The sequence below is a fragment of the Bacillus rossius genome, chromosome 3, assembly GCF_032445375.1.
Source record: "Bacillus rossius redtenbacheri isolate Brsri chromosome 3, Brsri_v3, whole genome shotgun sequence".
NCBI classification, from domain to species: Eukaryota; Metazoa; Arthropoda; class Insecta; order Phasmatodea; family Bacillidae; genus Bacillus; species Bacillus rossius.
The window spans coordinates 48,633,896-48,739,929 of record NC_086332.1 but is presented as its reverse complement, the minus strand read 5'-3'; the positions used below and the strand labels follow the sequence as shown (position 1 = coordinate 48,739,929).

Here is a 106,034-nt window from a genome sequence, read left to right as displayed (position 1 = left end):
TCATACATTAATTGTACAAAATCAGCTGTTCCTACCCATGATTCAGTCCACAAACGCTCTTGGCCAAGTCGTCTATTGAGTAATATAACACAACGTTGGGTCATACATTAACGTAAATGATATGTGTAAATCAAAAATCTTATCACTGCTTATCAAAACAAAATATATTACAAACCTGCTAAAAACATTGCCCCACTTGACCTATTAAATTAAAAACAAATCCTTTTGGCAGACAAAACAATGAAAATATGCCTTGTCACCTATAAAAAGAAGAACGATACTCACCAGCTATATCTATTACTACTGGCTCTTTTTTATCAGCGTCCAACTCCAACCAGATAGTACGGGCATTCCCCTTCGGTAAAAAATTACGAAGCGTCGTATTCCCAGCACGGTAGCCATAATAGGCCTACGTAGAAGTGTATTTAATGTTGAGATTTTCAAAACTAGTTAGATATTATTGAAACAATTGTCGAATATTTTATTGGGTAAAAACCACATACTTCTTGTGTTGATTGGACCGTACAAATAGAGTACGATCCAAGGGCAGGACCGTACGTCCGTACACACAGTAAAATTACTGTACATGTACGGTCAGGACCGTACGGTTGGCAAAGCTAGCAAAGACACACCTCTGTTCCGAAAATGTAAGAGATACTTGAAAATGCTGGGTGGAAATATTCCATTAACCCAACAAAAGCATACGACGAAATTCTACACGTTTAAAAAATTCACAGAAAGGTAAGAACAGAAATCTACCATAGTGGTTCCATCATTATTATATAACAATATTTTAACATTTAATTACAATTTCTGATATAAATTCAATAATATAGGCCAAAAGACACACAGACTGTTGCCCATACGGATAGAGAGATTAGCTCTGTGCCACTGACGCCAACCGCCGGTGCTCCCTCTGGTTCGCACAGGCCGTTACGTCCCAAAACACTTACTCGTAAATGCAACGAACACGCCCGAGCGTGATGTCCGCCGTGTGAATGAAAGTGCGCCGCGACGAACGTCAAGTCGACTACAGCACTCCATGGAGCACCCGCCCTGGTGTGGCAATGCCCTAATTTATAATTCAATCAGTAATTCTTATTTTTAAAACAACCAAATGAATAACAATTAAAAGATACTGAAATAATATGAAAATTATGTGCAATTGTTAAATAATTATGTAATATCAAATATATCATTTAGGTCCAAAACTGGTCAGAGCTGTTTTCCCGCGCTACACGCGTCTTGGCGCGAGGTCGCGCAGCGCTCTCGTGGCAGTTGCCGTCGGGAGCTCACAGAGGTCGGTCGCTCTGCGAATGCAGAGCCTACAGTTTTCGCGCCTCGTCCAGTTCATCGCAATAGTTGTAAGTATACCAAATCTTTTCATTTAACTCTGCGCCCGACCCCACTCAGCCGTACGTCCTTACGTGCGGCTCTTCGCATAATTCATTTTAATCCCAACAGGGATATTTCGACATGCTACGTAATTTTCCACGTCCTAAGCATTCGGACAGCGGACTTGAGTCATACGCAGTTTCCAGGCTTCGACGCCAGTGAATAGTTATTTGTTAAGGGCTTCTAGCAAGCTTCGAGTGCCATGTAATAACTCTTTAATATATGTGTCTTCAATTTAGCTGATTTTAACTGTGTAATATATGAATTTGCAATCTAACCAAGTAATAACTTTGTTAACCTGTAAGAAGTGACTGTGACTCATGTATGTTTTCATCTAGCCAAGCTTACGCTCAATTCGAAACATTCGCAGTATTGTGGGTTAGATTGCAATCACCTTTAAGAATGTTTGCTTATATGTTGCTGTCATTATATGTTTTAACTTCATTCACCATATAAACAGTTGCAGTATATCAGCTCCGCGATAATTTGCCGCAGCCTTCATGTTAGTAAAGGTCACAGGATTGACGTCGTACCGACCATGGCCTCTAAGCCCGTGCTCCGCACCGCCAGTACCGGATCCCGTTTACGGAGCGCACCCCTAGCCCAGCCGGAATGAGTCAAACGAGCGCCCTGGGCGTAACCTCAATAAACTCGAATAAACTTCAGGACACGAGACCCCGGGGACTCGATTCATAAAACAATCAATGAATGAGACACTAGAACAATAGTAATTATTTATAAGCATTAAGCGAATGCGTCGTAGGTAATCCGTGCGAGAACCGCACACATGGAGTGGGCAACAAACCTCATTACCAGTCGCCGCGGCCACTGGCCTTAATTACAGTGCCCGTGAACCTGATCCAGTCAGGTTAGGAGAAATCCAACCTAAACAATTTACACTGAGACAATTTGTCACTATATTGACAGTCGCCAACTTGGTGAGACATTTCAAATCATTACATAATACAAAACAGCTGTTAAGCCTTAAGCACCCAATTACCAGGTGCTAAATTTTATTTAAGTTCCTGGAATGTATTTTTGTCATAATTCAACCAATTAATATAATATAAGTTTTTGGTGCCGTCTCACAAGGAAAGTGAAAGTTCCCCCCCCCCCCCTTGCGAGGCGGCCATGTTTGGCAGTCTCGAACCACTTCGCGCCGAGTCAAGAAGTGTTCGTCCGTGAGCAGCCTTCAACTTTGTGCTCACCCATCGCTCCTTCTGTAAGTAATGTAATCACGTAACCTTCTAATTCGCTGCTGCTCAAGTCGACTCGGCGTGCATTCCGCGGAACTGGGCCTATACCGACCGTCTTTTTAGTGATTCCGCACCGCGTCGCCGATCACGCCACTTACAGTACTGGCCGACTTCAGCCACAGTGTTTTTTAGTTAATTCACCACGCATACGCCTGCCGGCTCCTGTTATATATTGGATTGGAAGGGATTGGTGAACCAACTCAAGACAAAAACACATGCTTCATCTGGCCATCTTTGCTACTCCCCTTTTACTTCCTCTCATAGAGATACATCACAACATCTCCCTTTTTCCAGTTCCTACATTCATTAGAATTTATCTATTTGTCTTTACAATTAATCCTGTAAATACACTGAACATTTGTGTTTACAATTAATCCTGTAAATACACTGAACATACACTGATCCACTTCCTTCATAGACATACATCACAACATATATATTTGTGTTTACAATTAATCCTGTAAATACACTGAACATACACTGATCCACTTCCTTCATAGACATACATCACAACATATCTATTTGTGTTTACAATTAATCCTGTAAATACACTGAACATACACTGATCCACTTCCTTCATAGACATACCTCACAACTTCTAAGGTACATAGTCATTTAAGTACACTGGTGTTTTTATTACTCTTCCTGACCTTGACATTACTGTATTTTCTACTATGCCGTCCTCACGTCCTTTTCTAAAATCCCATTCTCTATAACCGTGCCCTTGTCCAACTTCTGTCTCATCAAACCCTTTAAAATCTACCATGTTACTATCCTCAAGAGGCTGTGTTGGTCTATTCTGAACTACATCATCCTGCATGTGTGGTTGATTATTTGATTGTTGATCTTCCTGAGCTTGCGGTATTTCCTCTCGTATCCTTTCAAAAGGTTTTCCCGTAAAATTATCCATTAGATGTCTCCGGTTCCTTTCAACTTCATACCCATTCTCTAAACACACCCGGTAACCCCTGGGTCTATCGAGAATTCTGACAATATTGCCCCTTTTCCATGCATCACCACATCTAACTCCTACATTGGTCCCTACCGCCAGTGGCTCTAGCTTCCTTGTTCCCCTGTTATAATATTTTTCCTGATTTTGTTGTTTGCTCAGTAAGTCCTGGTGTATGTCTGGCTGTTGCTGTGGCCGAAGCATGTCCGCTGAGTGTGGCATTAACCCCCTTAGTCGTCTACCAAACAACCTCTGAGCCGGTGATTGTAAGTGACTGTCGATCGGTGTGTTTCTGTATTCTAAGAGCGCCAGCATCACATCTCTACGGTCCTTCACTGCCTTTTTGAGCATATTTTTCACTGTTTGCACATACCTTTCCACAAGTCCATTTGACTGGGGGTACATAGGACTAGATGTCTTATGTGTAAAGTCCCAGTTGTGTGCAAATCCCTTAAACTCCTGTGAAGAAAACTGTGGCCCATTGTCGCTATAAAGTACCTCCGGTATCCCATGTCTCGCCATTATAGCTTTGCAGTGCCCCACTACGTGACCTGATGTGAGACTCGTTAACTGACTGAACTCAGGGTACTTTGAGTAGGCATCAATTACTAGTAGATAGTCCTTCCCCTTGAAATGTAGAATGTCTGCTGCTATTATTTGCCAAGGCCTACTCGGTATTTCTCTGCTGACTATCGGTTCCTTGGGACTCAGGTTCTGTACCTCCTTACATGTCGCACAGTTACTTACCCTATCTTCAATTTGCTTTGCCATTCCAGGCCAAAATATACACTCCCTGGCCCTCCATTTGCACTTTTGTATCCCCATGTGTCCATAATGAACTCTGTCTAAGAGATCCTGTCTCATACTCTGCGGAACTACTATCTGTTTGCCTTTAAAAATAACTCCCTCGTGTACTGTTAAATCTTCCTTGTATGACCAAAAGGGTCTTATGTTAGCTTCTACCTGTGTTCTCTCTTTAGGCCATCCATTCATTATGATGCCTTTAAGTGGGATCAAAGTCTCATCTCTCAAGGTTTCTAACCGTAGTCTTTCCCACATGTCCTGAGTTGCTTGTATGAAATGCACTACCATGCCCTGATGAGCTGCTATTTCCTGTTCGTGTAATTCTAGTTTGTCGTCTGGACCTCCTGCCCTTGATAACGCATCCGCGACTATGAGATCTTTACCCGGCACATATTTTAACGTTAAGTTGTAATTCTGCAATTTAATTCTCATTCTTTGTAATCTAAGAGGACATTTTTCGAGCGGTTTTTTGAATATAGCCTCCAACGGCTTGTGGTCCGTCTCTACTAAAACTTTGCGGCCATAGAGGTATTGATGAAATCGCTCACAGCCATACACAATTGCAAGGAGCTCTTTTTCTATTTGTGCGTAATTCTTTTGTGCAGGAGATAGTGATTTGGATGCGAACGCTACTGGGCCTTTAGATTGCATCAAAACCGCTCCTAAGCCGTTCTGTGACGCATCCACTGACAGCACTACCTCATCGTCATGATCAAAATACTGTAGGATAGGTGTGGAGGTCAAAAGTGTTTTTAAGTGTTCAAATGTTGTGTGGTGTTGGTCGTTCCATGACCAAACAACATTCTTTCGACACAACCCACGTAACGCATCTGTTTTTTCCGAAAGATTGGGTACAAATTTTCCCCAATAGTTGACCATTCCCAAGAACCTTTGTAATTCTGTCACGTTTTTAGGTTCCGGGAATTCTAAGATGGCCCTCACCTTATCCATATCTGTCCTAATGCCGTCTTTCCCAAATATGTGCCCAATATACCTGACTTCCGTAAGTCCAAACTTACACTTCTCTAGATTAAATGTAACATTCATTTGTTTTGCTCGTTTGAGAACTTGTTCCAACCTTCGATCATGCTCCGCTCTATCAACACCAAAAACTATTACATCATCTACATACACCTGTACTCCTTCCAGATCTTTGAACAATTGGCTGAAGACACTGTAAAAAATTTCCGGAGCACAGGTCAAGCCATACGGTAAGCGTGTAAACCGAAGTCTTCCATGTGATGGAGAATCAAATGTGGTTAGTTTTGAACTTTCATCTGTGAGGCCTATTTGCCAAAAACCCCTATTTGCATCCAATGTGCTGAAATACTGGGCTCCTTTCATTTTTACAGTGACTTCCTCAAATGTTGGCATTCTGCAGTGTTCTCTCATAGTTGCTGCATTTAAAGACTGTGGGTCAAGACAAACCCGTATGTCCCCTGATGGCTTCCTTACAATTACTATAGGATTGAGCCAATCTGTTGGCTCCTCTACTTTCTCCACTACCTTAAGTTTGATCATCCTATTAATCTCCTCCCTCAACTTATCATGGAGTGCGAACGGTATTCTCTGAAATACGGCCGCTGGTGCCTTACTACCCTCTCGTAGCACTAAGGTACGTGGATGAACTTTTATCTCTCCAAGACCCTCAAATAAATTTTTATATTGTGAAAGCAGACTTGTGATGTGTGGGTCTTGGTGAGCTCCTACGAGTTCCACCCTTTGAAGTATTTGTAATTGTTGGATGCCAGTCAACCCAACTATAGGTACGGAATTTTTTACTCTCGTAACCTGGAACTCTAGTACCCCTGATTGTCCTCGTGGCGTATGACAATGTAAGAAACACTTGCCTATCACAGGTATTTCAGTACCCGCATAACTTTTGAGTTTAACATTTGACGTGAGCAAGGCATCACTTCTCTTTTGTAATGTAAGAAAGGTGTCCTCAGGTAAAACATTAACCTGAGCTCCTGTATCTACTTTGAAGTTGACATAATGATTAGGTGACACTTTCAATTTACAAAACCACTCAGTTTCCATGTCACCAATTTTACACTCTCTCGATTGAACATCCATTACTTTACCATGCACATTACACTGTCCTTGTCTTTCACCTGTAACCTCGTCCGACTGATTGGTAGTAATGCACCCTAACATCAGATCATTCACACAATGAGCATCAGTCCCCTGTCTGTTTATTTCATGAACAGATTTAGATCTACAAACTCGTGCAAAGTGTCCCCGTTTGTTGCATTTTCTACATATTTCCTTGAACGCCGGACAACTAGAGTTTGTATGTTGCAGTCCGCACCTCTGACACCCGTGCTCTACATAGTTATGTTTATTGTACATACCTTCGCTGCTAGGATAATACTCTCTGTGTCCAAAGGTTGCCTTACTTGTAGGAAACCTCTGCTTCCCGCCACGTCCACGCTGATAGCCATTGCCTTTGGAGTGGTGAATGTTGTTGGGCAGGTGTTGCTTGTTGTTGTACTGTCCAGCCCTATATCCATCTGTATTCCTTTGTGTATGTAGCCTCCCCTGGTGTTCGTCTCTCTTGGTAGAGGTGTCCTGTCTTCCTGCTTCTGCATAGCTGCTCGTGTAAACTTCATGCACCGCTTCCTTTTTGTCTATAGCTTCCAATAACTCCTGCGTTTGTTCTGCCGCTTTGCATATCTGTACCGCCTTTGCGAGGGTCATATTTGGTTCTCTTAATAACCTGTCTTTTAGACGCGTGTCACGTACTCCGCACACGATTCGGTCTCTTATCATGTCATCTCGTAGGCCTTCGTAACCACAATTAGCACTAAGTCGCCGGAGTGCAGTTATAAAAGAGTCAAACGTTTCACTTTCCTGTTGTACACGATTATTAAACTTGTGCCGCTCAACACTCTGATTGGTCTTTGGAAGAAAGTATGATTCCAGACTCTGCAAAACTGTTTTATACTCCTTCCTGTTTTTCTCGGATACATCCAGTGTATAATATAGGTCTTGCGCCTCTTCACCAACCACATGTAATAAAGTGGCTATTTTTACCTCTTCACTCTTGCTCTCGCCCCCTGTGGCTGTCATGTAGATCTGGAACTGTTGTTTCCACCGTTTCCAATTAACCGCCAGATCCCCATCAAAGCTAAACGGTCTCGGTGGTTTTAGCCCGTCCATCTCTTGTTTGGGTTATGTTCACTTCACCGTCGTTATTACCGTACCGTCCTCCCAAATCTTCATTTATTTTTTTCTTCTTGTTTATACCACCGCATCATAGCGTCGATATACTAAACAATTAGTCCGCAGCGCCATGTTATATATTGGATTGGAAGGGATTGGTGAACCAACTCAAGACAAAAACACATGCTTCATCTGGCCATCTTTGCTACTCCCCTTTTACTTCCTCTCATAGAGATACATCACAACAGCTCCAACATCACTTAAATGTTAAAGTTAATTTAGGGTCACGCTCGTCGAGCCATCCCAAACTCGTTAACTCTCGGCGCTGGCCATTTCAAGCAAACATTAATCACGTTCCCGCGAGACTGCCGTAATAAATTCCAAGGGTTGTTGTATTGTTGTGTTTTGTTTTAAAGTGTAAATAATGGAATACGGCGTAGATGCCGCACAGCACATTAGCGCGGTTTGTGTAGCGACTTTGTACCGTGTAGTGTACGTGTAGGGCGTACAAGGTACCCATGCTTACCACCGGAAAGTACGAGAATTAAACACCGTTTAATATAAACTGTGTCGTCTACCGTCATCTGCACCCTTCCGTCCTCCACACGGCCGAGCGCCGCAACTCAAGATAGGTTTCAAGCCGCGTACCTGGCAGGGCACGCGGGGTCAGAGTACCCACGACCCACCATCAATGGCCTAGTATCGTACTAGCCTGGCGCCCCCCGGACATCAGCAGAACCACGACGCCCGTAGCGTCCGTCAGGTACCTCCCGGTCCTTAATCAGAGGTCGGGCGACGACAGGATAAATCATTACATACGAGTTTGCAACCTACCCTGTTCGCACGCAACGTCAATGTGTTGAACAAATCGTGAAGTAACGGTCTGACAACAGACTCGGCCAGGCATTGGACAAGCAAGTGTATCTGTCTTAATAAAGTGCAGTATCTTTCCAGTCGGTTTTCCTTTTATTTTCAAGGAATCCTGGATGGCCTGAACAGCCCAGGTAGCCTGCAGCCACGTGGTCGAACCCCTTTTTTTTGCCCCCTGAGATCATTTTCAACCTAATATTCACTAAAAAATTAATCAGGCAGCGGGAGTGGCATCACCACATTGTATTGTCTCTGAGGCCTTAACTGTAAACATGATACTGCATTACTTGTAAGGTTTCTTTTCTTTAATAATAGACTTTTTTCGTTTTATGAGTGTAAACCCAAGCATTAAAATAATATTGTGGTGACCGGGATCCAGGGAATTAACACACCTTCACCACCACCCCCTGCCTACCCAATCAAACTCTTTCTCATCGGGAAAAACTCAATGGACATAATATTATTTACAACCATTTGACTAATAACAATCAAGAAAAAGATAGATTCTTCAGTCAATGGTAAACACTAGGGGCAGGCATTTTTCGCGAATAAAGCTGAAAGCCTATTTGACTTCAGCAAGGTATACACGCACAAGCGGTTTCTTCCTTGTGATTGGCTGCCATCTGAGACAGAAGTAGTTGCCTTATTTGGCTGAGCCATTCAGGACGCATAGAGTGCGACGTAGGAGTGCCCGGGTCACTCACGTGTAGCTTTCTACTAAAACAGCTGTGAGTGCAACCCTTGCGGCCTTCAGCCTAAATTCAGTAGTGAAACGTGTGACGTAACGCAAACCGCCCCAAATTAGCATTATCATTCACCACTGGAGTAGTTATCAAGAAACAGACAGTCTCCAGCTTGACTCTAATATTCAAACTTATTTTAGACAAACTTATTAAATGTCAATTCTAAAACCTATATAGATATTAAGTTAATCATTAAGTTTTATTGTATGAATTTAGAGCCACTTGCTTTTTATTATTAATGTACTTTTTTACGAATAACGGAACTTTAGAAACTCCGGCGCGACAGGGAGCTCACCCCTCCCCTCGCGCCAGGGCCAGACGCCAGTACAGCGCGACTCGCGGACCGGGACGGACGCACGTCCCACGGGGAGCCAGCATCTCTTTGTTTCACCAAACGTCCATCTGGTAATTATAGTCACAACCAAAACCTTTTTTTTAAATACTCCCCGTGTGCGCCCGGTCCTTTTCCGGTGTAGGGCCTAACCCAGCCGCGTCAATTTAACACGCCCCACACAAAGCATTACGTGGGGCCGTGCAGTATACGGTACGGGCCGTCTCCCGCCACCCCAGAACTTTAGTTAATCGCCCCGTGCACAGGCCCAGGCTACCTCCAAGCTTAAACGTGTTTTTAATTTAGTAGTGAGCCGCGGTCCACACAGGTGGGCCCGCGCGTCGCAAGTTACCGATTACGAGATTAGCCGATGCTAATCGAACACTCTCCCTCAACTGCGACTGGCGTGAGGACTTAATTAGTAACCACACGTAGAGGCACGCAGGTGTCCCTCTCAGATAACGTGTGCAGTGTAATCGTGTACGTAAAAGCACCACAGAGTGCCGTTTTGTCAAGTGTAATTGTAATAATAGTGTAATCAAAACTTCTACGTGTTCCGACGCCTCATTGGCAGTCATGTACCGCCGAGTAGACCTCGCGCCCAATTTAATGAACCAGTGTGAATCGTGAACAATAAAACGTCCACCCCGCACCTCCCGTGCGCGACGTGCGACCCGTAGAACAACCAGAACAGTGTATGTAAATTAACCTAAACAACCCAACCTAATCAGGAAACAAATTCCATCACCGCCGACGGTTCTAGCGGACCACGCTGGGGCAACGAACCCACGACCATCACACGGTTAGACACCGAGCTAGCCTGGCGCCCTCCCGGAACAGAAATCTCTAAGACAGCCAGCCACCCCGCTAGGACCTGCGCCCGACCTCGAACACGAGACCGCGGCGGACGGCAATACATGAATCACTGTACTCACAGATAATGCCTAAATGCCTTAAATCCACAAAGTCGGATTCTACAGCAATTGATGAAGTGACCAGATTCTCTTACGTGATCCTACAGTTAACCCAGAAATAAACATTCTCGAATACTGGAAAACTCAGTTTGCGTGTTCACCCAGACTACATAAACTGTCCAAAAAATATTTGTGTTCACCACCTGGGACAGTGTTCTCTGAACGTTTGTTCAGCACTGCAGGAAACATATGTGACCAAAAACGGAATTGTCTTGATCCAGACCGTGTCAAATCCTTGTTTTTTCAAATAAAAATTTAAAGGGTTAAATAATTCGGCATAATATTTAATTTTTTCTCTTAACTTATAAATTATTTTATAATTAACCCTTGAGAACTGGATTCGGATTCGAGGGGTGGATTCGAGGTACTGTTTGGGATTCGGATTCGAGATTCGGATTCGAGAAAAATGGGATTCGAACCATCACTAGTTATTATATTTTTGCCACACGCAGGGGTGTCATTCGCCGTCATCCGAGGTCTAGGGTTCGGGACACGGGATGAGCCCAGTAATTGCTGGCGAATATTATTTAGTTCTTTTCTTTATGAGAGGGCGCCACGCTAGCCGTTGTGATTGCGTGGGTCGTAGGCCCCAGCGTGAATCACTGGACTCGCGGCGATTATTAATTTGTAAACCTTGGGCAAGGAAACAACTTTACGAGTTTACAGGAGCTTCCAAATAAAGCTGGTTTACACACTGTTCTTACACAGTAAATATGATTCTTCTCCTAGAAAATTACCTGTTGCTTGTTGTGGCAGCTGAAACACTACGGTGGATTTCACCATACACAATTATAGTCTGTCGCCGTTAGCGTGCGCTGTCGAGCGCAATCACGAATGTTATCATCATCCTTATCAAGACGCACAGTTATGTTCTTTACCGCGGGACAGAGCGTCCGCCCTAGGCCGCGTCCTGTTGGCTACTCATCGCGAACTTCCTCCGTGCGGGCCGCGCGAGGGGTGCGTTCCGCCAGCGGGATTCGGTGCTGACAGGGTGGGGACCGGGCTATACAGCCGCAGGAGGTACGACGTCAAGTGCCAATAAGACAAATTATGAAGAAAAAAAACTACATTATGGTGGTCTGAGAGCAGAGCATTACTCTGGCAACTCATGGGTATTTACATTCCCTTAAAGGGTGATTTTCGGTAAAGCTCAATAGTAAGAGCCAAAATTATATAACGCACAGAGAGAAAAACAAAACAATTAATAAACTTAAGTCAATACAGTGGGTTATAGGAATAACCATAATGTTTATTTTCAATCCCTTTACTGTATTCACCCTAAAATATTGTGTAGTTTGTGCAAAATATTAAAAATCCCGCCTATTGTAATTGCAGCGCAATATAACTTATCCCTAGATATTATAGGTTGGCCGGGTGAAGATACGAGCAGGAGACAAACATCATAAATATCGCAGCTGACGAGTACCTATATAAACCCAAGCAGTTGCTAGCCACAGGTGGGAAGACTCCTAACAACAAGGAACAAGTGAGCAGAAGCTCTGCCCGAATGAGTGAGAATTCATCACTACTTGCTGCATTGGTCGCTGAGCAAGTTGGAGACTCACTGCTACGTGACACGACGGTTGTTGAGGGAGTGGGAACTTGGTAATACTGGACGTTGGTTGCTTAGTGAGTGGGAGCTCTCTACTTCTGGTACATTAGCCGCTAAGTGACTGGGAGGTAACAGAGGGCCTAGGAGATTCGTGCAGGGAGCTAACCTGGAGGTCCAGAAGAAATTATGCAAGTCCTAGACGTAGTTAAAAGTGGTAATCCAAGACAAACTATTTTAATTAGTAATGCTTTATGATTGAAACAAGCATATTAAAAACTCATAATTATAGGGAGAGGAATTGTAAGTTATTTTGAGTAAGCACTACGATCCAGGATTTTTGTTGCATGCAATGTAATATTATTGCTACATATTTGAGAAGTCTGCCTTTGGTGTTTTCTCTGTACTACAAATTGCTTTTGCCACTGATGCCTAGCAATTTTCATGCACTCAGAGCATAGTATTCGTGTGGAGAGTTCATTCAGCATTTATGGTCAAGTTTAGTTCATACTGACCTGAAGACACCATAAGTGTTAATCAACATTTTTAAGTTTGTTGTACCTAAATATTTATCTGATATGTTTAGGTTGGTTATGAGGTGCTGCTGCTGGATGGAGCATATGCCTTTTGGAGTGTAACCAAGTCAATGAAGAGTTTGCTTTTAATTACATTTATAGTCTGAATAAAAATGCTTAAATGTGAAGGTGCCTTAATGTCTTTGTACCTCTATTTCAAGTTATTTTGTAGTAATTCCAACAACTGGTTAACACTGAAATGTAAAAAACAAAAAAACAAAATGCAATTAAATTCAGTTGAATGATATATTTGGTCAATTGAAATGTAAATTCAGTTCATAAACTTTAAATTAGGCTTTTTTATATTATTTAAAAACTATGCATTAAGTACAAATATGTATTTAGTTTATAGTAAATGGTTTTTTCTAAGTACAGTAGACTCCCGATTATTCGGGATAATGACTGGCAAGAGGTCAACGGATAACTGAAAAATGTGGTTAAAGCATTGCCTAAAAAAACTGTTTAGTTTAAAAAAATTTACTCCGACTATCTAAACAAAAAGTGTTGGACATAATTTACAGATAAAGTTGCAGTACATGTGACTAAAACATAGGTAGCCATATTTTACATCTAGCTGGTCAATAATTTTTGATTTTTGTTGAATTTCAAGTACCACTCCTTTGTGTTAATAATTAAACATTACTGTCCAAAAATTATGACAGGAAAAAATACTGCTGCATTGTGACTGCTGCCTTGAAACTATGCAGGCCAGTTATCACTTATGTGAGTCATGGAACATCACCACCATGCAGGTGCCAGCCTGAGCGTGGTCCACAAAGTCACATGGAATTCAAACGTGCATGGCTTACAAGGGTGCATTTATAATGTGCTCTAGCAGTTTTGAAGTTCATGATGCATACTAACACTTTCTAACCATGTATGCACTATGTCTGGCAACATTTTCTACCTTGAATCACACCATACAATGCTGTCACATCAATAGATCACAAAAAAAAAATAAAAAAATAAAGGCATTCAATATGTGATGCCATGCAATGTGGCTCAAGCCTTACAGAGGAACATCAAAAGGAAATAGGTACATAAGGAAATTGAACTTCCATAATTGCATAGTGATATTTTTATTAATATAGATAGTATTGTTTTGACAGTGACAAAAAGGAAAATTAAAAATTGAATTTATGTCAGCACCAGAATGAAATTAAAACAATCCAATCAATTAAATATTTTTTTTCTTCACTGCCAAAAAGTTATGAAAGTTTAGTACTGTAGTTCCAATTGCATGATCTATGTGCTTTCTTGTTTTGAACACCAAGATGTAATAGATGCCACAATTGGAGTAATATTGTATATTTATGAACTATATTAGTGGCATATGTAAGTATATACAACATTCATAAAATTTAAAAACGATAACAACAAAATCACCAAAAATTTTCACAACGAAGTCGGTCAATCAAAACATAAAACCATAAAATCTTGGTTATAACATGGCACTGTTTGAGATTGAGCACATTATTTTGCTGTCTGCTTATGCATGAAAGCATGACAGTGGTGACACTTAAGATTCAAATGTTAATTTTTAATAAAAAAAATCACAAAGCTCAAGCATAAGGACTGGATTATTTTTTTTAAGCTGTAAAATGTGCAAGATGATAGTCACAATAGAAAATATTATTACAAGCCCATGATTTAGCTGTCTCTTTCAGGTTCATAATGGCTGTTATAGTATTATTTTTATATAGTTTATAATTTGGCTATTACATACATATTTGGTTAGCCAATAGTATGTTGAATATAGTCTCACACATTACTAAAACTATGTACATACCTCAATATTTGCAAAAGAAAATTAGTATAAAATATCTGCAGTCATAGACCAATATCTGGTTAATTCATATGGTTGATTCAGGACTGGAAGGCACTGGAATATCTATCATTGCTATTTACAGAATAAAAATGAGAAACTTCAATAATTTTAACACAGTAGTAATAACCGTTTAAATAGTTTATCACACATTGACATTGTTTCTATGAAATGGTTTACATATGGTCCTACACTTTGAAAACATTTTTTTATCACTGCCTCCTGAAGATTACAGTGGTGGTGACACTTCCTGTTTTCCCGCCAAACTGAAATTTGGATGCAGGGATTGTAGAATACATCTGGAAGCCTGAAACAAAACATCCAAGTACACACTGTTGTATTCTTCCTGTAATTCACACATAAAAAATTGTGTAACTTTTTTCAATCCACATTGTTATCTACGGTATAAAAGAGCTTAGACTATATTCCTAGTATGAGCTGATTGTAGTTGAGAAGAGAACAAGCACTATTACGAAAGCCAACAGAGTCTAGGTTCAAACCCTAAAGTCACAAATAGTCTCCAAGCCAAACAAAGGTGATCAAATATCCAAGGCCAATAATGACATAATGAAGGGTAGTGTAACGTACACTGGGCTGCAGGTAAACACTCAAAACATGAATAAGTAAAAAAATAAGGCCTGGGAAGCGTCAGCCCAGAAAACAAAACAAACACTAATTAACACAGAGGTGCCCATACGTCGTACAAAGGAATTTACTTATAACCTACTAGCAACTCAAGGAGGCTATGTGGATCGGCGATGAGTAATCAACAAATAACAAGACTGTTGGTTTGATTTATATAACTGCCCTTTTACTAAAATAATTGACTTAGCTTTTTATTTTCTTTTATCTTTATATTTTAGGTACACATGTATTAAAATATAATTACAAACAGGAGGGAGCCCCGGGGCAACAAAATACATATAAAAGTAAAACAGCCATATCTCTTAAACTTGACCCTGGTTTTACGTGAGCTCGCAGGCTCAAAAGAAAGACAGTTACATTTTGTTCTTAATTTGCTTTTGAAATGAATTTAACCAAATCATATGTCCTGAAAACTGGCGGTCCTGGCACCGGAGGTTTCTGTAGATTAAAGTCCAGAAGAATTCATTTTATGTTCATTTATGTAACTTGTGACTGCTAATTTTGGCAGAGAAGTTCCATTCTAATTTGGTGTCTTGAAGCTAATCTTGCACCCCGCCTGTAACCAAAGTCCCAAATTGCTTAGACTGGTTAACAGGCGGCTAAGGCTGGGCAATTTTACGCCCAGGGAAAGGAAAAAAAGAGGGTGGGAGGGAGGTATGACGACCACTTACCCAAAATAGCGGGGTGAAGTGACGTTAGCTGGCTCCAGGAGTAGAGTAGGCAACTCCCGGCGCAGAAGTTCGCGGTCGCCATGACGAGAAAGGTAAAGAAATAATTTAAATCAAAAAACTAGCACGGGCAGTCAAATTTGAGAATAAGAAAATTAAGGCGTCTATGCCTTGACGTTGGAGACTACATGACGTAGTGTCGAGTCTTGGAAGTACAACAGAGACGGACTCTCGCGAATCGCGACGCGTGGTCTTGTAGCGGTCAGGTCCACTAACATCAAACTTTGCGCGTCAGCGCGAGCGTCGGTGCATCTTCCCCTCCCTCCTTACCCCTCCTAGTGTGTGTTTGATTTCTCCTCGCCTCCCCTCCTGGGGTTGGCGCATGCGCGCTGTGCAGCGCCGATTTAATATAAGCTGCTGTCAGGTTGTAATTCGGTCTTGTTAGCTTGGTTTGCTTGTCTCGTCTCATCTGGTATATTTCAGTAGCTTGAGTAGCTACATTGTCTGTTTAATTCAGCATGTAGTCTGTTAGTCTTTAATTGTAACGACGTGCGAGAGCGACCTCAGGGGGAAGAATGTAAGTGTTATTCTTTTTTTTTTTTTTTGCGAGTGAGGCGGTGGCCCTTGCCCTAATGTAACGTAAAATAATAGGCTGTCTTGTTTAAATTCCCTTTCGGTTGCCACCTAGAAAATTATGTTTGGATTAACTTATTTAACTTAAAGAACTTAACTTTCAACTTGTAGTAACTGTTCTCCCCTGAGGCGTCGATGTACGTAAAACATACATTGACTAATTTATTGTAACAGCATGTAACTCTCTTGCGCGCATTATATTTTGTTGTTTACGTATTTTTGCCTTTGGATTCTCATTTGATGTAACATTTCTTTAATTGAGACGTCTGTCTTGTGTGGACACAACGCCCCTTTTGATGGTTCGTATAGGGACCACGCACTGTTAAGCAGGTGTCACTTGCGTTTTTCTTGGCCTTGATAGATGGCTCGTCCACCTAAATAATTCGCCGTGTACGTTCCTTGTCAATTATTAATGTAACTAATTAATTTAAACTTGAAACTTAATTGTAAACATAGTCTGTCTTGTCTTACTGTTCATCAGTATTTATATTTGGCATAAGTAAATGCAAACGTAAATCGTAAACTGATATAATGTATTTCCAGTAATTAAACCTGCTCCCAAACACCTTTCCGCAGTCCCAGCCATGTTATGACCCTCCTCGCCTCTAAGCTTATAGGCTTTCAGTCTGTACTGACCAGATACTGCCCGCCGAATGTCCAAAAATGGCGTCGGCGCGCCTAATTAAAGAAAGTAACTTCCCCCATCCAAAGAGGAGAGGGGGGGGGGGGGTGGTGGTGGTGATGGTCCGAAGGTATCCGAAAATGCCAGAAGGGGCGAAGCAGACTGAAAAAATGCTCACCGTGCTCTCACGCGAGTCGTAGGCGGACTAAGATCGCAATCGCACCGCGACTGCTGCCAAAGACGATTGTGACAAGTTGTCTCTTATGGGAGGGATGAGTAATGCACTCTGGCGGCCAAGATGAGAAACTGCCTGGAGTGTCACAGGAACGTCCGCTAGAGTGCACTGGGCGCACTCCCGACCAGCGGAGAGAGCAAGGTTAGGGATTTTTCTTGCCGCTAGGCTTTGCTGATGGCTCTGTTGGACAAGGGCGGATATCCTTGAAGAGACCATGTACCCTGTGCGGGTTCACTGGAGGACGATGCTCCGGGTTGAAGTTCCCAGGAAGCCACAGGTGGGTGATGAGGGGAGGGGGGTCAGAACTTGCCAAGTCGCCTGGGAAAGGTCGTGTGGACCGTCCCGAGGTGTCGCCGAGGACTGTAATATGCTCCTCGACGTGCTGCCAAACAGCTTACCTATGCTTGCCACCGAAAAATGAAAGTTGCTAGCGCGGGGCTTGGGGTAGCGTTCGCTAGCACAAAAAGCCGTACTGTTACAGGGAGAAAACGTGATGCAAACCGCGGCCGAGATGCGGCGATAACCAAATGTCAGCAAAAGGAATCTAATTGGGCCTGCGAACAAGCGCAGGTGCACTGGGTTGTACAAAATTACATCGGAGAGTACAGTAATGGAAACAAAATTAAATGAAATTAAGAATGCAACTTCATTTTTGTTGTTTCCTTCTTTAAAAATTAAAAATTCAATTTAAAATTCAAAACTTGTGCCGGAAAATTATGTTAAACGGCACAGAAGGGGGGGACAGATAACTCAATTATATGTATATTATACAGTCAGCTTAAAATGAAAGACTTTTAAAAAACATATATACATATTGACGACAGTCGTCGTACCCTCCCAGATACAGAGGCCGTACCTGGCCACCGACGGGGGCCTGAGGTAATGTGTTTCTCCCCAGTGCGACGGCCAGGGACGCACCTGCGTGCGCCCTAGCGGGCTAATGAGCCTTTTGCGCAAGAGAGGATTCTGTGTTTTTGTGTATATTTTCTAAATGGTCACGGGCCTCAACGAGTGTGTAAATATTGTATATAATTTATTAATTCTGTAAACTTGTTGTAATTAATGTTTCGTTTTGCTGTGAATATTCTGTGTTTCCACACATATGCTAGTATGTAATTGCAGCCTGGCGCGCCGCGAGACGGGGCTCTCTCCCACGCCGGCCGATTTCCCCTCCCCTCCCCGCAGCCCGCGGGCACCGGCCCGCGGGCGGGCGGGGAGAGTCAGTCGTGTTCAGGGCTCGAACGAGGACGGTCGAGTGCGCCGCTCCGCGCTGCTCGCGAGGCGCGTACCCGGAGCTCGTGGCCAACCTTTCGTTTTCAGTTCACGAGTCATTCGGCAGTCAAGCTGCCTCCGCGAGTCATTCGCCGCGTTACTGAGTTTACGAGTCTCCGAGAGACGTTGCTCGCAGAGTATTCCGGACCATACGATACGTAACAGGGCGCACGCGCACAGCGCCTCTTCGTGGTGTAACTTAAGGGTCCTTTGGATCAAGTCCGCCATCGATTTTTCAGGCCTTCGGGAGAAAACATTTTATGACGAAACCTGAGGTTTGAAAAATATTCTAAAGATATATTTGAAGAACTTATACTATTACCTGTGTTCATTAGAAAGTGATTTTGCATTTTAATTTTTTTCAACCGAGTTATTCAGTGTTTAATTAAACAAAAAAAAGTTTTTGCTGTGAAATGTTTAGAGGTAATTAATGTCATACAAACATGCGCATTGCGATTACGAACATTTTGATGTATATAAAACTTATAGTCGTCACTGAAACTTTTGAGGAAAAGCGTTTCTTCAATATGAATTGAAGCCCTGGAAAGAGTCGCGCGCGGCGGCAAGCCGTGGCAGCGCGAGTTAGCGGGAAGAAGGCATGGCCTTGGGGGCGCGTGGGGGTGAGCTAGCGGTCGAGGGGTGGGGAGCTGGGGCGGTAGGGGAGGCAGCGACCACGCTCAGACCACGGGGTCTAGCTGTCTCCTCGACTGCACAGCCTTCTTCCCGCGCTTCTGTGGATTGCGTTATTATTCAAGAATCTTCGTCAGGAGAATACGCATAACTGAAGAAATTTCGTTATGAATGCAGACTACAGAAAAGGGAATAAGAAAAGACTGCACCTTTTTGCACGTCGCAAGAAAAGGAAAGGAACTCAGTTTTTGGAGTCCCGAGCAAAATAAGTATTTTATATTTGTAATTGGTTAATTCTTATAAATTAGGAAAACTTAGCAATTGAGAATATATAATAATATTATTTTTTTAGATTTCAATGGCTGTCAGTAGTTTTATATTTTACGTAAAGATATTACTTGAATGCTGATTAACATGTGAAAACTAGGCTTGAATGATACTGAGCCATTTTTATATAATGTGAAAATTTTAACGTTGCCATTTTTTCACAGAAATGTAAAATTACCATAGTTGAAACTGATGATGCCATTTTTTATTTGCTGAATCGCTAGAGAAATGTATTTTATTGGCATTTAATTTCAATATTTTTATCACTACTTCCTTTATTTTATTCAGCAAACGGCAAAGTTTACTGGAAACAACGGAAAGCAACTTCGAGGTACCTCAAGTTCCTGATACTAGCTGCGAACTGGTTGACAGCGCCTATCCCACCGATCCCAACCATAGTGAACCGTGACTACTCAAGCAAAAATGTTACTTCATTTCTTTGTAGGCCTACTCAATGACGTGGGAACCGGGGAGAAGGGTTACAGCCCTCTCCTGAAAACCGAGTGGGGAAGCGAAATGGTAACATGCTGGACGCGCATTCGGGAGGACACGGGTTCTATTCCCGGTCGAGTGATTACGGCCTCGGGCACGGATCTCCGTGTCATGACACGACCGCTGCCAGATTAGGTCGGCGACGACTCCAAAGAGAAATATATATAGAGGTTGGTACTAAATTTACAGGAAAGACGTCTTATTTCTTGAAGTGAAGATATATCTTTATATATCTATATATATAAAATGTGAATTTAATCGGGAAACTACATTGTAGCCAATGGTATCATATTAATCTGGCAATATGTAATTCGTATGTTTCACAGGCGTCAGGATGATATATAAGTTGAAGCATTTCATAAAAATAAAGCCGTATAAATTTCACAACATTTGGTCTCACAGTAATTTTCATATTTAATGTTTGTAACTTGATGCCTTTCAAAGCTAAACCAAAAATAAATCATATTTATATATTTTGTTTGAAAAGCTTTACATAGCATCCGCCATTTTTTGGGAACAAATGCGTATCTTTTATGTTAGTAATATACTGTAAACATTACCTACCTATGCAATTTTAAGACTATTAATTTTTAGACTTTATAAATTTGCAATTAATACTGGTCAGCTATAGTATACATTTATGTGGCAATACTAGTTTTAGGTCGACTGTGACCATATATCTCGTTCACTGAAATGAAGTTTTTAATGTTATCCTATTTTAACGCTGAGGCAGTTTGGAATTCAGAAATATGTGTAACACTAACTTTTTGCCCAGTGTACTACTTGAAATAACTCAGATATAAAGCGTGGCGTCAGTTTTTTTTATGAATCTGACGGGGAAAAAAGAAAAAGATAAGATAAAGAACTCTTTGAAACATTTCTTGAAATATAGATATCTCGAGCTGCATACGTTAACAGGTTTTGGACTTAGGCTGATGACAGAACATTCAAAGTTTGGTATTCACCTTGAAATGTGGATTTTCGCTCAAAATTTGCTTATTTCCTTTTAAATGGCCATTGCCATCAAACCTTTTCTTATTTTTCCCCATTTTTCTTATTTTCCTTTAACACCCCTTCCCCCCAAAAATAGCGTTGGACTTATAGAGGCTGCAGATTAAAATATCACCTCATTTTACTAGCTACTTCCTACTACATAAGTATTTAAAAAATAATTTACTTTTTTTATATTTAGGTCGTCACAGGTCGTAACATACACTGTTCTACAGCCTGTGCCACCACATGAACTACCTATTTTTTCCATTTCTTCTTTTGTGGAAGACGGTGGAAGTTCATCTGTGCTGAAGAAACGATTGTGTTGCCAAACAAAATAGATTTTCATGTGACACTGTTTGCAGAAACCTCAGAAAACACAAGGAAAGAGGTATGTCTAATTAACACTACATGTACTGATGTTTGGTGTGAACACAATGCATATAACGTAAAAGAATATTAATATGTGGCGTAAATTAATTCTTCAGTTAACTTTTCTTTTGGTTGGCATAACAGCTATGTTATAGGTTAAGCATTATTTGGTTAAACATATTACAGATGTAAAATGCTCTATGCCCTGATGATGCTCTAATATAATAGGCCTACAACAGTTAAAGTGGACATAGCAAATTCTTCAATTAAATGATATTTTCGTTTTGTTGGTATACCTATTTTGTTATATCTTGTATTACTTTGTTAAAGAGAATGTCTTTAATGTTCACACTCTTACTATTTTCGGTGGAAATTAAAACATCATTTGTTTTAATCGCCTTAAAATTCAATTAATTTAGCTTTCAATATATTTTTTTTCGGTATCTTACTTTTGTTTACATAAGTTTAATGTAAGTGTTTTTCATTTTTTACTACTACAGTAAACTCCCGGTATACCGCGCCCCGATAGATCGCGGAATCGGGTATATCGCGGGTCAAACCATGTCCCCCAATCAGAAATGAATAATAATAATAATAATAATAATAATAATAATAATAATAACACAGTAGAACCTCGTTAATTCGTGATGGTCGGGACCGAGATAATCACGGATTACCGAATTTCACGGACTAGCGATTAAAGCCCGGAAGGTCTTGTCAAGCTTCTCAGATACCGGCGTGCAGCTGGGTTAAGGCCAAGGTCATGTGACGTAACATCTACCGAGGCTTACTGCGCCTTGGCAGCAGATGGATAAAAAATAGTAAACTCTCCATTATTCGTGTTAATTGGGACCCGCCGATGCCCGGATAATTAAAATCCTGTAAAAAAAAAGTAATAAACCCGGATAATCCGTTCACGGTAAAGACCGTCTTCGAATTAGTCTCGGCTTAAAAAAATACGGCACTGCCTAGCCATTAGTTCATGGTCATTTACAACAGCCGAAGAGAGAAAGATAAGATCGTGCTGAACTTGCACACATAAATTTTGGGTAGCCCCCCCCCCCCCCCCCCCCCCCCCCACAATCACCCCACTTCGTCCAGCCGAATGCCAGACACGTCACTCGCCAGGCGCCTGCCGTGCGTTGGCGGGTGGAAACAAACAAAGGGAGACGGGAAGCAGAAGTCAAGACATCCCCCTCAAGTTTAAAGAGTGACAAATGTGACAGCTGAAAGGGGGACGACACAAAGGGTCGGTACAAACAGCGTTGCAGAGTTTGGCGGCCCATGCGAAGGCTTGCAGTGTTTGCCGGCCGCCGGCCCGCGTGACGTTAATTTTAAGCGCTGACAATTTTTACTTCTCTTTTTTTTTCTGCACTTTTAAATCGTCCCGGATTATCCGATTCCCGAATTAGCGCGTCACGGATTAACGAGTTTCTACTGTAATAATAATGGAATAAATGATTGACAGCCGATTAGGATAATTTTGCGTTGTAACTCACAAACTAAGCATCGGGCAGAAAAAAGCCTAGGCGTAGAAAATGTCCTCAGTGAAATTCTAAACAAGATATCTCCGTACATTATTCCTCTATCTTGTAGTGTTTTCAAATTATGATCCAATCCAGACCAGTGTTATTTTCTGAAACATTAGTTCTTAACATTTTTTTTAACCCACAAATAAAGCATCGGACAGGGGACCCGATAAAGCCTACCGTCCAGCGACATTATCCAGCGTGACTCGGCTGGGGATTGATTTTGGATAGGTTTGTTTGACGGCAAGCGCTGGGAGGGGAGAGGCGAGCCGAGAATTTGCGACCAAGACACCCGGGTAGATGGGAGGAGTGGAATATAAGCGCCAGTGATGAGAGGGGCGATTAAGCCGAAAGGGGGGAAGTCTGGTGACCTTGAGTAGTTCACTCATTTCCGTCTGCACACTTCTCGTGGTCACGTGTGTTGACAAGCGGAGACATATAAATGTTTTGTTACAACTTGAACCTACAGACGTAATATTATTCGTTGTATTATACACGTTCATCTTTTTACTTTGGTATAATGTTTTAACATTAAATAATAAAGTAAATCAGCTAGCGTAATTTTAATCTTTGCCGAGGAATTCCCAGTGGTCCAATACTTACGTGAACCATACTGTACCACTTTTGCCGTGAGGTAGTAAACAAGCCCCGGAAATGTTTATGTGTAGCGGCCTCCCGACCTTTAACCAGAGGCTAGGGAATATAACACTTGCCGATCCGAGCCACACACACTCAGCAACTCGACACAGCGTTTGATGGAATAAGTAAAGACAACGTTTAACAGACTTTTTAATACGGCGCCACTGATTGCGCTAAAATTATTTTGGCGCAATTTTTGTATCCCACATGTGACCATTTATAATTTACTGTAAGCATGGATAACAAAGTTTAACCACTTTACACAATAGACGATTCTTTATTTTATATTGTACGAATGCTAGAATAGTTTTTCACGTATCTGCTGCATACTTCTGCAAAAGACACGCTATTTGTAAGTACGTAAATCTAGAATTTTTATTTTGTCAATCAAACTCGGTACTTTGCGATTCATATTCGGTTTGAAGTATTACTATGGCCTTTCTATTTAGAAGACTTTGACTACAAAATCGTGTGTAACCGCACACACTGCACTTACTTTGTTACGGACACTCAGACGAAGCAGATACTGTGGCTGACACCACGAGACTGGCAGCAGCTTGTGTGCCGCACGTGTGTATGGCGGCGTGTGGCGCGCTCGTAGGCCGTGCGACAAACTGTGCGCGGCATGCGGAAAAATAAAAAATAAAATTCAACATTTAATATTTATATTTACAATTTATTATTTTTATTTTTTCACCCGCGTTTAGTGAAAACTGCGGATGCAAAGTCCGCACAAAGGCGGGCCGTCTATACTGTGCGTGCTTGCCGACCTATTAGAACACAGGCGGTGTTTTATGCCTTTTGACCTTGGTCACATCGAAACATCGCGGTTATGCAACAACGCGGGTAAAAGTTATGTCCCCCGACAACCGCGTTAAATAGGGAGTGTACTGTATTTACTATTTTTCAAAAGCATACTGTTTTTTTCTTCTGTTTTCTCAAATGTCCCTTTTTGGCACTTAGCCCCTAACTAAAATGTTAAGTTTTCAATTATCTACGAAAATTGACAAATAATTCCTTCAATTGTACGGCCTAGTCATCTTGGAATGACCTACTGGAGAGTTTGAGACTGTTTTATACCATAATGTAATTTTACCTCCATGAACAGTTGAAATGGTTTGTGCAAACGTATGTATGTGCAAAAATGAAAACCTTTTATACCTATGATATTAAAAACCTAGGAATAAGGCCTATTCAGTGTTTGCGCTAATTTATTGTTTGCGTCAAACGTAACATTTAGTAACCTTGGACGTTGTTGTTTGTATTACAAATTGTGTTACCAACATGGTTAAAAACTATAATTCAAAATACAACACTCAGCTCTTGTTATTTTCAGAATGGTTACTCGTCTAAGGTCAATGAACCCATGATGTCCCATGTCTTTAAAGTTAAATAATTGCTCAAAATAAATTAGATACAAATCAGGCCTACTTGAAATTCCATTTTATAAAACATAAAACATTAAAGATTTATAGTTTCGGCGTTCAGTTCAGTTTTCTAGGTTCAGTGTAAGGCTGAATATGAATAGCAGAAGGTGTTAACCATTGGCTGTAGGGAGTTTCTTTCTAAGTTTTTCATAATGTATATGTTTATAAAGAGAATAATAGCATATACAGATAATTTCAGCTCCACCTCCTCAAATAAATACAAGGCATCAGCAGGTGAATTTCAAATTTGTTTTGTGAAGTTCTTTGTGAAAATTGAACCACATATCGTGCCGTACAAATTTTTTTTTGAAAACCACCATTCAAAAGGTAAAAGGATCTGGCTCCTAAATTAACGATACATAGGCTATTTGTCCCTAATATTTCTGAAGATGCTAATTTAGGTCTTATCGGCAGTAAGAACACTCAGAATTGTAATATAAGTAAAATTATTCTCTTTCTATTATTTGAGGAAAAAAGAAGTCCCTAAACTAACTTTGGCTATAAACAATGTGGAAAACTGAGGTGCCTCATAATTTTGGGTCGGGTCGGTAATGGACAAGAACTTAACTTCATGCAATATTTTCGTAACAGTATTATTATATGTCATGGTATTTGCTTTCAAAGGTATGGTTAGAATTTTTTTCGCAAAGCGATTATATATCAGAGATAGATTTCTGGATATTTTCTGAAGTAATTTTGTGTGAGATGAGACAAACACCTGTTGAGTTCTATATTCAGATCATATGTATTTTACTGATTGAATTATACGATAATACAATAAAAACTATTTTAGTAGCTACTTAAATAAATAGAAGCACAATGTGTCCTTCGAACAGCGAAATATGATGTGTATAATGCGACAACGAATAAAAGAGCGTTCACAGATTTTCCTCTGCGCATCCACAGACTTCCCCTACCACGGTGGGAAAAAAGGGGTGGCAAACCAACCCGTCACGCCTGAGCCCGTCTTTCACGAACACCAACGGCGTACTTATGCATTTCATTTCATCATTTGACCACAGTGGCAACTAAATTGCGCCTCACAATTTTTAAATTAGTTTTCCAGATCAAAGTCTATTTACCTCATGGCATAGCATTATTGTTATTGTTTTTCCCATTTTGATGTTTAATTTCATGATGGTGTTTTGATTGAAGATTCATGTATCGACTCGTCGTTTAAATCACAAACATTTAACACTTTTAATATATATATATATATATATATATATATATATATATATATATATATATATATATATATATATATATATGTAAAGGCTCATTCAAATGCATGGCTTAAAAAACTTAGATTCACCGAGTCTAATTTATTATGTAGGAAGTTAAAAATTATATTTGCGCAAAGATTATACCGAAGTGGTTTAGAATCCATTTTAAATGTAAGTACTGCTTCAAAAAATTGAAACAGGCATAGAAAACAACCACTTCGTAAACAAGGAAAAAAAGATAGCCCACAATTAACATACTCACCTATTCCGAATCACAAAGACTGCTTTCCTCACTGTCTGTATCGCTTGCAGTGTCCGTGACTCTTGAACATCCGACATTTATTATTATTTTATCAATTTCAATGTCAATTCTCCTGTCACTGCTAACATAGTCCAATATTTTTCACATGCTTGCAACACTCTTTCCATTTGTCCACAGAATAGATACTGAACAATTCCTCACACAATTTTCTTTTATCATCTAGCGATGAAGAGATTCCTTCCCGAATTTTGTTTTTGATGTCTGCCCATACCAGATCAGTCGGATTCAAATCAGCATGGTATGGAGGCAGGCGAATGACATCATAGCCACACTCCATGATTAACGCAACTATTTTAAATTGTTTCTTTACTGGCGCACTTTTTACTAAAAGCAGAAGACTCTCTTTGGTCATTGTTAAAGAGAATGGAATATTGTTTTTTGCTAGCCAGTTTTGTATGTCTTGTTTTAAGGATGATGCTGTAGGTTTTTTGTTTAGCTGTGCATTATGATAACTGGCGTTGTCCAGAACTACAACACATTTTTCAGGTAAATTTGGCAGTAATTTACTTTACACCCACATTGAAAAATTTTCAAAATCGTGGTAGTCTCCAGATTTTTGTTTTGACTTAAAAATAAGTAAATCATTCGGAACAAAGCCTTCTTCTCCACCCGCATGAACAATAATTAATCTTGGACCTTTCCCAATGGATTCTGTGACGCCTATTTACGTATCTGACTGCCAACAAGAACTTACGCTGTGTGTAGCATGAACATAAGTTTCGTCAACATAAACTACGGTTCTGCCAGCCTCACGTAACTCACGCATTTGTTCAAGATAGCGCCCTCTCCAAGCAGCTATTTCTGGCTTTTCAATCAAAATCTTTCTCTTCGATTGACACTTTTCCAGCGAAACACTAACCTATTCAACAACTTTCGCAAGTATTCCCTGCTACAGTTCAAAACATTGTCTTCTTGCAAAGCCTTAGTCAACTTATTTAATGTCCTTACTGTATAAAACTCTTGAATTTTTCTCCGCACGGCACCACATGTAAAATTTTCTACTTCGATTATTTTCCTATGCTCTGTTTTCTTACGCGTCAGTGTCAAAAAAGCTAAACTGGTTTTGCTCGTTAATTTCGCCTTACCTTCTGCTAGAATTCGTCTATATGTTGATACTGAGACACCTGCTGCAGCACTTGTTGTTTCAGAGACATTGTACGTCAATTTATACAACTGTTTTTGTCTACTGAGATGTGTTGCAACATTGTACACAATCTCACGAGCTTTTCCCCGCACTGGCGTGCTATATTTAATACGTGATTTAAATCCCGAAGTAGAAGCCATTACGTAGATCGGTTTGTGTAATACGGACTGCGAGACAGCCGAGCGCGAAGGTGTTTTCAGCCAGACAGCGGCTCCATTACTAACCCCCTCCACTTCCTGACGCGCTCATCATGTGACTGTCTGCTGGCAGTGAGATCTGCGCAGGTTCTTTTCCTTGTTGTCGCACTATAGCTTGCATGGTAAATATTTTTTCTTTGTGAAGATCAATCTCCAAGTTTTGTCCTTCGTAATGGTGTAATAAATTTCCTTCCATTCTGATGGTATATTCGGAATTTTGCAGACTTCACAAATATTAGTATTCATTGATAAAGGTTTCTCCCATTCTTTATGAAATACTAAATGCAGAATAAACATAATGGTAATGATGTTATCTTATTCAGGACTTTATTTTACTTTAAGATGCTATAATCGTATTGCAATCTACAGAACGAGATACCTGAGGTCGAATTTCTCGAAATTAATAATGACTTCGGGAACATAATGAAAAACATATTCTTATTGAGATGCTTGAAATAGACAATGCAAAATACATTTTTTACAAATGTGATGAAGAACCTCTTGTAATAGAAAATGAATGCTCTTTTACATCAGGAACAGATACAGTAACAATTCCTCTTCATGGAGTTAGAATGGTAGAAATAGAATACTTCCTGAAAAGAATCACTGAAATCTCAAATCACAATCCACACTGTGGATGTTCTTTGCGCAATATGAATGTTTATAAAGAAATCCCCAATGATTAGTCTCCTACTTTTGTAATGTATTGTAATATGTGTAATCAAAAATTCACTTACGTACAGAGGATCCAGTTAAAAACAAGACACATTTAGATGTAAATTCAAGAGCCGTTGCTGGGATGATGAGTATAGGCGGAGGTCATTCGCATATCGAAGAGTTTTGCTCATCTATAGGTATTCCTGTCATGTCATCCAAAACTTATACCAAGGTTCACAACAAAATATGTAATGCATGGGAGAAAGCTGCTCTACAAGAAATGGAGAAGGCAATACGAGAAGAAGCAGTTTTAGCAGTAGAGAGAGATGTGAGTGCAGATGGTACTCCTATTTTAACTGTTGTAGCAAATGGTTGCTGGTCAAAACGTTCATATAGATGTCAATACAATGATCTTTATGGTGTTACAGCAATAGTGGGGTATTCTACAAAAAAAAAGTTCTGTTTATGGGAGTTAGAAACAAGTTTTGCTTTGTCTGTAGTCGAAGTCTTGATGGAGAGATTCCTGCCCACACCAGCTACAAAAACTGGACTGGCAGCTCAGCAAGTATGGAAGCAAGTATTATCGTAGAGGGATTTAAACAAAGTGAAACTGTATATAGTGTTATATTTGGTAAGCTTATAGCCGATGGAGACAGCAGTTGCTACACAAAAATTCTGGAAGCTAGACCCTATGCAAAGATAACAGTAGAAAAAATTGATTGCCGTAATCACCTCCTGAGGAATTACTGCAATAAATTGAAAGTACTGTGCGAGCAGGCAAAAATTGCTAAACCAACACTCAGAAAAAATGTACGAAGTAAGATTTTGAAACTGCGAGGGGCCATCACCGAAGCTATTAAAAATTATGTGTAAGTAATGGGTAAATTTACACTTACTTTGTTAGATGCAATTTAATAACAAAAGAGAGTTCTTTACACATACAAATGTGGATTATAATACACTCGATCACGTGAGGGTAGAAATACGCATACATCGGTGAAGATACAGCTGCCACCTACATTGGAGTAAAGTTTATATATTTGTTATATTATGTACAAATGACTGTTGAAAGTACTATTTTTTTTTTTTTTGGTAAAAAGGCTTTCATTAAGCTGAATAGTGTTACGTGAAATCCGCCAAATTTCTATGACCCTATAATCGTTTCATAACGTAAAGGTTTTTAAAAAGCGCATGGGCTTAGCAAAACCAGTACAATTATTACATAAAATTCTTTTATAAGGAATACTTTATAATGACAATTATCTCAGTGTTTATAAATTGACAGTAAAAACCTATGTAAATACAATATTTCATTTTAAAAATCCTGTGTTTGTACTCACTCTAGAACTGCTGCTGTTGTAGCTATCAGCACACATTTTTTATAAATGTAACTTAATGGAATTAGTTTATTGGTTTAAAATTTGCCAATTCTAATAGGTCTTTAGAAAAGTAGAATTTTGGTTTGTTGTATCATTTAAAAATATATGTTGTCTGAAATATTAGTGTTGTATTTATTTTTGTTAACTCCCTAATACGAAATTTTAGGAAAAAATTAAAACATGGAAGGTAAAATTAAGGAGAGAAAAAGGGGTGACATGTGTTTTCAAACAATCTTATATATCTCAATAATCTGGAGACTATCGCTTTTTTTTTTGGTTGCATAATATTGCCTAAATAAATGCACGTTCCCTTACGTAACTTTTCGAAATTTCGAAATTTAACAATAATTAGAGATGTGAAAAGAAGAAAAAAATTACAGAACTCCCGAAAGTGAACGTGGTAATGGAGAAACGATTCAAAAGTTGTTAATTTTTTGCTAATCTATCAATAAATATACCTCATTGGGGAGCGTTCAAGTATTATGTAACGAATTTGGGGGGGAGGGGGGGTCTTGTTAAACGTTACGATGCGTTACAGGTGAGGGAGGGGGGGGGGGGGGGTTGACCTACGCGTTACGTCACTTTTTTTTTTTTTTTTTTTTTAAACTCTTCAGAACGGTCGCGTAGAGACAGATTTTCACGCATTTTTTAAACTTTTTTTTCCCTCAAAATTTCAAATGGCATGATAACTTAATTTTTTTTTACCTTCACAAAATTGCTTCTACTTGCTTTACAGTATTAGAGAATGTTTTTTTTAACTCCAAACGTAAAGCAAAAATATATATATTTATCAACAGCTGTGATAGTTTTTCTCGTCACTCCAGTAAAGTAGTTAAAACAAAAAATACCGCTATTCGGATGGTTTCGTTATACTTCGGTTGTCAACGTAGACTCCAATCGCCATATTTGAAATTATGTAGGTATTGATATTCACAATACACGGTTTTCTATGTGTGAGATTTTCTCTCATCACAACAGTAATGTTGTGGTAGGAAAGACGATTGGTCTGAAGGGTTAATAAAACTACTAGTGAATTAAAATCTCCCAAGTTTTTAACCCTTTACGTTTATTTTTTACGGGGGATTCCCGATTGAATTGTTCGTATTTTGTTCTCCCAAGATGGCAACCCTTTTCGTTTATGTGCTCCAAGCACTTGGCCGACTGTATGAAAATTGACAACTACGATGTTTCGGCGGAATAAAGAAACCCTGAAGATAGCTTGCAGGATCCAGCAGAACCTAATATGGCGTGGTATAGCGCTCACGTCCGTGAATCGGAATATTTCTTGCAAGTTATTAAATGCGCGGATGAATCCTGCTGTTCCCGCTTGAGGAGTGCATTAAAATCTGTCTTTCCAGAAACTTTCCTGCCGCCACTCTGCCCAATCCTTCAAACCACAAACAAGCTCGTGGTACCTAGTCAGATAGACAAAATATCATGCAAGTTTTCGCCACTTCTTGTGAGGTTGTCTGTTGATCTGTCGCCTCCTCTAGAAGGGTTTAGCAGATGCCTTACGATTTATTTTGTCCATCGGTATAATCCGACCTAAAGAACCGAGTATGTTCAACCTGTGGGATTTATTTTACATCCCACAAGAGTGTGCAAATGCACAATCGTTTCATGCATGGCAAGACTGCCCAACACCTTCATGAAAGTCGAGTACGGCCACAGCGACTTACTGCAAGAAGGGCAAATGAGCTTCTCTGCATTGTGCGTCGCTGTGAAACATCGTCTGAGGATGCCGATTGGCTTGACGAAGACGAAGTTGATGCAAGCGGGTTAACAATTCCGGAACCCTCTTCGTCTGCTCTCTGGATGCCAGTAATGAAAGAATCTGAGTGGCTGGCAAGCCCATGGACAGAGGAGCAGTAAAACTCCAATTGGATTTTTTTTTTTTTTTTACAATCTACTTATTTTAATTATGGCTAATTTTATTTTAAATGTTTTTCGTTTTCGTTCGATCGTATTCTTAAATACGATTATATTTTGACAAATATGTTTTATTTCAGTTAGTTTTATGTTTGTAATTGCATTGCCAAAGGTAAAAATAATTATTATAAATAAAATTTGTTATTTGATTTTAATAGCTTTATTAGTAAAACGCTAAAATAGGAGAATGCGTGAGAAGAAAAATGGCGGATAAAGCAAAAAGTGTGTAAGGACAGGGCTAAGTCAGGAAAACGACGCAATTAAATGTATGATTGCTAAATGTATGATTGAGTAGTAAAAATTTATTAGGACAATAAAAAACATTAGAAAGCTCTTGCTTTTAAAAACAAGACATTTCAAATGTTAATAAATAACATTAAAGCGATTAAAACAATAACAAAGGTATTTTAGTGACTTATTCCGGTACGTTACGCCACATAATTGTAACTTTAGGTAAAAATGGTCACTTGGGGTTACGTAACGTTTTACTAGGGGGGAGGGGGGGTCAAAAATATCAAAAAATTGCGTTACGTAATACTTGAACGCTCCCTTGGGACTGGACCAGTTTAGAGACAATAAATCTGACAACCACGTTGATCCATTGGTTTCCACGAGCGTTTAAAAAAAAAAAAAAAAAAAAAAAAATTATCATACGGTCGTTACTGGGATAGCGAGCGAGAGGCGCTGTACCTGCCGCCGCGACAGTCCGCCAGACCCTCGCTCTCGGGGTGCCTAGCGGACAATGACGGAGGGGAAGGGACAAGCCGGGCGGCTCGCACCCCCACCACTGCAACATCATAGAAAAGAGAGGGAGGTATAGAATGGAAAGTGGAAGGCTAGCTGCCGCAACAGTGTTTGCAGCGCGCCAAGCGGGTGTGCACAGAACTAGGCTAAAAAAAATCGGCGCGGGTTATTCAAACCTCAGCCAGAAGCGGGATATTTGAAATACTTCTTAACTCAACTAACCTACATTTTAGTACTAGTAAACTCCTGAATATACGGTGGCGGATTAACTGATAATTATATTATAATTATAATATTATAATTCTTAAAAAAATTTCTTTTAAAAATTAACTTTTAGAAATTTTTTTTACAATTATTTTATTTTTTTAATGTACACATATTGCAGCATCTCGGACACAATCGGCGCATTTACGAGGCGATTTAGTAGAAATAAACAGGACAAAACAATTTAAAAACTAAAACTTTCCAAAAAAAAAATCAATTGCCTGAACATTGTCTGTGTTTAGTGAATTGTGCACAAATTGCAGCATGGTTACGTTTTCGGACACTATTGTATTAATAATCTGCAATTTTGTAAAAATTAAAAACAAAAAATTGAACCATTACTTTTTTTTTAACTTATTTTTATACGTATTTTGTGAAGTGTATGCAAATTTTGTAACAGCAATGAATTCTGACACATATCTCATTTATGGGCAGCCATCTTCTAAAAAAACATTGAGAGAAAAATAATTTTTCCTCAATTATTTTGTATTATCCTCGTCATGGATAATCGGGAGTCTACTTTAGTATGATTGTATGTATATCTTTGCCTGTAATTAACAAAATTCATGCAAAATTTTTCTATAAAGTATAGATGCACATTTTGTGTACAATATTTTGATGAATAAATTGTTAAACATTTATATAGAACACTTCATTTGGTGTATAATTAAAGTAAATAAGTGAATTTTTAATTTTAAATTTTTTTTAAAAAATCTACTTAAATTGTATATAAATTTATGTAATTTTATTATGAAAAAATATATATATATTTACTTGAGTGAACAGAATATAAATATATTAGGATATATATATGTATATATGTAATGTACTTTATATATAAATTGTGGGAGTGCAAAAATTGTGTTAAATTCACACAGCAGCACATGAAAAATAAATTACTGCAATAATCACATGTTAATGGTGCATTTCTGTATTCCTAATGCTTTTATTAGAACATGTTGTGAATTAACAGTTTAGTAATTAGACCAAACTAAAAATTAAATTAAATAAATTTTAAAAATAAATAACCTGAACCAACCTGGAGTATTAGGTTCTTTTTAATGCATACAGACATACATGATCTACAATTATATATGTACTTACCTTGAGACATTCCTATCATTGGGTGGGAGGTGGAAAATGAAAAGTCTTACATTCCTTCTAAAGAAAATATTTTTAAGAACATTTGTGGCATGGGATATAATTTGAAAACTTGCAAGTACTCATTGCATTTTTAATTTAGTTTCCCCCCCCCCCCCAAAAAAGTAGTTTTTTGGGGTTATCTACGGTTAATTTAATAATAAATTGATGCCTAACCATCATCCCATTCAAATAGAATATTTTAAAAATAATAATTTGGCCAGTATATAAATGCAAATGGTAGCTGAAAAAAAACATTAAATTACTAATTTCCATTACTTAATACAGGTAAGTATTTGTTATTCACCTCCATCCACTTTGATTCTGTAAATTACTATCCAAATTTTTTAGTCTGACCGAACACTTTAAATTAATGTGGGACCAATACTAACAGTAAAAATTAAGTACTGTTTCTCAATAAATCTTACACAAACACACACATTTTTACTGCAAGTGATACTTAGGTAGTTCCTGCGTTTCTTTTTGGTTTTCAAAACTATTTCAATATTTTTTACAACGCAACAATTGAATGGCAATTAATGGAATAAGATTCAGCATTAGTGATATGGACAATGTTACTGTTTTTTTATTACATTGAATTAAATAATTATCAATTCAGAGAATGTGAACATAGTACCAGACGTATTTTGCTGCCTTTTCCTCTTTTTGCTGTGTTTTGCAGGGATTTTCAACTTACAAAATGTTAAATATACCAGTGGAAAATACTTCAGTAACAATTATATACAGAGAGGTTGCATTTAGGTGATGACAAAACTATATTACTTCTAATAAAGTCTTACATCCCTACAAAGGCAATTACCATACGGGGAAGAAATACATGATTATATCTTAATAATATAGGAACATTTTAATATGCACAGGGACAAATAAATAATAAATGTACTTCTGTAAGAAAAATTTATTTTTATTAATAATTTTACTATACAATATTAACATTATATTTCAAGCATTATTAATTAAGGTAATTGAAAACCAATACATATTAATTTTTTTTAATACACAAGTCAATCCTGTAAAATCTTGTCCCACCTAGCTGTTATCTTTTCAATTCCCTTGTAGACAGAACCTAATATAGCCAAGATAAAAACATACATTTACAAACAGAGTGACCTTCGGTCTATATGAATGGCCGGGTTCACTTTTGCTTGTACCTTTTAAAGACTAGGCAAGTGTAAGCCCATGTAACTCCACAATGAAATCTAAGAGTGGGACGCTATAGCAGGGAAAATGAGAGTCCTGAAAATGTGTGGACTAGCATCACATGCCAAAATACAGGATCATCCCACTAGGGATTGCAACTGGGATTCCCTTGGCATGAGGCAAACGCTCAGGCCACTGGCCCATCATAGTCACAAACAATTAGAAATATATCGTACAAATAATGTTATCCTGAATTTAGGTACAACTGTATAAAAATTTACTATAAATCCATGCAGAACACAACTATTGTCATATATTTTATAAAGACCTGTATTACACAGCAGTATTTTAAAATCAATTGTTAAGTTCACTATACAATCATCCATCCTATTTACATGAATTAGCAACATAAGCTAGGATGAGCTTTTAACATATAGTTTCTAGCCATTATTTAGATATGTGTCCATCTGTCATTAAAAATACATTATACATAATGAATAAAGAAAATACTCTTATAATAAATTGACAGTATGGAAAAAGTCACTTTAATACATTAAAAATAACTAACTATATTGCTGTATTTTATACCACATGACACATTTCAACATTTCTACACACAAATACAGCAGTCACAACAGACTCTCATTCCGACATTCTGCATTCAATGACAGACTCAATATCAACAAATACCAAGTCACAACACATTGTCATTCTGAAGTACGTAACTTATAAGTACCCAGTAACCATTAATGAGTGAGCGAGGGTCACATCACTATTTATTTTTTGTGTCGTGATTTCAAAAATTTCACACGTGCCAAATTTTTTATAGGATCTTTAAGTTTGGGAGCAGCATACTTTCCAGTCAAAATTCTATTAACAGTATTGCACCAAGAATGAATACAAAATTTTATCACTGTATCACAGACACATGAGTGTAAATTATGAATACTACACTTAGAAAGGAATTCTGTTTTCAACATCACTTTTCTAAAAATCCTTGTCTTAATATCATTCTCATGGCAAATATGTGGTAAATTTGTATCAACTGCTCTGAAAAGAGTTTTGCAAATGTCTGTGAAAAATGAGTTAGGGCGAGACAGTGATTTAGGGTTGTACGACCGTGCAGTGATAATGTCATCATTAGGTGAAGAAGTATCTGTACATAAAATTTCTCTACAAGTTTTACAACCTTTGATTTTTTTTAGAACTGTCCTAGCAATATAACCACTGACATATACATTTGTTGAGTTACACAAATGAGAAATCGGTGTACACTCTTTTGAGATTTTGTCATCAAATATAGAATGTTCTTGAGATGGTGACTCAGAACGTGCTTCTGTAGTTTCTTCTTGGTGTGCACACAGAAGGTTCTTCAATGAATTCAAAGCTCCTACACTGTCATCTTCTTCGCAATTTGCGTTCACAGAATGAATGGACACAAAGTTATTCAGCAAAATGCTTTTCAGTGAAGTTTTGAAGTTGGAACATGTGGGGTTAACATTCCTGATGCCATGGCTGCGGATGGTACCAAAAAGGTTTTCCAATGGATCCTGATTGAAATTACGGTTTGCCAAAAACTTGAAGCCAACATTTCGAAGTTTTTCCCAAAGGTATTTAAGTCCTTTCAGAGTCACTATCCAATTTTTGACTGATGGTGGTGTTTCCTCTTTCTTTGTCTGTTCATTAACAAACCGAAACGTTGACAGGACTTCAACAGCTTCCTTCCAAAATTCCACGTGTGGAGATTGACTGGTTACAGCAGAGCGAAGAGGTTTTCCTGGTTGAGGTTTCAGCATTGTCCCATTGACACTATCAAACAGTCTGTCCATAAACAACAATAGATCTGCTGTATCAACAGCATCTTTGTCAAGAGTTTCTCCTGGTTTACCCCACTGACAGGCCATCCGCATAGTAGCAGACAAGCGTTGACTAAACACTTGACTGCAACAGCTCACTTTCATTTTTTTTATTTTGTGAGGGATAATATGTTCATCTGTGAGCTTAGGACAGGCTCGAAATTCTGTTTCACCACTTCTGCTGTCCAATTCATAGAACTGTTCAATATGTTTCCAGCAAGCTTTTTTTGCGGAGCCATTCAACCTAAATTGAAGACATTTACTTAACAAATTATTACGTATACCTTTAAGGAGATGGGGCGGGTCATATAATGGTACAATTTCTTGTCCATTGATGACAAATCCCATGTTACGGTTTTCAACTTCTGCCCTTAGATAAGTTTCCTGGGTCTGTCGTAAAAGTGAGTTTACAGCGGCAGTATTTGTAGATGACTGGTCACAGATTGTGGCGACTACCTTCAGGCCTGTCTCTTGCAAGGTACTGATCACGTTTTTAATGCATTGTACAAGCTGTGGGGCCTTAAAAGTGCTGTTGGTAAACATGTATGCAACTGGTTGCTTCCACCTTCTTCTGATACCACGCACCATAAAAACCAAAGCATGATCAGCAAACGTTGGTTTCTGTTTTCCATTCCCTAGATCCTGAAACCCCTCTATCCTGTCAACACTTTCACCATATTGAATATTGGGATGAAGGCTCATTTCATCAAACATGAGACAACAGTACCTGTCTTTCTGATTCAACTTGGTCACAGTTTCCTTTAAATGTGCCATGACACGCATGTTGATACCAGGCTTGAAGTCAAGCTTTTGCAGGAGATTATTTAATAGTCTTTTTGAAGGCAGAGAAAAATATTTAGACAGCAACTTATACCCTTTGGGACTTTGTTTCAGGACAGAGAGAGCAAATATCTTATCATTTAATGTGAAGCGCCTACCCTTAGGTTTGTGCTTTTGTGTTCTGATTTGAGACATAATGAAGTTATATGTAACTAAGTCAACTTTATTTATTAAGTTATCAAAAAAACTACTTTCAGAAAATTTTTCTGCTAACTTTACTCTTGTTTTATATTGCTTTACTCGCAGGGAGAGACATCTTTTCTGTCGGAGCAATTTAGTTGCTTCAGAATAAAGCTTCTGTGCTTTGGGAGTGAGTTTCATCTGCCGTGTTGTTCCAGTTTTTTTAAGCAAAGAATTGTTTCTATTTTTTAGACGTGAACCTGTAGGCGGAAAAAAACAGCTGTCAAACAATCAAACAATGGTAAAAATGAAAGAGGTTGTGTTAAGTGTAATAAACATTCTGAAACAAAAAATTTGAACTTTTATGATACTAAATTTCAGTTACTGTTGCATATAATGGAACTGCCAGGAACTTTAATTGGAAGATAAACCAAAATATAAAGCAAACTCAAATTGTATGGAATATAAATGCCAATTAATGAACCAGTCTGAGAAAATGTCTAATTCATTAGAAAATGAAATGCAATATGTAAAATCCCTACTTTTCACTCTATGTCAGGTTCATCAGACAGTCAAATGATTGCATATGGCAGGTTATTCATTCATTATACATTTTTTGCAGTAAATACACTATTATACGTGCATGGTGTGCACAAAATCTGCTAGAAATTTGGAATAGAAAAGTATCATATTGTGTTACATTCTAACTTCTAAAATATAATAACTAAGGTGGCCACCTGGTCGGAGCAGTTCATAATAAACATATTCATGTTACAACAAAAATAAATAACATAATTTTTTTAATTATCATACAACTGTTACATTTTTCCATGGAGTAGTGAGCATGATGTAAATGAGTCTTCAATAGAGCATGATTTAGACAGTAATACTGCTTGGCTACTAATGACAGTTAAAACAGGGAAGTGTCCTAGCTGCCAAAGCATTGTAATTGTGCATGTGCACACTTTGTGTGTCATCACTATTATTTATGTATCTTTCTGCATACAGCTGTGAGAAGTTATTATAAAATAATAATTATATTTAATCTTATAGTTGTTATTTCTTACCAGAATGCTCATTCCTTATTGTTGCATCTGCCATTTGGTTTCCTGTTTCTTCATTCATTTGAAGATCTACTGTGTCAAGGGGCCACACTCCATCGCTTTCGAAAAAACTGATGTCCATAGTATTTGTGGCTGTCTCCTGTCCTTGCTTTTCAATGAAGGAACCTGTAAAACAATTAACCACATTTCCAGTTTTATATTACACACTATTTTATGGAACTCTTGATTTTATTACTCTGAAAGCACTTTAAGGAGATTAATAGTTCCTTCTTAATGCTTAAGGGACATCTGACTGTCCTATCTTGCCCATTTTAAAAATGCTATGCTTGTGTCCCATTATCTCAGAAACCATTAAACCTATAGGCCTACCTTCTAGATTTTAAATATGTTATATTTTATGTGTTTTTATTATACTGTAATAGAATCATTTGTTGTGTGTGCTTTTGGAAAAGACATTCAAATTCTAATAAATAATAATATTTTTCCAAACATTTTAATATAATTATTTTTCCTAATTAAATATTTCTTAATACAACTTCATAATTCTAGTACACAGTAACTTCATAATCACTATCTACAGCTATGCTATAAGTTTGAACTTTGTATATTAAAACTTTTAGAGATAATGGGTTGAATATGATAGAAAATGTAGTCTTCCATAAATCAAGGTCAAAGTTGGAAAGGTCTATAGGAGGCTATACACATCAACCAAATCTCAAGTAAGGCTCCAAATTGTTGGGAAATATACTATTTGTTATACTTTTTATTGAAAGGAGTACTAGAAATAATTTAAATTGTATCCTCAAAGGTCAAAATAATTATTTTAGCATTTAAAATTAAAAAAGTAAATTTATTTATTTTTATGAAATATGTAGTTCAACATTAAAAACATGAAAAATTAAATCTGGAATTTTTTTTTTTTGCAATAGCTAAAAATCATATCATTTCATCCAAGAAAGTTGAAATTTTATTTGGGAATTAAAAATGAAAAAAAGTCAATATTTTTATGTTTTTACTGTCAGACTCTCCTTTATGGTTTATGTATTTGGATAGTTATTGACTTGACTGCTGTTGTTACATTGCCTGTACAGCCTCTTTGTATGAGCATTATGCTCTCTTAAAGCATTTATAAGAATAAAAAAAAAATACATGGCTGCTACAACTTACATGAATCAATGTTGTCTTCAATACCAGGATCAACATCCATAGCTTGAATTTGTGAATTATGTTCATTTGATGCTTTTTGTAATGTGTCCGCTCTTGCCATACATGGTAATTCTGAAATATCTTTTTCACAGCTTGGTTTTCCATTATAACTACCTGTAAATATAACATAATATATATAATGAAATACAACTTGTGTAACTTTACCAGTATATATTTGACGTCAGCCGGGGCTACGCCCCATGAGCCTAGTCAGTCTCCGTTTCCTCAACATTCCTCTCCCCTTCCCCGGCATTTGTACCGCCATGTACGTAGTCGTGTGTTTGAATTGCGCGCCACGAACTACCACAAGAGGGCGCTTAGAAGCAGTGCGGCGATCCCTAAAATTGCTATGTTAATATTAATTGTAAGCCTTTTTGTTGTTTTCATCCATCTTCGCCCCAGTGCTGTGTAGTTTACTTGTGTTTCTTTAATTTAAATAAGTTACCTTAAATAACTATAGACGTTGCCCGGGCGGACCCGAACAGGCACGGACTTGGACGAGGATAGGAATGCTTTTATATGAATTATCATTAAATAAGTAAATAGTAACAAACTTTCCATTGTCAGTAATTTTTATATATTTTTAATGTTTATCTGTAATTTACTCAACTTTCGCCGGGGCACGGAGTCGTAGAATACAGTAACGGTAATTGTGTTGGCGCGAAGGGCGCCATGTTGCCACCTGCGAGCGATGAGCTCAGCCCCCAGTCGATCTTCATCACTGACCGAGAGCAGACGCGCCAGCACCCCGGGGACTTCAACCTTTGTTCTGCACTGACCAAGTAATTCTGTCTCGTTAAGTATTTCTGAATCTCTTTCGCTCGTCATCCTCGGGGCAGCTCTCGGTCAGCGGACTGTTTAATTAATTAATTGTCTCAGTCGAGTTTCTTTCATCACCGTGTAATAAGTAAACTTTGCAGCATGGCCACGTGTGTGGACCATGCCTTCACCTAAACCGATTCGTGCCTCAGGCTTTTTAACCGTGTAATGTGTAACGTGTAACGGGCGTGTAGAGAGACGTGTTAGTGAAATTAAATCTGGAGAATAAATATAAAGTGAGTACTTATTTAATCACGTGGTGAGTGAGTCTAGGAGTGTGGCGTGCCCGACGCCTAGAGCGGGCCAGGTCTGGGTAGCTAGGATAGAAAGGGCTGGTAACTCGTCCCCACTTGGGCTACGTCACGCCCTGAGTGAGAGACTCCGCCGGGTCCACGTGCCCTTCCACGTGGTGGCGCCCATAGTTAACATCTCGAAATCACCGGCAATGCGCGATCAGCCCTCAAATGGCGCCCAAGAGCGTGGGGCGAGTTACATCTTCCGCGAAAACCAGACCTGTACGAGCGTGTGAGATAGGCGGTTGTTACGCGGAGCGCGCGGAACTAAAGTTCGCGCTGGAACTATTGTTCGCGCGGAGCGCATAGCGGGACTCTGGCGCGCCGGCCACGTGACCAGCCGGGCGCGCGCTTCCAGGAATTCGCTGCGAGCAGCCAGGTGGCCGCATTCCTCGCGACAACAGCAGCCGGGCCAGGTCAGTGTGTGTGTGTACCGCCATCCGCGTCGCGTCGCGTAGCGAAGGGAAGAGGGGCAATCGACCGGCCTCACCACCACACGACCATGTCGGACAACCACGGACTTGACAAAAATCCGGGCGCGATTAAGGCAAGTGAGTTGTTTCAAAAGAATAGCTTATATTGTGTTATGTGCGCGCGACCGCGCCAGGTGAGCGGGACGGCGATTTCTTCGTGGACGGACACGTGCGTGTGCGTAGGACAGTATGAAGCGCAGCCGAACCACGAGCAGGCAGAACGGGCGGATCAGTTTGAGGCGGGACACGGGAAGTGCACGGATGCGGAGTGTGAGGGCAAGACGCGGGAGGGAGGCTGGTGCCGGAACTGTCGCGCGTTCAAGCACACGGCGTGTTTCGCGAAGTCCGAAATAATCTCCTTTCAAGACGGGTGGTACACGTGCCAGTGGTGCCACCACGTGAGAATAGCGGGCCCGTCAGGCCGCAGCCCGGTGAGAGACGCCGCCGACACACCACGGAGCAGGGTACCTCTCATAGGACACGTGGAGCTACCGGAATTTGCGGGCAGAACCAGCGACGATCCGCGGAGATTTGTACACGCGTGTCGGAAACGCCTGAATCGCTACGGAGTGCCGGAGTGTGAGTGGGCGAACAGGGTGAGCACCGCGCTCAAAGGCGACGCCAAGACGTGGTGGCAGATCGTCCAGGAGTATGACATGCCGTGGACCGAGTTCGCGAGATTGTTCGAGGCCAGATTCGCGGACGTGAAGACAGAGATGAGAGTGCGGACGGAGCTGTATTGTCTCGAGCAAGGCGCGACGGAGGCGGCGGAGGCGTTTATCATGAAAAAAATACGTCTGTACAAGCGGCTGTTTCCCGGAGAAGAACCTACCGGAGTGCTGGAGCGGGTAGTTGAGCTGATGCGCCCGGAATTTCGCCCGTATTTACGCCCGATGACGCGGCGTCCGGCAGAGGAGTTCGTCCAACAGGCGCGCGTCTTAGAGCAGGACCTACGAGCTGTCAGACCGACCAGGATCCACGCCACCCTGAGCACCAAGCAGGAAGACACGACGCCCGCCGACACCAAGGCGCTGGTGCCCTACACGGCGCCCACCCGAGACCAAGCTAGGCGCGACGAACCCGGACCGAGCGGCCACGCGCAGCTGACATGGCGGAGACGGACTACCGGCGGCAGCCCACCACCTCAGTGCCACACGTGTCCACCAGGCACGTTCCATTGGCACGAGAACTGCCCGGTGAGGAACAAGTTCCGGCCTGACTTCGCGGCGCAGCAGCCGTCGGGAAACGGACGGCAGGGGGCGGCGCGCTAAGACAGCCCACCTCCCCCGCCTCACCTAACAACAACAGACCTACGGCGGCGGGGCCTCTCCTGGGTCACGTGGGAGCGGCGGAGGCCGACCTGTTGCGCATTCCGGTGGTTGTCAACGGGCGCGCAGTCCACGCGCTTGTTGACACCGCCGCCAGCCACAACTGTGTGGCGGCACGCGTGATTGGCCGTGACAACTTCGAGTACCACCCGGGCCAACTCCAGCTGGCTACCACGGGGGACGCCTGCTACACCCAGGGCGTCGCGACGCTGGAGGTGGACGTGCGGGACCAACGGTCCGTCACGACGGCGCTGGTGGTGGAGCAGTTACGTGATGACGTCATTCTGGGGCTACCCTGGCTCTACGAGCAGCACGCAGCCATCGACATCCGGGCCGGCTGCGTCCACGTCGGCACCCAGGGGCGGCGGACCATCCACGGGCTGGGTAAGCCTACTCCACCAGCAGTAAACCAGGTCAGTCTCGACGAGTTCCAGCACGGAGTTCCCCCCGAGTTTCGTGCTACCATCCAGCAGGTCCTCGATCATCAGTGTAATGTGTTTGCGTCCGCGGACCCGCTGAAACGTACCACCATAGCTGAGCATGCCATCCCGACCCATCCTCACGAGCCAATGTTTATCCCACCCGGTAGCTACGGCCACGTTGGTAAACAGACCATCCTAGACCAGGTTCAGGACATGTTGCATGACGGGATAATTGAGCCTAGCGAAAGTCCGTATAATTTCCAGGTCGTGTTGGCAGAAAAAAAAGACGGGAAACTACGCTTCTGTGTCAATTTCAAACCTATCAATAGAGTGACAATTAATGCCCCACCCCCCCTGCTGAACATAGCCGACACACTTTCAGGCCTGGGTAACGCCAAGATATTTTCTTCCCTCGACCTAAAATCTGGGTATTGGCAGGTGCCGATACGTCCGGCGGACCGACCCAAGACGGCGTTCACAGCCCCAGACGGGCGGAGATTTCAGTTTTGCGCGATGCCATTCGGCCTACAGGACGCCCCCGCTACCTTCCAAGGGATGATGACACGGGTCTTAGACAACTACTCGGGCAAGTTTGCGGCCGCGTATCTGGACGACATAATTGTTTGGTCTCAGACGTGGGAAGAACATGCGCATCATTTAGCATTAGTCTTGGAACGCCTGGCGAGCCATGGTCTGACATGCAATCGCGAAAAATGCCACCTGGGGACCACAGAACTAGATTTCCTGGGCTTAGTGGTTAACGCGGACGGAAACCGACCCACGGAAAAACAGCTGAGTGTAATTATCAACAAGGAGCCCCCACGCACGCGCAAGCAACTGCAAAAGTTCTTGGGGCTAGCTAACTGGCTGCGAGCCTTCGTCCCAGAGTTCTCGGTAGTAGCGGCGCCGATGACAGAACAGCTGTCACCCAAACGTCCGTTCAGGTGGACCGTGGAAGCCCAGAACGCTTTTGACGAGCTAAAACGCAGATTTCAACAGTGCCACTTACTCGCGCGGCTGGACCCAGGCAGACCCCTGATCGTACAAACAGACGCGAGCGAGAAGGGCATCGGGGCCATCCTGTTACAACTCGGCGACGACGGCGAGCCTCGGGTGATTGAATATGCAAGCGCCAAGTTCGGCGACGTCGAGCAGCGGTATAGCGTGAACGAGCGTGAGTGTCTAGGCGTAGTTTGGGCCCTCAGACGCTACCGCCCACACCTGGAGGGGCAGAAATTCGTACTGAGAACTGACAGCCAATGTCTCAAATGGCTGGCCACGATGCAGGGGCGACGTTCGAAGCTGACGCGTTGGGCCATGCTTCTACAGGCCTTAGATTTCGAAGTCGAGCATGTACCGGGAAAACAGAACGAACTAGCGGACGAGCTGTCGCGAGATCCGGACGTCACCGTCACAGCCTGTGACGATGCGGAGTGGGAGGAGCTTTTGCCACCACCCAGCGGGCGCATACCCAGGACCCCGCGCACCCCGACAACCCAAGCCGCATTGTGTGCCCTAAACCTTAACGTCACACCGACATTACCGCCAGGCGCGGAGCTTGATGACTTAGACGCCTACGTGCGAGCGGCCCAACTCACGGACACAGACACACAGGAGATCGTGCGCCGTTGCGGGAGCGGAGAATGTGAAGGCTACCGTGTATTGGACGGGACACTGCAGGCGCGACCTAAGGGGACAGCTGGCCAATGGCGGACGTTCGCGCCAGCCGCCACCCGCCGGGAGGTGTTTGACATGTATCACGTGAACAGGCTAGCCGGACACCCCGGCGCAGACCAGACGCGACGCGATCTGCGGGAACAGTTCTACTGGCCAGGGGTAAACAAGTTTGTACGGGACTGCGTGAGGAGATGTAAACATTGCCAGAGGCACAAGGCGCGCCGCACCGACGGGACAGCCCAGCAGGTACCCAGGCAGCCCACCGAGCCATTCCATACAGTCGCCATAGACCTAATGGGACCATATCCCCGCACGCCCCGAGGGAAAAGATTTTTGTTGGTGGTGACAGACTGCTACACGCGTTGGGTGGAGGCCTACCCCCTGGCGAACATCCGCGCCGGCACCATTGCACGCAGCCTGGAAACGGAGTTTTTTCCTAGGTGGGGGTACCCCCGGGTCCTGTTGTCGGACAATGCCACCCAATTTGTCGGGCGCCGGTGGGCGCAGCTGGGGAGAAAATGGCGGGTAATCCTACACACCACCCCCGTGTACCACCCCCGCGCGAACCCCACGGAACGACGCAACCAAGAGGTGAAGGTTCAACTGCGGTTGAGGCTCGCGGATGACCACGCCCAATGGGACACGCACATCCCGGACGTTCTGTACTGCATCCGGCGACGGGTGAACGCGGCAACCGGCGAAACACCAGCCACCATGGTCCAGGGGCGGAACCTCACCCTCCCCGGGGAATATCACGTGCGGCAACAACAAACGGACCCGGACGTAGAGAGCCCCGAAGGACGCCTGAGGCGATTGGCCGAGACGCACGATAGGGCGCGACGTAACCAGGCAGCTTACCAAGCACAACGCACACCCGAGACGACCCGCCCGCCCCCTGAACTGAAACCAGGCCAGCTGGTTTACGCGAGGCTCCACCCCCTCTCCTCCGGCCGACGCAACTTCTGCGCCGGCCTGGCGCCAAAGTGGTTTGGCCCGGTGGCGGTGGTCAAGGCGGGGCCCACGGCGGTCGTGATAAAGTTACCCTCAGGCCGGGCCGCGAAATATCACCGGGACGATGTGCGCTGGGCACAGGAGGAGACGGAGGCGGCGGACGAGGCGGAGACGGGGCAGGAAGAGACGGAGGCGGCGGACGGGGCGGAAGAGACGGAAACGAGACGTGACGGAGCAGGGACGCGGCAGGAAGAGACGGAGGCGGCGGACGAGGCGGAGACGGGGCAGGAAGAGACGGAGGCGGCGGGCGGGGCGGAAGAGACGGGAACGAGACGTGACGGAGCAGGGACGCGGCAGAGAGAGACGGAGGCGGCGGACGAGACAGACGGGAGGGCGGCCGCACAGCTGGTCACGTCCACCCCAACAGACGGGGGCGGGTTCAGAGGCTTCCCGGACCTGGGGGCGGGACAGGCGACGCCCCTCGCAGTCACAGACGTCCGGCCGAGGCGGCTGTTCGAAGACTCGGGGAGTGACGTCTCGCCTTTCAGGGGATTTCTCAGGGACACGCCCGGAGTGACGGAGGGCCAGTCGACATCCCAACCACTGATAAGGTGGCCGGAGGAAGTAGAGAGTAGGCCGGGTTCGCCGGACGAGCCATTATGGCCGCTGCATTACTCGTTGGCAGACTCCACGTTCAGGGTGACAGTAACCGAACCGCAGGAAGACGAAACACCGCGGGAAGAGAGGGGAGACCGGGCGTCACAAGACCCAGTTCCGGCTCCGCGATACACGCTACGACCCCGAGGGATCGCGAGGAAGCACAGCTGTTGTTGATAAGGGGGCGACCACGCCCACAGGCGACCCAGCGGAAACGTCGACATGACCGGCTATTCGAGGGGGGGGCAATTGACGTCAGCCGGGGCTACGCCCCATGAGCCTAGTCAGTCTCCGTTTCCTCAACATTCCTCTCCCCTTCCCCGGCATTTGTACCGCCATGTACGTAGTCGTGTGTTTGAATTGCGCGCCACGAACTACCACAAGAGGGCGCTTAGAAGCAGTGCGGCGATCCCTAAAATTGCTATGTTAATATTAATTGTAAGCCTTTTTGTTGTTTTCATCCATCTTCGCCCCAGTGCTGTGTAGTTTACTTGTGTTTCTTTAATTTAAATAAGTTACCTTAAATAACTATAGACGTTGCCCGGGCGGACCCGAACAGGCACGGACTTGGACGAGGATAGGAATGCTTTTATATGAATTATCATTAAATAAGTAAATAGTAACAAACTTTCCATTGTCAGTAATTTTTATATATTTTTAATGTTTATCTGTAATTTACTCAACTTTCGCCGGGGCACGGAGTCGTAGAATACAGTAACGGTAATTGTGTTGGCGCGAAGGGCGCCATGTTGCCACCTGCGAGCGATGAGCTCAGCCCCCAGTCGATCTTCATCACTGACCGAGAGCAGACGCGCCAGCACCCCGGGGACTTCAACCTTTGTTCTGCACTGACCAAGTAATTCTGTCTCGTTAAGTATTTCTGAATCTCTTTCGCTCGTCATCCTCGGGGCAGCTCTCGGTCAGCGGACTGTTTAATTAATTAATTGTCTCAGTCGAGTTTCTTTCATCACCGTGTAATAAGTAAACTTTGCAGCATGGCCACGTGTGTGGACCATGCCTTCACCTAAACCGATTCGTGCCTCAGGCTTTTTAACCGTGTAATGTGTAACGTGTAACGGGCGTGTAGAGAGACGTGTTAGTGAAATTAAATCTGGAGAATAAATATAAAGTGAGTACTTATTTAATCACGTGGTGAGTGAGTCTAGGAGTGTGGCGTGCCCGACGCCTAGAGCGGGCCAGGTCTGGGTAGCTAGGATAGAAAGGGCTGGTAACTCGTCCCCACTTGGGCTACGTCACGCCCTGAGTGAGAGACTCCGCCGGGTCCACGTGCCCTTCCACGTGGTGGCGCCCATAGTTAACATCTCGAAATCACCGGCAATGCGCGATCAGCCCTCATATTCAAAGATGATTATCAAAAAAGTTATCATTAATTACTAATTAACTGCAGGTAATATCAAAAGGCACTTTTCTAAGGGAAAAAAAGCAATTAGTTACTATCTAGTCTTAAAAGTAGCTACAGGCAACTGTGGGTAATCATCCAGTGAAATTTAAAAATACAAAGGAAAAAAGTATGCTTGTTTACAGGTAAATATCACAATATTCTGGAATAAGTTCTGAAGCCCTTGTGTACAGAATTTTGTAATTTTAGGATTGATTAGTTTCAGTTAGGTAAGCTAAAATATTCTTTTAACAAGATTGTGTTAATGTTGCACAAATAATGTGTACGAAGTGCGACATAAAAAAATAACAGTAAGTACTTAGGTTAACTACACTGAATATATTCAACTTTCAAAATTTTTCAAGTGAGTTCCACCGCAACATTAGGGATTATTACTGGAGATGTACCGACAAAAGTATTACACAAAAGGAAAGTTTTATTAATGAAAAATGCTTGCATGATATTTACAACTTGTCTCATTTAGAAAAAACTAATTCTTAAATATGTGATAATATTTTAGGTTAAGACCAAACGGTTACAATAGATGGTGAGCCACAACATCTGTTTGTATCTAAAAAACGCTACATGTTGTTTGAAGTGCTAATTATTGTCGACAGATGTAGAATTATGCACAGAGGTATATGGTTCTGTATTTACAGCAATGTTGAGTTCTAAAATATCTGTTCCATTATGTTTTGGGCATTAAGACAGTTCACGCCTCCGCACTGCTAACAAAAAAAAAAAAAAAAAAAAAATTTAGGTTCAGGTACAACAGGATAATGTGCACAGGATTATGTTATCAGGACAGCCTGATAAAACAGACATGATATGCAATGTAAATAAATGTAAACAAATAGCAATATGGCATAGGCATAGTAATAAAAACTATAAACGGTAGGCTAATATCTTTGTAACGAGTACAAATTTCATAACTCCGCATTCAGTAAAAAACAGAGGAAGGTCAATAGCAATAAATTAAAGTGATTTAAAATTTTTATTTATTTTTTTAATGAAGAACCACCAATTCAGATAAAGACTTTTGTCCTGGTTTTGTTATCTTAAAAAGCAGTAATCTTAAATTTTGGTTTGTACTAACACATTAAACATTCTGAGAAAAGCATCAGGCAAAAGCTAATTTAAAGACGAAAGTACTGACTTCAGGGGAACCATTATATATTACATTAATTCACACAATTAACGACACACAGCCTACCTCCTGCTTAATTCAACGATACATGCCAACTATTGAAATAGGCCTACCCAGATGAAGTAACATTAGTTTGAACTTGATTAAGATTTATTTTCTTTACATTGTTTTCTATTCCAGTATGACCATGCATTGAAGTATGTTCGTTATTAACTGGGAATAACTATGGCACTATAAAGTAGTAATGCAATTCATGAACTATAAAATGTATGCATCTAGGCCTTAAGTGGTATAAATTTGTTAATACAAATTATAAAAATGTTACCTTAATTCCTACAGTTGAAGTTACAAATCTAACGTTTAATGGGCTGCAGATAAAAAAATTTAACTTTGATTCAAGTTTACTTACCTTTTCGTGGATATCCAAAGGAGTTATTTACGGTACCTACTTCTGTGAAATTTGGTAAATGCAATGATGGAAGCGAATAGATCTTTAAATGCTTCGAACCAAGATTTTTGCAGTCATCTATAAAGTGACGTTCACACACGACGTATGTTTTATAAACACGTTCCTTATCCAGCGACAAAAGCCTAGGGTTGTTTATTCTTTCCAGCCATATCTTATACGAAACATCGTCATTTTTTGGCAAGCGATGCCGGATAGATGTTGTATCTCGACATCCAGGAACACAGCATGGCTTTTTTCTAGTCATTTTCACCATAAATGGTCACAACGTGAACAGGAACAATCAATTTTCACAATAACCACACGTGTTTACACTCATTTAAGTAGCCATTTTTAATTTTACCCCCCTCCCGCCAAAAAACACAAATGGTAACTACAGCAACTGCACTCTGGCGGGTGTGCACAGGACTAACAACATTGTTCACTCCCCTCCCATTGAGTTACCGCCCCATGTGCAACATTCTTTAGGTGCGTCACTAGGGTAGACCACGCCCCCGACCCTACACCACGCCTCCCGGACTGCTCGAACACGTGGCATGGAGAGCTCTTCTCGCGGAGACCATACGCCCAAAGGACCCTTAACGGGACTAGTATTACGTGTAAGCAGCCTCAATCTGTGCCGGGACGTCATAGCGGACCTTACGGTGTTACGTGAGTCTGGGTCGCCGTGGGAAGGGAGTTGGTTCCGCGGTGGTTTCGCCAGGCTGCGGCAGGGTCATAAATCGTTAATAAAAGGGGCTTGTGAAAACCGTCAACACCGAATCGTTATTGGAACAATTTACCAATATTCCTCTCCACCTAACTCCTCCCTCCAGGTCCCGCAGTTCCCGGTCCCGGCCACGTTGGCCTGGACCCACTCTCCGCAGAGCAGTACGGGCATAACTGGACATTCACGCAAGCAGGGAACCGGGGGCCTCAAGCCGAGGGACGTCAATATATGTATTGCATTATCAGTTAGAAAACCTTGTATCTTACCTAACTGTCTGACAAAAGGGCAATAATAATGTATGCTCTGCACTCTGGATAGAAAAAAGATACCTTACTAACTGTGTTAAGTCAGAAAAACATGATAGTAGAATCTCGTTATAGCGAGCACGGTAATAGCGAGAACACGGCTATAACGAGGTATTTTTGAGGAATTTACGGCGTGATCGCTTGAAGCGCGCTTTTGTTATTTGTCTGCTTTATCTCCACCCCTCTCGCTCGCCACTAGACATCTTGCCGTTGACGCCTGTCACATTCTTCAGCCTTGCAGTCGCCACCTAAGTGCGTGGCTTTAAAAATAGAATCCCATCCTTTCTTTCTTTTATCAAACTTCCGTTAGTTATCTGTGCCGTGTGTAGACAAAGTTTGAGATTGGAACAGAAACAACGTAAGAAAGTATTTTTTACAAATTAGAAATATGTATGTTTTTGTTTTTATAATCGCGTATTTTCACGTTTTTTTGGTTGTTATCTTAAATGAGAAAATATTAAAAAGCCGCTCTAATGAGATTTAATTGTTTCTTGGTTAACAAAAACTATTAATTATCAAATATTGTTAATTGTTTATATTTTATTTATTATTATTTACGCGACGTCATACTGTCGCGTACGCAATACGACTCGATTCGTTGCTGTAACATAACATAGCATGTTATGCGGTATCAGAAGTAACAAGTAACGTAACGATAGTAACGAGTACTAATTGTAATAGTAACGAATACATACGGGTACACATTTTTTCGTTATTTTTACACCTCTAGTAGGCACTACCGTATTTATTTCCGAATCGCTAGGACAGTTTATTTGAAACTTTTGTTTCGGTCAGTTGTTGGGGTATCTGTCCGGGAAAGGGGTGGTGATGGTTTGAGTTTAATCCCAAATTTATTTTCTAAAAAAGTTGACAGGTTTCTTTAAATGAAAAAAGTATAGTTTTCCAGCTACTATTTCGTTTGAGGCGTACGTGCGTTGCCGCAGCCGCACTCCTGCATTTTTGTAAGGAATTAAATCGTCGCGCTACACTAGCACCACCTGTTAGCAACATCCCGAACCAACATGGCCGGCAGCAGACAGCCCGCGTCGACAATAGATAGCAGGACAATGCTGCGTCGGCCGCGGCAGGGGGGTTACAGTATATACAGGGGGTGGCAACTCTAATAGGCCATTATGTACCCAGATACTATTTTTAATCTGCACAACAGATAGCGCTAGTAGATTGACCTAGTTCTTTTGTAAATTCATAGGTAGCGTTAGTGTTCATGATCAAATGTCAATTGAATGTTTATAAGAAACTAAATTTATGCAATAAATACTAATAATGCAATAAATATTGTGTAATATTAATGTATTTTGATTTCAAAAACATTTGATTTGTAAAAATGTTTTTTTTTGCAGTAATATTCGTTTACATATTGATTTGAGCATTATAGTTGCTCTTTTTTTTTTCGGTTTGTAGTAGATTTTGGTTGAGTGAAAGATGGTTTTTTACAATGGAGTTTGATTTTTCATTTTGAATTATTTTCCTATATGATTGTGAATTAAGAAGCCGATGAAGATGCCTGTGAATACACATCGATGTTTTGTGTCTTCGTGCAGGAACAGTATTACTGTTAATCCTGATGTGACAACATTCAGATTTCCATGAAGCCGAAGCAAGTGAGTACTGATGTTTATATTAAAAAAATTACAATAAGTGGTTTAACATGTTAAGGGTATAGATAGAGTGATATTATCGAGACCTGAATTTGCGCACATAATAATTTTGTAATTAAGTAGTATAATCATTTACATATATATACATACACACACACACACACATATATATATACATATATATATATATACATATACCCATTTGGGGATAGTATGGGCTTAGTAAAATTACCATAAATCAGTAATTTAAATGTACTGATTTGTGATATGAACCCTAAAAATCGTTTTGTGTTACTGAATTTATATTATTTATACAATATGTGATTCAATGAAAATTAATATATCGTAATTAAAAGAAACCCACCAAATTTATTACACTCTACAGCACTTTAATAATAAAACATTAGCTCTGAAATATATACGTTCATTGAGTGGTAATGCTAAAGTAAATACACATAATTAAATACATGTATGTTTATACCTTATATTTATACGTAGTAGGCTACATGCTAGCTAATAATCTGGAAATACTGATTTATGTACTAGCACACACTATAAAAAATTTTTGTTTTGTATCCAGGTTATTGAAGTGGATTGCTGCAATTGGCTATGACCTTGATGCCAGTAATGCTGAAACATTTAAAACTAAATATGTGTGTTCCGAACATTTTGATATTGGAGCTTTCACTACATGTGACTGCATCAAATTGAATCATGGTGCTGTTACAACATATTTTAATTCTGTGGACAGTGAAGTATGGATCTATTGTTATAATTTATTATGTCTAGAATGCTGCCAAATATAGGTGAAATGTTTATGTTACATAACATAACTTGTAAGATCTACTTGTGCAGATATATATTTTCACCTGCCTCTAAGGTCCTTTGTTATTCACAGGTAGCATTTACATGTGATGGGCTGAAGCAGTATTTAACATTATTGGTCAACATGCAGTCCATCATTACAACCTTTGTACAGGCGCATACAAACATATATGTATGGGGTATTTCACACTTTTTATTTGATGTTAAAGATTGGTATGGTGACCGGGATACTTTTTTTTTATTAAACCTCCTACACAGTTCTCTACTGTTTCCCTTATCTGTTGCCTTAACATTTTTTTTTGATCAGTCCAATTCCTTGAATCACGTTGCAAAAAAAGTCACAATACATGGGATTGGGCCACTCTCTCAAAGAATTGTAATTCGAGTTTAAACATAGCAAGGCTGACCATAAATTGTAGAGGCAAATTTAAAATGTTGATCTTCAACATATTTATAACCTATGATCATGTGATGTATATACAGCTAGTTAGAAAGTAAGTTGTAGTATAGTATGCAATTGAACCTTCAATAAGTTCTACATCCACACTTAAAAACTTATTTTTACTTGATGTTTTATGTTCAATAACTATTCAGTATAAAGGTTTTTTTTTACATTATAAACTACAAAAGTGTTCAGATTTGTAAATGTAATGAAATTCCACTGAGCCCTCTACCTTTTTTTAACTACCATTTCTGCCTTGTGGCCTTTTTTTTCTTACTTTTGTGTTCATTATAAGTTACAACCACTCATTTGATTAATTGTGTTAAATTAAATGATATTTAAAATGGGATGTCACTTCATAAGAACATTCAGGATTACCTGTATTCACTGCGCACAATTATACAAAAGTTTTTTATGTATGTAAAAGTGTTTTACGTAAGACAGTGGACACATACATGTATTGAGTAACATGAGAAAATTGAAATATCTAAAATAAAATTAAAAGGTTACAAGCTTTTATATACATGCAGCTCCCAAAAAATTCTGCATACTAAAAAATAACACATGCTTTTAAATGAATTCTTACCATCTTATAAACTAGTAGTATTTTGTTATTTGGTTTCAAATGAATTGTTTTTGGTTAATTTATTTGACTGTAGGGATTAAATATCATTTGTAGAATAAAGTGTGAAAATTAGTATTGATCGATTTAACTGTAAGTACAAAATATGTGTTACATTTCTTGTAAGTTAAAATTGTTCAGGTATTATAAATTAGCTGGAAAAAGCAAACTCATGACTAGAATAAATTGTACTGTTAGGTATGTTTCGAAGAAAGACTACCTGTTGCAGTCGTTACCATGTGTATGTACCACATTTTTATTGTCATGATAACTGCCATAATTTTGTACAAATAAATCACTTAATACATAAAATATGGTTATGGAAATTCTCAGTTCAGTTTGTTAATGGATATAAGCCCACCAAAGGGGTATACATGGGGAAGATTTTTTGAAAAACATTTAAATCACTTCAACTCCCATAACATGAAACATATCACATCTGTTTGAACATATTATAACTTATAGGAGTATTACCAAAAATTTTGTCTACATATTTGGATATGACCAGCCATAACTGTTAAGGGGTGGAAAAAAACAAGGGTTTGAGGACAAAAAACTCCTAACTATCTTAGTAGGCACACCATAGAATCTGTTCAAATTTGTTGTCAATTTTAAAAAATTTTATAACCACCTGATAACTACCAAGGGTGCTGTGGGTAAAATAATGAGGGGTTAATGGACAAACAAATATTCTTAATTACTCTATTAAGTTAACTATAAAATCTATAACAATTATTGCAATTCTTCTAAAACTTGTATAAAACTTTGATCTGAAACAATTTTTTTAGGATTAACCAGTGCTGCAAGAAGTTAAAAATACCAGTGGGTGGAAATTTAAAAAAAAATAATAATAAAACTTCTGTACAGTGTATACTATCGCATCCATTCTTATTTATTTAAAACTTTCTAAATATCTTCTGAAACTTTTATGTAACCAAACATTACTGCAATGAGTGAAAATAATATATTCAGAGACAAAAAATGATAACTTTAATTATTGCAGTTGCTCTCTGTATTGACGTCAGCCGGGGCTTCGCCCCACGAGCCTGATCAGTGATCATCCTCCGTTCCCTTCCCCAACACCTTCCCTACCCGGCATCTGTGTCGTAACGTACGTAGCCGTGTGCGATTCAAACTGCGCGCCACGAACTACAGCAAGAGGGCGCTTAGATGCAGTGCGCCGCACCCCCTAAATGTGTAATTAATATTGTAACCCTTTTTTCTTCCATTCTTTTGCCCCAGTGTCTTGTTGCAGTTTAATCATGTGTTTCTTCAATTTAAATGTTACATTAATTATAAAACTATAGACGTTGCCCGGGCGGACCCGAATAGGCACGGACTTGGACGAGGGTAGAAATGTTTTATAATAATTCTCATTAACGACGTAAACATTAATGTATTTTAAATTGCCAGTAATTTTTATATATTTATTAATGTAATCCATTATTTACTTAACTTTCGCCGGGGCACGGAATCGCAGAATGTTGTAACGGTAATTGTGTTCGGCGCGAAGGGCGCCATGTTGCCACCTGCAAACCATGATCTCATCCCAGTCTCCTTCTACAGCCGGCCGAGAGCGGACGTCTCTGTCGACACCCCGAGGACATCACCGTTGAGTCACTGAGTAATAATTCCATAGTTTAATTTATTCTAATATCTTTCTTTCATCCTCGGGGCCTCTCTCGGTCGGAGAGACTGTTTAAATATTTAATATTAACTCCTCTGAGTTTTTAGTATCATCATCGTAATACGTAACGACTTGGGGCGGCCACGTGCGTGGTTCGCCTCTTCACCTAAGCCGATTCGTGCCTCGGGCGTTTTCACAGTTGTACCAGTGAAGGAACGTGTACGGAAATAAATCGTGAGTAAAATAAACCAATTAACTGTGTTACGTGTCTCTGTGTTCGGGGGACCACGTGGGACCCCAACCTGGTCGGCGGCGTGTGGGACGCCCTGAGAGCCCACTGCGTGGTAGAAGCGTGTCCGACGCTGAGAGCGGGCTTAGGTAGGGTCGAGAGCGGCGCATTTAATATCTAGAGGGCCAAATATCTCGCCGCACACGGGCCACGTAACGCCCTGGGTTAGAGTCTCCAGCCGGGTCCACACTATTTAGGGCCCCTGATCTGTTATCTAAACTCTTAAAGAAACTCCTCCCCAATTATTCAAACTTACTTCACCTTATTTTATTTCATTACTTAAAACAACTTACTCAAAAAATAAATAAATATTGAAATACTAACTCAAGGTTTTAGTGCTGTTTAATAACTTTTAACTAAATCATTTAACTTTTCACAAACATAATTTTATATTGGCATGATATATATGATTAATCAGTTAGTAATTTTTGTTAACTTTCCCAAGTATGCATGGTGTTAAGGTCTCACTGAACCCAAAGTGCCAATCTGTAAAGTATACAGTCTATTTATGACTTGCAGATTTTTGTTTGTTTGTTCGGGCGCAGCCACGGGCCGCAGTTACTGGGGCGCGCTGTCGTAACAAGCCGCGCGGTGTGGCCTGCACGTCGGGGTAGAGGGGGGTAGCCTTCCCAGATGTTCTAGTTAGTTGTTTAGTAAATTTGGCTTCAATAACGAGGATTTGTTATGCTAGGCGCGGCAGGGCGCGCGAATTTAAGCGCAAGTGAGTGGTAGCTCGGCGCTCACTCTGGCGGAAGCTATGGCCGACGCCAGAGGCAACGAGTTACTTAGGTCGTAAAGTAATTTAAGTTAGGTCATAATGTAGTCGTCTTCAAGCTTTCGGGCGGAGGCTATGGCCCTCGTCACTAGTCGTTTAGTTCTTGTTTTTAAAATGTAATGTTTGTTCGGGATTTCAAGGGCAGGAGAGGCCCCTACGTTAGTTTTTAAAGTAATCAATCAAGAGGTGCTTATTGGAAAATGTGAGTATGGACTTATCTTAGTTTTATTTTTAAGTATAAATTATGATTTAATGTATTCGGAAGGATTAGGGAAGTGTTTAGTGAAGTTCTCTCTTTCTCTCTTGTAAGGTCGTTCAACAGTTAAGGAAGTAATGAAGAGATTATTGTTTTAAATTGTAATCCCGCTATTTAAATGTTCTTTAAAATGATGTTGATTATTTGACTTTAAGAATAAAATAATTTTAATTTAGTATTATGTTATTTTGCAAAATCTCCTTAGTTCAGCTCTCACCAGACATCCTGTACGGGATGACGAACCTATGATCCTAGGTACAGTAAATATTTTATGAAGTTAAGACTAGTTGAAGCCAGCAAGCGAGTTGTTTCTATGTAAAGAGCTACGATTCTCGCCCCCCCTCTGAAAGTGAGACGTGACAATAAACAACAGATCATGATTACTGAAACATATGCACCTGCATTCAGAGTTGCTACAAATCATTACCAATAAATTATTTTAATAGTCAAGATTATAGATATTGTCAGGTATGCCTAAACAGATGTGCAGGTGGCAGTGTTGCAAATGAAAACAAAATGTGCAGGACCTTGATGACAACAGATGAGGATGACTAGAGTAACGACTCACTTGTAACGAAATGAGCTACCAGCTCCTCCTCGGTCCAGTTGCACGAAGTCAGGACAAGCAGCCCCTCGGGCCGCAACAAGCTCCGCACTCGCTCGACGTATCTCGTCCGCTTGCCTCTGGCATCGTCTGGGCTCAGGCTGATGGCATCGTACGTGCCCTTGTCCAGGGCCACGGCAAACAGCCCGTCCGGGGCGGAGCTCCGTAGCGGCGGAGCCTGGTCCGCCACGATGTCCAACAGCTCGTAGTGGACCGTCAACACTCGCTCCTTCTCTGCCACCGCCCTTGCCAAGTCCACAGCAGTTTGAGAGTAGTCCACTCCCGTCAGGTCTGTGAAGCCCTCTCGCGCCTGCAACAGCAGTCACTGCCTTCCTGTACACTGTGACAACCACCAGATGCTCGTGTGCTCAACTTGAGCCTGCAGCAGCATTCACTTGGCGTGGTAATACATATAAAACAGTTAAATAAGACACCTTTCCAGCAAACACCTCAAAATAAACCAAGTAATTCAGTGTAGTTTTCCACTAACTGATATCCAGTCTTCAAGTATCTAGAAGAAGAAAAAAAGACATCCTATATTTTCTGCTACAAAAAACTGTTGGACAAAATATTTTGTGTTGAGTACTAAAAACATAAGGATCAACTTTTGCCTTATTATCATAACAATGGTGGTCATGACAAAAGGTCTATTGAAATGTGTAGCCATGGGGATCTTGTTTACTATTGTAGGGGAAAGCATGTAGAACGAGTAGAGATTAAAACCATCATTGTAATAATCTGCCTTGTTATTGAACAGACAAATTTCTTAACAAAGAGGACATAGCATTAAGATATTGGCATCTCAGTAGTAAAAATTGTAAAATAAACTGACCCTGTCATTTAAGACATGAAGAATAAACAATGTGTGTGTGAAGTAATGATGGCTACTGAGTATGGGTCAACACAGTTTGTAAGTGCGTGCAGTTGTGTGCCAGCTCACATGGTCTGAAGGTCGGGTGGAAGCAGGCAATAAGATGCAAAATAAAACTCTGCTTTTATTTTGATTTGTAGTACATCTTAACCCATGTTTCTCTGGCTGGTTCAGAAAAGAAGAAAGCGAAAAAGACATACAAACAGCAGATGACCCATATTCATTAGACAATTTATTATCAGCTTGAAGTTCTTCCCACTTATGTAAAATTCTAGTCTTATATGTTGAAAAATATGGTGATAATATTTTAACATCATAACTTATTAACTTTTAATAAAAGTCATGCTTTTTTTGATAAAATTTCAAGAAGATAAAAAGAGCCAAATAATAATTTTTTGGGATCTTAATCAATTTCGTAATAGCCACAAAAACACTACTACACACAGCATAAACGTTCACAAAAAGCTACAAGAGAGCCAACACAAAAAAAAAAAAGGTACAAAGACATAAAAGCTAGAAACACTAAACAATACTAGACAGCAAAAAAAAAAAAAAAAAACCCAACAACAACAACATTACTGGACAACACTTAATATAGTTAATTACACATTTATTAGATAATGCTACTATATAATTGAACTAGGGTCGAGAATTAAGGGATAGTACCACTATTTTTAACACTTTGAGTGCTGGGCTTAATGATGGATTCCCTTCTAGAAAAACTGGCCATTTTAAGCCTTTTTTTTTATAATTTTTTGATAAAAAATTATTTTAATAATAATTGTGCACTAAACATTTTTTGAAAGTTTGTAACTTCTTCTACAAAACAAAATATATATGGGTACACATATTGAATTTTTTTATTTTTAGACACATGTCTGAATAGAACCTTTTTTAGAAAATATAAAAACTAAATTACAGTAATAATTTTCACTGTATTCACAATGTGTCTATTGAATTTCACTGTTATCCACTTCAAAATATTTCTTTAGTCACCTACAGAATTGTATTATATTAGTACATTATGATGTATAGTTTTTTCTTGAATGGTACAGAGAAAAACAAGGTTCAATACACATTGCAAGTTTGCACATACTACACTGCCATGTTGTGTCCTTGCGAATTGCTGTGCCAGTCCTTGATCTACCTGTTTCTGCGCACACTCTACACTTCTTTTGTTTCTTTTTCTGTCCTTCTTGAACTGGAATTTTCTCCAGAAAATGTTTCCCCGTGAGTCTAGCCAAACTAGCTCCAGAATGACTTGGCTCATCTTGTGGGTCCTCTTCGAACACAGCCAAGTCACTGGCAATCTACTTCATAAAAGATGTAATTGATAATTTTCTTGGTTTTACCTGGTTGTACATAATACACGCATTAGATATGCCAATAAGGATCATGTGAAATGCCAACTTCCTCCAGCATTTCACAGATCTGTGGTTGAAAGCTCCATATGACATGCGCTGATCTGAAAAGTCAACACCAAACTTCTTAGCATTGTAACTGACAACAGCAGCAGGTTTTATTTTCTCATTTCCCCTCCTGTCATTATATGTTATCATCTTAGCCTCATGTCGTGTGGTGAGCATGTACACATCTCTTTTATCCTTCCAACAAAGCACCATCAAGTTTCCTTTCCTACGAAAAATTTGCTCCCCTCTTTGTAAAGTTGGAGTACGAAGTGCACGAGGCATACCAAGCCAGTTTTTTTTAACAGTTCCGACCAGTCCTGTCTGCACTTTTTCTAGCTGCACAGCTAGGGAAGGGCTTGTGTAATACCGGTCAGTAAATAGAGTGTGACCTTTTCCTGCCAAGTCATCCAGTAGTCGCATGACAACATCGGTAACTACATTGTCTTTGCCACAAAACACATCGTAGTTCCAAACATACCCTGTCTTCGAGTCGGATAGCATGTGGGTTTTTGTGGCATGTATTGTTTGAAGTACAGCCTGCCTCTGTAGGCACACATTCCTTCATCTATTGTAATGTCTTCTGCAACTTCAAATGATGTTCTACATTTCTGACGCAATAGTTCAAGGAGTGGGCGCACTTTGTGCAAAGGATCAAACCCAGGTTTGCCTTTCTGTTGCATGTGCTCATTGTCATTCAAATGAAAATTTGCTAACAGTGATAAAAATCTATCCCTTGACATCAAATTAGGGCAAAAGTTGCAGGAAACCACTGGTGTAGTGCTCCAGTGGTCTTTCATATCAGGGTGTTCAGAAATGCTCATGTGAATAATTATAGCAAGAAACTTCTTTTCTTCTCCTAGAGATACAGGCTTCCAACTCGCTAATCTACTTTTGGGTGAGATTCGGTTGAGACGTTTTTTCTTGTTTATTTTTTGGCGAGCATACAAATTTGTTTGTTCATTCATATGCTTGATAATATCTGTATTTATAAAATGAGAAAAAAAAATCTAGTGGTGCACTGTGTTCATCCAAATCTGTTTCTGGCATAACTCCAGTTTCCCCTGAATACACATTTATGGAAGGCATCCTAACTATTTCCGTCCATCCATCTAGCGAATATGTTCATAATTTTCTGTTTTCTCTACTTCTGCTTCATACTTTGCTGCCTCTTGTAACTCTGCTACCAGGTCTCCTTTTCCATCTGTCACAAAGCCTGCCTGTTCTACCTCTGCTTTGCCCTCTGCTTTGTCCCAACACCTGGTACTGAACCACTTCTAATACTCTCAGGTTCACTTTCAGAATCGTTTTCTTCATCACTGTCTGTGGAAAATAGTAAAGTGAATTAGGATTTCCATGTAAAAAAGAAAAATTTCCTTATGATGAATTTCAATTACTATAGGACTTCATGCAAAATCACAAGCAAAATATGCATGTGCAAACAAATATTGCTTCTGTACCAAGAAATGTAAGATTCTATATTATAGTTATGATTTCTACTAAACCATAGCGCAGCAATGTTCATATATTTTTACTGTTGAAATTAGGAAAACTTATACATACATAAAATTTTTGAAACCATGCATTATACTTTTTATTATTTTCATTGCTATTCTTTTTAGTTTTCTATATACATTGATTGCACATATGCGCAGTCAATTGAAAACCCTATCAGGCCGATACATAAATATATCCTACCTGAATCTGTATAGTCTGAAGATAAAAAAAATTCTGGGTCCAGATCACTATCATCACATTCATTTCGCGAGTTACTTTCACTTGTATCACTTGACATTTTTGGTACCTTATTTATGTTTATTTACCACAATATTTATTTATTCATTCACACACAGAAATCCCTAATAAATGTAACACCTACTATCTTTGGGAATACTGAAGATAGGGAAGCCCCCTTGGACTTTTCAAACCCACAGATTACAGGTAGAGAAACAGGGAAATCCCCCAAAATAATTCCAACATATACATTGTACTGCAACATGTTTGTTTTGACAGTTTAATTATTTATTATTATTTACGATTTATTTTATTTTTGTTTGCTCTATGTATAATATTATTTATTTTCAGAAACGGCAATATTTGGTTATGTAGGTCTATGAAAAAGTGATTCTTTGGATTTTTACCGGACTATTTGAACGAGGTATTGTTGATACCCCTCTAAGGACTAATGGACTTGAAAACTGTAAACGGTAAAATTAACGCCGTAATTTTATAATGTAAATTATTATTCTAATATTTATTTATTTAAAATTTAAGTGAAATTTTGTTATCCGCGCAATTGTTGCGTTCGGAGTTTACGTTTTCGGTTAGAAATTAGGTAACTGAAACGGTCCTTTTGGCCAATCACGGGCCACCATTTAAAAGTGAGTCTTACTGGTTATTTTGAGGAAACTAGTAAGAAAGGGAGTTCTATAATGGCCAGCTGAATGAGCGGCAACTTCGTGACGTCGGCGATTTTAAATCCTGAAATTTAGCTATCTAGCATCAGGCATCCCGGATAGTGGATGATAATTATGAACCATTAGGGAGTTCAGAACATTTAAATAGGATTTATCTAAAAAGATAAATATTATAGGAGTGTTTAACGTGAGTAACAAAAGTGCCCAGATTTTTTTGTGCCCTAATCTTATGCACGAATCACGAAACTCCCGTTTTTACGTCACATCGTCGCCGAAACTTATTATAAACATTGATTTCACGAATTAAATTGACTTTATAGCTGATTTAAATAATACTTGGACATAAATTTTTACGAATTTACACATTAATTAACAGACTCAGTGGTCCTATAGATGAGAGGCTCTGAGCTCTACCGATGATTTTGAACCTAACTAGCCGAGGTAAATTGATTTAAGTTCCCTAAAAACATTAATTAAAAACTGTGTAGTGTCAACGAACCCGAATTAAGACTTTTGAATATTTAAATGTGCGCAACATAACTCCTGGTAATTGAACTTTTATTGAATTACTATGATGTCACCGTTAAGTTAGGTTGTTGTTTTGGATATGAATAATAATTAAATATATTAATAAGATTGAAATTTTGAAATAGTTTTACATTGGAATAAAATAATTCTATATTTATTTTTCAAAGTGTTGTGTTGTGTTATTTGTAATTTCACCTACTCTAGTGTGTATTTATGTATGTTCCAAATCAATCAAATAACACCTAACTGTGACTTACCTTATGTCAACATTACCAGTGAAGAGTCACACAATTTAAGAAATCTAATTTATTACACAGTTTTATTCAGCCCAACGTTTAAGTGTGTGTGTGGGGCCTATTTATTACAAAATAAAACTTCAAAAGTTCCCCCACATATTAATTTGGCACCCCAAGTGGGGCCTATACATATATCAACATAGCAAGTGTGTGCGTGAGGGAAAAGGGCTCGCACATATTTATTTGGAGCCCATACGGTGGGGCCGATTTTGAGGTTAAGGGACACCTCAACATTTTTTTTGTGTAAATTCAGTACCATCCAAGTACTGTGTGCAAGTGCACTATTTGTGTAAAATATTATCTGGTCAATTGTTCCATTGCACACCATTATGGCAGACGAACAAAACAAATACTTTCTTAGAGAAAGATCACGAAGTGTAGGAGAGGAGTATGCTACTGCACAAACCTCAAGCAGTGAGTCGAATCCTACATCATCTGCAGGGAATTCGCCTGTAGTCACCTGTGAGGAAAGGTTAGGGCGGCCCACATCTCCCCTAATCATGGAGCAGGAAAATATAAGTGACACAGTCATCCACACAGCTGCACCCCAGGACAGTACTCCCACAACACCACCAGTGACACTAGAGGCATTAATGCAGATTCTGCTGCAGAACAACACAGAAATGAAGCAGAGTAACACAATCCTTAGTGAGAAATTAGAACAAAACAACACCGTTCTCAGTGAGAAACTGGAGCAGAACAGTACTGCCATGGAGTTGAACAACTCTGTGCTCACTGCAAAGTTAGATGAGGCCAGTAATAGCATAAAGAATCTTGAACACAGCATCGAGGTCGGACTCTTACAACAACACGAGGAGATTCAGCAGATAGCCGAACAGGTCTCCCAATACAATAGCAGGGTTGATGGGTTGGAATCCCACGTCACGTCCCTGAGGAACATGATGGCCAACGAGCATCGAGGGCAGGCCAATGCCAGGGAAGAGGTGCGTGAGCACATCCAACACCTAGAGAGCAGGCTCAGCGATATTGAGGTGGCCACAGCTACACTGAGGGACAGGTTTGAAAATCTGTCTGTTCAACCAAGTCCTACAGCTGAATCAGCTGGTAGTATGGGCCAGGCCCAGGCAAGCGAGTGCCATGGACCCGCTGTTCCCACACTGCCCACAACAAGCAAGCAACAGGGCGGCACCGAGTGCTACACTGAGCACCTGCCCCAGGAACAGCCACACGTGACCCCCATCACTCATCGACCAAGTAGCAGGACGTTTGCAAACACGTCGAGTATGGACCCTGCTACTCTGATCCACCACCCGGCCAAGCATTGGGCAGAGGCCATGCCCACGTTTTCAGGAAGGGTTACCGAGAACCCTATACGGTTCCTGAAGCGCTTTGAGGAATATGCGGCCACGTTCAATCTCAGCGAGGCTGAGGTACTAAAGTGCCTCAACAGTGCTTTGAAAGGGCAGGCTTTCTACTGGTGGGAAATGCTGAGTGCAACCACCAGTAGCTACAACCACTTCCAAGCCATGTTCCGCCAGCAGTATTGGAGTCTGCGCATTCAGAGCAATCTGCGTGCCCAGCTCCATACTGAGAGGTATGACCCCAGGAAGGGCACAATGCTGGAGGCCCACCTCTCAACAATGTTTGAGAAAACTAGATACCTCGACTTGCCCATGACGGACGAGGAGTTCGTAGCGGCAATACTCACTCAGTTGCCGCTGCGCTACCAAAAGCAGTTGTCCGGCCTGACGTACCGAGACATCACAGAGTTCAGGGAGAGGCTCCTGAACTACGACAAACTGGAGAAAATGGACAGGACGCCAGCACCTAAGGAGGACCACGAGAGGGTACCCCAGCAGAACCGCCAGCCACCCCTGAATAACTACTGGCAAAACAGGGACAACAAGCCAAGGGACAACCGTCAGGCAGCTGTCCACACTAAGACGTGGCAACCTAAGGGCAGAGAGCAAAGCTCATATGGCCGGTATGCTATGAGCCAACGCAAGGGCCCTTACAACAAGAGGAGGACCTGGTGGTCAAACACGAGGAACTACCATAGTGATGAAGAGATGTACCAGCGCAAGAGGAAGGACGACCGCAACGACAACCGCCGCCGCTCCTACTCGCCTGAAGCACGGCCTCCCAGGGAGTCCCGTGACCGACGCCCAAGATCCTCGTCTGAAGACGAGAGAGAGTACGCGAGGAAGTACCGCAAGACGGAAGAACCTCGATACCAGGGCCGGCACGAAGAAACCCGAATGCCACCCCACCATTATTCCCCCCAGACGACAGAGAATCATGGCGGCAATGCCCATAATAGCCAGTTCTCTGGAAACAAACGCTACCAGAACGCAACGTTTCCGCCACCATTCCAGGCGCAGCATCCAGGACATCAAGCTGCCTACTACCAGAGAGGGGAAGTGAACCCGGTAGCAGCCGAGTTCAAGGCTGCAGTGTCCAGCGTCGCAGGACCCAGTAATTGGAACCACAACGAACAACAACAACGTGTTCCAGGTGGACGTGCCAACCAGGGCACGTTAAACTAGAACGGGTTTCAGTTGGATCGCCCCGAACAGAAACCCACTATTCAGGCTCAGGGGTACAAAACTAAAAAAAAAAAAAAAAAAACTCCAGTATCTAGTGGCACCAGTATCCACAGAGATATTCAAAATCAATCCTAAACTCCGAGATATCCTGAAGGATATAAAATGTAAACAACAAGCAGATGAGTACTGCAAAAACACCATCAACCAGCTGCAGAAGCAGTCAGCTGATAGTAAAATTCACCAGCATTTCTGTTTGTCAGCAGAAAATGTTTTGTTTGCCCAGTCAAGGAAGAGAGGCATTTTCGAAGATCACTGGAAACCAGTGATACCAGCTGATTTGAGGCAACCAATCACCTGGGAACTACATGTAGCCTTGGGACATGTAGGGAGCAAGAAGCTCATTGAAGCATTAAAAAGGCAAGTGTATTGGCCTAACATGTCACGCTATGTAAGTAAGGTCACAAGTGCCTGTGACCTATGTCAGAAGGTGAAACCACCTGGACAACACCTGCATGGAGAGTTGCAGCCAATCATTCCAACAGCACCATTGGAATTATTATCAGTTGATTTATTTGGCCCCCTACCACAGTCAAAGGGAGGTGTTAAGTATGTTTTTGTGATGCAAGATGTTTTCACAAAATTCACAAAATTATATGCAATTGTGAACCCAACTGCAAAAGCAGTTATGCAAAAATTAAAAACTTTCGTTGAAGAAATTGGTTTACCTAAAGTGGTATTGTCAGACAGAGGTACCCAGTTTACCAGTGATTTGTGGCAAACAGGAGTCAGAAAATTAGGTACAATACCTACAACCATCAGTGTACGACATCCACAAAGTAACCCTGTGGAGAGACTCATGAAGTCAATAGGGAGTCTTTTACGTACGCTATGCCATAACTCGCAGCAATCATGGCGAGATAAGTTGCCATATGTAGAGTGCATTATTAACCATACTGTACATGGTTCTATTGGAGTTACCCCTGGAGAAGCCATGAGCCTGAATAGATCGGTGGCGATCAACCCGAAATATTTACCCCGATGTGAACAAACCCCCAATGAAGAGGAAAAACTACCTACAGGAGAAGAGGTAGAAGCTCTAGTGAAGAGGAAGTTGACAGCAGAAGCTGACATCAGACGCAAGAGGAAACCAGCATCAAAATTAGCAAAATTTAAAATTGGAGACCAGGTACTGAAGAAAACAACTCCAGTAAGCAAGGCCTGGGAACATGTAACCAAGAAATTGTTTTTGTTATTTGAAGGTCCTTATTGAACTGTACAGAGGAGTAAGTGTATGTCACAGTGATTATGTGATCTAGTAAGCCATGTGAGGCGTAGTGCAGCCACTGTAATTTGTAATGTTAAGCGGAGATGTAATTCCCGCTTGTTTCTGTGTAAAGGTGAAGTGAAATGCCACCTATGCAGATATTTACCCTGTGGTTATGCGGAAGTGTAATTCCCGCTATATTGCTGTATTTGAGGTGAAGTGAAATGCCACCCATACAGATGTTATTGTAGCCTGTGAAGCTACCAGTGTACAATGTGTATTGTATTTATGTATCAGTTGGCTTGCACAATTCCTCGTATGAGTATGAACTCAAATGTCACAAAGACAGATATATACAACATTAGACTAGCCTATACCTATGTGAAGCTGTATGTACTGTGTACTAACAAACGAGAAGAAATTAAGCTTATTTAGTGTCGATGTAACTAGGTGGTATGATACCCCATCCTGCTGTGTAAACATAGGTAAACACTGGCATGCAAAGCATCTCTAAAAGCACATAACACTTTGCAACTACGAGCAGAATAATATAATGCAGGTTACCTTGATTTATTGATGATGCTGAGTAATCCAATAGGCGTAGTTATGTTGATGATGAAAAATAGAAGATCACTAAATTTTCTAATATTTATAGAAGAACTCACTAAAATTTTAAAACTTCACTTTTTTATTACCATTTCTGGGATGAATTTAGGGAAAAGAATGATCTTTAGGATTGCATTCTACCCAGAATGCAGATTAGTAAAGTATGCACCCATTTCGCATACAAATCCAATCAGATTTTTAAGAAAATATTTAGTTTATTAAACTTTGGATGTCAAGGTATTGAAATTTTATGAAATGAAAACACGAAAATTTGAAATCGATGATTTTTGAGGATTTATTGGGAGAAGCCCCTATAGAAGAAAATTACGTCGTCTCAACACTATTCACTCGCAGCACTGTCATAGTTGCTTGAGTAGTATTCTTCGAATGATGTGAAGAATGGCGAAGAATGTGGATCTGAAAAACTCAGGATCTAAGCCCTTTGTCGCGAGAAGTGAAGGTACTCCGGCAAACAAGTGTCCACAAGCAACTTCGCCTAACAGAAGTTATAAAATTGAAAAAGCAAGAAAATTTTCTTAAAAGGAAATAAAAAAAATATTGAACATGTGATACCATATGTTAAAAGCTATCCTGATACAGCATGTTTGTAAAACAGCTGATTGGTAAAAGGAACCTTAGCTACACTGAAGCCAGGAGCCTCAGTAGATTACAAGACTCATGTTACTGATAGTAACCAAGATGAGATGAAATGTGAACACTTATTCAACCCAGCGAGACCGCTACGGGATGAAAACAAGTAATGTAAGATGAGAAGAGGAAGATAAAACCTCTACAGTTGTTGATCTGAGCACAGCAGACTGAAATTAAAAAGTTACTAAGTTGGTAATTGTGTAAACCAACGACTTCTCTGTATAGGAGAAGAAAATGGAAACAATGTGTAAAGACATTATGAAATTTTGATTGTACAACCTGTGAACATAATGAGATGTAAATGTTATGATATGTAAATGTTATTATATATATAGTTATATGTAAATGTTATGTTTTATGATCAATTGCTAATATGTACCATGTAAACATAATAATGAACTATTAATTGCTAATATGTACATGATCTGATATATATTCTTTAATGGAATGTTAACAATTGTTATGAAATGCAAATGTAAATAGCAAGCTAAATATGCTATAGTTAAATGCAAATATTTTTAATAATGAAATGTAAACATGTGAGTTACAAACATTGATTAATGAATATAAATTATGTTAGCTATCAATATGTTATAATGAAAAGCAAAACGTGTGATGTTTAATATTCAGTAATGATATGTATAATGAAATGTTTTGGTGAAATGTATGAAATCTCATGAAATGAGAATACAAACAAGCAAATGCACTGTGATGCATATTAATCAAGTACGAACTAACAATGTGATATGTTAGTAGCAAGCAAAGTACTAATATTGAATTTATTGGTTATTGATAACCATGCATTGTTATGCAAGAAGTGAGATTTAATAATTAATGGTATTTATTTTTTTTTTTTTCTCTAACAATGATGTTAATAATGAGAATGTTATATGTTAAGCTAGGAATTTTAAGGTTAATTTAAGATATTTTTGTTTTAACGGTGACGTCATAGTGTTCCGCGACAAGTACACAAGTTGTATTGCCTGCAGACACTTGTATTTGCAAGAGTACAAGTACGCACATAGTGATTAAGTTATCGATTAAGACCCGGACACCTATACTTAAGTCAGGTGCGAAGGTTACACCAGAGTGAGCTAGACGTAGTGCGGTTCGCAACGATTGTGTACCTAACAGTGATGGGAATAGACGAGTGCTTCCTTGTGGGAAGTGGTGACCTCGCCCCACGCAATCAGCACCGCAAACGCCACGACGCCGTCTCGCGCGTAGTCGTGAGGCAGGGCGGCTGGACGCCGCCACATCAGCAGTTGATGACGTCAGCTGCAGTGCCAGATGCCGTGCTGTCTGGTACAGCATCATCGCCCCACGCCAGACCCCGTCGACGCGTGGTGAACCAGGCCAGGTTTGTTGGTCGTTTTGAGGACAGGCGCCGTCTCGACGCCGCTGTCCGCTGCAGGAAGGAGGAGTCGCAGCAAGGATGCAGTCATCACCGCAGGTGGACGTTGACCCACTGCCGTGACGTGACCTGGAGAACGTCCTATTGTTGACTCACGTGTACATTGCACCCCTTCGAATCCCTTTAGTGAATCATACTCACAGTAAGTAAGTCCTCCCGAGTCCTTCTCAACAGGAGCGGCTCAAGGCAGAATCAGTCGGAGAGCAGCAGCAGTTCCAGCCTTCGAAGATTTTGCACTGCAAAATCCGTGAACTTCTTCGCGCAGGTCTGTTAGCAGCGACGACCCGATAAAAAGTGTTTAAAAAGGCACGATTTTCAGGCACGCAACGGTAAAAAACGAATCGAGGAGGAGAGGTAGTCTCTCTCAAGTTGTTTTTTTTTGTTTGTCGTTTGGTGCGCGCGTTGCTAGGCAACGAAGAGTGTTGTGTATTGTGCGACGGAGAAAGGGAAGTGCCAATCACATTGCACCGTTTTGAACAGGTCAAAGAGCACTGTTCAATGTAATTGACAAGGGCGGCAAAATCTGTACTGCAACATGTTTGTTTTGACAGTTTAATTATTTATTATTATTTACGATTTATTTTATTTTTGTTTGCTCTATGTATAATATTATTTATTTTCAGAAACGGCAATATTTGGTTATGTAGGTCTATGAAAAAGTGATTCTTTGGATTTTTACCGGACTATTTGAACGAGGTATTGTTGATACCCCTCTAAGGACTAATGGACTTGAAAACTGTAAACGGTAAAATTAACGCCGTAATTTTATAATGTAAATTATTATTCTAATATTTATTTATTTAAAATTTAAGTGAAATTTTGTTATCCGCGCAATTGTTGCGTTCGGAGTTTACGTTTTCGGTTAGAAATTAGGTAACTGAAACGGTCCTTTTGGCCAATCACGGGCCACCATTTAAAAGTGAGTCTTACTGGTTATTTTGAGGAAACTAGTAAGAAAGGGAGTTCTATAATGGCCAGCTGAATGAGCGGCAACTTCGTGACGTCGGCGATTTTAAATCCTGAAATTTAGCTATCTAGCATCAGGCATCCCGGATAGTGGATGATAATTATGAACCATTAGGGAGTTCAGAACATTTAAATAGGATTTATCTAAAAAGATAAATATTATAGGAGTGTTTAACGTGAGTAACAAAAGTGCCCAGATTTTTTTGTGCCCTAATCTTATGCACGAATCACGAAACTCCCGTTTTTACGTCACATCGTCGCCGAAACTTATTATAAACATTGATTTCACGAATTAAATTGACTTTATAGCTGATTTAAATAATACTTGGACATAAATTTTTACGAATTTACACATTAATTAACAGACTCAGTGGTCCTATAGATGAGAGGCTCTGAGCTCTACCGATGATTTTGAACCTAACTAGCCGAGGTAAATTGATTTAAGTTCCCTAAAAACATTAATTAAAAACTGTGTAGTGTCAACGAACCCGAATTAAGACTTTTGAATATTTAAATGTGCGCAACATAACTCCTGGTAATTGAACTTTTATTGAATTACTATGATGTCACCGTTAAGTTAGGTTGTTGTTTTGGATATGAATAATAATTAAATATATTAATAAGATTGAAATTTTGAAATAGTTTTACATTGGAATAAAATAATTCTATATTTATTTTTCAAAGTGTTGTGTTGTGTTATTTGTAATTTCACCTACTCTAGTGTGTATTTATGTATGTTCCAAATCAATCAAATAACACCTAACTGTGACTTACCTTATGTCAACATTACCAGTGAAGAGTCACACAATTTAAGAAATCTAATTTATTACACAGTTTTATTCAGCCCAACGTTTAAGTGTGTGTGTGGGGCCTATTTATTACAAAATAAAACTTCAAAAGTTCCCCCACAACATGTTAGTGCTTATAAATACAAAAGATGCTACATTCAAAATAATAAAAAAAAAAAAGTCCTTAGATAGTAATATTCAAAATTTAAAAAAAAGTTTTGAATTTTTCCTTCTCTCATATCAAAAACAATCCTTACAAACATAAGGGCCTACTATCAGAAAACTGTACCGTTTATTTGTGTACAGCACTAAACTATTGTGTATGTGAAAGCCAGTATGTATAGTACGCAAAGCTGTAACAAATGTGTTTATTTCATCAACGTCGTGACGTACTAGTACGTCCGTCTCATTTCTCAAAAGAAATCGAAGGACGTAAAATTACGTCCATAGCACTCAAAGTGTTAAAGTTTTTTTTATTATTTAATGAGAAAAGAAAGTTGTTATACTTAGTAAAGATTGCAGGCTTTCGCGGCCATTGTCTGGAGTTGATTGGTTTCTGGGTTGTAACCACCTCATAGGCGAAGATATCACAGACATTTTGGTTAATGTTGCCGTCACCATCATCAGGTTGCAGTTACCTAAGAATTATTTCCAGTATTAAATGAAAGAAAGAAACGCCGTTAGCTGTGTGATGGGGTTGCTGCCTCGCCCTTTTGGCTGTAACACTGGGTGTCTATGACTTGGAGTAGGTAACTGCTGCCTGATGATGGTGACTGAAACGTCAACCGAAACGTCGGTAATATCATCGCCTTTGATGCAGCTATAACCCAGAAGCCAAGAGTGTCCAGCTGTTATACTAGTTGACTTTTTGATGATACTATATAAATTTTTTTAGTATTGTTTAATGTACTCAATAAAGGCTGGTAACGACTGTTGAAAGAGGGTTTTTCAGAAGACAATTACATTTTACCTTTTTTTTAGCAGTTTCTTACAAATAGTGCATCTAATATATGTATCTATTTTTGATGACATGGAGCCAATAATGGAGTGTAAATTAAAATTATTATAAAAGTTTTTATTTTAACTTACAATTTTTTGTTAATTTGTTTTCGACTTTATCTAGTTTATCACTGCCAGTTTTGCTAATGATAGAGCCATATTATAATTTATATCTAAGGTTATATAAAAACAGAGAATGGAATCTAATTTAGATGCATTAAATGTAATACATTTAATGAGAGACAGAGTTCTATTCACTTGTGATATTGTCACATTCCAGAAATTTCTCGGTGTGGCCGGGTTCAGATTTCTGTCTTTCATGGTGCGAGCTGTGGGCGGGCCGCTGCGCCCGTGCGAGAAGCAGCCTCGTTTTGTCAGCGATCCGCCAGCGGCGTGTCCTCGCTGCACATTCCTCATGAGTCGCGCGGGTCATCGGCCCTCGCGAAGCGGTGGTCTGCTGGCGTAACTGGGTCGTAGCGCGGTGCTCGTTCAGCGGGCTCGGGCCCTGATTGAGAGATTTGGGGGCGGCGGCCGAGATTCTCTGGAAACATCGGCGGGCCAGGACTCTCTGGAAACATCGGCGAGCCGAGGTTCTCTGGAAGGGTCGGCGGGGCCAAGAGGTTTTATAAGCAGCCGCTGGAGGTTGCTCGGGGCTCACTCAGGGGGAAGCTATGCTTCTCTCCTGTGGTAATGAGAGTCGGTTAGGGATGTTAGGCTCTTTGAGGATGAGGCTATTCCCGCGGAACAAGCAATACGTTCGTGGTTGGGGTCGCGGAAGTAATGTTTAAGTTAACTGTTAAGACTTAGAATGAGTTTTAACGACGTAGAAGATTTTGATACTCTCTAGCTGCTCGTTGATCAAAGTGTTTGTAAATCATGATCCCCTTTTAGTTCATTCAAGTTAAAGTACTTAATTATAAAGCAACTAATAAGATTGATTTTCAGATTGTCCTAAATTTTATTTATTAAGTTTAAATGTAAAATTTAATACTTCATGATTGTCACTCATTGACTAGCAACATTTTGTATGAGTTTAAGGTCTCGTGTAATAAACGTACTTTCTTTAGAACTAAGTTTTAACTCATTTAAAGTAATTCCTTCTCTCTCCAGACCTCCTGTACAGGGAGCGGAGCCTATTATTTTAAGATCCCGGGTGTGAATAGTTTTGATTACAAAGTACCTTTAACTGCCAAGCTAGTCATTTTATGAGGGCCTCCCCCCCCCCCCCCCCCCAGAGTAATAGATTTGTTATTGTTTTGATTAATCATCAACACCAGAGTTTCATTTGGTTTAGGTTCCGGGTATGACCCATGTTACAATATTGATTGAATATGATAATGGAAGAATAATTTAGAATCAAGGATATCTAAATCTCTAACATTTTGGATTTCTTAATAGATTGATTTAAAAGATTCTTACCAAAATTAATGGTATGGTATTTTCTAGCATATGTTATGGTGGTGGTTTTATTAAAGTTCAGTTTGACCAAGTTTGAGTTACACCATCTAACAGCAATAAAATATCTCTGGAGTCATGCAAACAGAAAACCAGCAGAGTGGGTTAGATCTTTAATTACATTATTTATGAATACTATATTAAAAATAAGGGGCAAAAGAGTCCCACCTTGTGGAACACCAGAGCTGGCAACATTTCCAGAGGATTTGAATCTATTTATCGAAACAAAGAAATTTCTATCATGACAACTTGGAGACCAATTCAGGTATTTATCCGTTAACCCTATTTTAGATAGTTATTAATTAAGATGCTATGATTTACAGTGTCAAAGACTTTTGCTAGATCAAAATAGTAAGCATCTACCTGACCATGTGTTATTACTTAAGAATAAACTGTATTTAAAAATGTTAGTATAGTTAGAAATAATACACTAGCAACACACAACTACACAGGCGTTTTACCTGCCTCTTACACTGAAACTTACATTAGGCAGGCACTGTCCTCCTTACCAGATCTATCAACTGCATGCCATTCCCGCTGCCAAGGTCTACTACAGGCGCGTCCTTGCGCACCAACTCACACGAGGCTAGCCACCTGCGGATCAAGCTTTCAGTCACCATCTTTTATTTTCTTCAAAGTACAAGTTCAACACATTATTATTTTTATTTTTTCTTCAGAAAACGTCCATAAATTTTATCTATAAACCCCATTAGGTTAGTTATGTATCTAATTAATAGAGACAAGATTATTTTTTGTGAACTCTGTTTATTCATTAAGCTAGCACATTTTTCAACAAATATGACACTTAAATGTTAAATGACACTAACTTCATCAAAACAGTGTCATTTTGACTAACATATGATGCACTTTTACATTATAATTATTTGTAATAAGCATGTCTAACAATAAAAATAAAACAGCAACAGCAACAGTGTTTTTGAAAAATGTACTAATGTGTGACTTAAAAATTATGTAGTTATTAATAACAGTTGAAATAACATAAGAAGTAAAAAATTTTTCCAATGTACATAATATGTATACACATTTTGGTACAAATTCCATGCTAAATCATTTAAATTCATTGAAATTAATATTTTAAAATATTAAGTATTTTAAATTTTAATTGAGTTTTGATTAAATATGCTAATAAATTTAAATATATTTAATTGTATTTCAGTGCTTTATGGTGCATTAACGTTCATTTAAGTGTTATATGAGTGTATTTTGTTATATCAGTTTTATCGCAACTTAACATATAATCTTGTTCCTACTAATTAAGTCTACAAACTAACTAATTATAGCCAACTATTGCACAATGTAAACAAATATGGCAAATATTGCTGGCTACAAGAAAAAATCTTTCCACTGCCATTAAATACGAGGCTTGTGGGTAGCACAAAGCCTGTTAAATACCAAAGTGACCTCAGCAGAACAACTGAAAAGGACTCATATTAAGCATCTTGAGTCATATGCCAACATCCCATCCCCCCCCCCCCCCCCCCAAGTGCATAGGGCAAGGCAGTTCCTCACAACGATGGGTTCAAATCACTACAGAGTTTAAATCTACAAACTTAGGAACTATCAATCTTTTTATTAAAAATATTATTTGCAATAACAGTTTTTCACATTTGACATACATCTTTTGTTTAACCTCATGCACATATTAAGTTCAAGTCATTTATGAAAATTTTCTCATTAAAATGACCCCACCTCCTTTTTCCGTCCTACGGAGTACAGTTACTAAATAAAAAACCAATAGCAATAAAAAAACACATTCAAAAAATAAAACTAAATCTATAATAAATAATCCCTTTAGACAGTAAAAATTAAACTGTGGAGATAAAAAGTAAATAATTGAGCATATATAAAGCTGTGGGTGCAATTTGGCCTTATTCAATATCAGTAAGCATGATTCATTGGCGATAATAAATTCCTCAATATGTTAATGCTGGCAATAAGTTAAGCTGGATGAACTACAGTTGACCGACAAATCTGCTCAACACTTTGTAAACTGGACACCAAAGTTCGGCAGATGCACTTCTTGAGAGGAACTAACACTAGCCTGACAATTCCTTTCATACATCGGGCTACGTGTTTCATGTACCAAAAGTAAAAATGTCTTTTATACATGCTATCGCACGAAACAAGTCGGAACTTCGCGCCTCCGTACTGCTAAAAAAATCCCTGTCAATGGTTGACGCTTGGGTTTGGATTCACAGTACGGACTCACGTAAACTTTTTTAAAGTTATTATTTACGTTACATTGCGTTACAATATCAAAATCAAAAATATACACCTTATGTATGGAAAACCACAGGATAGGCAACGCAATTAAAACAAAACACGGCTAATGTTGCTTCACTGCATAGGCTATCAAATGTGAACTACAAATGGCAATTTCTCAGAAACCAGTAGGAATTAAGAAACACGGTTTACAGGGTAAATAGAGGAATGTATTTACTAGAAACATTAAAATTTCATTATAATTGCAATATAAGTGTTAATATTAACTACTTTGAGTATTATCATAATACCTATATTGACTAAAGGTCTTGTAAACAAACACAAAGACCCACATTGGAAAACAATAAATGGTAGTGGCAGTATCAATGCACAGGTATTGTAATGTAACTTATAAAACTGGTGTTTTTCAAAAACCTGTCAGAATTTAGAAACACTGTTTTCAGGGTAAATAGAGGAATTTCTTTAATATGCAAAAAAATTATTCTTGGAATTTAATAGATTATTTATGGAAAAGCTGCGACCTAAGAAAATTACCCAATAAACAAAATTCTAGCACATTTGTAGCTTACCAAGGAAAAAAAAATAATCATATCTTACCTAATATCACTTTTACCAAACATATAAAATTACAATTGCATTAGATGAGAATAACTAAGCACCTACCTGGCCACACGTAAGCTAGTGTCTTCTCCGAACCAGACTTCGCCAACATCCCCATGGTCAAAGAAGTTTTCCATTTCTGTGCTGTACGTGTCATCCCAGCTGCAAACACAACAGCAAGCCCGGAGATGAATTAGTAAAGTTCAGTGATATGCTCTCCAATGAAAGTTCTACAACACACATTTTCCAAACAGAATATAATCCCCAGCAATAGGTATGTAGGATATTTTATTTTCAACGCTTTTGGTTAAAGAGGTTTGTTTCATTTCAGGTCATTACTTTATATTAAGTTAAACACTATAGATAACAAGTTCACAGTCAATGTTATTAGCAAACTGCATAATTTAGACTGTTTCAAAATAACTCCTTGAATGACCCTATAGTTCAAAGGGTGTTTGAATAAGTGTATCTCAAAGGATCAGTTACTCACGTTCTTTCATACATCCTCATGGCTTTGAGAGGTTTGTGGTGCTGTTTTACTAAAAATGTATCTCTCGATAGTCTGCTGATTCGCCAATTGCTGCCGACATCCATTTAATATTCACCTAGTTCTGTCAGAAGATTAATCGGTATAAAAACTTAAAATTGCTTGAAAATAAATTGTGAAAAATTTGTTAACACAAATGTTTGCGAAAAAAATATTCCCCCTACTTTAATTCTATCCAATACAAATCATATTTAATAATCAGTACCGTATAGTGAAATTGACCCAATCATTATTTTTAAGCAACAATTGTTAGCCATAGTTTTAATTTCTTTCTTTCCAGTATTCTCCGTTTACACTTACTATTCCCGTGTTCCTAATGACGAAGGCCGTAGATCACTTCCACCTAAATTACACATTTTCTTTCAAAAGAGGTGTTATGATGTTTGATGCCGTCTCATCACTTTAAACACGTGTCTTTCCTGATGACGCACAATAACAAATACAATTACAATATAATGTAAACAATTCAGAACACATGAAAAAATGAATAAATATTCGTCGGTAGGAGCGCTGCTTCGTTACGGAAATTTGTCTGTGACCAGTGTGATCAGTTTCAGTCATTATCTATGACTGGCATTACTCAAGAAAAAAAAATTTAAATATTTACATAACAAGAACCGCTTTCTTTCAAACGGGTTTTAGGATTACGAAGCAATTTTTATTTCACTTATATACACCCATATAAAATGACTCAAAATTAGAAAAAAGGTTCAGTAAGCTGCAAGACCAGCAGCGCGTAAAATTTTTAATTCGCTGTTTATGTTAAAAATATTAACATGGTTCTTTTAGGTATGTGTTGACATAAAATTAACTATTACTCCGTGCATTTGAGTTTCTTGTATATTTTCCTTACAAAATAACAAATTTTGCATGTAAGTTAATGGCAGCATGGCAGATATGTTGTCAAGTCAATTTTAGGTTACCTTATATATGTAATAATTACTTATTGATCAGTTGTATTTCCTTCAATTTGCCTTATATTTCACTACAGTACAAAACAGTATGCCTACTTGTTTTGCAGTGTTTAGTACGTATGTAACTAGTATGTTTTTAAATTTGGATTAGATTTTCGATGTTTGAGTGGGACAGTGTGTAGTGACTATTTTACTCTAAACAACCATGTGGCCATTCTGATTTTATTTCTGTGTTTTCCCTAAATAACTTAGGGAAAATATTGGGATGGGTACCTACTATAGACCATAGCTGATTCCCTCTGTGATATCCTGCTTTGTTGTGTGTTACTGTCTCTAATGACCTCGCTGTCAACTGTAAACTATTTTACAGGAAGGCAAGGCTTTGTGTCACCATTGGCTCAGTGTGCAGTCAGACTGCTGTCATCCGTGCCTCAGCCGAAGACCCAGGCTGTGGGCAAACCCAAAACTGGCATCGTCATGATGAACATGGGTGGACCAGAATCATCAGAGCAAGTGCACGAGTATCTGCTGAGAATAATGACGGACTCTGACATGATTCAGCTGCCTGTTCAGAGGTGGGTGTATGTGCGGCTTGTGCTGTGCCTTTCATGTGGCAGACCTTGGGCAAACTGTGTATGACAGGCATGTGCTTTACTCAGAGACTAAGAATGGGTATCACTTTTCTGTTGGTACAGACCAAGAATTCCAGATGTCAAAAGTCTTTGCCACTCGCTTTCCTTGGGATGTTTTTCATCACCACTCTTGTATTCTGTCTTTCTTAAGTTTCATTAAAGCTTCATTCCATGTCCCTATTTGGTGAGCAGCATGTGCTTAGAGCACCCTTGTGCCTGAAAAGTAAACACACCTTAAATTTAATGGGAAGTAATTTTGAAACTAGTTTAGATTAGATTGTGATATGTTTAGCAAACTTTGAAAATTGTTTGGAACAAAAAATTTTAATTTCTTGTTTTTGGGCTTGTTTTTACTAGTTAAATTACCCCTGCCCAAATCTTACCAAGTCATTTTACTTATGATTATATTCCTGGACATTTAGTCACTGGTGACTAGCCTTCAGGGACTTGTAAGAGTTTTGGTACTTCAACTCGTAGCCTGCATTTCAGTGTTGATACCTGACGTCTGGTGAAAGGTGCTGATAAACTTTCATTTCTGTAAACATTTAAGCTCAACCTCAAGTTGAAAGCTAAGGTGATTGGGCTAAATTCTAATATTCAATACAGGATTCCTATTGGTTGAGAATCATGGAGGGGAAATTAATATGTCATGGAAATTGGTCAATGATAATTGAATGATGGAACGAAAAAAATTATAGTATGTAGTTTTGGCAACTGCAAAAAAACAAAATAGCACCGTGGGGGAAAAAAAGACAAATGATAGTGTGAAGTTTGGGAGCGATAGTACGAGGAGGAGTGATTTAATAAGTAGAACTGAATATCTTTATAAATTGAATAAATAGTACATAATAAGCATTAAGGAGGCAATAAGAAATTTATTGGATATGTGGGGTAATGAGTGTAGTAGACACGACAGAAGAGGAAAGTCGTGTTTATTTATATTTAAATAATATAATGGTATATTCTAGAGAGAGAATGTAGTAGTTACCAGGTAAGTGACAGTGTTTCGTGATAATGAATAAATTAAAAGGATGAATGGCAAATTGGTGTAAATTTATAATCTACAAGAGATATAGTGACATAAAACGAGTATTATCATAATTCTTTCAAAGATAATATTATCATAATGTGAGACAGGTAAGTTTTTATGGATTTTAAATGTTTGTGATTTGCAGTTTTATGTGAATTTTGTTTGATGTTTTAAGAGAGAGGTGTGTTATGTGTGTTTCATTTACTTTGGTTAGGTGAATCATAAAAGTTATTATGTAATTTAAAAATGGCTCAATTTCTTGTAGATTAGTAGTGCAATCGTTGAACTGACAATTACAAAGCGAAAGTTTAGCGAGCATAGGTAGCTAATAAAATTTTTTTGCTTATTTATATTCAGTAAATTATAAGTGGAGGATATCGTAAAGGAGACTAAAATTCTACAAGGTCTACTTTTGTAATAGCGGTATTTCATTTGTATAAACTAATAATTTTCGTGATTAAAAATTTGTGATATAATGAAATAAAAATTGGCTCACCCAGTCTAGTCTATTTTGCGATAGCAGGACTTAAAGAATTACTTTAATGAAAATTCTAGATAATATTTTGATCATTAATATGAAGTAGAAAAAGTCCCACCTGGTCTATTCTATTTTGCAGTACCGGAAATCAATTTTCTAAAGTGAGACATTTCAAAATATAATTTTCTCTGTATCGTGAAGTAGAATACAATCCCACCGGTTTATTATATTTTGTGATACCGGTATTTAATTTTCTGAATGTTAGACATTTGAAAATAATATATTCGTGGTATCATGAAGTAGAATTTATTCCTACCAGGTCTATTCTATTTTCCAATACCGTGGTATCACAAAATAGACTAGAGCAAGGGGGATTATAGTCTAGTTTCTGATACTGAAAAAGCGTAATAGCGAAAAACCGAAATACGTGAAAGATTGTGTGTGTATATTGTTCCCCACCCAAAACCTCCATATTCCCGCGTTTGTCCCAAAAGAAAGTAGGGGTGGTAATGATGTACATACACAATGCCATCTTGGTGATGTCATTAATAATATAATGGTATTGCCAACTAGAATAGACTCGATAATTTGACTGAAAAGGAATGTATAAAAAAATTTTCAGCAAACTGGGACCATTTATTGCAAAGAGGAGGACTCCTGAAGTGCAGAAGAAATACAATGAAATTGGAGGAGGATCACCAATATTAAAGTGGACAAGATATCAGGTAAGGCAAAAGTTAAATGCACTATGACTAGGCTCTACAAGTTTAATCAGAATTTGACAGGTAAATTTTGGTTTCAGACTCATCACATAAAAATGAGTTGAGAATGTATGGTATAAATTTCTTCCCAAGGTTGCTGAACTCTTTTATTGCAAATAATAGAGAAGGTAAAAGATTGAACACTGAGTGTCTGAATAATGTTTAATCAAACAAATTTCTAAACAAACTCAAAACTTATTGGGGGTAACAACACAAGTACAACAACAAATGCATGAAAAGTAAAGCTCTTACCCCCAATTATTTAATGAAATTATTTTATAACAGTGACAGGTTTGGTCAGTGTTGCATCGTCTCTCCGTAACCGTAATCAAGTACAACTCATTAAACCATAACCGGCAGACACATGATGTACCTGAGATAGACCAGCCGCACAGCCATCTTGCCCGCTACTGCCCTAGTCACCGATACAACATCTTTCCCTTTTTATTTGGAGTTGCAAAATACATCAAGCCACTAGATAACACAGATACATCTGATACATCTTCCTTTTTTTTTTTTTTTTTTTTTTTTTTTTTTTTTCAGTCCCAAGATCTCATACAAATAAACTGAGATTATAATTTACCATTATTAATGGTTACATAAGCTAGATACACATACAAGTACTAATCAATTATATAAGACAATTTTTTCATTACACAGCTCAAACAATCTAATACAAACAAGATAGAATATTTTACAAAACATACCCTGAGTTTACTAAGCCTCTTTATTATGCACTATACTCTGTCAGCCACTTTGGAGGGCCCCTTTTTCTACCAGACTTACGAAGGATTGGACTGGCCTGATTTCCTTAATTATCCCATCCTTTCCAGTCACTGTTGCTGTCGGAATCATTAGACCCTTCTCCTGAAGTATTAGCCGTGGGACCTTCTGTCTGCTCGGCGTTTCCCTGGTTTCCCTCTGTGTTCTGTAGTTGCTCCCCGCTGTTCTGCATCGACCCCCTACGGAGTCCCACTACTCCCTGAGAGGGTGCACATACCAAGTGGTGACGGTTGCGCCTGTATGTTTTGCCGCCAACCTGAACCTGATATGACCTAGGTGCAGTGAAGCAGCTATAGTCATTGATTGTCCTTCCGTACTTCTTAAGGTCCGGGACCCAGACTCTATCACCTTTAGTGAGCAAAGGAAGCTCCTTTGCTCTGTGTCTTTTGTCGTACCATTGAGCGTAATACTCTTTGACTTTTTCCAACCTCTGTTTTAATTGCTCGTTGGGCTTTCCCGATACCAACGATGGAAGTGAGGTCCTAACTTTTCTACCTAGCATAATTTCCGCTGGGGAAAAACAGCATTCTAGAGGGGTACTCCGGTATGCAAGAAGAGCCTCGTGAACATCCTTACACTTAGTTAATAATCTTTTTGCAGTTTTCACGGCTGCCTCTGCACAACCATTTGACTGCGGGTAGTAAGGACTGCTAGTTTGGTGTCTGAAACCATATTCTTTTGCAAAGTCACGAAACCTTCCCCTGAACTGAGGGTCATTATCTGTTCGTACAATTTCAGGGACTCCAAAGCGTGCAAAAACTGTCTTGCACTGGTGTATGACTGCAGTTTCTGTTAGGTTAGTTATTTCGATCAGCTCAAAGTACTTAGAGAAATAGTCCACTATTACTAGATACCATCTACCTTGACATTTCATTAAGTCCATAGCCACCGTTTGCCATGGGTAGTCTGGGATGGCCTCGGAAATGAATGGTTCCTTAGGCTGGCTCCTGTGTTCGATGCATGTGGGGCACACTGCTATGACTGCTGCGATCTGGTCCTCTATTCCCAACCACCAAACAGTTTCTCTAGCTCTGGCTTTACATTTTGTTATGCCTAAGTGGCCTTTATGCAGCTGTCCGAGGACGTACTGCTGCATCTCAACGGGAACTATTAACCGTGTGCCCTTTAGCAGGAATTCTCCACAAATGTTTATTTCCAACCTGTACTGATAGTATTTGTCAAGTTCTTTTGGCAACTGTCGCTTAGGAGGCCACTGTGTTTTGGTGAACTCTGTAAGTTTTTGACAAACGGGATCGGTTTGCTGTTTGGCTTTGATCTGCTCTAGGGTATTAGGTGCAACAGACACATTGGCTACGACCATGTTCACCTGTGCCTCTGTGTCTGCTGCTAGTTCCTCAGCCAATGGGTCTGTACCCGGAAGTGGGTTGCGTGACAAACAATCCGCTATGACTAACTGCTTACCTGGCACATAAGACACTGTATACGAATACTTCATCAGCCTGATTCTGAATCTCTGCAACCTAGGACTCAGGTCATCAATGTTTTTTGAGGTTATTATTTGAATTAGGGGCTTGTGGTCGGTCTCCAATTCCACTTGAAGGCCTAGAACGTATTCTTGAAATTTGTCACATGCCCATGTCAAGGCCAGGGCCTCTTTCTCTATTTGGGCATATCTCGTTTCGGTCTTGGTGAGAACTCTAGAGCCATAACAAACTACCTCCCTTGTACCATTCTCTCCTGCTTGCATTAAAACACATCCTAACCCAAACAAAGAGCTGTCTGCACTCACAATCATTTTTTTCCTCACATCGAAGTGAGCTAGACAAGGAGCATGTAGCAAGAGCTGTTTTATTCCCTGGAAGGCTGTCTGTTGGTCCTTTCCCCACATATACATGCAATTTTCTTTTAGTAATTCCCGCAGGGGTTGTAGAACCTGACTTTTGTTAGGTATATATTTCCCTACATAATTAACCATGCCCAGGAACCGCATTAATTCTGTCCTATTCCCAGGTTCTGAAAATTGTGCAATGGCTGTAACTCTGCTCGGGTCAACTGATATACCCTTCGCTGAAACTATCTGACCCAGGAACTTGACTGTATCTACCCCAAAAACACTTTTGTCCATATTAATTGTGATACCTACTTCCTTGTACTTAGTCAACACCAAGCGCAGGGTAGCATCATGTTGTTCGACATTTTCCCCATAGACAAGAACGTCATCAACATGTTGCAGAACATTTGGTACATTTTCTAACATGCGAGCAATCTTGCAACTGAAATACTCTGGAGCTGCATTTAGGCCAAAATGCAACCTTCGCTACATGAACCTCCCAAATGGGGTGATGAAGGTTGTTAGAGGCTGGCTACGTTCGCTAAGTGGGACTTGGTAAAATCCCAAGTTAGTATCTATTTTACTAAAGATTTTAGCATTATTCAGTTGTGACAATGTGTACTGAACTTTATGTATGGGAAACACTGGGCGGTCCACATATTTATTCAGTTCAGTAAAATCACAACAAATCCTCACCTTGTCTCCCTTAGCCACAACTACCATGGGAGCGCAAAACTGTGTAGGGTAGTCTACTGGTGTAATGACACCTAACCTAACCATTCTTTCTAACTCTTCTTTCACCTTTGGTAATAAAGGCAGTGGAACTAACCCGGGTGCAGTCAGCGCGTAGGGTTGTGCCTCATTCTGCAAATGTATCTCCATCTCTCCTTCGAACTTACCCAAGCCTGTACAGACTTGGGGAAATTCAGCTGCAACATTAACACTGCGAACCACTTGAATCACTTGCAGAGCACGAAGGGCATCTTTACCCAACAAGGGATTGCGTAACTTGTTGATGAAGTAAGTCTTTATCTTCTTCTCTTGCCCCTTGTATCGCAAGGTTAAGTACCAGAAACCGACAACATCAAGCAGGTGTCCATCGGGCCCACAGACTGTGCTGAAACTGGTTTCCAGGATGACATTCTTTTCGTCTAAGATAACATCTGGAAGACAAGTGATGTCTGCCCCCGTATCAATCACAAAGTCCACTGTCGTGCCCAATTCTGGGACTTCCATCTTGACTTGAAATGAGTCGTGTTTCTGCTGACTTCCCGCCGAGCCTAACCCTGCGGCCACACTACCAACTACAAATTCATTCGAGCTGTATGGAGGGTTTTGATTTTCGTTAATAGTTTGGACATTTTTTTTGGCCCTACAAACTCTAGAAAAGTGACCTTTGCGAACGCAAGAATAACACTCAGTGTTAATTGCAGGGCACTTATTGTTGACATTAGTCCTACCACAATAAGCACAATTGTTGCTTTGTTCCCTCCCTGACGACCCTGCATTCCCCCTCCACCGTGGATAGGCACCATACTGATATTTTAGGTGATCGCGATTGGTTGTGTGATCTCGACGTACATAATTCACCTCCTCGGGTCTTTTCCCACGTAACTGAGAGGACTGTGATGACTGTAGCTCAGCTTGTCTGCACATGTTGATGGCCTCTTGTAAGGTTAAGTCACTCACTAACTGCATTTTATCACTGAGTTCAGTATCGCACATTCCCACGACGATGCGATCGCATATCAACTCTGCTTTAAGAGGCCCGTACTCGCATGTCTCCGCGAGTGTATGTAGTGCAGTTATGAACACCTCAGCCGTTTCTCCTGGTTGCTGAACCCTTGAGTTAAATTTGAAGCGTTCAAATATAATGTTTATACGAGGTTGGAAGTGCTTATCGAAAGCTGCGACTAACTCAGCATACGACCACTCTCCCGACGCTCGGGGAAACGTCACTATTATGTCGTCCGCCTGTTCACCCAATAAATACATCAGTAGGTCAATCTTGTCTTTGTCCTTGTTTACATTTTGACCGGGGAGGTTAAGGTACCGCTCGAAACGCAACTTCCAGCGAGGCCACGCGTTAGCATCAGCGAAATCGAGCGGGGTGGGCGGTTTTATGTGTTGGCTGCTCGGCCGCGGAAGCTTTTCTATGTCCTTACCACCGTCGTCCATGTTGGACGCTTGTTGCCGACACAAGACCAGTTTATACACGACCCGTTTCACATACACAAACCACGACCGATTGAAAAGGATCAACCGAATTTACCGCTGCCACCATGTTGCATCGTCTCTCCGTAACCGTAATCAAGTACAACTCATTAAACCATAACCCGCAGGCACATGATGTACCTGAGATAGACCAGCCGCACGGCCATCTTGCCCGCTACTGCCCTAGTCACAGATACAACAGTCAGTGTTCCATCTTAAAAACTTCCCTAATTTAATTGCTATCTATGTTCCCAATTTCAATTAAAATATAGTGGTAAAGAAAAGCTATTATGTGTCTCGTAGAGATGCAGCCATTTATATCAATTAAAGACTACATTTATTTACGTACTCAACACAATTTCAATTAGTCACAAACACAAAATGCAAAATTTTAGTTCATTTTGGGGCAGGGAATGGTAGCCCTGATAGATTTTCTTGGGTTTGTCATTAGGTATATTAATAGTTAGGTGAATATGTGTAGTACCTACCTATATTTGATATTATTGCTGTGTTTATCTTTACGAGCAACAAATAGGTACATAAATGTAGGAACTCTAAGAAAAGTCAAAGTTTTTTTTATATGACAGACTTCATGACAGATCAATCCTTTCTAAAATGATTATTTTTATCTTTCGTTACCTACTTACTTTCTTTTAGTCGGAGGTTTTTCAAAAATTTGTTTAATCCTTTTTTGATTACGTTTACATCCATCATGGGTTTTTTCAAAATTTTTAATTTTGCTTTTTATTTTAAACTTTTTAGATAATTTCTACGTCACTGTCTAAATATCTATCTATTTGTCTGTCCTTCTGTATGTTTGGTGTCTTACAAAATATTATACCCCTACATTTTATGGTTTGTTTTTTTTATGTACTGCCATGTGGCTGCACCTTTTTGTTGAGAGTTATGTTTTGAATTGTAATATCTTTTAAGAATTGGCCAACTGCAACTGTTTAATATTTTTGTTTAAGAATAAATAATTGTATGAAAAACTTAATAATAAACTAGTTGCAGTGACCGACTTTGCCCGGGCTTCTATGACCTATGATTTTCTGTTTATCCATGGCAATCTGTTAAACGATTTAGAAATTGATGCGCTGCAGCACCATCTAGTGGCGAGTTATAGCAAAATGGATATCGCGAAAATATTCTCAGTGTTAAAATATCTGTTATAACTGTTTTCATTGCGATCAGTTGAACTGTTTAAAAGTTGATGGAGCGCCATCTAGCAACGAGTTACAAAAATATGTCTAGCATAAATCCTTCTCCATGAAAAAACACTTTGATGTGCCAGTATTTATGGCAATCAGTCAAACGGTGTCGGAGTTTATCAATGTCATACATAGCATCTAATTTTATATATAAAATGTTTATTACAGCACCAGCTGGCAAGTTAACACCATATAATCTATCTAAGAACCATCGCCAATGAATCACAAACCTTTTACAGAAAACCGTATCTAAATCGGTCTAACCGTTTGGAGATATATGGCAACATTCATTTTTTGCCCCATACAACCTCTTACCCTAAACACATACACCTTTTCTGTTCCGTCATGGGTAAAAATGAGATAGATTGTTAAATGTCTGTGTTTATAACTGTAGCCTATTTGCTGGTTTGAATGTTAAATGTTTTGTGCAGGGTCAGCTCTTGTGTGAAAAACTGGATTTGCTGTCACCGGCGACGGCACCTCATAAGTATTACGTTGCTTTCCGCTACGTTGACCCACTGACAGAACACACACTTGCTGAGGTGGAGAAGTAAGCAGCTGTGTTAGTGTTAAGTGCACTTAGCAACAATGGGTAACACCTACTTGAATACTAATGAAGTATTGAGGAAGTTAGCAAATACTGCCAAACTTGAAATTCATGTTGTCACCATAATCCAAGAACTGAAGATTAACTTTTGCTACACAGAGCAAAATTTTGGCTTTTCAGAGATTATTTATTTAATAATTTCTTTACCATGTAGGCATTACTAGGAATAATATTAGATGGTAAATTGTGATAAAAACAAATTAGTAATACCTAAATTTAATTTAATACATTGTGTATCACTGAAACTATTTCATGAAATAAAATACATATAATCTAAAAATAACTTTACAAGGTTCACAGAAATTTTAAACCATTAATTATATGATTGTGAGTAAATCTGCTCTAGACACTTGTATTGTAAATGGTTTGATTTCACGAATATAACCTGTATGGTAATTAAATAAGCATGTAAAATTTTAACACCGATATTTTTATTTTAAAAATTTAAATTGAGCTGAATTCAAAATCATAAATCTCGTCTGTATGCTTTGTAGATGAGCTTGATTCTGCAGCACAATATGTTGTGTAAAATAAGTTTGATTGTACCACAATTTAATTATCATGAGAATTCCTGTTCATAACGTAATTTTTCCACCTGCTGTAAACTGGGATTGAACTGAATACCTTCTGACTTGCATTATGGTAACTATTTGATGTGCCATCTTGAGGAATGTGTACAGTGAGCTGCGGCTGCGGTGGAATGTATTTTGCGGAAGAAAAGAGCAGCACCCTGAGAGAACTTCCTAGTTCACGCAGCACTCGACGCCATGTTGCTCTCTTGCAAAAACATCTGGGTCAGAGCTGCCGGAACTGGAACTGAGTTTTCTACAACTCCTTGGCTACAATTTTCTTACATTTCAGTTCTTTTGCCCCTTGTTAGGGAGCTTCATTTTAATATAAATACATGGAAAGCAGGTATACTCTTGGTAAACAGAAAACTATGAAATCTCACAAAATTTGAAAGCCATTAAAATACTCTTTTGTTTATGTAATAGTACATAATTTAGAAAACTATAGGAATGTGTTAACACTGTTTTACATGTAATTAAACCACCCAAATAGAAATTATGAACTTGTACTTGAAGTTCAGGCATAGAAATATTCATACAATTTTTTCCACAATCTTTTAAAAACAGTTTCCAATTAGAAAACAACTATGTACACACCCTTAGAGTAATTGAAGCATGGAGTATATATAGCTAGGTAAATGCAAGGAAAACTCAAACATAGAATGGTAAACTCTCATGTATTTTTGTCAGTGCCTTGTTCTGCAAGTGAAATAATGATTGCAAAATTTGCAGACTTTTTTTCTGGCTTAATCAAGACAGTATTTTTCTATAACACTTGACCATTTTAGAGTTTGTAAAGTTTTTTTTTTCTTGTGTTGTAGAAAGTGATAGGTACTTTGGCATGTTAAAACATTTTGTGATATTTAAGTAACATTATTATAATGTATTTCCAAGGGTTTAAACAAAGTAAAATAATTGTGATTCATGTGATCCCTTCATTATGGCCTTTGAGGAAGACATGTATGAAGTGCAGCATCCCTAATTGTTATGGACATGTGGAGTATTAATGGAGATGGGTTTCTTGCAGAGATGGAGTCGAGAGAGCGATTCTCTTCTCTCAATACCCGCAGTACAGCTGTGCGACCACTGGCTCCAGCTTCAATGCAGTCTACTCGTACTACAAGAACCGGTAGGTTTTACTGTATTTTTTTATGTGTTGGTGCTTAACTCTAGCTTTTTTGTCTTATTCAGCTTGTTACCACCCATGCAGGAATGCTCCTTCAAATATCAAGTGGAGCATCATTGATCGCTGGGCAACTCACCCACTCTTGGCGAGGACCATTGCGGACCGCATAAACACAGAACTAAACAAATTCTCAGAGGATGTACGCAAAGACGTCCTCATTCTTTTCTCGGCCCATTCGCTTCCGTTGAAGGTATGACCTACTCACAGCCTGTTGTCTTATTCGTTTCTTGTCACGTCTTCTTACTCTGAAGCTGGTGCTTTGCTCCTAGGCAGTCAACCGAGGGGACGCATACCCTTCAGAGGTTGGTGCAACTGTGCAGGCTGTAATGGGGGAACTGGGCAACAGCAATCCATACAGCTTGGTTTGGCAGTCAAAGGTTGGGCCCCTTCCGTGGCTTGGTCCTTTCACTGATGATGCTATTAAAGGTAACAACTTTTCAAACAATTTTTTTCCCTCATTTTTTAATTTAAAAAACAGTTTTTTTGTGATTCCTTTTTATATTTTTGTTAAAAGGTTATAATCTTATAATGGTAAATTAAGTAGTTAAAAAAAATTATAGTTATTTATAGGGCTGATCGGTTGACCGAATTTTCGGTTCGGTTCGGTCATTTTAGTAAAAACCGAAGCCGAACCGAATTCCCAGAAAAAACCGATGATTCGGTTTTTATTAGGGCATTAAAAACTAACTTCAAGTATCTACCAAATAATGTATTTAACATTCATATTGGATAAGAAACGTACCGCTTGCATAATACATCAAAACACATTTAAGACGCAAGCTAAGTTTTTCACTATAAAACGTTTCAATCATCTATTCTCTTAATGTTCGCCATTTTAACCATGGGATAGTAAAGTCTAAGCGTTTCTTACAGTTCACTATTTCCTATGTTTAACGTCGGAAGTTTCTGTCGGAATACTACTATTTTCTCTTAAATATATGGTTTTTTCTTATTTAAAGGATATATCACTTCCGTTACTAAAATAATATTTATTTAATTCCGGTTCGTAAGCTAAAACGGTAGAAGTTTCGTAGCATTTTTAGTTCCGTTCGTATTCTGCAGGGCGCTCACGACGCATGGCGTCACTCAGTTCTATTTTCACATCACAGAATGCGCTATACGTGCGCTAGGATCGATTAGTTGCCTTCCAAGTTCCGTTCCAAATGGTAGTTGGAGAATGAATGTGCATGTCGTCAGACCCTTTAGATGTAGTTTGTTTACTATTCGCGCGTGATTATTGCGGCTTTGCGTCGTTATGGTCTAGAGTATTTGATTTCTCGTAAAATAAAAATTCTTTTTTGCCACTACGTCTTGGTAATTGGAGGCAACTATGAACATCTGTGACGAAGGAATTAAAAATAATACCGCCCGTGTTCCGCAAAGATGATGATGTTACGCACGTGACGGAAAAAAAATTCTAGTAAATACCGCATACTAAATATGAATACTTTACTTGTGTATTTTGAAAATATGGTCATTATGATTCATTCTGCCTTTAATGCACTGGTAGGTTAAGACTTTTTCTTGGTTAAGACGTTTGTTTATGTTGGCTTGTCCATTAACTCCCGGCATAGAGGCTACAGTAGGAAGTTTTTATTTGTATATTGCTTTTAATCACATTATTGCTATTGAATTTTATTCCAGTACATTTCATAAATTCAAATTATGTTTGCCACAAATATCCTCAGTTACGAAAAGTAGTAAAAGAGGTTAAAAGGTCACGAAAAAATAGCAAGTAGGTAATGAGAATTTTTTATTAGTGAATATGGCGCCATGCAGTCATGTCTACCACGTCTGCGCACGTACACACGTACACAGTATTGTACATTGAGTTTTCCAGTAGTGGTCTCATTTCCAAGAGCTTTGCTAGTTTTTTTTTCATGACGATAATTAATATTCATGGTTTAATAGCCCATACAGCCAGACGTTGTCTGACAATCATGTTTAACGGAACATTTAAAAATAAATAGGGAAACTTTTTTCAAAGGTGGGAATTCTTTTCTTACAGCCATACAGGTTGCATTTGTTTACATTTTGACGCTCGTGAATGTAACTAGTACAAGCTGACCGAAAGTAGTTTCTTTATTATTTATTGTTACAAATTGTAGCAAAACGCAAGGATGGTAAGATAATAGTAACTCTTTTTACAATGACTGAACCAGAAAAAGAAGTTAACATCAATACGCCCGGCTGTTCCACTTGGGGAAATAAAGTGGCAATCTTTCCACTTTTTAAACAGCAAAATAAGATCAGCAAGGTTTCTCCACCTACAAAACCGGACGACAATGAATCGAAGCCTAGAAATGAGCTGCAGAGAAAAGTCAGTGGCTCAAATGTGTGGATGTATTACGAAAAGGTGCTGGATTCAGGTAATAAAATAAGCAGTGCAAAATGTTTAGTGTGTGGCAACACCTATAAAACCAAGTATGGTTCAACTAGTATTTTAATTAAACTCCTTGAAAAGCACCCTGACAAATATTTTGAATTCACAAAAAGTCAGGAAGTAAAAGAAGCACAAAAACACAAATGTGAAGAAAGTAGTGCCACTCAAAAAACTCTAGCAGAAGTGATTTCCAAAAAACAAAAAAAATGGCCTGCAGATAGCACAAAGAGTGAAGCTCTTACCACCAAAATTGGAACATGGATAGCTGTTAACATGCACCCCTTCACAATTGTTGAAGAAGAAGGATTTAGAGATATAATGGCAGAAGCTCTGCCCAGCTACAATGTTCCATCACGCCACACATTCTACCGGCGTGTGATACCCAACATATATGACACATTGAAGAAAGATGTCAATAATGTTCTACAGAGTAACCTTTGCAAGATAAAATCATTGTCTTTTACTACAGACATATGGACTAGTCGGTCCATGGACAGTTTTATTTCGCTAACATGTCACTTCATGGGGGATGATTTTGAGATTCAACGCTTGTGCTTAGGAATGTCGTGTTTCCATGGACCAAAAGATGGAAAAGCAATATGCGAAAAGCTAAAAGAAATTGTGAACACATGGCACATGGATCTTGAGGACAAAGAAATTCCTGTTTACATAGTTACTGACAATGGGCCAAATGTTGTAAACGCTGTTTCTCGTACTGCATGGATAGGTATTTCTTGTTTTTCCCATACACTGCAATTAGTAATTTCAAGTGCCAGAAAATACACCACAGGTATGGAAGACATTCTCAAGAAAGCACGTCATATTGTTGGACATTATTCCCAAAGCAGCCAAGCAAGAAGCAGACTCCAAACAATTCAAAAAGCTTTCAACGAACCCGTACTTGAAGTTGTTCAAGATGTTCCTACTCGTTGGAACTCTGAATATGCTATGCTTGAGCGCCTTTGTAAGCTGAGAAGTTCTATAACTGCTGAACTGGCTTCTGCAGAAACCAACTTAAGGAAACTGCAAGATTCTGATTGGGCTCTTCTGGAAGGTTATGTTGAAGTGCTGGCACCATTTGAAGAAGCAACTCGGGAAATAAGCAAAGAACAGTACCCAACATCATCATGTGTTATCCCCCTGCTAGATGGTGTGAAGGATAAACTGAATATATTTCTGGGTCAGGAAAATTCCAAAGGCAAAGTCTTTGCTGCTAATCTGCTAAAAGAACTAGATTCACGTTTTTCAGATGTTAGGAAACAGGAAACGTACCTATACGCCACAGTTCTTGACCCCAGATTTAAAAGTGTTTTATTTACAAACGAAGAGACCAGTGAAGTTACAAGAGGCTTGCAGGATGAGACCAGTGCTCTCCAAAACAATGATTTGGAGTACTCTGTAGACATTTCTTCGGATGAGCAGGAAGGAAATTCTGTCTGGGATAGTTTACGACGTGCTGCTAAGGTAGCTTGTAAAGAAAACCATGAACATGATGAAGTTACAAACTATTTAAGAGAGCCTATTAGTATTAAGAAAGGTAATCCCTGCGCGTGGTGGGCAACCAACAAAAAGAAATACCCAGCACTCTCAACTCTTGCAATGCGGTATCTTAGCATCCCTGCGAGCCAGGTTTCTAGTGAACGAATGTTTTCAGCAGCAGGTAATATTGTTACAATGCGTAGGGAGTGTCTTAATCCTGACACCATTGAGAAACTTGTTTTCATTGAACAAAACAAACAGTACCTATCTCATCTCAACAAAAAGTGACAATACTCTATGATACAATACTTGAGTGATTCTCTGGATTTGACTGATATGAAAGTGAATGTGCCTGCTATAAAACTGAATTTGTATTCAGGGTTATGTTCATAAATGCTGTGATTTTTTATTGTTACTTTTACACACAATTAAGTAACATTTGGAAGATACATTGTTTTTATACTTCTCTGTTAAATTTATTTAGGGGTCTGACTGAAATGATAGTGAAGGTGATTCCAAGGTTTTCTCTTTATGAATGTTATAAATTATTTTTTTACATGTGATACTTGAAAGTTTCACTGATTTTATACTTATGTCTTAAATAGATTTAGGTGTTAAACTCAAATGAAAGTGAAGCTGGCAACAAGGTTAATGTAATACTAATTATTAATGTTCTAAACTGTTTTGTTCTGTTCCTTTTTACACATATGGTTGTTTCAGTAGCATATAAACTTATTTATAAATACAAATAGTAGTTGAAAAGAACTTTTATATTGCTGAGAAAGTGACTCCCCTAAGAAATTAAACTTTTGCAAGATATTGCAAGTAATCAAATACTATAGTGGAATTTTTTTTGGTATGACAGCTCAAAGAAAAATTTTGAAGTAGTGACCGAACCGAACCGAAAACCGACATTTTTAACAAAAAACCGAGCCGAGCCGAACCGAACTGAAAATGTGGGAACCGATCAGCCCTAGTTATTTATATTCTTTCATTACTGTGTAATGGTCCAAATTTCAGAGAGAGAAAATATATAAACAATTTAGCAAAAATATTAAAAAATTAGGTTATACTTCTTTTTTATTTAGCCACAATGATAAGTCAAATGCTTCATTATGAGTGTTTGCTGACTTGCCGCAGGGTTTTTGATGAATATTTTTAGCACTCTTGTATGTACAGTAGTAAATGTGTCTGCTTAAGGAACCATGTTTCCGTGTAGTAGTACAGATGCTTGGAATGAAATGGCAAATTGTTATTTAAATTTCCATTGCTATTTCATCATATTCCATCTTTAAACTTAATCTGTGACATTATTATTAAACTTTCCAAGTTTATTATGTGTAAAGGAAAGTAAAAAATCTGTACATCTCATAATTTAAACAGTCATATAACACGAATGTGGTCAAAACATCATAAAAAGATCATACGTGGCAGATTTTCACTGAATTGGGAATAATAAATTAGGAAATTCACCAATTTATTATGAATACAATTTTTTTTTGTAATTATGACCAAATATTAGTCAAATTACATATTCTTTTTTAGTCTCAAAATTAAGCTCTGAAAATGGCATTTAAAAATGTAAACTTTTGATTCTTCAAGACTTCAGTTTCTGAGGGAAAAAAAAGTTATTTTTAAGACTTCTTTAACGGTATTTGGAGTGATTTATACTTGTATCTAAATCCCAAACCCAAAATACTATACATATATTTTTACATGAAGGTCATGTGAAAGATGTTCACAGTTGATGGAATTTGTTTTTAAAAGCAACATCATCTCATCTGCTCCTACAATTTAGTATCCATAGCTGTGAAAGGGACGTGTCTTATCAGCTCAAGAGCATGCTGCAATAGAGGCTCGCTCCCAAACTGTTATCGTAAGAGAAAACATGGCTGCTTGTAATTTGAGAAGTGAGGTTCTGTACTGCAACCAAGTTTAAAGATAAATGCTTCCTTAGTCCACTATTTTCTTCAACACACACTTTTGAAAACCACTACCAATTAGTGCCATGTCTCGCAACCAAGTGATGCATTTTGTCTGGTGACTCATTACAGTTACAATTTTAATGGGTTATTTATTTACCTATGAGATTCTTTTCTGCAATTATGTGTAATGTAAGCTGTGGACAGTGGAAAACAGGAAATAACTACATTGGTGGGCTACGAGGGAGGGAGCAAAAGATTGTGTTGAAAGTATTTGAGTATTTAAAAAAAAAAATATCACAGGTGTGAACAATGCAATTAAGAAAGATTCCAAAGCAACTGGCTTTTTTAAATGAACAATTTACACTTTTAGGATGTAACCCTAAGTACACCTAGTAAAGTATAAACGTATAAAGGAAAGGAAAGGCAAACAGAAAAATTCCTGTAAACAAACTTACGATGGCATTGTGCAGCTGTTTTTTTGCTGGATCACTCCCACTGTAGATGCTATTCCAACAAATTTGAATAGTGATGAATCACTGCCAGATTTATCTCATAACACTTTGCATAAGTTCATGCACAACATTAGGTTTGAGTATTTAAGAAGGGGAAACAAGACAGCACTTATAGAAAGTCCAACATAATTTGGTGGTGGCATAACTACTTGAGAGAAGTAAAACAGGTTTAAGGATTTAGAGAGCCATTTATCTATATAGAAGAGTCGTGAGTAAATGTGGGGTCTCTGTGTGGAAAAGGCATGGGAAGACATAACAATGATGAGCGCTCGACAGGCAGCCATTGAAGGCCTTAGTTCAGGTCTTAAACCTACAGGACATGGCACGTGTTTTGCATTAGTGCATGCAAGTAATGAGGATGGTTTTGTTGAAAATTCTGCTCTTACTTTTTGTGCAAAAAAGAACACAGCTCCCGATGAAATGTCTGCAGATGGGTATGCAGTGGTTTGCCAAATATCATTTGCCTAACACACTAGAGGAAGAAGGGGGGTTGTTATTATTTCAGATAATTCCTGTGCAACGTTGGCATGTGGGGATATAAAATAGTGGGTCACTGAAAAATTTTTGTTATGATGTCAGAATTATTAAACAGAAAGTGCTACACATAGTAGAATGGGAAAGACATAAGTATAAAAATAATTAAACTTGAAGAAATAGCCAAAAGCATAGGTCAAATTGAACTTCGCTTGTCTCCAAATCATTGTGAGCTCAATCCTACTGAAATGTTATGGGCCCAAGTGAAATTGTTTGTAAGACTTCAAAACACATCTTTCAAAGCACATGTCCCTAATAATACAAGGTTATGACCACTTACCAAAAGATAACTGAAAAACATGGAAGAGCTGTGGAGAGCTAACGAACTTCAGGATGACGAGGAAAGGATTTTGATAAGCGGTCATCTCCAACGCCACAACCCCATTCTTCCGGTCAGCCTTGTGCTTCTCTTATGGAAGGGGTATCAACTTTGGCCAGCGGTAGTGATAGTGATTAAAATGTGTGTGAACGGTTCCTTGTTGTAAGTAACAAAAAGTAGTGATTTATTACAAATTTATAAGTATTGTGGTATAAAATATTACAAATTAAAATATGAGTTCTTAAAATGCTTAGTGTGCAATCAAAATTCCAAAGAAACACCACCTTATTATACTTGTTAGATATTTGGCAACACCACAAGCTGTGTACTGCAATCTAAGATTGAGATGGTCTATACTTTATAGTTATGATTAGTGTTGTGGAATGTATTTGTTTCCATAGGTTACGTGAAACAAGGAAAGAAGAACTTTATCCTGGTGCCAGTTGCATTTGTAAATGAGCACATAGAAACCTTGCATGAGATGGACATAGAATATGCTCATGACCTAGGAAAAGAGGTAAATTTAATAACATGCTTAGCTATGTTATCCAGGGGCCATTTAAAGGGTGCATTGTAATACGTATTTGCATATACTCTGCACCACATTTACAGACACAATATGCCAAGAATTCTGCACTGTGTGAATACCAGAATGCAAGAAGATTCCTTATTGAGTGCACAAGCAGTCTGACAGGTATCATGGTTGCAATTGTGGCACTTACAGGAAAAAAAATTTTGCCTGTTGTTTTCTAAATCATAACTTAAAAATATACTAGTGAGTCACCCAAAAATTTTATCTAACGTGACTTACCTAGGTGTGCTCCAAATAGCAACACACAATGCCATTTTAATTTCTATGTAAAATTCTCAGTTTGAGTACAACAGCTGCGATGTAGTCTCTGCAGCAATCCTAGGTCGCAGCACTTGCTGGACATGCACACACACATTGAAGTGATTACACTTAATAACTTTAATATGTCACACAAAATATTATTTGAAGTATTGTGCACAGTTAGACATTCCCAAGATGGTCTACAATTCAAGTTATTTGTGCAAATTACTTACAGTACATACATCTTGTATTACCAGAATGGTTTCATTAATAACTATAAACTTGTGTTGGGTTGAATCCCCAATTTTCTCAAATCCAAATTACAAAGAGTACCTCAAATCTACCACTTGAATCCGAAGGTAGGTTTGAAAGGTTGAAAGTAAAATAATATACAATAAATAAGAAATAGTATTAACTATTAAATAGAACTAACATTCAATCCTTTAAATTTTTGTTTCACAAACTAAGTTTAGTAGTTTTTTTTTTTTAATGTAATGGCATGTTAAAAGTACAATATTTTAGGGAACAGTAATAAGTTAAGTAAAAGGGAAAAAAAAAAACACAAATATATCTTAGTAAACTTCAGAGTTGTAAGTGTAGAATTTTTGAATTTATTTTTTCTCCCGATTGGTGTGAACCAGGTGGTGATACGCGAAAAAGTACTTTAATTTTTGAAAAATTAAAATGTAATTATTGGGACAGTAATATTGGTTTCACTGTCAGTAAAGAATGGTTTGGAAAGATACGCGGCGTGAGTTGAAGGTCACGCCCGGGCAGGCAAGTCAGCCAGCTGACTGACGATAAAGCACATAACCACGTATCTCACGTTACGCTGTGTCGTATTTGTCACACAAAGTGCGATGGGAGGCATATAAAGATAAATGGTGTGACATATTTATAGCTGAGTTATATTCAATGCATTTATATTACGTAAAATATATTTTCCTACACAATTTTGGAACACATTAAATAAAGTAGCCTTGCTATTTATGGAAACTAATGCTCAAGTATACACGATTTCGAATAACACGAGCATTTTTAGGAACAAATTAGTCGTGCTAAGTGAGGGATAGGTGAACTTACTTGTATTTGCATTTCTGGAATATTTTAACAGTTGTAACCTTACTGTTGAATTATACTGTTTTATCAATAAATACAAATTTTTTTTTTTTGTAAAAATGGCCTTATTGAATGTGGGCTAAGTTGTGGCCTGGATTTCAATCAATAACAATCTAGGCATACTGTTACAAGTGTGTGAAATACACAGTTCCAAAAGGATAGCCCAATTGATAAGAATTTTATATATTAACTAATAATTACAATATTTATTTTATTACTGCACTTTAAATGACTCTTCACTAATAAATCACTCTTTCGTAAGTCTGCTTTATTATTCTACCCTGTAGCTCAGCTCGACGGTGTCTTTCTCTACAGTTTCTCTGTTATAATGCATCTCATCCAAACACACTGTGTCATCACATCATCCCAAGGCTCTGATTGTTGCACACAAAGCCCATTACTTGTCAAGGAATCTCCGACCCTCTTCATACTTGGAATGCTACGAGAATTCATCATAGTGCTACCAGTTTTTCACTCACTCGCCAATGTCACTACCAGCTGTCGTATATACCTGGCAAGTCCTGACCGCCACTTCACATGAAACGCAGAATGTACCAAACTAGACAGTAAAGTGCCACCCCTAGACTCTGTAGGTAAAAAGTTGTGGGTTTCAGAAAGCAGCTCACTAATGGAGTCTATGTACTGGTAGGGGTAAGGGGGAGGTACGGGTATTACCTGGTCGCAGTGAGGTTTCCCCAGAGATAAGTGCGGCCAAAGCGCCGCTCAGCAATCTCTGGTTGTCTCATAACAATACTATGTGCATACCGTATTTACTCGCAGATAGGTCGCGGCAATTTTACGGGAAAAAAATGAAGTGCGACCTATGTGTGAAGAAAAAATTTTTAAAATTTTTGAGAATTTTTTTTGCAATATTTTGCTTTGAAATGTGAAAAAGAAGTTTATATAGGTATAGGCAAATTTATTTACAATGTACACATACAGCGAAACCCCTTATTTACGTTACCGTTATTTACGTTTTCCCGTTATTTTCACTATATTCTTCAGGTCCCGTTTAGTTCCCATTTAGTCCAATACAATACTTTCACGCGAATTACGTCTCAAAAATCGAATCCATCCCGCTATTTACGTCACGTAACAACCACAAACAACCAGAAAATACCGTGGGTACTTTAAGAGTAGATAAGATTAGATAGTAGGCCTAAAAACATAGTGTAAAACGTAACGTTTATAGTCGGCAATGAACATTTAAAATCGCAAAATATACATATTTTATAACATGAAAAGTTGCTTTTATTTCTAAACATGTAATAATTTAAGCCTAGGCGTGTAAAAGTGCGAGTAATTATAGCAGGAGACAATCTAAAATGCACGAGGGAAAAACATAAACTCACGAATGTATAAACGTGGCTGATTGTTAAGTTCTGATACTGTATTTATGTCACAACTTAGCTGAAATACTGGTACGAGACAAACTTCACAAGATAAAATGAGCGGAGTCTTGGTAACTGTTTTATACGTATGTATTTTATAATTTCGGAAGTATTGTACAGTTGACGCATATTTTTTAAACTAACAATTTATTTCTGGGGGATCGTAATTAATTAATTATTGGTATCAAGACATCAAGATGAACGTAAACTTGAACATGTCACGGCAGCGAGAAAACTGGTGCGTATACCAATAAACTGGTATTAGAACTGGACATAACTGGTACACGGGAGGTGGAGCTTATATATTTTACCGCTAAGCTTCCATCTATTGGCTGGCTGCTGATGGAAGGTCACGAGTCTGGTCGGAGCGTTGAGTGAGTTATACCACGCATGCGCAACTCGGAGAACAGAGAGAGCCAGCCGGCGGCTACGCCGCGCCGTAACAACTGATTGAGTACAATGACCTTTCTCCGCGCACGGCGCTCTATTGACGGTAAATTTCCATCAATTTGCTGCCTTTTTTTTTTAAATTTTTTTTACTGTGGTGCAATGCGTATGTTTAATGAATTACCGGTGCTACCTATATGGGGGGAATCTTAAATACCAAATTCAAGACCTCAAATTATGGGTGCGATCTATATGCGATGGCGACCTATATGCAAGTAAATACGGTAGTTTTCATTTTATTCAGAACATTAATCTATTAAATACAATAACATTTTAATAATTTTTTTTGTATGTGAAATAAGCAATTGTATGGACATTTTACATTTGAGGTCCAAATATTTAAAATTTGGTCCTGTTTTTTAATAAAATAAAAACAGGTGGACAGCCAAGTGGAACCAGTGCTTGTGTTACCATGTATGTAAACAGTGTTAACTGTTAGATAAGAACATATGTTAGTTGAATGTGATGGTACTGACTGTCATGTACTGCGCAGCTCGGTGTAAAAATCTGCCGCGCAGCAGCGCCCAACGACCACCCGCTGTTCATCAACGCCCTGGCCGATGTGGTGATCAAGCACCTCGCCAGTAGCCAGCCAGTTAGTGCCAAGTTCCTAACCAGGTGTCCACACTGCACCAACACTCGCTGCGACAAGTCCAAGGCCTGGTTCGCACAGATCTGTCGTAGTTGAGTCTGTTTTTCCTGTCATTGTGGTTTAGGTAACATTTTCTTTTGAATCAAGAGACTTTCTAATCTCTTGTATCTTTCTTGTTTCAAATAAATTTTTTAAAATAAGATTTTTACTACTTCCTTTACTTAAGGTTAAAATAAAAAAAATTGGCACTGTAGTACCTGATGCTTAAGTAATTGTATCTCATGTCATTTGTTTCATAAGTTTTGTTTAACCTGTGACACCCGAGAAAGGTGAACTTTGATCTTGGGAGGCCAGTTACCTGTTCCTTGATATTGCAACTTCATAGAGCAACAAAATGATGCAATTATGTTGTACATAGAGCGAGGAAGATGTGATCTGGCCTCCCTTTTGTTTCCATTTCTTCTGGTAGCGTACTAATTTTCTTCTCAATAGAGGGCCTATCCCTTTGTTTGGAGGAATAAGAGTCTAAAGCGAACTAACCCGACAAAAAACAGTGCCGAATTACTACTAGGTACAACAGAAAGGAGAAAAAAATAATGAGGCCACTGCCCATAGTTACAGTTGATGCCAGACCCTGGCTAAGCCGTTATAAGGCTCATCCCTCCCCCCCCCCCCCCATAAAAAAAACAATATTAATATTTTAATATCCACCTAATGTCTCCAATGCAAATATTATGTGTCTATTAAATACATTATTTTGTGATGCAACCTGTTGAATCTGAAATACCGAAGTTTGACAGAAAAAGATTTCTCTATAAAAACAATTACTTGTGTCAGTAAGTTACAATTTACTAAGTTTAAGGGAGTAGTCTAATTGATGCTAGAGACATATATGCATACCTGCCAACTTTGACCAGTCCAAAAGCGGGAGGTTTTTAGTTGGGGGGGGGGGGGGGGGGGGGGGGGAGGGGGCGGGAAAAATTTGTTTATTTTGTAAATTTTGAAAATTATTTTAAGAGTAAACCAGCATGATTAGCACAAGCAATGGGCAAATTGTGTTCTAAAATAAAATACGTTAACAAACTCTGCTTTTGTCACACTATCTACTTTCCGACTTGTGTCACGGAAAACGTCTAATTTCTGATTTGATGCCATAGCATTGACGGCATGTTTCTTCGTATTTATATGCTTCAAAACAATGCATACAAAATACTCATCACGCAACTGCTTCTACAAAATAATATTTTTATCAATACACCGTTGAATAAATTCGGAGACTGTACTATAATGCTACCTCTACACTTTGTCTGTGAGCACAGACGCGAAGAAAGGCGAATTTGTTCAGGGACGAACAAACAATTCACACATAGCCGGCTGACAAACCGAAGAGAATTTGGGCACGAATGTAAACAGTATTATCATTTACTCATTATTAATCCACTCCATCTTTATTTCAAACCAACACCACCGAAAAACAGTTTATAATGTTGACAAAACACGCCATCTTGGAAAACAAATGAAACCTTTTTCTGGTTGGCTAATAAACACCAATGACAAACGTGTACCAAAACAGCTCCCATAATTATCCTAAATAACGTTTCTTTCTTAGATGTACGCTTAACCAAGTGTTTTAGCCGACAAATGTAGGCATTTAGGCTATTAAAATAACTACACGTTATGGTACGAACCGTAGTTACTATACGATTGTACGGAATAATGGTACAAACATATTAATTCTATAAATTTATTGCATTAAATACTTCAAGAGAAACAGAACCAAGAAATGGGAGATTTGAATGACAAATCGGGAGGGCGGGAGAAAGGGTACAAAATCGGGAGTCTCCCGCCTAAAGCGGGAGGGTTGGCAGGTCTGTATATGCAATCTGGCGAATTTGCTAGATTCACAATGGGTCAACATCCAACTATCACAATCTTACTTGGAACTCTTTCCTTAAAATCTACCCTTGGTAGGATAATGCTATGTCTACGACAGGGACCTCCAGATGTGTGGCTAATCAGACGACTTCTGGTAGAACCTGGATCCTCTGCGTGCACCTTGGCAATGTCGGGTATTTCCACAGGAACCTCAGCAGTGCTCTAACTCAGAACCTCAGTCCCTCAGCGATGTCGACTCAGGACCCCAATCTGGAACCTTCTGATGTTGTCTAATTGCTTCCAATAGTCTTTCTTTTATGACGTTTCGTAGTTACTCGTGACATGTAACTTTGCTTATTCACCCGTGTAAAATTTCATATTACTCTAGCTCAGGGCTGCCACCACTTTGAAAACAATATCCTTGTTTTCTATATAACATATCCTGTAAAATCCTGTACATTAAAAAATACAAAAAAATATGCAATTTTTATGAAAATTATTTGATCATAATGTACGTAACTATACTTCAATCAAAACATCACAATTTTTAACACTTTATACAAATATTTACACACACGTAGCCTACACTTCACCACTGGCAGTATTTAAATATCACTTTTTCAGATGTTTTGCCCTTCTCCTCATTTCTTCTGTTGGCTGGAATTCTGCCATATTCTTCCTAGAAGAGATATGCAACAAAGCATTTAGCATAGGCGATTCAAGACATGACCTGTGCGCTGTCTTGATAAGGTTGAGCTTACTAAATATCCTTTCCACCCCTGCATTGCTGTGTGGAAGAATAAGCATTGCCTTTGCAAGTTTACAAAGCAGTGGAAAACATGTTTTCCCATTAATTTCATACTTTGACACTTTATGCCAATACTTGTCAGGCTCGTGTGTCTTAGCAGTACTCAATTCTGCTGGTGGATCCCACAGTGAATATGCAACAAATTCAGAATTCAGTTCATCATATTCATTGCTTGCGATGACATTCAGAAATGCTTTGGCCAATCTCCAGAATGCTGTTTAGCTGGATCAAAAATGTCTATGTTCTTCAAAACATCATTCTTGAGTGGGAGAAGACGATGCAACTCTTTTGTACCCATCTCATAAAACTTACGAACACAATTGAAAAATTCTGTCTCTTCCTGTGAGTTTATTTGGTTATTTTCCAAATGTGTTCGTGTAGCATGACCAATGAAGATTCCTGCATTTGGAAGTTGGTTTTGCCTTCCAAAGTCAACAGCTGTTATATCAGGCGCTTTTTGAATTGCACTGAACTGAACAAAACTAGCGGTGAACTGGCGTAACAAGACACTCATTTCCGAGTATAATTTGTGCATATAAGGCCGTTCCTGTTGAAATAGAAGGTTAAATTTCAAGAAACGTGGTAGAGTTGCACTTAAAAAAAGAAAATACAGCTTTGCTGACTGAGTGCAAAATTTTTTTTATGTGCTGTACTGACGACTCCATATTACACTCTCTTGGTTCAATTTTCGAATTAAAATATTCTTGAAGTGCTGACCACTGTTCAAGAAGGCGATCAACACAATGCAGAATCGCAAGAAACCTGGTAAAACATGGGCGTAATATTTTATGTTCTGGTACATGAAGCAACTGCTGAATGTTTTTAAACTCATCTTGCCTTTTGCCAGATACTTTGAAATGTGTGTATACATCTCGGGTTAGCTGTTCACAAAGGTCTGGCAATTCACTGCAAGCATGTGATGCAGCCAAGTGGGCTACATGGCAAGTACAATGAAGGAACCATACATTTTCTTGCTTGCCTCGAATGCGTGACAATACAGAATTAAATTCTCCTACCATTGACTTAGCTCCATCTGACAACATGCTAATACAATTCTGCCAGGGAATGTTGTCTTCTTCGAAGGAATTGTTGACAACATTAAACAGGTTTTCACCTGTTGCTTTTCCCCTAAGTGCAACTACTTTGTAGAGGTGAGTTTCAACTTCTTTGTGAAAATTCTAGCCATTACCACAACTTGTCTGGTGACAGAAACATCTGTAGACTCATCAATTAGCAGGATAAATGGAGAATTTTTCATGTTGATACATAATAATAATCTCCTCTGCACATGAGCCAAGGGCTTGAGTAATAATTTGACTTGTTTTTGTACAGTTACAACTGAAGTTCTTTGCAATTTCACTGTCTGGAACATTTGGGCCGCTAATTTAGAAAAGCTGTCACTTAGCTTAACTGGCAAATTATTTTCACATATAAAATTCGCCCAGCGCAGTTCAGCATCGACGACTCCATGATTTTGTTTTATTACAAAATTTAACATTGAGCTACTACTATTACTGCCACAAGCGAAATTTCTTTTGTGGTAATCCCTTGTTTCATGCCGCCGCAAATCCTTTAGCTCTCCTTTGGCGATGTCAAACTCGGAATTACAAAATTTACACACCGCGTGATATTCATCTTTTCCTTTTTTTAGCCACGGAAGTTCCGATTCCCACTCACGTTTATATTTCTGCCTATACACAGACAGTTCATGAGATGTCTTAAATTTCTTCTCCATTGTTAAAAGTACCGTTGCTAGCTATGGAAGAATATCAAAAACATTTCAAATAAATAGCTATTGAACGCAACGAACGTCAAAATTTCGTATTCCAATACTGTTTGTTTTTGTCAACAAAATACACCGCTGCTAATAAAGAGCCAGAAAACGCTTATTGTCGCTTTCGACTTCCTAAAATCTATTGATTTTCGTAAATGTCTACTGAGTAAAATGAACACACTAATCGATATAACCATGTCGGAAAGAAAAAAATCGCTGTTGGCTAACCTGAAATAAAATATTCAGTTAACATGGCGGCGTGATGTTTACCGTTTGCGGTTCGGAGGTTAATGTGACTTAATCACGTAAATTCCAAAACTTTTTGAGGAACATATAAAAAAAAGTCTGAAATATCCGTGGAATTTAGTACTTTGTCCGCGAATCCGTTTTAACCTCTAAATATCCGCAAAAACGGATAAAATCTGTGAAAACGGCAG

General features: G+C 39.3%; 2 protein-coding genes and 1 long non-coding RNA gene across 8 annotated transcripts; 1 reads left to right on the top strand and 2 right to left on the bottom strand.

The window, feature by feature from the left end:
* Positions 1-13,674: 13,674 nt before the first annotated feature.
* On the bottom strand, positions 13,675-77,970 carry LOC134530634 (EEF1A lysine methyltransferase 2). 6 transcript variants are annotated; one of them, XM_063365643.1, is made up of 8 exons: positions 77,731-77,815; positions 77,374-77,494; positions 76,947-77,045; positions 74,549-74,633; positions 57,836-58,181; positions 40,128-40,280; positions 38,964-39,125; positions 34,824-38,156 (listed from the first exon to the last, which is right to left on the bottom strand). In XM_063365643.1, exons 2-8 carry the CDS (start codon positions 77,475-77,477, stop codon positions 35,857-35,859), a joined length of 3,249 nt encoding a protein of 1,082 aa, XP_063221713.1. In that variant the 5' UTR covers positions 77,478-77,494; positions 77,731-77,815; the 3' UTR covers positions 34,824-35,856. The 6 variants fall into 6 exon arrangements, with proteins under 6 accessions (XP_063221717.1, XP_063221718.1, XP_063221713.1 ...); XM_063365644.1 differs by lacking the exon at positions 77,374-77,494 and having other exon boundaries at positions 77,731-77,950; XM_063365646.1 differs by having other exon boundaries at positions 38,047-39,125.
* On the bottom strand, positions 69,258-70,200 carry LOC134530638 (uncharacterized). Its single transcript, XR_010074848.1, has 2 exons — positions 69,973-70,200; positions 69,258-69,900 (listed from the first exon to the last, which is right to left on the bottom strand). It is a non-coding gene; the product is annotated as an uncharacterized LOC134530638 (long non-coding RNA).
* A 9-nt stretch (positions 77,971-77,979) lies between the features above and the next one.
* On the top strand, positions 77,980-101,340 carry LOC134530637 (ferrochelatase, mitochondrial). Its single transcript, XM_063365654.1, has 9 exons — positions 77,980-78,219; positions 78,715-78,919; positions 81,107-81,209; positions 87,677-87,795; positions 89,449-89,550; positions 89,632-89,797; positions 89,877-90,033; positions 97,161-97,276; positions 101,042-101,340. The coding sequence occupies exons 1-9, from the start codon at positions 78,207-78,209 to the stop codon at positions 101,234-101,236; spliced, it is 1,176 nt and encodes a 391-aa protein (XP_063221724.1). The 5' UTR covers positions 77,980-78,206; the 3' UTR covers positions 101,237-101,340.
* The last annotated feature ends 4,694 nt before the right edge of the window (positions 101,341-106,034 follow it).

Excerpts from the sequence above, each read along its gene's own strand:
- LOC134530634 (XM_063365643.1), bottom strand. The coding sequence starts at position 77,477 with ATGGATGTCGGCAGCAATTGGCGAATCAGCAGACTATCGAGAGATACA. Across the intron at positions 74,634-76,946 it reads ACTAGCTTACGTGTGGCCAG|GTGGCTAGCCTCGTGTGAGT; the intron begins GTAGGTGCTTAG and ends CTTGATCCGCAG. Across the intron at positions 38,157-38,963 it reads AATAAGGAATGAGCATTCTG|GTTCACGTCTAAAAAATAGA; the intron begins GTAAGAAATAAC and ends TTCCGCCTACAG.
- LOC134530637 (XM_063365654.1), top strand. Across the intron at positions 89,551-89,631 it reads TACTCGTACTACAAGAACCG|GAATGCTCCTTCAAATATCA; the intron begins GTAGGTTTTACT and ends CCACCCATGCAG. Across the intron at positions 97,277-101,041 it reads CTCATGACCTAGGAAAAGAG|CTCGGTGTAAAAATCTGCCG; the intron begins GTAAATTTAATA and ends TGTACTGCGCAG.